The sequence below is a fragment of the Lates calcarifer genome, unplaced genomic scaffold (genome assembly GCF_001640805.2).
Source record: "Lates calcarifer isolate ASB-BC8 unplaced genomic scaffold, TLL_Latcal_v3 scaffold_55_116, whole genome shotgun sequence".
Lineage (NCBI taxonomy): Eukaryota > Metazoa > Chordata > Actinopteri > Centropomidae > Lates > Lates calcarifer.
Window position 1 is genome coordinate 18,894 of NW_026118166.1, and position 127,771 is coordinate 146,664.

Below are 127,771 nucleotides of genomic sequence, written 5' to 3' on the forward strand. Positions count from 1 at the left end.
TTGTATAAATAAAAACAAATTGTATAAACATAAATGGGATGATAATAAAGTGCATTTTTAACTGTAACATAAACAAAGCAAAACTAAGAATAAAAATTAAATAAAGAAAAATGATTTAAAAAATCTTAATAACATTAATAAACATCACATAGAGAAAAATAATAAGATCTTGTCAGTGGGTGGAGGTCTGTGATGAACAGTTCAGCCTGAAGGTGGCGGTGTTGTCATGTGAACAGGTGAAACAGGAAGTGAAACAGACACTGACAGGAAGTCCAGACTGATGTGAACCAGCGACCTCACTGAGGTCCTGTTCTGACTGGTCCTGGTCCTGGTTCTGAGGTGGAACCAACAGTGAACCAGAGACGATGATGGAGAACGATCAGGAACTGTTCCTTTAATACAAACATGGAGACGTCTGGATGGGCTCTGCCGCGTGAAGACATGCGGAGGCTCCGTGGAAAAGTTGTCAAATTATGAATATCACCATATTTCTATTGTTTTGGAGGCTGAACGAATAAGGTTTTGTTTCTGAAGTGAACGAGAACATTTTTAGTGCAGTTTAAGAAAATAACCTCTCGATCGACTCGGACAGGTGGAGAGAAGCAGGTGGTTAGTAACCTGATCACCTCAGCTAACAAGGCTAATGCTAATCCAACACCTGCTAACAACATACCTCAGTGGGTTAAAGATATGATGGCTGAGATTAGAAAAGGCAACGGTGAGATTATGAAATACAGAGAGGAGACAAAGACCGAGATCACGAGGTGTAAAGAAGAAATAGAGACGAAGGCCAAACTGGAAAAACACCATACATGTTGTGGGTATAAAAGAAGGAGCAGGCAGGTAAAAACCTGTCTGACTTTATGGCCAGTTTACTGAAGGAACAGCTGGTTCTAACAGTAACACCGACACTGGACCGAACCGGGCACACCGGACAATCAGCGCGAGACGAGACGGGAACGGAGAAGAGGAAGAAGAGATACTGAAGAAGAGAGAAATGGAGAGAACACCGGAAGGTTCAATGTTCTCCTAAACTTTGAAATGAGATGTTTTTGTCCTGAAGTCAGAGACGCTCAGACTCAGATGATGAATGAACCCGAGTCAGGTCACATTTAACCTGGATTAAATCCTGAGATCATCCAGACTGAAAACAAGTCTGACCTAAACCTGGATCCAGGATCATCTCAGGTTTAAACACTTACTGTCAGCAGAGACACAGGAGAGGATGAGGAGCAGCCCCGACACCTTCATCATCATCATCATCATCATCATCATCATCATCATCATCACCTTCACCCTCAGCAGCTGCAGGACTCTCACTCTGAGACTCTGAGACTCTGAGACCCTGTCAGGACTGACACAGCAGCCAATCACAGCACAGAGATCACATGATGTCATCAGTAACCAGGTGGATTAAAGCAGCAGGAGAAACAGTCACAGCTGATCAATAATCAATAATACAGGTCATTAAACAAGTTCATTGTTAAATGATCAAATGACGTCACATCATTAAATTGTTGTAGATCAATGTGAATCTGAGTCTGAAGATAAAACTTTGACTAAATAATTAAATAAATGAAGATGAACAGAGAAGAGACGGAACCGACCTTCATCACTCAGCGCTGCCCGGAACATTCACACAGTGACACAGAGTTAGCTGACCGCAGGTGAGCGGAGCACGAGGAGAGGTAAATGAAGTGTTTGTGGATCAGTCCTGAACACGAGACAGAGTCCACGAGGAGCCGGTGAGAGACGCTGAGCTGTTTATAGACCGTTACAGACTGTTTATTGACTGTTTACTGACTGTTTACCTGGTTTTTACCTGGTGACCGTCACCGCTGCACCTGTCGGTTCCTGAGCTCAGAGCTCAGTGGAGACACCTGCTGGTCAGCTTCAAATCAACCTTTAACAAGAAAAACCTGTTTAAATCTTTACTTTCTGTCACTGACTCATTAAATAAATAAACAGTAGAATAAACAGAGTCAGGACTCACAGCTCAACAGCTTAATCATTCATTTGATCTCTGTGTAAGAGGAATCCATGTATCTTGTATTGACAGTATTGTATTGGCGTTTGTAGCCACTGTGCTTTACCATGGATGTTTGAGGCAGACAGTGACTTCATGACAAAGATTTTTAATAGTAGAAAAATATACCTTTGCTTAACAGAGCAGTTGTAGTGGAAACAGTAATAAACTAGTCATATCAATAAAATGTACCAACATTTACAAATCACAATATATTGTGAAACAAGATGTAAATATATAATAATGGTGCTGTCTTTACAAATAAAGTAATAACTATCTATCTGTATAGATCGCAAAAAAAAATTGGCAAGAACAAAAAAATGATATGAAAGTGAAAGGACAGAATAAAGTAAATGAAAGAAATGGAAACTTAACATGAAACTAAAATTAAACTTATTTTTTAAAAATCAGTGTTTTACCTGACTTCCAAAATAAAAGAGAGGGTATACAGATTGTTAATGTTAATTGATTCAGACTTTCAAAATAAGAGTCAAAGTACAGATTGTTAATGGTAATTCATTCAGCTGGATGGTTTACACCAAAACCAATTTGATGTAAAGCAAACAAATCACAGTATTTATCCCTTTGTCTCCAAATGTACATATTTCCTATGTGAATTAGCTGGACATTATAAAAGACATTTATTGATTTTATTTTGACAGAGTTGACTGTTTTGGCACAAACCATCCAGCTCCTGTGTCTGCCCCCTTTTAACTAAGACACATAAATAAAAATAATAATGATAAAATAATAAAATAAAATCAAAGTATATGCTTTGTCTATGTGTTTCAAGACAAAGCCGAGTCTCAATATAGTTACAATCAGTCCTAGGCATGTGTGCTCTATGTGCAAAGGATCCGTTGTAAGGAAACTGTAAACTCTTTTTTTTTAAAAAACACATTCTCATGAGTCTTTTAAGGTTTAAAATGTAAAAAGTTAAAACACTGTCTTGGGCTGTCAGTGAGTCTTCTTATCAAACACAACATGTAATAGAATAAATAGTAACTAAAGGCAGACCACAGGCATTAGTCTATAATAAAATGATCTTTTTAAGCTGCTCTGTAACACCTCTCTAAGGCAGGGCTGATCAACGTATGTTACCATCAGTCATCATCTGTGTAGGCATCTCTCTGTCACTCATTATATTAAGGTTTTATAGTAGGCAAAGTGCCCAAATCATACTGTGTGGGTTAAAAACTGCAGTGAGGATTCATGGGTAAATATCAAATGAATGCAGTGTGTCAGGATAGGGCAACAACAAATGTAACATATTTTATGCTCATAAACAGATGAAGGGTGACACATTTGTGAACCCAGAGCTTTTGACATTAGAACATGGAGTACATGGTGTCTTTTGTTGGACAGCATTGATCTCAGTGGTTTCTACACAGAATTGTTCAGCCTTACCACCAAAGGCTTCTCACACAGTGGTTAGACTTGATCTAATGTGCTCAGTAGTTCATGACTCAGCAACTCCAGCAGAGCTCCACTGTCATATCATATCAACATGATCAGTTCAGGTGTATGTTATCCAACATTTGAATGTGTTTTTCAAAATGTAATTCACCTGTGTGACTTCAGGTGAGAGGAGTAACATGGGAACAATCACATCATTAGACAAGGCCCATGTAAAAAACCCTGAGCTTCAGTTTCACACACATTTTACCACTGGAGTTCTAAACAGTGTAGGACTCATGTCTGTACCCAGAGCTTTAGATTAGATCAAGGCTAAGAGCACAAATGTGAGAAACCTTTCACATACATAGCAGCTGACACCCCACACTAATGATTAAGATGACTACAACCTGTCCTCTTTGGTCTGTTCTTTTTATCTGTTGATGAGGAGACAGGTAAAGGGAGTGGAAGGAAAGGATGGAAACAAAAAGAAGGAAAGGATGAACTAAAAAGGAAAGGAATAAATTCTTATGAGATGCAGAATAAACATATCTCAGTTGGGTAGAGATCAACAGTCCAAAGATCCTTTAAACTGCAGAGCTGTTTTCAGAGACACAGTCATTCTGTCCAGGGTTCATAGTTTGTTATATTATCTTTTAGTGAAGGGATCTACTCTGTTGCCCCCGCTGAGAGAATATTCCAACTTGATCATCAGGAGGTTTGTTATGGCAGGAGTAGGAGAATAAAACTGCTACCTTTAACACATGTTGGAGGAGGAGCTTGATGTTGCAGAGAGGAAGCACACAGTGCCATCTCACATAGTTCACTAGCTTGTGGAGCTGTGCAGTGGTCTCTACTGTGAAGTGGAGAATCACAGTGAAGGAAGACCTGAAGGAAGAAGTTCATGTACATAACTTTATTAAACTCCTAACTGTGACATAAAAGTCAAGAGCAACAGTATTACTGTAATATGAACAGATGAATGAACAAACATCAAAAAGTCCTGTTATATGACAAAAACCAACCATACCTTCTGCTCTGTTGTGAGGAAGCCTGAGCACTGAGGAGGAACAGGGTCTCTGTGTGGTCCAGCACTGATGACTCTGCTGTTGATCAACAGTCAGCATGGTGCTGTGATGACTGGTCTGTGGCAGGATGATGTCTTGGCTGTAGTCAGCTGATCCAGTGTCTGAGAGTCACAGAGAAGGTGAGGCGAGGGTTGGCAGGAGTTATCTCATCGTCTGCTTTGAAGAAAGACTGGGACTGGCAGGAAGTAGAACATGTCTCTGTGTGGTCCAGTACTGATGGGTCCACCTCAGACTGACAGTTAAGATGGTGTTGTGGTGTGTGGTCAGTGGCAGCAGGATGACAGAGGGCACTGGGACACTGGGTGGATGGAAATGTGGGGTATCAGCTGGTAGGTATCAGAAAGTGTGTGTTACATTGAGAACACACACTTTCTGATGTATTCCCAGTGTTGGCAGCTGTGTACAAAGCTGTACTGCTACAGTGCAGTACAGCTTTGTACACAGAAACATGTACATGTATATATACACTGTAATGCTGTATATATATATGTACATGTTTCAGTAGCTGTATAGAACTGCTGTGTTTTTAAGCAGTTGTATGGTTGTACAGCTGCTCAGCTTTACAGCAGTTCTATACAGCTACTGAAAGTTTTGGCCTGTGTATTTACCAACCCAGACCCAAAACCCACCCTGATAAATACACAGGCCAAAACACAAGGGAAGCATAACTCATTGACATATACAACATATACATATACAACTCACTGACTAACCGGAAAGACTATATGACCTATAACATTATCCAATACTCTTAACAGTCCTGATTACCAAACTAAATTTCAGTTTACCTATGACATGAAATCTACCAATATATTGTTAACCAGTAAAATTAGGTTTCCTTTACATGGACAGTTACATTAGTTCAACAACAATGTTACCTAAAAACTACAACATGACTCTCACTGAATTTACCTTACCTTACTCACTGGAGGAACCTGAACAGAATACATCACTGTGACTATATTTTACCAGGTGACATACAAAGACAGTGTTATGGTTGAGGGATAAAAATGATAAGCACTTTGTCAAACATTGTGTTATTCCTCAAGCAACAAAGAAGCCTTGCAGTTTGTTATTTTATAGGGGTCCTCTGGTCCTCCCTCCCTCCCTCACAGCCTCAGTGAGGCTGGAACAGCCTGTGGTCCAGCTCTATAGAGGACCCCCGAACTGAGATCATATTAAACTGATATGACTGTCTTCTCAAACCAAACTATTATTAGAACATTTAACTCTCTTTTATCATTATCATTTAGTCTATACTCCACTGTAGTATGCTTTTTAAAACTCACTGTTTTGCTTACCATTACCTTTCATTACCTTTCTTTACCTTTCAGACTCAGCTGACAGTACACAGTACACAGGGTCGTGATAGCTGTAATAGGTTTTCATCACACCAGAATGGAGACATCTCTGTGGTTGTGAGATGAAGATCAGGTCCAGCAGTGTGTTCTTCTCTGTGGTTGCAGCAGTGATGAGTTGTGTGTATCCTCTAGACTCAAACAGCTCCAGTATTGGTTTGCTTGCTCTGGATAAAAGATTCTCGTTAAAGTCACCACAGACAATGATGGGATGACAATCCAGGATCTCCAGTGAGTCCAACAGGCTGCTCAGGTTAGACAGGAATGATCTCATACAGTAGTCTGGAGGTCTGTACACAGCTGCAATCAGTGCACTCATGGGAGCTTCAACCTTCAAAGCCACAAACTCAAGGTCAGTTACATTATGAACATACTGTTTCTCACGAACCTGAATGTTGTCTTTGACATAAACAGCAGCTCCACCACCACTTCTGCTGGCCATCTGTGGGAACTTTGTGTAGGACGAGTGTGTGTTGCGTTTGAACATGTTGTAACCTTGTAGGAGCCCTGTAGGTGAGTTTCTGTGAGACACAACACATCTGCTAGACACAGTTCATGATGGCTCTTTATGTCGTTAACATGAGACGACAACCCTTCTGTATTGTGGTGAACAATGGTCAGAGTGTCAGGCCTGCTCAGTGTTTGTGTGATATGAAGAAGAGGCATCATGTCGTCCAAACTGACTTGTCTCATGTTCTCCAGTGCTGCAGTGATTTCTGTGTTGGTGTAGATTTTACTCTCATCCAGGTCCAGTAGGTGCAGTTCATCTACTTGTCTATTAGTAGCAAAAATGTGCAGGACATCAGTTGGACAAAGTTGTGGTTCAGTGACAGCTTGTGACAGCAAAGCTCTGTCTGCGTCAGACAGCTCATCAGACTTTTCCTTCACACGGATCCTGTTCCACTCTGCAAAGGCAACATCATCTTTCTGTTGCATAATCTCAGTCAGAGTGATCATCTGAAAGTGTTCCTGCCACAGGTCAGTCTGTGATGGGTCGTACACACAGAGGTTTAGACTGTCGCACTGGTGGGAGCTGATAAAAGTCTCCAACTGCAATTACTGACATTCCTCCAAAGGGTTTCTGACTGCCTTTGATCAGTTTGAGTCTCACATCCACGTAGGCAAAGAGGAGCTTTGACACCATAGACACTTCATCAATGATGATGATTTCAGCATTTAGAAGCTCTGCTCTGACCTCATCCAGCTGATCACCCAGTCCTACAAATGGAGGTTTCAAACTTCTCGGCAGCTTGAGGAGAGAGTGCAGTGTAGTGCCAGATATATTAAAGGCTGCAGTTCCAGTGAAAGAAGTCAACAGGACAGTGGGCCTTGATATGTCAGCCTCTTCAGCATGTCTGGGCAGTTTGCTCAGTATCTTCGATGCCTCTGAGTAGATGCATTTGATGAGATGTGACTTCCCTGTGCCAGCACCACCGTTGATGTAAAAGAACAGCTGCTCTGGATTCAGACCACAAACACGTTTTATGCACCAGTCTCTCACTGCATAGAATACACAGGCCTGCTTCTGGTTCAGATTCTGGTACATGTGACGTAAAACCACAGGATCAGTGACAGGGGGTTCTCTGATAGCTCTGGCCTCTGTTACAGCATTAGCCTGTCGACTGTAGTCTGGGACATTTTCTTGAACATTGTCATGATCTGGCTCTGCTGCCTCCAGTCCATAGATACACTCCAACCTGTCTGCTTCAGATTCAGGTGCCAGGTTACACCATTCATCAATCAGTCCTCTGTTCTCCTCATACTCTTCAACAGCTTCCTCAATCTCTTTACTGTTCATTTCATAATTGTCTTTGTTTGGTTTGACAACGTCTCTGACGGGCTCAGGAAGGTCAGAACCAGGCAACTGCACGTAGCCGCTGTTATAGAAGGACTCGTACGTGGGTAAGGCTAACCCTAACCCTAAGGCCTTTTCAGTTCCTGATCTGAGCGGTAAGGAATGTATAGTTTTAGAAGTGTTCCATAAAATTGCTCAGGATGTTTTTTCTGTGAGCAGCAGTGAAATCTGATGACGGCAGGCTTATCATTTTCAAATCCCATGTCATTTAGCAGGGGCACAACATTTTTACCTTTTCTCTGCTGACAAACCTGCATGTGGACGCAAAGTCAGCCACACATCTGTTCAAACTCTGCTGTTTCAGGTCTGGATTTGTATTTGTTGGTCAAAGATGTCATCCACACATTTGAACACTCTGCTGTTGTGTTCTCCAGGTACGAGAGGGGGCGACTCATTTTCAGTGGGTTGTCATCTGTTGTGTGAACACGACAGCACGTGAACACTGTTTCATGTGAAGGCCACAGGCACGGCTCACACACTCCTGAGCACTGATCTCTCTCTTTTTGGAATAAGCCTGCATGACCACTCTCATCTCATCACATTCATTGACATGGTCCCTGTTTGAGTTCTCAATGACTGTTTGAGGTACTCAGACAGTTTAGACTCTTGCTTTGTTATGTAGCTGGTGAGGTACATGATGCATGAATATGCATTGAGAATGTAACTGACATCAATATTAGCATCCCAGGCCTCAAGTAGATGTGGATTATATCCATTTACCCAGCAGTCCTTTGGGTCACGTTTCAGTATCACAGCACAGGATTTGTTTATCTTCCGCAGACACTGGTGATACTCCTCGACTGTTAACTGACATCGAGCCAGGAGCTGCTCCAAACTCAGGGAGGCACTTTCAGGTTCATTCAGCAGCTGGTTGAGTGGTCTGAGCTTAGTCTTTGCTGTTAGCAGGTCCAGTGCATCATCATCATCACCATCATCATCATCATCATCATCATCATCATCATCATCATCATCATCATCAGGTCTGATGATCATTGTCTTTCTGCATGGTGGTTTGGGAAATCCAAATCTACAACCAGAGCCCAGACTTCTGAAACATGTCTTTGAGTGGTTTTTACTGTGCATTTGAACCTCTTTGACTTTCTGATGCAGTGCAGGTTGTCTGTGTGGGTCAGGCAGCTCAGCTGTGATGTATCTGGACACAAAGTCACACACAGTCTGGTCATCATCCTCCTCAAACACAGGTGCACCTTCTACCCATATGAGACAGTGAATGTGTGGACTCCCTCTGTGCTGAAACTCATCTCTGGGGCTGAGCAGGAGACAAGAGCAGATCTCTGAATAACGCCTCAACACACTTATCAAACATGCGCATGGCTGCCACAGGGTTACTTCTCAGTATGTCACACTTTGCTGACCAGTCAAGCCCTTCAAAATCAACATCCTCTCCTTGCTGTCTCTTTATCGCCTCGATCACTTCAGGCCAACGCATTTCAGCTGCTGAGAATGTGCAGAAGAATGTGGGAGTTCCCAGCTGTCTGATCATGGCAAAAAGATCTCTTGTTGTTTTCTCCCAATAGGCTGGAGTTCCTCTCAGTGGCTGCATGAATCTGACGGCATCTTTATTACGCACCAGTCTCTCCACCTCACGTTTATCTTGTAACATTCCTGAGGTTATTTTACGTCCATCTCTGGTCAGAGGCTTTCCTTTCCTTAGCTGTACTGTCATGCTGGAAGTAGCCAAGTGTATTTCAGTCACAAACTGTGCAAAGAACAGGTAGTTTGTGTCTCTGGCAAAACGATCATCAACACAGAAAAGTCTGGCTTTGAAATAACTGCTTGGTGAAACTTTAATCAATCTCTTTTCATCCAGTGTGTTTTCACCTGTAGGGAGCTGAAAGCCATGGCCTCCAGTTTAGGTGTTTTGAAAAAGCCAACTGGACAGTTTCTCTCAGCGGGGGCAACAGAGTAGATCCCTTCACTAAAAGATAATATCTCCTCTGCAACATCAGTGGGCTGAAGGCATGAGTCCAGTGCAAATCCACCATTGGACAGGTCTCCTTCTTGTTCTGAGTCATCTCTATCATCACTCTGCTCTTTTGGCTGTTCACCATCACAGGACAACATGTCAGCATCCTGCTCATTATCAGGCTCATGTTCTGCCTCATGAAGTGCATCATTGTCCAACCTGTCAATCATCATCATCATCATCATCATCATCATCATCATCAGGGAGTGTGGGGTCACACAGCTCAGCCTCATCTCTGATACTTATGTCCTCATACTGTGGGTGAATGTGTTTCAGTTTATTCAGGGCCTGTAGCAGTTTAGACCAGGTGACAGTCTGGAACAGCTGATGACCTCTGTAACACAGTCGTCTCTTCAGTTTGACTCTCAGGACTTGAGACTCACTTCTCAGTCTGGGTAACGCTTCAACTGTTTCCTGCACCTCAGATGGGACACACACCACATTACCACGTATTGCTCTCTGTCTGCCTTTGGGAAGTGGGATGATCTTAGCAAATGGAAAACACTTGGCGATCAGATGTCTCTCCAAATGTTCAGGTCACACAGCTCAGGTGGAATATCAACCAGCTCCATGTTGTTGGCTACAACCAGAGAGGGCATGGCTCCTTTTTAAGATGATCATGACAGGAGTGACAGATCCATTCATCCTTTCTCTCATCAGGAACTTTACACTGTTCATTTCTGCAGCCGTCATCACAAACATGAACATATTTCCCTGTCAGACATTCAGCAGCCACTTCTGCATTTTTGACATAATCTGACCTTTGACCTTTGAGTTTCACCTGGTTCTCAAATGAAGCTTTATGACAGACAGTGCAGACGTAAGTGGGGCCGGCATTTATATGTGATCTGAAAACAGATATGGCCTCTTTGATCAAACTGTGGTCACTTTCTGGGGTTTGTCTGTTTATCCGTCTGTATTTCCTCTTTATTTTCATGGCACATCTCATGTTGTGCAGAATTTTAAATGTAAGATTGTTGTTATATCTGTCTCTCATTATTAGTTTCATCAGTTGTCTGTGTCTTATCCTGAAAGATTGATCATGTGCGTGACGCTGAGTGACATAAGATCGCTGCCTCTGCCTGAATTCTTCATTTTCCCTGTATCTTTTGGTTATATACTGTTTTTGTTTCTGTCTGAAATTGACATTATCTCTGTATTGTTTAGTAAAATACTGATTTTTTTTCTGTCTGAAGTTGAAATTTTCTCTGTATATTTTGGTGAAGTACTGTTTTTGTTTCAGCCTGAAGTTTAAGTTTTCAGAGTACCGTCTGTTGATGTTTTTGTTTCTGTCTGAAGTTGGAATTGCTGTGAAAGCGGTTGGTGATGTACTGCTGTTTCTCTTGTCTGAATCCTTCATTACAGTATTTGTTGCTTGAATCAGATTTCTTTTTGGCTCTATATGATTCATTAGAAGAATACTTTTCCTTCTCTTTTCTTTTCTTTTTGGTGCTTTCCCTGAGATCATTAGTCTCCTCTGAAATGTTCTCCTTTCATTTTTACCAAGTTTGACCAGTTTAGAGGAGAGGTCATGTGACACTTTATCAGACAGATCACTGGCAGCAGGTTTTATCAGTGGAACAGTTGAGTTTGATTGACTGTGAGAAGCATCACATGCTGTGAAGGAAGTCAAAGTGAATTCACTCGATGGTCCAGGCTCAGTTTGGGTATCAGGACACATGACATGAACCTCTTGTTGACTCAAAGACAATGCAGTGATGTTAGTGGACAGGCTTTGAAATGTACTGTCAGAGAGACCAGTGACAACAGTGTTTATCTCTGGAGCATCACCCAAAACAGATGCTGATACAACAGGACTGGGAGTTGTAGTCTGAGTGTCTGGGATGGCTTCACTCTGATTGGCTGTGTTCTCACTGTCAAACTCCACAGGCTTCAGCTCATAGTTACAGGTGGACTGTGTACCAAAGCTCTTGTGACACATTCTGATCCTGTCAATCATGTCACTGAGACGTGTGAATGTCACCATGACAGCTTTACCAGCAAACAGTGACGGCAAACCATCCTCTCCTCTGGGGTGTGGCTCAAAGAAACCGTACCTGCCTGATCTGGTTCTGAACACTGCCATACACAACCCTGTCATCAACAGCAAGGCATACTGCACATCTGACAGCAGACAGTCAGTCCAGCCTCCAGGTCCAGAAAACTGTCCACAGCTCCAGGTAAAGGATCTCCTAATGTGCCGTACCGGGAAAGTAGTGTTTTGTCAGCATGAACCACGTGTCTGCGTGTTGGGACTAAATCTGGGAGCTCGTCAGTGGTGAGGTGAGCGTGCTGAGGAAACATCTGTCTTACCTGTTTATACAACACGTTACCTTTATCCATAATAGAAGCCTGGCTGCAGGACGCTCTGACACGTTGTTCACCAGGATGATCTCCCACGTTCACACTGTCTGTATGAGGAGGTCCTGCTACACATGAAGCATCTCTCTGACGCTGTGTCTGTACCTGAAACATGGTGTTCACCTCTGTGCTTCACCTGCTGCCTCTGAACAGACTCTGCTACACACAGAGTTTCACTGTGACGTCCTCTCTTCACAACGTTAGCGTACGATACCTGTGGTACACACACTGCATCACGTTGACCTGCCTGGTTCACAGCTTCAGCAGGAGACACCACAGACTCTCACCAAGTCTCTGCTCTGAGGACCAGGACCTTCTGCTTGTTCACATGGTGCTGCACACTGAGACTCCCTCTGCTGCTGCCACTGTAGCTTTGTAGCCTGAGACCTTTTACTCTTCCTTGGCATCGTTGTTGTTCTCCAAAACCACTTATCACTCTCTTATATATATTTACACAAACCAGACACTAACACAGTGCTATCAGGGACTTTGTTTCAAGGTTTAGACCAATGAAGACAAAAGATAAATCAATTCCCACTGTATTTATGTGAATATTTCACTTCACACCAGAGAACAATAAAATAACTTTTGATCAAATTGGTTTCAAAATGACTGTTGAGATTAAATTATAAATCACTCACAGTATGGACTGTAAGACAGATAAACCTCTGTATAAAAGTTAATGCTCTGGACTGTTGACTTTGTAGATTTCAGTTACAGTAGGTCTCTAATTATATAGACAATGCACAGATATAGATTATAGAAATGACTGTAACAAAGTTATTTTTAAAACAAGCTCTTTCAAATCTGTGGATGATGTGTTCAATTTAAACACCTGAGTTTTAAGTTGACACACTAAAGATTAATTATATATGATTCAAATACTAAGATCCCAATGAAACAAAATTTCAATAAAGCTTTTCAAAATGTAGTTAATGGAGTAATCCACTGCTTAATTAATTTTACTATTCAAAATCAGAAACACAGTGTGGTAGTGTGGTGTGAGACGAGTGGATTCAGCCACGTGTTGATTCAGTCAGGAACGTTGAGTCTGCAGACCAGGACCAGCAGCCAGTCCAAATGAATCCAGGTGTTCCTTACAGATGTCTTTCAGTTTATTGACGTATCAACAGGTTAAACAACAACAAAACACTTGTACACACTGAATATTAGAAAAAATGTAGTTGTGGACAAATATTTTCAGTCATCACAAACCTGAGTACAAACCTCTGAGCAGCAGTCCACAATGAATCAACAGGAACAGACTGAGATCTAGATACAGTGCTCTTATACTTGAAAAGTTTTTCAATCTAATTAGTTTTGATTTATATGAATGTATATTTATCTCAAGAATGAAATAACTTAAAATAAGCACTCTATTCTTATATTAATGTATTTGCAGATGAAGAATGTTTTTAGTTGATCTCTGTACAATGAACTGATTCTTAGGTACAGATGTGGTTTTGACTTCAGTTAATAATTATTGTTTCTATATATTTCCCACAGAGAAATGTGATGTTTTATTCTGTACAATAATGTATTCAGGAATATAGTATATAGTAAAGTATTATTTGTGTCAATCCATTATGACAAAAATGAAACTGCTTTAATTGAATGACCAGAGAGATTTTTTTAAAAGAGCAGTTTACTCAATTATTTAGATTAATTATTTTTCCACAACAAATGTTTTAACTATATATGTGGAAAATCAGGTTGTTGCCAATTTGTAGAAAATATCAAACTAAGGACAGAGGAGAGGAGAGATTGTGTGAGCAGAGACTCACAGACCCAAACATCACAATGACAAAGCTCAGCAGAAACCTTCAGTTCATAAAATATAGTTTGTAGAAACAATCATCGACCCAGATCAAAGATGCTCCAAAAATATCTCCATTTACCCAAAATGAGATAGAGAGGACAGAAGGGGTACAGAAGATAGAAAACCTTAATTTACATAGAAATGAGGAGATGGGACAAGAGAGATAGATTGGCTCAAAATTAGTGTTGAGTTGAGATGGGACAGGAAAGTGGTGTGTGACCCCGATAGCCCCGTCAGGTCAAGAGTAGAGGGTAGAGGTTGGCACACAGCTGGACACCTATAAGACAGGAAGAAAACATCCATTAGACAGCTGTTTCATTTAAATACATTAAATTCATTTGTATTTGAAATGTATACGTATGACTGTATCATACTATGAGCAGCATGAGTACCATCGTAAAGTGCATTCACAAAGTATTCAGACCCTTTCAATTTTTCCAATTCTATTAAATTGCAGCCTCATGTTTATGTGGAAAAAAAACAGGATCTTAGACAGTTTAGCAGGATGCCTCCTCTAAAGGTTTCAAACTTCCTGTAAGTAAGAACTGCAAAGACCACTGTGGTCTTGGGAACTTTCAGTGCAGCAGAATGTTTTTGTAGCCATGTCACAAGACTTCTCTCTACACAATCTGTCTCTGAGCTCTGCAGACAGTTCCTCTGACATCATGGCAGCAGTCAGACCTTACACCGACAGGTGTGTATCTCTCCAAATCAGGTCCAGTCAGCTGAATTTACCACAGGTGGCCTCAATCAGCACAGTCAAGGTGTAGAAACATCTCAAAGATGATCCAGAGAAATGGGAGGAACCTGAGCTTCAGTGTCACAGCAAAGGGTCTGAATACTTCTGTCAATGTGATATTTCACATTTCTGTTTCAGCAGATTTGCAACTAATTTCTAAAAGTCTCTTTTCATGTTGTCATTATGTGGTACTGAGTGTAGACTGATGAGGGAATTATTTTACTTTAGCATAAAGCTGTAACATTACAAAATGTGAAAACAGTGAAGGGATCTGAATATTGTACGAATGAAGTGTGTACACTTACGTTTAAGTCTCCAAGGAGCCACCAACACAGATCTCAATCTGCAGTTAGAGACAGGGAATGGAGACGCAAGAGGAAGTGGGAAGAGAGAAAGACAAGATTTCCAGACATGTTATTTGGATGCAGCAGATGTAAACTGTAAATCTATAAGTTAATTAGTCTATTTATTGTCTAAAGTATGTTTCCTACTTTAGTTAAGAAAAATGATAATTCAGGTGTTAACTTACAGTCAGAGTCAGTCCAGAGAAATCACCAGTGATGGTCCACAGTTGAAGACAGGACGGAGGAGGAGAAAGAGAGAAGAGGAGGGACACATTTTATTGTCATGTTTATAATGTATTGATTGTTAATATCCCTCTGTTGTCAAAGAGAAAAAATAGCACGGTACACAAAATAAATAATCACCTAGTGTGGATCATGTGCAAATGTCAGCTTTATAAAGATAGGATCTAAGAATATTATAGACAGACAAGTTATCTGGATTATTGTCAAATATTATTACAATATTTCTACACTTACCAACCAAAGCGCAATTCCAAATCAGCCTTCTCTTTAGTCTAGGAGAGGAAACAATATGTTAGTGTCTTCAGCGTGTGTGGTTAGTGAGGTAAACTAGCAGACCTACAGTCAACACACACACACGCTTCAGCTCTAAGTCAGTTCTATGTAATATTATCAGCATCATGTGCTAGAGGTTTATATCCTCAGTGTCAAATTCATCATGATTGGTAGAGCAGATGCACTGAGTCACTGATGAACTACTGAGTATACAGCTGACTGACAAATCTGTCCTGAATAAAGCAATATAGCGAGAGACAGATCTGGCGGGACTTTTGACCACATCAAAGTGTAATGGCGGTGCGTCTGAGTGCAGGCTAACGGCTAACGGCTGTATATAACGGCTGATAAGAAGTTAGCCAGAGACTAGCATCGACTGTGTTCAGAATTCATAAAATATATATTTAAAAAAATCACAAGTTACTGTGAAGGTGGACAGTTGAGTTAAAAAATGGGATATAGGAAAGGTTTGTCATTTACCCTTAATAAACCGTGACCCTGTTGCTTTTTGATTGCTAACAGGCAAACTGGGTTAAACGGCTGTACCACCATTAACACGTTGCTAATATTAACACGCTAACATTTTATTAATGCTTCAGCAGTAAAATGTTTTAAACGTTTCTCGTATAAATACTTGTCGTATCTGAATTCTGTGTGAGTTAGAAACTATTCGTAATATGATTGTTCAATGCCAAACCACTGCTTATGCCGTTTAAAAGTTGTGAGTTTGGAGAGACGCTGCTACTCACCTCAAAGACCGGAGAGCGGAATGGCGGCATCTTCGTTGTGGCGCAGTTACATTTTGGTGATGTGTTTAAAGGCCATCGGAAATTCAAATGAAAAGTCCGAAAGCTGGGTAAAAGTGGTGTTACATCTCTCAGTTCTTACACACAATTTACCCGTCAAAATACAAACTCTTTATACTCAGCATTTTCCATTTTAACTCTAAAACACTGCCAATGTTCTACCTACACACACTTATTTATTTTTTTAAATACATTTTTATTTTTTATTTTTTTATTTTACTTATTTACTTTATTAGAATACAACCACAAAACTCTGGAAAGGTCTATGCGGTATTAAAAAACGGAAGAAAAAAAATCTGAAAAAACAGCCTCTATACTTAAGCAATAGCAGGAAACTTGCCTCTTTTACACCTAAATGGAACATAACCCTAATTAACGTTATTGGTAACACTTGTATATATCAAAATGACTGCTGTGAAAAAGTCCTGTTACACCAGAGTTGTGCCAGAGATGCTTGAGCATTACATACACAAGTTGCATGAGTTGAACTCATTGTAAGCATGCATCTGCGGAATCAGAGAAATCAAGGGAGAATGGCCTTGATGAGAGAGGTGACCAAGATCCCAATTGTCAGTCTGTGGAGGTGGGAGAAACTTCCACAAAGACAACCATCACTGCAATACTCTACCGATCTGGGCTTAATGGCAAAGTGGTCAGATGAAGACTCACCTCAGAGAATTTGAAAACCATTTGAATAACTGATTTGTTAAAGATAAAGCTAAACTATTTTAGCATGTTGTACATGTTGACAGTTGAATACTTTGTTGCATAAAGTATGGAGAAGTAATTACAACCAAAAAGGGGCAGATCAGAATTGGAAAAAAGCTAAATGCAGAATCAAAAGCAGAAAGAGTTGAAGAATGTTAAATTGGCATAAATGTAAAAAGGTTAATAGTTTAAACCTTATGATAGTTAAATGGTTTCTGTAGCAGAAAGTATGCAGTAGTTACAACCCAAACAGGGCTGGAAGCAGAAAGGAAAAACAGCTGAATGCAGAATCAAAAGTTGGAAGTTAAAATGTAAAAGAGGTAGAAACAGTTGAAAGGTAAAATCAGCTGCTGAGGGTTTGACTCAGTTAAAATGGAGAGAAAGAGATGTGAAGTCTTAAACACTGCTTAAAGATAATTCACCTCATCAATTACTGATCTGTGAGTAAGAGGAACCCATGTATCTTGTATTGACAGAAAAGTAAGTCAAGAGTTTGATAAACAGCACAGACATCAGAGATCAGCTGATCACAGTCACCTGTTTGTGTCCAACTGCACTCACAGGTTGCCATGGCAACATCAAGGTCTCAGCCTCTACAGAGTCAGATTTTGCTCTGCGCACCTCTTGAACTCCTCCTAATAATTCAAAAACTGTAAGTCCTATCGATAAAATCTGGTGACTGCCAGCACCAGGAGACTTTACTGAACACAGACATGTGTTATTTGTATGCTATATCTAAAATGGAGATGAATGGGGCAGTTGAGGGCTCCTCTTGGTGATCAGAGGCTGTTGCCTCAAAAACCGTAAATCGTATGGCTTAGGGAGTCACACTGTGTGAAAGAGCACAAATTTATCTACAATTTGAGGTATAAATTGTGTGTGAGAAGTGAAAGGTGTGGACAGGAGAAGAGCTGAAGCACAAAAATTTGAGGAAAAGTTGAAGGGCTGAAGGTCTGAGTGGTGGCAGTGACATCATCCACTCTGGCCAGCGCAATACACACCCATTATAAACTCAGACAATCTCATGAAATGAGCATGAAATATAAACTGCTGTCATTCAAAAACTGGACAAGATATCAAAAAGTTGAATGTAAGTTGAATAGCTGAACTTATTGGGACTTGTTTAAAGTTTAAATGAAGTCTGTAGCACAAAGTATGACGAAGTAGTTAAGTTTCCCAGAGGAGGTGGTTTTAGGGGATTTGAACTCTCCCTCAATTCATTTGAATGGGAAAATATCTTTGAGAAAAAGCTTAATATTTCAAAAACTATACATAATATTAAAAAGTTGAATGTAAGCAGGCATGTCCTCAAGAAGCTGAACGTTTTGATACTTGAACGGTTTCTGTAGCTCAAAGTATGTAGGACTAGTTAGCTGCTGAAGAATTGAGGGATCAGAAAAAAGAGGATTTCAATTCAAAGGCAGCAGCTACAGTGAGCTCTGAGCCCAGACAGCCACACAATACAGAGATTTGCTTCTGCGCATCTCTTGAACTCCTCCTAATAATTCAAAAACCATAACTCCTATCGATAATATCTGGTAACTACCAGCACCAGGAGACTTTTTGAACACAGACATGTGTTATTTGTGTAGATAAAGTGAAAAATGACCACAGTATGGCAGTTTAAAAACTGACCTGCTGTGGCTGTTGTATGAAGACAGCTAAAATGGAGATGAATGGAGGAGCTGAGGGCTCCTGTTGCTGATCAGAGGCTGCTACCTCAAAAACCGTAAAACCTATGGCTTAGGGAGTCACACTGTGTGAAAGAGCACAAAATTATCTACAATTTGAGGTATAAATTGTGTGTGAGAAGTGAAAGGTGTGGACAGGAGAGGAGTTGAAGCAGAAAATTTTGAGAAAATGTTGAAGGGCTGAAAGCCAGAGTGGATGATGTCACGCAGTGACATCAGCGCAATACACACCCATTATAAACTCAGAAATTGCTAAAAATGAGCATGAAATATAAACTGCTGTAATTCAAAAACTTGTTGGGACTTGTTTAAAGTTTAAATGAAGTTTCTAGCACAAAGTATGCTGAAGTAGTTAAAGTTCAAAGAGGCTGAAGTTTTCAAGGATTTGAACATTCCGTCCATTCATTTTAATGGGAAAAAATTTGCAGAAAAAGCTGAATATTTTAAAAAGTAGAAATAGTATAAAAAAGTTGAATGTAAGCAGGAATGTCCTGAATGAGCTGAACATTTTGGTGGTTGAATGGTTTTAATAGCACAAAGTATGTGGGAGTAGTTAGATGCCGAAAAACGTACGGAAGAATAATAATAAGTTTAATAAAGATTAGAAGAACAATAGTGTGAATGCTCTCAGCATTGACAGTGACAGTTGTTTCAGTCAGAGTGTGAAGGTCAAAGGTTAGAATTTAAAGTCATTTAAAGGACAAATGACTTTTGAGTTAAATAAATAAATCTGTTAAAACACAGTCAGATATTTCATCATGTGAAGTTGTTACAGCTGAAGCTAAAGTTAAATTATTTTACTTTCTGTTATTTACTGTTGTTTAATAAAAAATGTATCTGTTTTCTGTTTAAAGGTTTTCACATGAAGAACTGATGAACTAATGAATCTAATGAACTAATGAATCTAATGGATGAAGTCAACCATCAGCTGAGCTGCTGAACTGAGCTGAAGCCAAAATAAAAGGTCAAAGGTCAGTGTGGAGTCCAGGTGAGAATCTTCAGGTAGGAGCTTCACTCTGACCTGATGACTGATTTTTATATTGATCAGGTTTGAACCTGATGTGTCTGTTCCCATGGTAACCAGGCTGAGGTCAAAGGTCAGGTTACTGTTAGCTCGTTAGCTCGTTAGCCTCAGCACAGTCAGTTAATGTCTCAGTGAGTGATTCAGGGACATGATGACGTTCAGCTTCTTCATTTCAACAGTTTCAACAGGTCTGGCTCATCGGAGATCCAGACTCCAGATTCCAGATTCCAGACTTTGTTCAGGTCTAATTTCATTTGTTCATGTTCAGGTGAACTGTGTTCAGTCTGATTCAGTGCAGTTCATCGTTCAGACACTAGAGGCCCCCCTCCCCCTGTGGTTATGTAACTCTCCTCCTGCAGATGAACTTATGTAACACACACATGTCCAGGACCTGTCTGAGCCTCAGAATCCTGGAAAGTCCTGGAATATCTGAACCTGTTTTAATTCAGATTTCTTCTTTTGATTTAATGTGGTCCTCACACCTGTAGTTCTAACATCTGGAAGTGTTCCAGTTTGTAGTTCTAACATCTGGAAATGTTCCAGTTTGTAGTTCTAACATCTGGAAATGTTCCAGTTTGTAGTTCTAACATCTGGAAAGGTTCCAGTTTGTGGTCCTAACATCTGGAAAGGTTCCAGTTTGTAGTTCTAACGGCTCCATGAATCACTCAGAGGATTTTTTCTGTTTAATTTCTTTGTTTTTTAATCATATGTCAAACACAAGGAAACTTTCAGGCAGAAGAAATCAACCAATCACAAACAGGTAACAGCATGACATCATACAGTGGGACCACCTGATTGGCCGGTCACTCTTTAAAGGAAGACGATTGGTGGGGAGCAGTACAGGTGTGGGAAGGGCGTTTCCACGTGAGGTGAGGAGACGGTGTGAGCGTGTCATGTGGCCTGGTTGTCACGGTAACGGTCATCATGCTCAGCCTCCATTATGACGAAAGTAAACAAAAACAAACGTAAACAAATCAACAGAAAAAAACATGCGACTCTAACTCCTTAACTAACTCATTAACTAAACTCACTACCTCGTTAGGTCATCCTCTAATTGATGATGTAATTAACTAACAAGCCAATCAGCTGCACCGACAGAGATAAACTGGTGAAAGAGGGAAAACAACAAAATATGACGTCAAACACAAACAATGTCACCACTAAAGTTAGATTCTGATTGGCTGAAACAAGGTGACCGAGGTTTAGACCAGATTCTGAAGTGGTTTGGGATCTGGTTTCTTCAGTGTTTATGATATGGTTCCTGGTTCTGGTCTCTGAACTGATAAAACCAGAATCCTGTGAACCTGTAAACTCTTTCTGAACAGCCAATCAGAGCCAGCCCAACCTAATGTTACAGCCAATCACAGCGAGTCGTACCTGACGTTTGTTTGATCTAAACTTAACGTAAAAAACAAAGTGACCATAAATAAATAAATAAATAAACAAGTGATAAATAAAGCTGTGGATAAATAAAGTGATCAGTAAACACATCAGCTGTGCGATCAATAGTTTGGTTTCTGATTCATGCAGATTGATTGATGATCGATCGTCTGTCGTTCTTCAGTCCGTCTTCAGTGGCAGTGACATCAGAGTGTGTGTGCGTGCTGATTGGTCGGTTTCAGGGTCGGGGGGAGGAGTTAAAGCTGCACTGACGGATCACGTGACAGAAAATTACAAAATACAAAACATTACTCAGCTACAGGGGAAGATTCAGTGTCAGTGAACGCATCATGAAGCTGGAGTAAGAACACAGGGAGACGGAGTGGACGGATTCATCAAACACCTGGATTAGTGCAGCATTAACCTGTGTGTGTGTAGGTGTGTAGATGTGTGTGTGTGTGTGTGTGTAGATTTGTGTGTGTTTATTTGTCGTTGATCCGGAGCTTGAAGGAAACCCGTCCAGCGAACTTGTCCCGCTCGCTGCCGGCGCTCAGAGTGTTGGAGTTGATTTTACACTCGATGTTGATGTCGGTGTTCAGAGAGGCGTTCAGGAACTTCACGGCCACCAGCGGCTGAGTGTAGTTCACCTGAGACATTAAACACATCACACACGCTCATCAGAGTTGAGACGCTGACGTGGATCCACTGGATCTGATTCAGAGAATAAAACATCTCACTGCTGCAGTTTCATGGTCTGAGCTGCTGCTAAAGCTCAGGTTGTTTTTAGGAGACGATGCCTTCAGGGTTCAGGAGGTTAAATCTACTGAACTGTGTGTGTGTGTGTGTGTGTGTGTGTGTTTGTGTGTGTGTGTGTGTGTGTGTGTTACCTGAGCTTTCTTGCCGTAGTATGGGTAGTACATGAGGTTGAAGGTCCCGTTGGGAGGATAATACTCCAACTGTCCGATCTTATCACTGTCCTCCCTCTGTGCACACGCACACACACACACACACACACACACACACACACACACACACACACTGATCAATACCTTGTTTCTGATCAGTCATCAATAACCTGCAGTGATGATGTAAATTCCTCCCCACAGATGGGACAGTGAAGGCAGCGCTCTGAACTGATTCATGTGATCACAGCCACACCTGCGCTCAGGTGTTTCCGTGGTAACCAGGTGTGCAGCTGTGTTTCTAACGTCTGGCTCTACGTTCTAACACTGAGGTTCTACTGCAGGTTCTACTGCAGGTTCTACTGCAGCTCTGAGGTTCTACTGTTCTTACCCACTCATCCTTCCCCACTCTGTAGCTCTGAGGATGAAGAGAAGACACATGAGATGGAGACAGACAGACAGACAGACAGGTTCAGACAGACAGACAGGTGGTTGCAGACAGACAGGAGGTTACAGACAGACAGGTGGTTTCAGACAGACAGGTTCAGACCTTGGCTCCACAGGTGACATAAGGAGACTGACCGTCCTTCCCCGGCAACATCCCGATCACCTGGAGAGACAGACAGGTAGAGAGACAGGTCAGTGTGTTTCAGGTTTGACTGTAGAGGTCAGAGGTCAGAGGTCAACGTACCCGGTTCAGTTTGATGAGGATGCAGGGCTGACCTCTGTCGTAACCATAGAAACGATCTGAGATCCCAGAACAGTTCGCCAACACGGTCCGATTAAACTGACAGGAACGCTTCGGATTGTTCCTCACCTGTCCACAGACAGACAGACAGGTGGAGAGACAGACAGGTGAGCAGACAGGTGAGCAGACAGACAGGTAGAGTGAGAGACAGACAGGCTGAGGTAGAGACAGACAGGTTTACCTCTCCACTGTCCTCTTGAATGAAGTACTGATCTGGAGGACAGTTATCGTTGGTCTGAACCTGGTAGCTGTCGTTGTACGCTGCAGACAGACAGGTGGACAGACAGACAGACAGGTGGACAGACAGAGAGACAGACAGGTGGACAGACAGACAGTGTCAGACATGTCTGATATTGATCATGACTTCTGATGAATTATTGATTGAAGTGTAAGGAGTCGTACGGGAGAGGAAGGTGTTGAGGTTGTGGACGAAGTCGTCCCAGCTCTCAGTCTCCGACACAGAGTAGGTGATCTCCAGCTGATCGCCCTTCGGACGGATCATCATCCCTGAAACAGGAAATCAGTCTGAGCCTTGTTAACCAATCAGAGTCTGAACCTCGTTAACCAATCAGAGTCTGAACCTCGTTAACCAATCAGAGTCTGAACCTCGTTAACCAATCAGAGTCCACCCGGTCCTGCCAGGCTTAGGTGGGGTTGGGGTGTGTTGGATGTGTTTGATGTGCTCACCTGGAGTGGCCAGCCGGTCCTGCCAGGTGGGTTTGTAGTCGTCGAGCGTCAGCAGCATGATGTACATGGTGAGAGCAAACATCCCCGCCAGACACAGGTAGAAGACCAGGTAGAAGAGCAGGATCAGACCTGGGGGGGGGGGTATTGTATTATACAGCACAGAACATTACATCCTCTCCTCTCCTCCCTCCTCTCCCTCCTCTCCTCTGAATGTCATCTTTATAATCCTCTTGTGTTTTGGCCCACCCCCTGTTGATGACCTACATCCAGTCTGAGTGGAAGGGGGAGGGGGGAGAGACAGGGGGTGGGGGGGTGGGTGCAGGGTCTAATCTCTGTCAACATTCATCACTTTTACTAATGAATCTGTTTCCATGGTAACAGAGTCCTGCTGACCTTCTAACTTCTTCAAGGCCCAGTGCACTCTGACACCAGGACTCCTGGAAACTCCTTGAGGATCTGTGGTGTCTCCTCAAGGACCACAGGAAGTTTGACCTCCTTCACAGTAAACTAATGTAAACCCTGTAGTTCAGTTTTATAAAGACCCTGTTCCAGACTGGTCCTTGAACCACAGCCTTGAGTGCTGAGCAGATTTCCAGGAGTCATTGAGGATAAATCTGACCTGGAGTCAGTCTGAACCTGTTAAAAGGCTTCATCCTGAAGAGTTAATACCATCAGACCTGTCCTCTGCTGCAGATTAACCTAACACCATGTTAGCATCATGTTAGCACCATGTTAGCATCATGTTAGCACCCTTAAACAGGCAACGTGCACCAGGAGATACAAACTCTTTAATAATCTGTAGGAGGCATGATGGAAGTTATCATTTATCAAAAGTCTGGTCTGATATCAGCATCTAGGTCACATGATTTTGTTTAAGATATTGGTCATTGTTTAGTCAGCCTGATCAGAAATCAAAATGGCCACCAATGATTCTGGATGTGCCTCCCAGTGTGTAAGTAATTACATATTAATCAGACTTATTTTCAATAAAACAACTACAGAAGTTCATAAAATGAATTAGGACCTTTGTCTTAATACTGTGATAAAGAAAAAATGTTATAACTGTGTTTGTGGTGTTATTTAGGAACTTTTGAAAAGTGTGTATCCACCAAGATACGTTGCCACATTATGGGGTAGAAATGGGAGAAATTTGGTCAGTGTCATTATGTTGTTTCAAACTGGAAGGCATGTTGATAATTATTGCAAAACCAGATATTATCATGCACAGGTATGTATATTACAACAGTATAAACTATATATTTTTACACATTTTTATATGTATTTTCCCTCATGGTTTAACTGAGGGACACTTGCATGTGCAATCTTGAAGAAACCTATTAAAGGTGTAATCCATAATCATTTTAGATATTTAAGTGATAGCTGCTATTACATGAATAGCAGCTACTACATAAATGCATAATATCTGCTACTTGTTAGAATACTGCTAAACTAGCTAACTGTGGTGCATACTTGCTTATATGACTGCTTTTTACAAACAGCCTAGCACAGTTATGAACATATTACATATATATAATTAAACATAAGGCTCTGATTGGTATTATTATCTATTATCATTTGTACGTGCCTTGTTTTTTTTAATAAGTTGAAAAATGTAATTGCAGTGTTCTTTTTTTAAGTAACTTTTATGCACAAGTTCAATACGTTCAAGGTAAAAGTTGCAGTTGCAACTATTCAGTGAAAAGAATACTGTAAAGTGCAAGTTATACCCAAATGGACAGACAAATGGACAGACAAATGGACAGACAAAAATCACATGAAAAATTCCACAAAAGATTAATTTAAAGAGAGACATTGTACATGTCTTGTTCCTTGTGTTTCCGTGTGTTTTTTATTACTTTTTAATGCAGTTACTATTCACTAAACTGATTTAGGAAAACTGAATAAAATCAACTTAAAAATTAGAATGTATAATGTTAATGACCAGGGAAAACACACAATGTTAACATGGTGTCAGTACCTGATCTGTACCTGGAAACGTGATCCATTCTCCACATGTAAATAAGACCCACTATATCTAATACCAGTGATGTCAGATCTCACCTGTGCAGATGGATCGACCGTCCAGGCACGGATCAGACTTCCACCTGTTTGACAGGACTGACTGTTTCCTGACTCAGGGTGAAGAGTCAGGAACATCAGGAGGCCCAGCTGACTGAGGTCATGTGACCATCATATGACATGAAAGTGATGTTGGTCTGACTCAGTAAAATGTGGTACTGTCCCTTTAAGAAGATGCCAGCAGCAGTCCCCACAGCTCCACTAAGACAACATGTGTGTGTGGACGGATTATCGTCCAATCAACCTCGTCTGTGGTTTAATCCAGATTAACACACACTCCGCTCGGCTCATTGTGTGTGTGCATCAGTGTGTAACAGTGTGTGTCCTTCAGTCTCCATCAAGGCCAAACATCCACCGCCCCAGTGCATGATGGGAGACATGACATCATCACAGCGTAGTTATATAAAACCTGAGCAGACTCCAGATCAGTTACAGTGGTTTTATATCAGAGACATTAGACTGTGAACAGAGACCTGGTCTGACCAGGGACCAGGTCTGAACAGGGACCAGGTCTGTACAGGGACCAGGTCTGAACAGGGACCAGGTCTGAACAGGTACCAGGTCTGAACAGGTAACAGGTCTGTACAGGTACCAGGTCTGAACAGGTAACAGGTCTGTACAGGTGTTTAACTCTACACAACAAATGTGACAACAGCCATAACCATGGCAACTGAACACAGCAGAAGACTAAAATGAGTTTTTATGTTTGATCCAGACCAGGTGTGACAGGTTCTTCAGACCCTGATCCAGACCAAAGGACCAAAACCTGGTCCAGATTAAAGATCAACAGAGTCTGGTTCAGGTTGAGGTGGATGGAGACCTCTGTTCACTCCCTGTTTGAACCTAAACCACCGTCTTTACCTGAACCCGACCTGAACGATTTAACTCCTGACTCTGATCCAGGTCTTCATCAGGTCACACTCACCAATCAGAAGTCAGAACCACTCTGTAAACACCCACAACTAAAAACAAAATGGCCGCCGCCTCAGAGGAGACAGGTCAACAACTCTCTACGTTCAGAGACAGAGAAGCTGCTGCAGACGTCTGTGAGTCTGTGAATCACAGATGGACAGATGGAGACCACAGACGTATTAAAGTCAGAACTCATCATCAGTTTGTTTGTTTTTAATGTTTTGCTAACGACGATAAAGCTCCAGTCCTCTGCTCTGTAGAGACCATTACAGTCAATGAGTGAAAACTGAACTGAAGCTTGATGTTTTCCTAAAGTCGTTCAGTCCTACTGAGACTGTTAACCACAGGTTTATCACTGTTACCATGACAACGACGCTCAGGTACGACCCTCAGCAGCGTACCTGAGCATAGGAACCAGTGACCTGCATCATCATCATCATCTTCATCATCATCATCATCATGATTCAGTGTAGTTCCTCTTTAAAGACCTGACCACACTGACTCGTCCTATTTTCTGTATAATTCATCAGCTTTGAGCGAGAGACATAGGTTATAAATAGAGAGAGAGGAGAGAGAGAGAGAGAGAGAGTGACCTTCAGACAGGACATGGCTGACAGAGGACGAGCGAGCATCACACACAGAGAGAGAGAGACTGTAGTTCAGTTTGTACACAGGTTCATTAATGATGAAGATCAGGGATCAAATAATCTAAATCTAACTAACTATCTTTAATGAAACAATCACTTCCTGTTTGTTCACTGATCTGACCACAGGTGACCTAATGTCAGAGGTCAGAGGTCAGCTGTGTGTTCAAACACACAGACACTGACACTAAGCACTCACTCTTTATTTTTCCACAGAAGAAGAACAGGAAGTGGAGGACAGAGGAGAGGAAGGACGGTCCAGATCGGCCTGGAGCAGAACCAGGACCCTGACGACCCCATTTTAAGGTTAGTATTGATTAATCAGCTGTTAATCACCCTCATTAATCAGCCTGTTGTTTCTGTGACTTTCACTGATTTAAATTCAACAACAGACTGAAACTGTTTGAAACGACCAGATGTGACGTCCGTGTTACGTCATATTCGGTCGTTTCCAACAGTTCAGTTTTAAATCTGTGTTAAACCCTGAAGGTCTGTGTGATTGATTCCGGATCAATGAACTGATCACTGGAGCTCTGAGAGAGAGAGACAGTGGTAGAGAGACGTTCACAGGCGGACACGGGGGGGTAGAAGAACCGGACTCACCCCAGCTCGTGGCGGTTCGGCCCAGCAGCTCGTGAGTTCGCGGGTTCCAGAAGAATTCCCGCCACTCGCTCGAGCCCTTGCGGTCCTCCTCCTTGGTGCCGGACATGATGGTGATGATGGTGAGGATGAGGATGAAGATGGAGGTCGGTCTGTCCGCTGCTCACACGGCGCGCGATGTTCCCGCTGTGACCTGCACGAGCCTCCCGCCGCCGCTCAAATATCCGAGCAGAGCCGATCAGTGACGATCAGTGACGGAGTATTGATCCCGAGGATCGATGATGATCGATCAGGGGAGAGAGAGAGAGAGAGAGAGAGAGAGAGAGAGGAGGAGACGGTGTCACTGCGGTAAACCTCCTCCCACAACACCGTCTGACGTCACAGCACACTGAGCCAATCACAGAGCAGCTCCATCAGGACAGACCCCGCCCCCTGCAGACTGTGTGCGACATGAAGGAGAAAGAGGGAGGAGGAGAGGGGAGAGCGAGAGAGAGAGAGGAGGGGATGAGAGGAGGGAGGAGTGTATGTGTGTGTGTGTGTGTGTGTGGTGGGTGGGGGGTTATCCTGATGTTCCTGACAGCTGATTGGTTCATCCTGTGACGAGCCTGTCAGAATGTTTCTGTGATGATGCGTTCTGACTCTGACCAATAGGAGCACAGATACTGCTCAGCACTCACCTGTAAACATGGAGCTGCCAGGTCAACATGACACCTCAGATCCACGCCAGCCTCAGACGCCATCATTTGATCACTACTACTTCCTGATGACATCACAGAGGTGGTGAAAGACCTGTGTGATGTCATCAGCCACGTTACACAGAACAGGTATGAGTCTGTGATCACCTGTTCTCTGCCAGGTAAAGGAGGAAGTGACGACTTCATCAGAACATTTCAATGTTTTTAAAAGGTGAAATGAGTCAGAACCTGCTGTGGTCATGTGACGCTGTCGTGGTCACAGCAGGTGAACAGGTGAGTTAATGCTGCGTTCAAGTTCCTCTCTGAAGTCTGGATTTCTGAGTTCCTGCTCAAAAGTTTGAACCTGAATGCCTCCTGTAGTCGGGGCAACTCGACATCAGAATTAAAGATGGCTGCTCCTCACATCAACGGTAGTGAACTCTCTGCTAATGTTGCTAATGTTGCTAATGTTTATAGCAGTTTGTTTCATCATTAAATCAGTTTAGTGTTTCAGTAACAGAGCGACAGTGAAACCCTCTGAGAAACAAAGATATCCTCTGCTCCTGTTCTCCTCCTCTGAGCTGTTCTTCAGATCTGATCTGATTCTCTGACAGAGAAACAAAGACTTCCTGTGAGCGGCCATGTTTCTCTGAGGAGACGTCGCCTCAGTTCAAACTATGATGGAGACGCAGCGTCTTCAGCTGCTGTAACATGTTTTACCTGAAGGCTGATCCTTCAAACTAAAATAAATCAGAATAAATATTTAACCTAAATGTTTCTTTGGTGTTCACAGCTATGCACACACCTGTATGAGCTGGTCGACCCTAGGTCTGTGGTCGACCCCTGAGGAGTTAGAATGGATCCAAAATGTGGTGAACCTGAACGGACACGATGATGATGACACACCAGGTGATCAGAGTAGACAGGTAACGTGGAGGGAGAGAACCAGTTTGACTTCAGGTCCGACCCCCTGTAGACTGGTTGATGGGTGATGAGGACCGTTCAGTATCAAACCCAATGAAGGATTCAAAATATTCAGAACTCAGCAGTTTTATAACAAAACAAGTTTATAAATAGTTAGAATAAAAACTCGATGATCGGTTCAGTTTCTGGTTCTATTAGAACAAAGGCAAAGAAGAAACAAAGTTCTTTATGGTTCAGTTCAGTTTATAAAGTAACAAAAATACAGGATTTCAGCTGAACAGGAAGTTCAGTTTACTCATCGACAAAATCAACAAAAGCTTCAGTCAAGAGGAAGAAAAGGACAAATGGAGGTTTCATGGTTACCATGGTGACTGACACCTTTACCTGCCGGGTCCTCGACAGAGTCCCAGGACTGACGGGTCTGATTTCTACCTGATCTTTACTCATGGAAATTCCTGTGACTCGTCATAAAGGGGACCTAACTGGACCTCCTGAGAACAGGTTAATTAGAGTCTTGTCACTGGTGGATCCACAGTACAGACTTGAGACCTGACCCAAGTAGTGGTTCAGGTCTGGGACCAGTGACGACCTCTGCTGTGATGCATGATGGGAGAAATAAAGAACACAGACTGTAGGACTGGTTTTATATTCCTGTAGAGACCACAGGTTATTCTGCCACCTACTGGTCATAAACACAAACCACCAGACCTGAACAGACCAGAGGCTGTAGACCTGGTTCAGTGTCTGCAGCTCCAGACCAGACAGGAAGTAAAAATGAAGAGGCAACAGCAGCAGTCCGTCACTACAACAACACTGAGTGGTGATTTGTTGAAATATTAAATTCTGTGATGTAAAGATATAAAATCATACACTTGTTTCTTTGACCACCCCCAAGGAGACGGACCCCACGTCTGGAATCTCTTCCACCACAAGAACTCACTGACCTGTGACCATCACCTGGACCTGTAAGAACTTGTAAGGTCCAGGCTGTTGTTGGTTTTTGTGTCTCTCCTCGACCACAAACTGTTCATGAGGTACAAGAAGCAACAGTTTGTAACAGCATGGTACAGTCAGAGTGGACCGAGTGCTTCTAGATTCAGATTTAAGGAGCCACATTCATGTGTGTATCGGTTTGGACTCAGTATCAGCAAATACAGAGGATTAAAGAACTCGGATCAGATCCAAAGAACTTGATCGGGACATCTTTATGTACTTGGGTCACTTTTAAACATCAGTATGTTTTAATTACAAGAACACCAAACAGTACAGGTTGTTAGTTCCTGTGATGGAAAAGACCTATTTTATTTTATACTGGAGGGACGAGTGGTCCTCAGAGTCTAATATAGTCATTAGTGTTCAGGGCCCTGGTGGGCCGGTTCATCAGAAGTGGACATGTCCAGAGTGTGGATTTGGTGGTGGTCCTCCAGGGGGCACATCCTGGAGCAGGCTCCTGGCCAGCTGGCGGCTGACAGGGTAGTTTTGGGCCAGAGACTCGTCAGTCCACTCTGTTCTGGACAGAAGTTGGTCGATATGAGGCCCCGGGGCCCTATGTGGAAGTGGATATGGGCTGATAATGGGGTCCCGCTCCACAAGTGAGTGTCCTGGGGCTTGATGAGGCCCATCAGGTCCATAAGGTGTACCAGTCAGTAGAGACGTGTCCCGGTCCAGCGTAGTCTGCAGTCCCTGGGTCTGCTGGTCCATTTGGTACAGCTGCTTCTTATGGACCTGGATATGGTTTGGGTGGTCTAGTCTAGTATGGCACAGTTGCTTTTTGTGAATTTGAAGGTGGTCCTGGTGGTCCCGGTGGTCCAGCTCAGTATGGTACTGCTGTTTCTTCTGATTCTGGATGTTGCCCTGGTCCTGGTGATCCATCTGCACATGGTACTGCTGTTTCTTTGGATTCTGGAAGTTGTCCTGGTCATGGTGATCCATCTGGACATGATACTGCTGTTTCTTCTGGGTGTGGTCCTTGCCCTGTTGTTCCATTTGGGCTGGGTAGTGCTGCTGCAGCTGCTGCTTCTTCTGGTTTTGGATTTGGTCTTGTTGTTCCTGGTTCTCTTGTAGGTCCATCTTGGCGTGGAACTGCTGCTTCTTTTGGCTCTGGATTTGGTTGTGGACCTGGTTCTTAATGTCTTTCCAGTGTCGCCCTCTGAGGACCGGTTCCAGATCCAGGCAGCGCTGACAGACTTCCTTTCCTGGTACTGACTGAACCAGCACGTGGACTCCCAACTGTCTCCAGACCGCCTCCTTCTCTGCAGATGACCATGGGCGACGCTGGACCTTCCTGGGAGCCACGGGAACTGAAAGGCCAAGAGAGAGGTGATAAAACAACTCAGGTCTCTTAGAGACTGACCTCCTGAGGGATCTATGAATCCAGGGAGACCGACCTGTGAAAGGAGTCTGCAGTCTGGACTCTGGTGGAATCATGGAGGTCACAGGTCTGTTACTGCTCTTTGATGGTACTACAGACAAGTAGAGACAGACAGGAAGGTCAGACAGCACCATCTACTGGACCACTGAAAGTATTACACCCTGTTCAGGAATGTGTAAAACCCTGGACTGAGGTGGTTCAAACCAGTGGTTAAAATTACGTGTACAATCTGTGACCATATTTGGGAATCAGTAGTCAAGGGTCAGTGTTGGGCCTCAGGAGTCAGGGTTAGTTAGATCATGTATCCAGTGACTTGAGGAACTGTAGGTCAGCGGGTTAGTGTTGTTGTTCTAGCATCAGTTTTTGGAATCAGGGTTAAAAGGATCAGAGGTGGACTATAGGTTTGGGTCATGATCAGCAGTCAGGGGTTGGTGATCAGAGGTCAGGGTCAGGACTAGGGATAGACTGATTATCGGCCGGGACGATTATCGGCGCCAATATTCGGCATTTTGACACATATCGGCATCTGCCGTTTTTTTAATCCGACGGCCGATAAGAGATTAATTTAAAACTGGGTTATTTTGATGTATGGACTGATGCCTCTCTGTCTGCAGTCACTCCGCTGTCTCCAGCATTGTCCCACCCACAGCTCCATCTGATTGGTTACACACAGATCTAACAGCCAATCAGAGTGAAAGCTGTGCTGCACAGAGCTCACACACACTGAGCAACTATGCTTTTTACACCACAATCTGCTGCTGCTCCATTGGGACTAATTGATTTGAGACTCACATTTCTGTGCAAATTTTATTTAACTTTGTTTTATTTACTTTATAAAACTTCAGGAAACTATTTATTTATTTAAAATTTCAGTTAACTTTATAAGAGATGCTGCTGAGCCTGGGAGCTCCCTGCACTTTTTGTTTTTGTTTGAACTTAAAACAAAGATAAAGATAAAATAACATTTCAGTTATATTGAAATTTTGGAAAACTTTATTTACTGTAGAAAACTTTAGGGAGCTATTTATTTGTTTCAGTTTTAATTTAACTTGATAAGACATGCTGCTGAGTCTGGGAGCTCCCTGCACTTTCTGTTAGAATTTTAAAACAAAGATGTCGATTGTCTAAGATAAAAAAACCTTTAACATGTTGCAAATCTGAAAAGCTGTTTAATAAACATATGCTTAAAGGCATTTAAACAAAGTTAAGTGATGGAGTTTGTATTATTCAAAGTTTTGACACCAATATTTTCACTTTTACTGCAAATTAATATCTGCTCCAAATATCGGTTATCGGCCTCCTTGACTACTAATAATCTGTATCAGCCCTGAAAAATCCATATTGGTCGATCACTAGTCAGGACTCACCCTCTGGTCTTGGTTCAGGCTCCTGACCTGGCTCTTTACCCTTCTTCTCGCTCCTTGATTGGACCGGTCGTTTCCTCAGCTTGGATCCTCCCTCTGGAGCAGCTTAGGAAAAAACAGTTTGTTGGACTGATCACAAACAGCAAGTTCATCTGAACCTAAAATGACTGTGAGGAGCCATTAGAGCTGCACCCCTTCAGAGACCAGAGTCCTGGAAATGATCAGACTCTGGTCCTTCCTCTTGCTCTTGATGAAGTTCAGTTAACTTTTAACCACACAGTCCCAAGGGTTGACCCGGGTCTTACCTGTGTCAGGATCAGGGTTTAATAGCCCTAGGTTGTCCCACTCTCGTCCCAGCATGTGGTAGAAGTCGGTGGTTTTGGCTGCTGCCTCCCAGTCTCCGTCCTGCAGACTCTCTCCGATGGCAATCTCACAAACCGTCTTCAGAGTCGTCTTCACCGCCAGAGGAGGGCGGCTCCACCGGTACCCGGATGCCTTTCTGGCAGCGGCCAGCGCCAGGCTGAGGCGACCTGGAGCGAGGACATCCTGCAGGGTCTGAATGTCAGAGTCCAGAGATTTAGCAGCCAGGAGGAACCGCCCGAGCTCCCTCAGTTTCTGACTGACGTAATCGTACCTCTTCTGGCTGCCATCTTGGTTCCCCATCAACTTGTTTCCATATTTACAGATCAACCAATCAGATTTGACCTTGACAGAGTGAGAAAGAGTGGTATTAGCACAGCGACAGGTAGAGAGACAGACAGGTAGACAGACAGGTGTACAGACCTGATGTGAGATGTAGTCCTGGTTCATGCGGTGCAGGACTTCACTGCAGCTTTCAGATGCTCCACTGGAAATTGGGAGGAGGCGGGAAGCTGCAGCCTGGACCCTGCTGCGCTTCCTTGGCCGGTCCGCTGCAGGGTCAGAGGTTGTGTTCTGATCCCCACTGTGTTCAGAAGTCATGGCCCGTTTGGACCCAGTCTCAGAGTTCCCAGTCTGTTCCGTTGTGACTGCGTCTCCTGAGGGATCAGATGGTGAGTCCTCTGTGGACTTGGAGGTCCTGTCGTCTGCTCGATCACAGACCGACTCACCTGTGGAGTCAGATGCTGAATCCTTTATGGGCTCAGCGGTGGACTCTCCTGTGGAGGCGGGGTCTTTGGAGGGGTCAGAGGCCAGCTTCTTCCGACAGGAGGCCTGATGTTTCCAGAGATCAGAGCGAAGGAAGAAGCCGAGGCAGAGCGGGCACGGCAGGTAGTTCCTCGCATCAACTTCCTCTGAGGGCTGACGACACGGGACGATCTCACCACTGCCCTGCCTGATCACCTGAGGGACAGGCAGACAGGTAGACAGAGAGACAGACAGGTGTTGAGTTTCCTCTGCAGGTAAACAGACAGGTAAACAGACAGAGACAGGTAACCAGGTGAACAAACCTCGATGTTATGCAGGTAGTTGCCTCTACAGCGCAGATGCTCCAGCAGCAGGTGGCGCTGTTTGGAGCCCGTCGGCAGCGTGCTGGCAGCCATCACTTCCTGTTGGTCAGCGTGCTTCCTCAGCAGGTGACGAGCGATCTTCACCTGCGGCCGCCGGCAGAACACGCAGTACTGTCGCTTTCCACCGCTCCACATCCTCTTCACTGTCACCCCCTCCTTCTTCTCCTCCTGACCCCGCCTCTTTTCCTTCTGACCACGCCTCTTCTCGCCCGGGCCCCGCCTCTTGTCCGCAGGGCCCCGCCTCTTCCCTCTCTGGCTCCGCCTTCCTAAGGTGGCGGCGCCTCGGCGGCGGGTCCGGCGGCCAGCGGGTTTCTTCAGCTCCTCCTCAGGGGAAGGAGGTTTGGTCTGTCACCTGGAGCTCCGTCTTGTTCGCCATGGCAACGTCAGCCTAGTCCTCCGTGATAACGGCGGTCTCCACTGTAACGGAGGACCTGGTGACCAAACATACAGCCAGGTAAACATCGTGGTGCAGACAGGTGTGATGATTTCAGGAGAGACAGTTGTAGGAGGTAACATTATATACCTGCAGGAGAGGCGCTCCACCAGACTCCATACAAATACCTGACAATTTACAGTTTCTCCACTTCTCGACACAAAGACCAGCGTCATACTAACACATCAAACACGTTTCATAAATATTTAACTGTAACTGTTCTATTCGGCTTGAACCAAATGTCTGAACAAATCTTACAAGGACAAAACTTAAACTGTAAAAGCTGAGTAGCTTGTTATTTTCGGCTGATTCCTCTCAGTAAACAGCGGGTGGACCTGTTTACTGAGAGCGGGTTGTGTTGTTGTTCTGCCTGGTTCGTAGTTTATCTGTTTGCCGAACTGATTAAAATAAACACAATTCAACAACAAACTCTCCAGCCATGTTCCTGATGTAACTGTGAGCGAACAAACACTAATTCAGCTGTTTTCAGAATGGAGTCTGGTTCAGCCTCCGCTCCGCATCACTCAGCTGTCGGATCAGAACCGGTGGTCCTGGACAGCAGAGCTCGGGGTCGTGTTTTTGCGGGTGTTCAGACAGACTGACAGTAACTGATGGACGTGTGGACACAGTGATAATAACAGACGGTGTCTGTGGAGGTCAGACAGCGGACAGGACGCTGTGGAGCGGGGCGTGTCCGATAATGGAAACCATCATACCCGTCAGACTACATGCTAACAGCTAACGGGAGAAAAGCTAACCACGACATCGCTGCTGTTAGCATTTCAGGAGCTAACATGTACCTTCTCTACACCGTGACCCGGTTAACGGAACCGAACCGGGACCGAGCAGCGGCTCAGAAACACAGAGAGAGAAGAAAAGAGTCCTCACCCTGTAAACAGCGAGCAGCTCCTCTCCTCCTCCTCTTCTTCTGTGGTGTTTGACAGCAGTTAGCATCCTGAGCACAGCACCGCCCCCTGCTGCCTGTCTCCTGTATCTACAGCTCAGAGTTACAGTAACTTCAACCTGATTAACACGATTATTATCACATGTAACACAGATTAAAATGATTTATCTTCATTTAGAGATCACATTCTTTACTAAAGTAAAATTCTGAAAGCAGGTAACAGAGTATTTACATGATGTAACAGAGTATTTACATAATGTAACAGAGGATTAAAAATACTCTGTTACATTATGAAATACTCTTTCAGGTAATCACAGTATAAATACAGGTTTACAGGTGAAGAGTTACAGTTACTGTCAAAGTAACTGAGTAAATTATTGGACCTGAGTGTAAAACATCCACACCTCACCTGTCTGAACTCCCACCTGTCTTCCTGTCTGAACTCATACCTGTCTTCCTGTCTGAACTCGTACCTGTCCTCCTGTGATCTCCAGGTGTTGAGAAACAGGTTTCAGTCTATAAATATCAGTTTCAGTCAGGTGATGAAATTCACATTTCTACAGCTCAGTCACATAATGATCAGAGAGGAGCTGCAGAACCACAGTTTCTGCTGACTGATCAGGTTATTGATCAGTTTATTGATCAGGATCAGTTATTGATCAGTTTATTGATCAGTTTATTGATGAGGTTATTGATCATAACCTGTAGTGATCCTGCAGAGAGAAGCACTGAACCGGACTCCATAGATCAGTCAGTTTAGAGTTCCTATAGAAACCAGCCTCGTACAAACACAACACAGAAACATTCAGTCTTTATGTTTGAATTCAACATGAACTGGACTCATGAACAGTGAACTTCACTGAGACTCTGAAGTTTAAATCCTGATCCCAACATGTCTCAGCCTGTGTGAACTCTGATGATCTGATCAGATAAACCTTGTTTTAAACCTTCACATCTTTACAGTGGACGACTGATAAAAAGCTGTGATCATCTATATTCATGGATTTTAATGGTAAAGTTCCACATTAGACTCTGGAGTTTGAGGATTTCATCATCCATACATGAAGTGTGAAATGAAACGAATGTGCAGCAGGAAGGTTTCTGATGCTGCTGATGATGAAACGTTCTTCATCAGTAAAATGATTCAGGCTCCTGATGTGAAAGTTATATTTATCCTGGAGGTGACTCAGAAACAGCACAGAATCAGTTCTCACTGTGACGACAGTTTCAGATCCTGGTGTCAGGAAACTCAGACCTGCAGCTGCTGATCAGACCTGTTCTGTGGCCTGAACTGGACCTGGACTCTCGACCTGACTGATGGTTTCAGGGACAGGAGGACAGGTACACAATGACATCACAGCAGCAGACAACTGGGACACACCTGAGAGCGCAGGCAGCAGCTCTGTACCTGTCTGTGCTCTCACCTGTCCCCTCTGGGTCCCGGACTGGGCGATCAGGTTCAGTACAAACCACATGGTCCACTTCAGAGGAAATCCCTGATGTCACCTGAACCCACGTCAGAGCCCCTCCCTCAGCTGAGGGGGAGGAGAGGACAGGGTTGTCCCAGTCTCCTCCCACCTCCGGCCCTGCGGAGGAGGAGACCGGGACAACCCTCCCCCCTCCCTCCTGCTCCTCAGAGGAGGAGACCGGGACAACCCTCCCCCCTCCCTCCTGCTCCTCAGAGGAGGAGACCGGACAACCCTCCCCCCTCCCTCCTGCTCCTCAGAGGAGGTGGGCGGCTCCTCCTGATAAAAGCCTGAGTGATTTCCTGGTGTTTGATCGCTGTGAACGAGAGGACACGATGGACCGACTACAGGTGAGTGTCGACAGGTAACAGCTGCTGCTACCAGCTCTGTTTAGTCTGTTTCTGCTGCTCTGGGTCCAGGTCTGGGTCCAGGTCCAGGTCTGGGTGTTTACTGACTGTGTTCTTCGACTGCACAGCTGCAGGTTGAAGAGCTGGTTCTGGTTCTCTGTAGCAGATACTGGTTTGTCAGGTCAGATATCCAGGACAGATCTGGACCAGGATCCTGGACAGATCTGGACCAGGTCTCCTTGAGTTCAATTTTCAGTCTCTTTGTGGTCTGTTGTGTCTCTTTTCCTCTGATTTTATAAATGCATCTTTAGTTTCTGTGAACCTGAAAATAGGTTTTAAATCTGTTTCATTCTGGTTGATAATCTAGTCCAGATTTGTCAGGTCTCAGTTCAGTGGTCTGAGGTGTAGACCAGGTCTGATGTGGTCTGAATGGACAGCTGTCAGTCAGGGCTGCAGGTTAACGGAAACATGAGTTTAACTTTCATCTAAATACAGAAAAACTGTGATAATTACCTTTTTTTTCCTAAATCCATAAACCTGGTTTTAAAAAGTCTTTAGAGTCCTCATGTTGATCTGGACCAGGTCTGACAGGTCTGGGTTCAGTGGGTTTTGGTGTAGACCTGGTTGAATGTGGTCTGTGAACTGTCCCTGAACTCAGCACCTGATCGGTTTATGGGTTTATGAATGGTCAAAGACGCCTGAAGGCACCACGTGTCCTGGTGTGTTTAACTGTGTGGAGGGGGCGGGGCTTCCTCAGGTATGCAGGGTCGCTGCTGTGTTTGTTGCTCGGCAACAGAAACAAACAGACAGCGGTGACGCTGGTCAGAGTTTATTTACAGATACTGAACTATCAGACTGAGACCAGCAGAGACCTGATCACCACCAGAACCAGGACAGGACCCGGACTGAGACCAGCAGAGAACTGATAACCACCAGAACCAGGACAGGACCCGGACTGAGACCAGCAGAGAACTGATAACCACCAGAACCAGGACAGGACCTGGACTGAGACCAGCAGAGAACTGATAACCACCAGAACCAGGACAGGACCTGGACTGAGACCAGCAGATAACTGATCACCACCAGAACCAGGACAGGACCCAGACTGAGACCGTCACTTCAGTAACAGTGATCAATAGTTAACATTATTGTCTCCTGTCCTGGACTCTGACACTCACAGAAAACTGAAAATGAATCAGACTCTTGGTGGTGGTTCTTAGTCTCTGTGGTGGTCTTGTTGTCAGTCCTGTTGTTGGACCTGTTGTTGGTCCTGTTGTTGGTCCTGGTCCTGGTCCTGGTCCAGCAGACAGGAGGAGGTCTGATGGACATGAATCAGCTGCTGGTTTTGAACTGTTTTACCTGATCGAGTCTCGGTCTGGTTCCAGGTGAGCGTTGTGTGTCTGCTGCTGAAGATGACCTTTGAACCCGGCAGTGCAGGACCATGTCCATGTCGAGAAGGTAACATCCTCACTGGAGGTAAAATATAAACCAGTCAGGACCAGATCCTGACTCTCTCCTGATGATCAATAACCAGACCTCTTCTCTCATTGTCCCAGGTTACTTTGTGATCCAGAACTGCACAGTGAACCCTAACGGGGGGACAGGAGTCCGGTGTAGACCCTGCACTGACTGCTCAGGTAAACAAAACACAATCCACACCATCACACTGTTCTCAAACCACTTTGACTCCAGACCTGATCCCAGAGCCCTCTGACAGAGAAGATCCTGAACCACAGCAGAGAGTCTCAGCTGGTCCTGGTCCTGGTCCTGGTCCTGGTCCTGGTCAGAGGTTTGCTCTGGTTTGTTTTTGTTTCTGAGGACGAGCAGATTAACGTCAGTGCTCAGACTTCGTCTCAGGATTTTGTTTTTGGTGGACTGGAGGTTCAGCAGGGTCACGGTCTGAGTCAGACACTGAGTCATGTCCTCGTGTAGAAACTGATCTGGGTCCTGTGTTTGTAAATCCTCCTGTGAGTCGCCTCCTGTGTTTATACGATCAGATCCAGAGTTTGTTACGAACATCTGTGAGTTTTTATAAACAAAGACTGAACAGATCTGGTTTTAAACAACAGCTGCTGTTTGATGTTAACGAGGAAAACGTCAGTGGTTTGATCAGTCGATCAATAGATGTGTAAATCAGCTGATGAAGGTTTAAATTAACACACTGACGTTATTATTATGATAATTATTGATTATTGATTATTGTTGGTGTTTTGTTGTCGTTATGTGTGAGTCTGAAGGTTTTTATATTTTCATCGTCTTATTTGTCTCTGAACCTTTAGTTCCTGCTTTATTTTTTTTCTTTAAATAAGCTGTTGTTGGTTTAACCTCCTCTGTGATTTGATTGATTGATTGATTGATTGATTGATTTATTTATTTATTGACTGGTCGGTCCTGTGTCTTCCAGCTGCTCATCAGGACACTCTGGTGAAGTGCTCCATGTTTGCTGACTCAGTGTGTGGAAACAGAACCATCTCGACCGTCGCTCCGTCCGTCGCTCTGACCGTCGCTCTCACTGAGACACCTGCAGGTAAACTCACCTGAGCTCGTTAACTCACTCGTTATATCCAAGACTTGTTTCCACAGGACGTCTGTTCCTCTGATAACGTCTCTTCTTCTCCTCCACAGTGTCTGCTCCTGAAGAGTGGCTCATCCTCACTGTGATGTAAGAACCAATCACATTTATCAATCACTATTGATCCTGTTGATCAGCTGATTTCTGATTTAGATCTTTAGAACTGCAGGCGCTTAGAATGGTTTTATAATGATTCTGTATCTCAGTTTATGAGATGATTGAACACTGGTTCAGTCACATGAAGACTCATCGTCCTGAAGCTTCATTATCCTGAATCTGATCATTGATCAGTCATGAACCAGTTATTACCAATCGTTCAGACCAGGTGTTAAACCTCTGTCAGTGTCGACATGTGGCAGGTTTACAGTCAGTTAGACTCACAGACACAGGGGGTCAGGTTTCAGGTTGGGGGGTCAGGTTTCAGGTTTGGGGTTGTCAGGTTTCAGGTTGGGGGGTCAGGTTTCAGGTTGGGGTTGTCAGGTTTCAGGTTGAGGGGGGATTAGGTTTCAGGTTGGTGGGGGATCAGGTTTCAGGTTGGGGGATCAGGTTTCAGGTTGGTGGGGGATCAGGTTTCAGGTTGGAGGGTCAGGTTTCGGGTTGGGGGGTCAGGTTTTCGGGTTGGGGGGTCAGGTTTCAGGTTGGGGGGTCAGGTGTCAGGTTGGGGGGTCAGGTGTCAGGTTGGGGGGGGGGGGGGGGGGGGGGGGGTCAGGTTTCAGGTTGGTGGGGGATCAGGTTTCAGGTTGGGGGGGGATCAGGTTTCAGGTTGGGGGGGGTTGCAGGTGTCAGGTTGGGGTTGTCAGGTTTCAGGTTGGGGGGTCAGGTTTCAGGTTGGGGGGGGGTTGCAGGTTGGGGGGTCAGGTTTCAGGTTGGGGGGGTTTGCAGGTTAACACATTACCCTGTTGTGAACCATGTTTTGCTTTCTGTCTCTCTGCAGACTTGTCTCTGTTTTCCTGATCCTCCTGCTCAGTTTGTTCGTCGTCCTGCTCTCCTGCCAAAACCAACCAGGTAACAAACATGAAGGTAAGAAGCTCCTCCCTCCTCAGAACCGCCCCCTCCTGTCAGAAAACCAAGACCTCCCCTCCTCTGACGCACCTCTCTCCTCTGCAGGTCTGGATCTGCTCTGACTGACGTGGATCTGTCTCTGAAACATGAAGTTTCTCTCAGCAATGAAGTCGTGACGACAAACTGTTGCCTGAGACGCTGTCAGACCTGATCCAGATCTGTGGCAGCAGGACTGTCGTCCAGGTGCTGTCCAGGTCCGGTGGAGCCCACGTTCAGTCCAACCCACGCCCCGTTTTAGTTCATGTGTAGGCCAGGTGTAGCACAGGGTCCAGGTGTAGCTGAGGTTCAGTTCAGGTGTAGTCCAGGTGTACGCCAGGGTCCAGGTGTAGCTGAGGTTCAGTCCAGGTGTAGGCCAGGGTCCAGGTGTAGCACTGGGTCCAGGTGTAGTACAGGTTCAGTCCAGGTGTAGCACAGGGTCCAGGTGTAGCTGAGGTTCAGTCCAGGTGTAGCCTAGGTGTAGCCCAGGTTCAGTCCAGATGTAGTCCAGGTGTAGTCCAGGTGTAGCACAGGGTCCAGGTGTAGTCCAGGTTCAGTCCAGGTGTAGCACAGGGTCCAGGTGTAGTCCAGGTGTAGTCCAGGTGTAGTCTAGCATTTGGTAATTTCTTGCCCCTGTCAGCCAATCAGGTTCAGGTACAGCTCCTCATCTGTGAGTAACAGAACAACATGTCATGACATCACTTCCTGCAGCTGTTGTTGGGTCAGAGGGTCAGGAAGTCTCTGCTGGAGGAGTCTGGTACTGCAGGTGGTTTATTATTAAAACCAGCAGACTGACCCAGCAGCCGCACCATGACCCGCCTCAGACCAGAACTGAGAGCCGAAGTCTGTGACATGAAACCAAACCGGTCAGAGGAGCACCACTTTCTCTGATCCAGAATCCTCTGATCCAGAATCTGACAGCAGAGAAACCTAATCCTGCAGCTGTGCTCAGAAGCTGTTACAAAATAAAAGTCTTTTATTTAGAAATATTTAAATGTGAAAGAAAAGAAAATGTGAATGATCCTGTTTCCAGCTGATCATAAACATCCCAAACGTTTGTTTAGAGTTTGACCTCCAGAAGAAAGGAAGTCGAAGAACTGATTAAACACATCATAAAAAATATAATGAACTATTCAACAACAATTCAGATATATAAAACATTTCCCATAATGCACTTGAACTCCATGGAGTCCATCAAAGAGCTGAGGAGGAACTAAAAATCAGTGGAATGAACCTTTAACATGAACTGTTTACTGTTTACAGCCTGGTTTATCTCAGGGTGAGCTGTAACCACGGTAACCAGCTGTAACCATGGTAGCCAGCTGTAACCATGGTAACCAGCTGTTGTTTTCTGACCCTCTGGTGTTTCTGCATGTTGTTCTGTTACTGAGGTTCTATAGAGTTCTACAGGAATGAGTCCTAGAACCAGGAAGTCAGTTAGCATGTTAGCATGTAGCATGTTAGCATGTTAGCTCTTCCTGTTGTCAGTGTGTTTCTGGTTCAATGTCTGAAATAAGGTCTGAGACATTTTCAGGTTTTATTCTCCGACATAAAATGGGTCAGTAAATCCCCCACTCCTGATGTTTGAAGCTTTTCCGTGTCTTAAAAAAGGCGGTTGCTAACGAGTGTCTAAATGAAACTACAGAGGTTGTCGGGGACGTTAACATGAAAACCCATCTACTCACCAGTCCACCTTTACAGCCTCGTTGTGTTTCTACTCACGCTCTTTCAAACTCTCACTAACTTTCTAAGAAGAAAGGCTTTTGTAGAAGAGCTCAGAGCTAAATGAAATGACCAGTTGGAAGCTTAGTGGTGGAGACGTTGACGTCATGTGACCATGGTGTAGTTGGTTTACAGCCTAACATTAGCTTCTTACTTCAAACATCAGAACAGTGGAGTTCATCTGTGAAGATGATCTGATCAACTAAACCTGAAGGATGAGGAGGAACCAGGTTGAAGCTGACGTCAGGACTGGGTCCCTGTAGTGCTCTATTGTGTTTATTGATTTGTATTGTGTTTATTGATTTGTACTGTTTTGTATTGTATTATATTGTTTCTGTTTAATGTGGATCTGGTGGAATAAAAACAGAGAAGAACAGAAAACATCAGATTTAATTGAAACAATATTTTTTACAGTTCTTAGTTTTATATTGATTTGACCTTTGCTCTGAGATGATCGACTTCAAACCACAGATCAATAAAGTTTGAGTTTCAAATGGAAACAAAACATTAGAAACAGACTGAAAAAAACAGGAAACTCAGATCTGAGATCAGACCAGACATGAGCCACAGAAACAATAGAAACAATAGAAACAGAGTCATTAGAGTCAGTCAGACACTGAAAACAGTAGAAACAGTAGAGACAATCATTAGAGACCTCGGCTTGGTCTCTCTGAGCTCTGACCTCCGTCTCTTCAGACTCTGAGTCAAAGTTAAGGCCACGCCCTCCTTATCAGCTGTAACCATGGCAACACACAGGAACAGGAAGCAACAGAAACTCAGTGTTACCATGGAGCTGTTACCATGACAACAGTTTATTTACTGTGGTGAGGTCATTAAAGGAGAAGCTCAGATCAGTCAGCTGATTCCTGATCAGTCAGAATCAGTTTATCAATAATAACACTAAACACATGAGTTAAAACAGTTTTGATCAGTGATCATTATTGATTTATTGATCAGTTCAAATGAACACCTGTTGATTCTGATTAATCACTCATTAAAACCCGATCAGCTCTGACAGACAGTCAGACAGGAAACAATCAGACAGTCAGAAACAGCTTGTTCCAGCCACTGGAGAAGAGGAGGATCATGGGTAATAAGTGGTCCAGTGGGTCAGAGCTGGAGCTGTTACTGAGCAGTGCAGTCTGCAGGGGGCGCTGCTGCCCAGAGAGGACACAGTGTGTTACCTGTCTGACTGTCTGCAGAGACAGTAAACGCATCAGAGGTCAGAGGTGATTAAAAACTGATGTTTGATGAAAAACTGAAAAACTGAACCTGATGAGAAAACAATAAAAACAACAACAAAAATAATAATACTAATAATAATTTTGATAATAATAACAATAATAATAATAATACCATCACTGTTCCTGTTGTTGTTTATTTCTCCCTCTGCTGTGTTTTATCTTTGCAGGTGCGTTCGAGGTCGACCTCTCTTGTCCTGACGGTGAACACAGACGACCTCTGACCTCTGACCTCTGAGGAGACTGGAGTCCTTCTTCTTCCTGTACAGAGACTGAACAGCTGATCTCAGGGTTTACCTGCTCAGGTGTTCTCAGCTTTTCATCATGTGACTGTTTTCCTTCTTACTTCTGGAGATTGGATTCAGGCTTCAAACATCAGAACAGTGATTTTCACCTGTGAAGATGATCTGAAGAACTAAACATGAAAGAAACTCAGCCAATCAGGACACAGCTCAGAGGACTGTCAGGTTCTAATGTCACGTGATTCTGTGACGCGTCATGTTTAACGGTTAAACGTCTGTTAACAACTTTATTTCAACATCCCAGACCGTGAACGCGCCTCACTGCAGGCTCGCTCCCGACATGTTTCGTCACCAGCTTTGATTGGCTGAGAGGAACCCACCCAGAGGGGGAGGGTTCGTACGCATGCGCAGTGGAGCAGGGAGGGGAGCGTGTTTGTAAAGTTTGGAAACGAAGTGAAAATCAGAAGTTTAGAGTCTGTAACATCAGCGGCTCACTGACAGACAGACAGACAGACAGGCAGAGAGACAGACAGGGAGAGAGAGAGACAGGCACTGAGAGAGAGAACCCCGACATCCAGGCGGACACACCGAGAGGTCGCACCGCTCCAAGCCGGGCCAAGGTGCGCGACCGCCGGCATGAAGATCGAGTTCGCCCCGCTGAACATCCCGCTGCGCAGGAGGCTTCAGACCGCCGCCGTCCTGCAGTGGATCTTCTCCTTCCTGGCTCTGGGTAACACTCACCTGTCTGTCTGACCACCTGTCTGTCTGACCTGTATCGATCAGACGTTATTGATTGTTCTGTCAGGAGGCCTCTGATTGGTCAGTTGACCTGTGATTAACTTCCTCTGTGTTTCATGTGATTCAGTTTGATAAAGACTTTTATTGTGAAATAATTCAGTTTAAAGTCCTGAACTCTCAGGTCTGCTTTAACCATCAGATCCACCAGGACCATCAGATCCATCAGATCCATCAGATCCATCAGAACCATCAGAACCATTAGAACCAGTGAAGGTTTTTCATGTCAGTGAGACTGATCAGAGCTCAGTTCTCTGGTTAATCCTCCAACAGCTGCAGTTTATTAATGATCTGATTGTTTGACTGTAACTTTATGATTATTGATTATTCAGCTGATTATTGCCTTGATTGGTCAATCAATCACCAGGAAACTGGAAATGAACAGAAATATAAGACCTGAGTTTGAAATACAAACCTGTCTCTCTCTCTCTGTCTCTCTGTCCATCTGTCTCTCTCTCTCTGTCTGTCTCTCTCTCCATCTGTGTCTGTCTCTCTCTCTCTGTGTCTGTCTGTCTCTCACTCTCTGTTCATCTGTCTGTCTGTCTGTCTGTCTGTCAGCTCAGTGCTGTCTCGCTGCCTTCGTCCTCCTGGCTCTCTCTGATTGGTGGATGGTCGCCCTGCTCTATGCTGGTTGGCTGTGGTTGGACTGGGACACGCCCACCAGTGGGGGTCGGAGGTCACAGTGGGTCAGGAGCTGGACCGTCTGGGACTACTTCAGGGACTACTTCCCTATCAGGGTGAGACCATATCTACTGATGTAATCAATACCTGATCAATACCTGATCAATATCTGGTACTGATCAGTACCTGCACACTGATCAATCACTCTGATTATTGATTATTGATTTGATCTTATTGATCTGCAGCTCATTAAAACAGTCGATCTGGACCCAAAGAAAAACTACATCTTTGGATTTCATCCACATGGTGAGACACACACCTGTCTGTCTCTCACCTGTCTGTCTGCTCACCTGTCTGTCTCTCAGGTGTGTTGACCTGTCTGTCTCTCAGGTATGTTGACCTGTCTGTCTGTCTCTCCACCTGTCTGTCTGCTCACCTGTCTGTCTCTCACCTGTCTGTCTCTCAGGTGTGATGACCTCTCTGTCTGTCTCTCCACCTGTCTGTCAGCACACCTGTCTGTCTCTCAGGTGTGTTAACCTGTCTGTCTGCTCACCTGTCTGTCTGCTCACCTGTCTGTCTCTCACCTGCCTGTCTCTCAGGTGTGTTGACCTGTCTGTCTGCTCACCTGTCTGTCTCTCACCTGCCTGTCTCTCAGGTGTGTTGACCTGTCTGTCTCTCACCTGTCTGTCTCTCAGGCGTTTTGACCTGTCTGTCTCTCAGGTGTGTTGACCTGTCTGTCTCTCACCTGTCTGTCTCTCAGGTGTCTTGGTAGCGGGGGGGTTTGGGAACTTCTGTACGGAGTCGACCGGTTTCTCTCGTCTGTTTCCTGGACTCAGACCTCACCTGCTGATGCTGCCGTTCTGGTTCAGAGTCCCAGTCTTCAGAGACTACATCATGTGTGGAGGTACACACCTGTCTGTCTGTCTACCTGTCTGTCTGTCCACCTGTCTGTCTGACTGCCTGTCGGTCTGTCTGAGATCAGAAGACCAGCAGTCTGGGGGGGGTGGTGTAGGGTCAGATCTGGGGGGTGGTGTAGGGTCAGGGTGATCCAGTTTCTCAATCCAGTCTTTGGACTGAGTCAGCTGTGTCGGGGGGAGGAGGCAGAGAGCTGCTCTCTGATTGGCTGCTGTCCGTCCTCAGGGTCACATGGTTCATTTGTCTCAGCTACAGTGATCGCTCAGTTTGATCATTAATCCTGATCAATAACAGAGACCCTCTGATCTCTGATCCAGATCAGGTTTAATCTGACTCACCTGAGGGGACAGAGACACCTGGTGGTCAAACTGAGGAACTGCAGCAGAGTCAGGTCCAGCCTGGTCCTCCATGCTTCTGAGACCCTGTAGAGACCCTTAGAGACCCTGTAGAAACCCTTTAGAGACCCTGTGGATCCTCCAGAGTCAGAGCAGGTTCTTACACAGTCTGATCCTCTGTGACACTGATCACACCTGAACCAGTGTCACAGAGGATCAGACTCTGAGCTGTTAAAAGGTCCTGGTGCAGTGATGAACCCTGAACGTTACAGAATCAGACCTGAGGAAATGTGTCTGTTCTCTGACCCAGTGACCCACTGAACCACTGAGCCACTGAGCCACTGAACCACTGAGTCACTGAACCACTGAGTCACTGACTGTGGTGAAACATGAGAAACAAAGTGATGAAACAAAATGATTTTACTGCTCAGAGAGACAGACGGACAGAGAGACAGACTGTCAGACAGACAGAGAGGGACAGACACATGTTCATAAAGGACAGAAACTTCCTGCTGAGGAGGAGCAGACTGAACCTGAGTGACCTCACACAGTGAAACACACCTGTCCAGGTGGAACAGCTGATCGTCATCCACTCAGAGAACTGGATTCCATTCTCTGATCTGCTGAGACCAGGACCAGTTTGGACCTGAAGAGTCCAACATGTGGCTTCACAGAGAGAAGAGCCTGGTCCTCTGATGGTGGTACAGTGTCTTTATGAGGACATCGGTCCACGCTGCGTCCTCAGAACAGGAAGTCTAAAAACAGAATCGAGTTAAAAAGTAAAAACACTGATGTTAAACCGATGAAAGGAACAAAGACTCAGACTGAGCTTCACTCAACATGTTCACAGCTGATTTTAACATTAACTCAACATAAAGAAATCCTAAAGTTCTCTGCAGGTGGAACAAGAGTTTTCAGTGAAGATGATCAGAGGAGAAGAAGAGTTCTTCATCTGCAGCTCCACATGATCTGTTTAAATCTGATGAAGGGTCAGGATCTGTACCAGGGCCTGTACCAGTCCAGGGCCTGTGTCTCCTCCTCAGGAACCAGCTGACCTGCAGTCTGTCTGGATCCTTAGAAACCTGATGATGTTTTCATTCATCCTGTACAAACTCCACTGACAGAGACAGGAGGCCTCCAACTGTCTGTCTCCTCACCTGTCTGTCTGTATAAACCTGTCTCCCTGTCAGGTCTGGTGTCGAGCTGTAAATCCAGTCTGTCGTACCTGGTCAGTCGTCCTGAAGGAGGGAACGTTGCTGTCATTGCGGTGGGCGGAGCTCCGGAGGCTCTGGACGCTCGGCCCGGGGCTTTAACTCTGCAGGTACAGCTTCCTGTCCTGGTCCTGGTCCCAGGTCCCTGGTTCTGGTCCCAGGTCCCTGGTTGTGGTCCTGGTCTTGGTCTGATCCTCACAGAGCGTCAGGTTTCAATTTGACTGTGTTGTTAAATTCAGGAGTTTCATCAGAAGTTTGTTCATTTCCTCAGTGAAACGTCAGGAAACAGACTGAACCTGTGACGAGAGCTTTAATCTGTCTGCAGCTTTAATCTGTCTGCAGATTTAATCTGTCTACAGTTTAATCTGTCTACAGGTTTAATCCGTCTACAGTTTAATCTGTCTACAGTTTAATCTGACTACAGTTTAATCTGTCTACAACTTTAATCTACATCTTTAATCTGACTACAGTTTAATCTGTCTACAGGTTTAATCTGTCTATAACTTTAATCTACATCTTTAATCTGACTACAGTTTAATCTGTCTGCAGCTTTAATCTGACTACAGTTTAATCTGTCTACAACTTTAATCTACATCTTTAATCTGCCTACAGTTTAATCTGTCTACAGGTTTAATCTGTCTACAGTTTAATCTGTCTACAGCTTTAATCTGACTACAGGTTTAATCTGTCTACAGGTTTAATCTGTCTACAACTTTAATCTACATCTTTAATCTGCCTACAGTTTAATCTGTCTACAGTTTAATCTGTCTACAGGTTTAATCTGTCTACAACTTTAATCTACATCTTTAATCTGACTACAGTTTAATCTGTCTGCAGCTTTAATCTGACTACAGTTTAATCTGTCTACAGGAGCAGGAAAATAAAAATAAGATGACAGAGATGAATTCAGCTCCTGTCAACAGGACAGTGTTGAAATCATTAGTTTAAAACTGAATTTCATTTGTTCTTCACGTGATCAGACTGATGGCTTGTTTTTATTGATCAGTGACTGAAACTTTGTGTTCTGTTTTTCAGCTGCGAAACAGGAAGGGATTCATCAAACTGGCTCTCAAACACGGGTGGGTGGAGCTTAACGAGGAGGCGGGGCTCAGAGGGCGGGGCTATAGACCATACACTCACTTTGTAACTGTGTTTGTGTGTGTTTGTGTGCAGAGCTCAGCTGGTTCCAGTCTTTTCTTTCGGAGAGAACGAGCTGTTTGATCAGATGGAGAATCCCACCGGCTCTCCTCTGAGGACGCTGCAGGTCAGAGGTCACGCTAACAGACTCTGAGCTAAAGCTAACTTTAATGAGCGTGTTTATAAAGTCAGACAGTCAGAATATCCACCTACAGTCAACCTATAACCAGATTACAGCTGAAGAAACAGCAGAGAAAACTTAATTTACTACAGAACACTGTGTATTATCTTAGCAACAGATTAGCTAACTGTACTTAGAGCTTTAGCTGCTACCTGACAACACCTGAAAACCACTTAGCGACCGTGAAGTTGCCTGACAACCACCATCAACATCTTAGAATCATCTGAACAGCCATATTACAGTAGCCTAGCAACAAGACGGGTTTTCCTCACCACCCAAAATTATACATGAACACAAACTATTATTAGCTATAAGCTAATAGGTATTAGCTATTAGCTATTAGCTAACTTTAGTCACAAACACTTGTTAATTTTACTACAGATCTTTTCATTTCTTTTTAGTTTAACTTCTGCTGCTCTGACTGCCACACAGTGTTAGCCTGTTAGCTTGTTAGCTAGGCTAATGAAATTAAGGAGGACAGCTGATAGGATGCTAAGATGTACTAGTATTATGGGATGTCAGTGTGTTGTCCTGTGTCCACAGAACCGGCTGCAGAGCATCATGGGAGTGGCCATGCCTCTGTTTCACGCCAGAGGAGTTTTCCAGTACAGCTTCGGCCTGATGCCGTACAGGAAGTCCATACACACCGTTGGTACGACCGCAATGCTAACGTTAACGTTTATCTAATGTTTGTTAATGTTAATGTCACGTTAATCCAGCGTTAATCAGGTTTCTGCAGTATTTACATTAACACCTGACGCTAACTAATGCTAACTTTAGTTAGCATCAGTTAGCTTCAGTTAGCCTCAGTAAGCCTCTGAGCTATTTGTTTCCTGGTTCCTCCATGTCTCTCTCTCTCTCTCTCTCTCTCTGTTTTCAGTGGGGAAGCCGGTCTCGGTCGCCCAGACTCCCAGTCCCAGCAGCGAGGACATCGAGAGTCTTCATAAACTTTACCTGCAGAGTTTGACCGACCTGTTCGAGCAGCACAAACACACCTACGGCCTCAGCAACGACCAGCACCTCACCTTCATATGACCTCATTTATCACCTGGTTATACAACCAGTTTATAAACACCTGAATGTCACATGACCATCACACGACCGTCACGTGACTGTCAGCTGTTCAGGCTGTGGATGTTAAACTGTTTTTAACTGACTGCTCCTCTGTTGGACAGCACCATGCTAACACTGCTAGCAGAGCCCATTGATTTTAATGGGGATGCTAACACTGCTAGCAGAGCCCATTGATTTTAATGGGGATGCTAACACTGCTAAGAGAGTTTTCGTGCTGCGTTTAAAAGCGGTGTCTCTGTAAAGACGAGTGTTTGATGTGTTTATGTAATAAAGTGACGTCACATGATGATGATGTAACAGATGATTGACAGGTGAGTCATTCAGACGTGATGTGACATTAAAGGAGAAGAAGCAATCTGATTGGTTGATCTGACACAAATATAAAACCTCAGTGGTCACATGATGACTCTGTAGCTCCGCCCAGTCCTGATCCAGACATGAAGGAGACGGAGTCTGCAGCATGCGACCAATCATAGACGTGGACGGTGCTCTGGTCTCTGGCCTGATCTTTGGTCTCTGTTCTCAGGTCTCTGGCATCTGGTCTCTGTTCTCAGGTCTCTGGCCTCTGGTCTCTGTTCTCAGGTCTCTGGCATCAGGTCTCAGGTTCAGGTCTCTGGCATCTTGTCTCAGGTCTCTGGCCTCTGGTCTCTGTTCTCAGGTCTCAGGTTCAGGTCTCAGGTCTCAGGTCTCTGGCATCTTGTCTCACCTCCACCCTTCACTGTCCTCCTCCTCCAGTCAGAGCTCTGCTGTGACCTGTAGTGACACAAACTGACCACAGGAGGCGCCACAGAGAAACAGCCTCTGAAACAACTTTAGATTAAATCAAACTTTATTGACATGATGATACATCAACATCTGATCAATAAATACATGGAATCAATATGAACAGTGAGACCCCCCCCCCTCTCGGACAGTCTCACATGCACGCGCACCTCGTCCCGTATCTCTGTGTTCTCAATATTCTTCTACCAAACAGAGATGATGATCCGGATCAGACCCGGAGACCCGGACCTGATGATGATGATGAAGGAGTGAGCTGGTCGCTCATTGGCTGCCGTGTAGAGACACGTGCTGTTGACAGAGGAAGGAGGAAGGAGAGGAGGAGGAGGAGTGAGAGTTTGTTTTTCTCTGTAGAAGAAGAAGAAGAAAGTTCCCGCCGCGGCTCACGCTCCTGACGGACTGACAGCCGAACCGGACCAGGACCAGCGGGAGAACGAGTCCGAGAACTTCCGCTCAAACTTTTTACTGAAACTGTGCGCGCTCCCGCGGCTCGGGGCTGCTCCGGGACTGACGCGCATGCGCGGCTGTTGTGTTTTTCTGTGTGTGGATAATGGACCGATTGTGACACCGGGCTCGGTGGTGACGTCACTGGAGGGAGAAGAGCGGGGAGGAGGAGGGGGGTCGCTGATCCAGATCAGGAGCGGGAGCGCGCGCCTCAGCTGAGAACAGGAACGTGAGTGTTTACAACGATCACGTCACAGGGTGTCATTGAGCGAATGTTTGTGGTTGTGACGTCAGACTCCAGGCTCCTGATCAATGATTAATGATCAGTTATTGATCAGGGAGGAGCATGTGTCTGCAGCACAGGGTCCTCAGAGGTCAAAGGTCAGAGGTGAAGCTCAAAGTCAAAGTCAAAGTCAAAGTCAAAGTCAAATTTTATTTATATAGCGCCAATTCACAACAGAAGTTATCTCGAGACGCTGTACATATAGAGCAGGTCTAGACCGTACTCTTTATCTTATAAGATTTACAGAGAAAAACCCAACAGATCCCACCATGAGCAGCACTAGGCGACTGTGGCAAGGAAAAACTTCCTTTTAAGAGGCAGAAACCTCGACTCAGGGTGGGCGGCCATCTGCCTCGACCGGTTGGGTTTAGACAGAAAGAGAGGGGGGTGGGGGAATGGGGTAGGAGAAAGACAACATTGCAGATACACAGACTAAGTCAAAGTGTAAATAGTAGTAGTAATAATAGTAATAATAATAATAATAGTAATAATTATTATTACAGCTAAAGGAATAATAATGACAAACGATGGTACATTAATAGCACTAACACTATCAATAACACTAGTAAATGTTTTAATTATTGTTGCATCATGGGTTGAGCTGGATCATGGGAGCAGCAGGAGACTCTCCAGCTCTGGAGGCAGAACCCTGCAGTGAGAGACAGTAGCAGAGAGAGAGAGAGAAGCACAGCCTGGGCAGTAATGTGCTTGAGGGAAGAACACACAGTTAAAGTGATGCAGTGATATTAAGACAGTTAATAATAATCTCGTCGGCAGGACATCATGGACAACATTTACTAACTATTAATCTTAACTGATGCATTGAGACTGACCCAACCCGCCAAGGGAAAAATGGTATCCTGAAATAGGAACCAGAATAATGTGCTAGTTAAAAGTTAAGGCATAAAGATGAGTTTTTAGTTTGGATTTAAAGGCCTCAACTGAGTCAGCCTGTCTAATATCACTAGGGAGGTTGTTCCAGAGGAAGGGGGCCCGATAGGAGAAGGCCCTGCAGCCTGCTGACTTCTTTTTGACTCTGGGGACAGACAGCAGCCCTGCACTCTGAGAACACAGAGCACGGGAGGGAATATAAGGGTTAAGAAGATCAGACAGGTATGAGGGGGCTAGCCCATTTAGAATTTTATAAGTCATTAAGAGAACTTTAAAGTCTGATCTAACATGAATAGGGAGCCAGTGAAGGGAGGCTAGAACTGGGGTAATATGGTCAAACCTTCTCGATTTGGTTAGCATTCTAGCTGCAGCATTCTGAACCATTTGCAGACTTTTAGTGCTAGTACGCGGTAGTCCTGAAAGCAAAACATTACAATAATCCAGTCTAGAGGAAACAAAGGCATGGACTAGAATTTCAGCGTCTGCCATGGAGAGAAAAGACCAAATCCTAGCTATATTGCGTAGGTGAAAAAAGGCGGTCTTTGTAATGTCTTTAATATGCTGATCAAAGGAAAGAGTACGATCAAGTGTGACACCCAGATTTTTGGCTGTTGTACTTTGAGCTCAAAGAGATAAGCTCAGTGATGGAGGCGACAGTTTACTGATAGAACCACAACAGAACCTGACCCAGAATCTGACTCAGAACCAGATTCTGGTCTAATGAACCGTCTCTGAATCTAAATCTGTTCAGTGTTTAAAGGAGCTTTATGTAGGTTATATGTTATTGCTGTTGCTACATAGCTAACTCTAGTGTTAGCAGCTGTTAGCATTAGCAGTTGTTAGCGTTAGTAGCAGTTAGCATTAGCAGTTGTTAGCATAAGCAGCTCAGTATCAAACTTTATTAATTTACTCATGAACAGTCGAGTCCAGAGAAGGAAATTGATTTGGCTTCTACTTCTGTCACTTCTTTACTTCAGCTGAAGTTAGCATGCTAACCAGCTAGCTCTGACCTGTCTCATGACTTTCCGATAGTAACTGACTGCAGTGTCCAGACTGTCTCTGACTCAGAGGACGGTTTCTAACATGGATGAAGCTCTAAGTAAAACTGGTCCAATCAGAAACAGAGACGCAGCAAACAGTTCATTAAACACTTAATTAATCAATTAACAGGAAACTAACGAGAAATTACAAACTCTGATTCCAGAGAAGTTGTGAGGCTGTAAAATATGAATAAAAACACAATACAGTGATTTTAAAATCCTGTTAAACCTACCAACAGAGAAAAAGGTAAAATCAGCTGAAGGAAAAGTAAGTCGGTGTCTTCAGTTCCCAGACTCTGAGTGTGAGAAGAAAACAGAATGTTTTTATTTACAAAAACAGTTTTATCAGTTTGAACATTAAATATCTTTGTTCTGTATTCAGTTGAAAACAGAGTCACTTTGATCTGTTTCTGTTTCACATTTTAAACAGTTTGTAGTTTGATAACTGAACAAAGATTTTAGTTTTTTCTCAGTAAAAATATTTATTTTTATTTATTTTCAGAATCTGAGACAGAGACGGGTTAAAGTTAGGACCATAAACACTGAACTGAAACATCAGACTGTAGAGAAGGAAAATACCAGTGAAGAACTGACGGTTAAAATCCTGCAGAACCTGAACTGCACACACACACACACACACACACACACACACACACAGAGTTGTGTAAATCCAGGTTGTGAAACAGGCAGCGACAGATCAGACTGAGTCAGAGGAAACAGGAAACAAAGACGAACTGCAGGGCGAGAGACACTGACCAGAACAGCAGGACACAGAGAGAGAGACAGGATGTGTGGTGAGACTGTCTGCTCTGTGTTTGTTACACAACATTATGGGGACATGAACCTAATCCCACACTGTGAGGACTCATGTTCTGTTTGAGGACAAGCAGCAGCTAAATGTCAGAGATCCAGCTGAAGACCAGGAAGTAGACCAGGAAGTAGACCAGGGTCCTTAATGAGTTTTTTTGTCCTGTTTGTGTTTCAGTGAGTCAGTAGTGTGTGTGTGTGTGTGTGTGTGTGTGTGTGTGTGTGTGAGGATGAGTGGAGGTAAAAAGAGGAGTGGCTTCCAGATCACCAGCGTGACCTCAGACTTACACCAAACTCCGTCTGGCCAATCAGCTCCCAGTGTGGTCACAACCATCGTCCAATCAGAGGCCTCCTCCTCCTGCAGCTCTCAGGGAAGCTCCTCCCAGCCGACCACGCCCTCTCTGAAGAGGAAATACGTCTCCCATGATGCCGCGGGGCAGGGAGTGGGGTCTTCCTCCAGGTTCAGGGTGGTAAGGCTGGCGGTGGGCGGGGCCAGTGGCGGTGGGCGGGGCGAGCCGTACCGCCGTGGGCGGTGGACGTGCACAGACTTTATGGAGCGACAGGAAGGGGCGGGGTTCAGGCGGGTGATGGACAGCATGAGACACGCCCACTCTCTGGAGTCCCTGGAGATGATTGGCCGAGACAGAGACAGAGGCGGGGTCCACTCCCAGGACCTGCTCGCTCAGGGGGCAGGGCTCATGCTCCGCAGTGGGCCGCCCTCCCCAACGCACCGAGAGCCAATTAACATCCGGCTGCTGGACCGAAAACAGCCAATGGGAGCGCAGGGTTTGGACTCCACCCCTCCACCACCTTCACTTTGCCCACGAAACGTCCCTCCTCCTCTACGATTGGACGTCGATGCTACAGGACGGGTACGCACACACACACCTGTACCACCTGTACCATGTCACCTGTCTCAGACAGAGTGCATGCTGGGAGTGTGTGTGGTTGTTGACACAGGTGTCAGAGGCAGTCGCAGCCGATAAACTCTCTCTGTCTCTCTCAGTGTGAACACAATGCATGATGGGATATTTCTCGATTAGTGACGGTTGTTCTACTTATCATGATGCATTGTGGGAAACTATGAGTCCAGTGTTTAGTAATTACCAACTACAACATGAAGAACTGTTGTGATTTCAAACCCTGAAGCTTCATGTTGTTTTCTTCAGCCTTCAGGGTGTAATGCTCCTTTAAACTGTCTGTCTGTCTGTCTGTCTCTCTGTCAGTCTGTCCTCAGACTGTCTCACTCTCAGCCCAGCTCCCCCCCTGCTGGATCGTACCATCCCTCCCTGACCCCCGTTCAGACTCCAGCAGCCTTCAGTCTGGACCAGACCATCTTCAACCTGCCGGGGGACGACAGGTGACTTCCTGTTTGATTTCTTCTTTATTTACCTGTGAGACAGGTGGACCGCACTGTGGTGATCATCCAGACCGGTCCATCAGGTCCTGGTCTGTGAGTGTGGTTCAGTGTTGATGCTGATGAACTGTAGTGACCCTCAGCTGAAACTTCAGCTGTGGTATGTGTGTGTGTGTGTGTTTGGTATTCTTCATGTTGTGGGGACCATGAATCAGGTGGTGAGGACGTGTTTTAGTGTCAGTGTCCCCTGAAGGTATGGAAACACAGCTGTGGTGTGTGTGTGTGTGTGTGTGTGTTAAACAGTAGAACAGAGGACCTGTTCATTCACAGTGTGTAACCAGGACGTCTACTACACGTCTCCTGACTCTGTTCCATCCTGGACTCTGATTGGCTCCAGACGGAGTGACATCACTGCAGCTGGTTTTTATTTTGACACAGTATAAACACTTCAACCAATCACAGCCTGTCAGAGTCTGATCTGGGTCACAGGATCCTGGTCCTGGTCCAGGTCTCTGCCTCTTCATCAGGACCTCAGACTGTCCAACATCCTGAAATCTGTCCTGGTCCTGGTGGAGCTTCAGCCACTGTGAACTGTCTGCTGGGTTTCAGTCTGGTCTGGTCCAGACTCAGGGACAGTCAGAGACCTGAAGACTTTCCAGGGTCGTCTCAGCTTCAGGTCTTTGTGGAGCTGCTCAGACGGCCATCCTTCAACAGACCTCTGCAGAGGACTGAGGTTCTGGTAGAGGGACTGTTTGGTTCCTGGTCTCCTCCTTGACCGAGGTCTGTCTCAGCTCAGTTTGGTTGGACGACGGACTCCAGGAACAGTTTTTATTCATGATGATTAAACTGATTTTAATATACAGTTCTTTATTTAATTGTATGATTGACACCTTCAGAGTCCAGTACCTCAGATCTCAGACCTCAGTCCAGTGAGTCCTGGTCTCAGGTCTCAGTCTGAACCATAACAAACCAGTTTAAAGTGAGAGGAGGTTTCAGAGTATGAGGATGAATGAAGCTCTGTGTGTGAGTGGGCAGCAGAATTCCACTGCTGCCTTCCTATTGGCTGTGACAGTGAGTGGGCGGGAGCTGGAATGAGACAGCAGCCAATCAGAGAGCAGGGAGTGAGTGTGTGTGTGGGAGAGAGAGAGGTCAGGTCTCCATGAAAACCTGAGGTCTCTTGCTTGTTTACAGAAAACACTGAGCTTCAGTTTGGAGTCGACATCTGGACGTCCCGAGACTGCTGCTTCTGATTGGACGAGGCCTCTGGACCTGTGAGGTCACAGAGAGCTGAGCCAATCAGAGATCATCTGGAGGAAAGGTTTTACTCTGAGTCCACGTCCTGTTAATGGAGGACAAGAGTTTAATGAGACAGAAGACGAGGGACAACAGGAAGTCTGGACCGGAACCAGGACACGTTAACGTTTAATTTCTTCCTATTTGGATGTTCTGACTCTGTGATTGGTCGGTTTGTTCTGTCAGTCTGCAGCTGAGCTCTGATTGGTCAGTCATGTGTGAGGGACGGCTGTGATTGGTGGGAAATGTTCGGTGGTGTAAAGAAAATGATGTCAGGGCGTCACCAGTCGCCCTCTGCCGTCCCTGACTCCGCCCCCCAGCCTCGACCTCAGCGCCGTCCTCTGTCGACCCCGCTCCTCCCTCTCAGGACTCTGCAGCTTGTTGCTAAGCAACCAGAGGCACCTGTTGTGTTACGGGATCGTAGAAAGGTCAGAGGTCAGGGGTCAGGGGTCAGGGAGTCTTGGCCGGGCACCAGGCCGATGACCTCCGAACCCAAACTCAGGACGAGTCACAGGTCGGTGACTCCGCCCTCCAGGGCTCAGCCAGTCACAGAAGTCCAGACCAGGAGCAGAAACCAATCACACGCGACCCTGTCAGCCCCGCCCCCGGCCCAGAATCCCCTGCTGCCTGCCACTCCTCACCCTCATTGGTCAGTCCCTGTCAGAGCTCCGCCCACTGGGCGGGGCTCAGAGGCCACGATGATGTCACTGCTGCTGTTCTGCCACAGGTAACCATGGCAACCACAAGGAGGGGGCAGGACTGCTCCAGGTGTGTTCACGTTCACCTGGAGAGACAGATGTCAGCACGACAGAGCCTCTTATACAACTTATTGATCAGAAGTGAAACGATTGATCAAGTATTGATGAGGACAAAACTGAAGGTTCAGAAAATAGATTTAAAATGTTTGAGATGACAGGAGCAGCTGTCAGGTGATCTCAGGTGATCTCAGGTGAACTCAGTTAAAACTGAAAGGTCTGAAGTTCTGTCAGGTTAGCTCACCTGTCTCTCTCTCACCTGTCTGTCTCTCACCTGTCTGTCTCTCACCTGTCTCTCTCTCTGCAGTGCCTCCAGTAACAGTCTGATCGCCATCGACAACAAAATCGAGCAGGCCATGGTGAGTTTCTACTGTGGGTCTACTGTAATTTAACTGTAGTTCTACTGTGGTTCTATCTCGTGTTATTAACAGTAAATCACTTCACAGTCACAGTTTAGCTTTTTCTGTTATAATTTATTTTTTAAAACTTTATTTTCTGAATCTTTTTCATCAGGATCAAATGTTTTGATTCTGTTTGTTTCAGTGAATTTTATTTTTATTGTTTGACTTTAATCAATATTCTGATCATGTGACGTTTATCAGGGCCTCGATCATCTTTACTGATCACTGTGAGACACAACTACACTCACCTGTGTGTGTGTGTGTGTGTGTGTGTGTGTGTGTGTGTGTGTAGGACCTGGTGAAGAGTCACCTGATGCTGGCGGTCAGAGAGGAGGTGGAGCTGCTCAGAGAACAGATCAGAGATCTGCAGGAAAAGAACCAACAACTGGAGAGAGAGAACGTCATCCTGAGAACACACACACACACTGACACACACTGATACACACACACTGATACAACAGACACACACACACACGCACTGATACACACTGATACACACTGATACACACACACACACACTGATACACAGACTGACACACAGACACACTGATACACACACACACACACACACACACACACTGACACACACAGACACACACTGATACACACACACACACACTGATACACACACACACACACAGACACACTGATACACAGACACACACAGACACACTGATACACGCACACACAGACACTGACACACACACACACACACACACTGATACACACACTGATACACAACACACACACACAGTGATACACACTCACACACACACACACACACACACTGACACACACTGATACAACAGACACACACACACACTGATACACACTGATACACACACACACACACACACACACACACACTGATACACAGACTGACACACAGACACACTGATACACACAGACACACAACACACACACACGGATACACACTCACACACACACAAACACACACACACACTGATACACACACACACACACTGACACACTAAGACTTGCCTGGCTGACGACACGCTGCTCACCTGAGAGCGTTGTCGTGGTAACAGGTTTGACCAGCTGATAATCAGACTAACGAAGAGCGTGGTAACCATGACAACAGGACTGTGTCCAGATGTTCTGTGATGAAGACGATGATGAAGAACTGAGTCTAATAAATGAATAATGTTTAACTGAGATCTGAGTCTGATGATGATGATGTCGCTCACAGAGGTAACCATGGCAACAGAGAGTCCTGCAGGACTGATCCTAGAACCAGGAAGTCAGTTAGCATGTTAGCATGTTAGCCTGACCTGTTCCTGTTTCCTGTCAGTGATCGTCCTGCAGAGTCTGATAACAGTGAAGTAAAGTACATGGACCAGTATCAGGTCTGATACACAGCTGAAAGACGTCCTAGACCTTAATGTGAGAGTTAAAGGATCCTGATCAAAAATAACTTACTGAGTATTGATAATGTTTCCTAAAGGAATCAATAGAAGGTGAACAGAACTGATCAGAGACCAGAACCCTGAGGAGGATTCACCGTGAAGTGGATCTGATGAACAGGACTTAAACCAGTTCTCTGTGGTTCCTTTAATGACAGTGGACTGTTCCAGTCTCTGTAACAGGAAGTGATGTCAGCAGGAAGGAAACATGAAGAATTAATCCAGAGAAGAAGAAGAGTTGTTTTGTTTCAGTTACTGTTACTTTAATCTCAGTTTGTTTTTCTCATGTTGTTGTTGTTGTTTTGTGTTGTTGTTGATGTGACTGACAGTGAGCTGGGAGGTGCAGCAGTGCATGCTGGGTAACGCCCCTCAGATGATCAGGATGAAGATGGAGAGAAAACAAAAACAAAAACAGACGAGAGGGAAAACTGTAATCCTTAATCCAACAAGCCCCGCCCCCTCCACACACACACACACACACACACACACACACACACACACACACTCTCTCTGGTGTAAACAAAGAGAATCTGAAAACAACAGGATTAAGATGAAGCTGCTCTCTGATTGGCTGACAGAGCTCAGTGGAGGTAACCATGGCAACAGGACGACCTGCTGACTCTATTCATGAAACGTCATTAAAACTGATCAGACTGAGCTGATACAAACAGAGCATTAGCATTATTAGCATCATTAGCAACATTAGCAGAGGGTTCACTACTGTTGATCTGTTGATGTGAGGAGCGGCCATCTTGGATTCATGGTGTCGGTTCTCTGTGACAGAGTGAGACCTCCTGTCTCCGCCTCTCTCTGTCTGAGGCTGCTGGCCCTTTAAGAGAGGAAGAGGAGCCCCCCGCCCCCCAGCATATTGTTCTCTCCCGGTGAACGGCGGCTTCTCTCCCGCTGCTCAGACCCGCTACAGGAACCGACCGGACAGACAGAGAGAGAGACAGGGGGACAGAGAGACGGGAGGACAGGCAGACAGGCGGTCAGAGAGAGAGAGACAGTCAGAGAGACAGGCAGAGAGAAAGGTCTCTGGTTTTCAGCGGCGGTTTGATTCGGGTCTTTGTGTCCCGGAGGGGCGGTGACTGATGGATCCACCGGCTCATACATGACCGGAGATAAAGACAGAGACAGAGACAAAGACAGACAGGCAGGAGACAGACAGACAGACAGACGCTATGACCGGAGGCACGCGCCGCTGGACCGACAGGCTCGAGCTCAGGTGAGTGACAGCGGCGGAACAAAGAGTCTGTGATGCTCCCACTGCCGCTGCCATGGCAACCATCCCATATTTTTATAAAATCAAACCGATTCAGTTTGTTGTGTCACACCTGTTTACACCTGTTTACACCTGTATTCACCACAACGGTAATGTAAAAATACTATGGATTTATTCTCTGTTTATTCTGGAATTATCAGAGTTTATCAGAAATTTATATAATTATATATATAATATAATATTTGAAATGATTCACAGATTTTCTGACCTGAAGATTTTTAACATTTAATTAATAAATAACTTTATTTATTTTGTTTGTTTCAGTTTGACAGGATTTCAATCTTTTTATTTTCAGTTTGTTGAAACTGTTCCTTTAACTCAGCAGGTCAACAGGAAGTGTCTGAAGGAAACACACACACACACACACACACACAGTGTTTCCTGTGTGTGTGTGTGTGTGTGTGTGTGTGTGTGTGTATGTATGTGTGTTTCCTTGGCGTCGAACCAAAGAAAGTGGAACACACAAACACACACACACACACAGTGTTTCCTGTGTGTGTGTGTGTGTGTGTGTGTGTGTGTGTGTGTGTGTTTGTGTGTTCCACTTTCTTTGTTTGACAGATTCATTGAAGAAAAACAAAAACGACGAAACGAGAAAAGATTTAAACAAAGAAAAATTGAAAAACATTTTTTACAGAAAAACAAAATAAACTGGTTCCAAAACCAGACTCAGACTGTTCTGGGTCCAACAGGACTGTTCTGGATCCACCAGGACCACAGAACTAAACTGGTTCCTTCACTGTGAACATAGTAAAGTCAGAGTGTGTTTCACCTGTCTGTCCACCTGTCTGTCCACCTGTCCAGGTAGCCCAGTGCTGAGGAGACAGCTTGTCATTGGTGGTTGCCATGGCGCCCAGACCGTCGTCAGGGGAACTGTGGGGGCTCCATCTGATGCCCCCCCGCATCCTGGTGGACTGCTGCCTCCCCAACGGTACGAGTCAGTTCTGTTCTGTTTTTGTCTGGTCCAGTCCAGTCTGATCCGGTCCTACCTGGTCCAGTCTGGTCTCTGACAGTGTCCTGGTGTGTTGCAGGGATGATGGTGAGCCTCGAGTGTCTCAGGGAAACTCCTCTCATCAGCATCAAGCAGCAGCTCTTCACTGAGGCCAGGAAGTACCCGCTGCAACACCTGCTGCAGGTACGTCTGACCTTTGACCCCGCCCCTCCAGGTTAAACAGTGGTATAATCTCTGCTCTCTGATTGGCCAGGAGGAGTCGTGCTACATCTTTGTGGGCGTGACCCAGGAGGCAGAGAGGGAGGAGTTTTACGACGAGACGAGGCGACTGTGCGACCTCCGACTCTTTCACCCGATCCTGAAGGTCATTGAGCCGCTCGGCAACCGGGAGGAGAAGATCCTGAACCGAGAGATAGGTAAGACTCACCTGACTGGACCTGTCATCACCTGTCATCAGAGTCTGTCATTGGTCCGTCACCTCATCATCATCATGAGACAACCTGTCATCAAACGCCTCGTCAGACGCCGTTCAAACACTGACGTCACTGAACTCACCTGAACAAACTGGAACAAAGACGGATAAACTGGTTCCTGTCTGGGCCAGAGACTAATCTGGCTCCAATACAGGACAAAAACATTAAACTGGTTCCAAAGGAGGGTCATCAGGACCTGGTCCAAGCCAAAGTGGACTGATGTGGTTCTAACAGAGAACTGGTCCAGAGCCAAACAGGTCAGAGTACTTTAATTCAAACAGGGCTGACATGGCTACACAGGATCTAGTTCAGGATCAGACCAGGTTTCCATCCCCAACAGGACTCACCTGGTTAGACCTGATCATCAGTCCTTATTTTATATCAACAGGTCCTGTCTTCAGGAGGCTCAAAGAGGACTAACTGACCCCTGACTGCTTTGGTCCCAGTATGGGTCCAGACTGGTTCTAAGACTGGGTCAGGGTCTTGGTGGGTTTGTCTGGTCCCAACTGGTCCAAAGAGGAAAACCAGCTCCAGGTCTGAACCTGAGAGTTCGTCATCATCGTCTCTCCATCCACTGTCCCATGACCTCACGACTGATGACCTCATGACTGATGACCTCATCACTGACGACCTCATCACTCATCAAACTCCATCTCCCAGCATCCCCTCTTCCCCCCTCCCTCCCCCCCTCTCAGACTAACCCCTCCCTGTGCAGGATTTGCCATCGGGATGCCGGTCTGTGAGTTCGAGATGATGAAGGACCCGGAGATCCAGGACTTCCGGCGCTCCATACTGAGCGTGTGCAGAGAGGCCATGGAGGAGAGGGAGGGGGGAGGGGCCCACAGCCAGGCGCTCTACGTTTACCCCCCCAACGTGGAGTCCAGCCCCCAGCTCCCCCAGCACATCTACTGCAAGTTGGACAAAGGTACTGACCCAGGTTTATCTGCGGAGGCCTCATAGTCCGAGGACGGGACGGTCCAGACTGGACCTGTTAACATCCTGTGGTGGTTTAATGAGTCTCTGAGGGACTGACACAACCTGGACACAGGTTAGACCAGAACCAGAACCAAAACAATGGACTCAGGGCCCAGTGACCCTGAACACCACATGGACCCAGAGGAGTTCACTGACAGTTCTTTGGTTTTAAACCCACGAGTAAAACCAGAACCTGTGGAGGTCAACCTGGACTACCGGTCTGTCTGTCTGTCTGTACCTGTCTGTCTCTATACCTGTCTCTCTCTCTGACCTGTCTGTCTTTCACTCTCTCTGACCTGTCTCTCTCTCTGACCTGTCTGTCTCTCTCTCTGACCTCTCTCTCTCTGTCTCTGACCTGTCTGTCTTTCACTCTCTCTGACCTGTCTCTCTCTCTGACCTGTCTGTCTCTCTCTCTGACCTCTCTCTCTCTGTCTCTGACCTGTCTGTCTTTCACTCTCTCTGACCTGTCTCTCTCTCTGACCTCTCTCTCTCTCTGTCTCTGACCTGTCTGTCTTTCACTCTCTCTGACCTGTCTCTCTCTCTGACCTGTCTGTCTCTCTCTCTGACCTCTCTCTCTCTCTCTCTGACCTGTCTCTCTCTCTCTCTCTCTCTCTGTACCTGTCTCTCTCTCTGACCTGTCTGTCTCTCTCTCTCTGACCTGTCTGTCTCTCTCTCTCTGACCTGTCTGTCTGCAGGCAGGCTGATTGTGACCATCTGGGTGATCGTGTCTCCGTCTAACTCCAAACAGAAATACACTCTGAAGGTAAAACAAACTGTTTCCACATCATGAACCTGACGACAGGAAGAACAAACAGGACGCTGATCTGTGTGTGTGTGTGTGTGTGTGTGTGTGTGTGAACAGGTGAGTCACGACAGTTTACCTGAGCAGCTGATCGCAGAGTCGATCAGGAAGAAGAGCCGGTCGATGCACCTGTCACCTCAACAGCTCCGCCTGTGTGTCCAGGAGTACCAGGGCCAGTACATCCTCAAGGTACACCTGTCTGTTTACCTGTCTGTCTGTCTGTTTACCTGTCTGTCTGACTCACCTGTCTGTCTGTTTGACTACCTGTCTGTCCACCTGTCTGTCTGTCTGTCTGACACAACTGTCTATCTGCCCACCTGTCTGTCTATCTGTTCACCTGTCTGTCTGCCTCTCACCTGTCTGTCTCCTCAGGTGTGTGGCTGTGATGAGTACCTGTTGGAAAAGTATCCTCTCAGTCAGTACAAGGTAACAGCTTCACTCTGAAACACTAAACACAGCTGCTCTGTACACCTGTCTCTCTCTCTTCACCTGTCTGTCTCTGCACCTGTCTCACTCTCTGCACCTGTCTGTCTCTGCACCTGTATCTCTCTCACCACCTGTCTCACTCTCTGCACCTGTCTGTCTCTGCACCTGTCTCACTCTCTCCACCTGTCTGTCTGCAGTATATCCGCTCCTGTATCACTGTGGGTCGCCTCCCTCACCTGATGCTCGTCTCTAAAGACAGTCTCTACTCTCAGCTTCCTGCCTCAGGCTTCGTCACTCCATCATACAGGTACGACCAATCACAGCCTCTGACTCACCTCTCAGCCAATCACAGCCTCTGACTCACCTCTCAGCCAATCAGGAGCTGGTCCAGGTGTTGTGTCTGCAGGTCCAGGTGTGTTCTGTGTGTGTTTCAGTCGGCGGACTCCTCAGCCGTCTCCCTGTCCAGGAGGAGGTGATGGTTCTCCTCCTCGCTCCCTCTGGGCCTTCAACACTCTGCTCAGGGTCCGACTGCTCTGCGCCACCTACGTCAACGTCAACATCAGGGACATTGACAAGGTCTGGTTCTGGTTCTGGTCCTGTTCCTGGTCCTGGTTCTGGTCCTGGTTCTGGTCCTAGTTCTGGTCTTCATCAGTCTGTATTAGTTCACATGTCTGAGTCTCAGAATTACGGTGTGTTAACCTGGTACACCTGTGTGTGTGTGTGTGTTTAATGTGTGTGTGTGTGTGTGTGTTTAATGTGTGTGTGTGTATGTGTTTAATGTGTGTGTGTGTTTAATGTGTGTGTGTGTGTGTGTTTAATGTGTGTGTGTGTGTGTGTGTGTGTAGATCTATGTGAGGACAGGGATCTATCACGGTGGAGAGCCGCTCTGTGACAACGTCAACACTCAGAGAGTCCCCTGCTCCAACCCCAGGTACCTGTCTGTCTCTCTGAGACACCTGTCTGTCTCTCTGACAGCCACCTGTCTGTCTCTCTGAGAGCCACCTGTCTCACCTGCCCTACCTGTCTGTCTGTCTGCAGGTGGAACGAGTGGCTGACCTACGACATCTACCTGTCTGACCTCCCTCGCTCAGCCAGACTCTGCCTGTCTATCTGCTCTGTGAAGGGAAGGAAAGGAGCCAAGGAGGTAGGAAAGGAAGGAGACAAGGAGACATGAAGTACTAAAGAATGTCTGTCTCCCTCTCACCTGTCTCCCCCTCACCTGTTTCCCTCTCACCTGTCTCCCTCTCACCTGTCTCTCATTCTCTCTGTCTCCCTCTCACCTGTCTCCCCCTCACCTGTCTCCCTCTCACCTGTCTCCCTGTCAGGAGCACTGTCCTCTGGCCTGGGGGAACGTGAACCTCTTTGATTATCAGGACATCCTGGTTTCTGGTAAAGTGGCTCTCAGTCTCTGGCCCGTCCCTCACGGACTCGAGGACCTGCTCAATCCCATCGGAGTCGCTGGTTCAAATCCCAACAAGGTACACAACACCTGTAACCACCTGTCTGTCTCTCTGTCTATCATGATGAAGACATGTGATTGATCCTGATCAATACCTGATCGATGGTCTCTCCCTCTGCAGGAGACTCCCTGTGTGGAGCTGGAGTTCTCCTGGTTTAATCAGACCGTCGTGTTTCCTGACGAGCAGCAGATCGAAGAACACGCCAACTGGACCATCAGCAGAGAGCTGGGCTACAACTACTGCCATGGACTGGTAATATATATACAACTACTGCCATGGACTGGTACTATATATACAACTACTGCCATGGACTGCTAATATATATACAACTACTGCCATGGACTGGTAATATATATATACAATTACTGCCATAGACTGGTAATATATATACAACTACTGTCATAGACAGGTAATATATATTCAACTACTGCCATAGACTGGTAATATATATACAACTACTGCCATAGACAGGTAATATCTATACAACTACTGTCATAGACAGGTAATATATATTCAACTACTGCCATAGACAGGTAATATATATACAACTACTGTCATAGACAGGTAATATATATACAACTACTGCCATGGACTGGTACTATATATACAACTACTGCCATGGACTGGTAATATATATATATACAACTACTGCCATGGACTGGTACTATATATACAACTACTGCCATGGACTGCTAATATATATACAACTACTGCCATGGACTGGTAATATATATATACAATTACTGCCATAGACTGGTAATATATATACAACTACTGCCATAGACAGGTAATATCTATACAACTACTGTCATAGACAGGTAATATATATTCAACTACTGCCATAGACTGGTAATATATATACAACTACTGACATGGACTGGAAATATATATATACTGCCATAAACTAGTAATATAGATACAACTACTGCCATAGACTGGTAATATCTATACAACTACTGTCATAGACAGGTAATATATATTCAACTACTGCCATAGACTGGTAATATATATATACAACTACTGACATGGACTGGAAATATATATATACTGCCATAAACTGGTAATATAGATACAACTACTGCCATAGACTGGTAATATATATACAACTACTGACATGGACTGGTACTACACACACACACACACACACACACACACACACATATATATATATATATATATATATATATATATATGTGAACTGGTAATATATGCATATGAATATAAACAGACTTGTCTCTCTCTGTGCACCTGTCTCCCTCCCTCCATCTGTCGCTCTCTCCAACTGTCTCTCTTTCTCCACCTGTCTCCCTGTTCTCACCTTTTTCTTTCCCTCCACCTGTGTCCCTCCCTCCTCCTGTCTCTCTCTCCACCTGTTTCTCTCTCCTCCTGCCCCCCCCCCCACCTATCTCTCTCCACCTGTGTCCCTCCCTCCACCTGTCTCTCTCTCAGAGCAGTCGTCTGGCCTGTGACAGCAGTGTTTCAGCAGGAGATGCTGAGCAGCTTCGTTCTCTCTGCTCCAGAGATCCTCTGTACGAGCTGTCGGAGCAGGAAAAGGACTTCCTCTGGAGACACAGGTGAGGGGCGGGGCTTAAACTGGAGACACAGGTGAGGGGCGGGCTTAAAGTAGAGACAGAGGTGAGGGGCGGGGCTTAGAGCAGTGACACAGGTGAGGGGCGGGTTTAAAGTAGAGACACAGGTGAGGGGTGGGGCTTAAACTGGAGACACAGGTGAGGGGCGGGCTTAAAGTAGAGACACAGGTGAGGGGTGGGGCTTAAAGTGTACAGTTTACACAAACAAAACAAGTTTACCTGTCTGTGGCTTCTTGTCTTCTTTTTTCTCAAACGCCTCCATCCACCCTAACTACCTGTCTACACCTGTATCTCTTCTTTTCTCTACCTGTCTGTCTCTTTCTGTCTACCTGTCTGTCCACCTGTCTCTCTCCCTCTCTACCTGTCTCTCTCTCTCTGCAGACATTACTGTGTGAACATCCCAGAGTCTCTTCCTAAGCTGCTTCTGTCCGTTAAGTGGAACTCCAGAGATGAAGTGTCTCAGGTATCAAACACATTCTCACCTTCAGGATTCTTTAAAGACCTCACGTTAACTCAACAGTCACCTGTCGTCGTCCCCCCCCACCCCCCCCACAGATGTACTGTCTGTTGAAGGACTGGCCTCTGATGGAGCCGGAGTCGGCTCTGGAGTTGTTGGACTGTAACTTTCCTGACCCGATGGTCAGAGAGTTCGCTCTGCGCTGCCTGGTCCAGGGTCTGACGGACGACAAGCTGTCGCAGTACCTGCTGCAGCTCGTACAGGTAACACTCACCTGTGTGTGCTCTGTTTACACCTTCACCTCTTTACTGCAGTTAGGACAGACGTATACACTCACTGGTACGATTCATGGATTCAATGTAATGAACAGTAACCTTCCATCAGTGGTCTATGAGAAAACACCTGTGAGATTCTGAGGAAATAAACCAAAACATGATTTAAACTTTGGAAACACCTGAAGCTGGAATTGTACATCTCCAGGCTGCATGAAGATACACCTGATCTCACCTGTGATTCTGTTCTGTATAATGTGTGTAAAGTTTATGATCTGACTGTATGTGGACGCTCAGACTGAGTAAATAAAACATTTTCTCTTGATGATTCAGTTTGATTCTGACCACCTGTCTTTATTTTATTTCCTTTAACGTGCAGGTGTTGAAGTATGAGATGTACCTGGACAATCCTCTGGCTCGTTTCCTCATTAAGAAAGCTCTGACCAATCAGAGGATCGGACACTTCTTCTTCTGGCATCTAAAGTGAGTAATGTGACCTCAGGATTTTATCTAACTCTGTTTTTACCTGAGCAGTGTCTGATTCACCTGTGTCATGTAAAGAAAACACAAACTGTTTCCACAGGTCAGAGATGCACAACAAGACGGTGTCTCGACGCTTCGGTCTGCTGCTGGAGGCTTTCTGCAGAGCCTGTGGCATGTACCTGAAACACCTGAACAGACAGGTGAGCCCTGAAACACCTGAACACACAGGTGAGCACTGAAACACCTGAACACACAGGTGAACACTGAGACACCTGAACACACAGGTGAGCACTGAAATATCTGAACACACAGGTGAGCCACGAGACACCTGAACAGAGAGGTGAGCACTGGGTCAGTGTGAATCTGAGCTCTGATTGGTCAAATCACTTTGAGCTTCCCAGACTGAATCAATGTGAAGCTGCTGCCAGTAACACAACTCTGTGTTTGTTTGTGTCTGTGTGTGTGTGTGTGTGTGTGTGTGTGTGTGTGTGTGTGTGTGTGTGTGTGTGTGTGTGTGTGTGTGTGTGTGCAGGTGGAGGCCATGGATAAACTGGTGAATCTGACCGACACTCTGAAACAAGAGAAGAAAGACGAGACACAGAAAGTAAGAAAACACGAACTGTCTTTGTTTAAATCACGTGTGTCTGTGAACTGTGCTGTGATTGGTTGATGGTAAAATGTTGCTGTTCTGTGATTGGCTGATGGTGAAATGTTGCTGTGCTGTGATTGGTTGTCAGACTCAGATGAAGTTCCTGGTTGAACACATGTCTCGTCCAGATTACATGGAGGCTCTGCAGGGATTCGTCTCTCCACTGAACCCTGTTCACCAGCTGGGAAACCTCAGGTAACCAAATAACTAACTAACCAACTAGTAGGACGTGCTGACGTACTGTGGTAAGCGTATTCCGTCACTTCCGGTTACCGGTGTTTGGTGATCATCGTTTGGTGTGTACCTGTCTCAGACTAGATACTTTCTTTTTACCGACATTACTTCTGTGACTCTATCACCAGTTTAATCTGCACATTCACAGTAACAGTAAAATAAATCACCAACTTTCTCCACTTCCTGTCTGGTACTTTATCATTCAATCTTCTACTGCTTTAGCTAAACTCTCAGCCATGGCCTCTCGCTCTCCTTCTCCTGCTCTGTGTGTCAGATGTTCAGTTACTCCTCTGCCTCGTTTAGTGATAATGTGTAATAAATGTAGTCTGTTTTCTGTACTCGAGGCGAGGCTTAGTGAATCAGAGTCCCGGCTCCGCACCATGGAATCTAATTCAGCAGCTAATGCTAAACAGCCCCTGTAGCCGGTGCGGAGCAGCCTAGCATAGCTCCTGTTAGCATTCCCCCGGCAGTTCCCGAGCAGCAGAAAGCAGGCTGGCTGGGTGACTGTTCGTAAGGACAGGCGGAGTCGTAAGCAGCAGCCCACTGCCGACCACCACCCAGTTCACGTTTCTAACAGATACTCCCCGCTCAGCGACACACCCGCTGAGGAGCCAACTCTGGTGATTGGAGACTCCATTTTGTTGAACGTGAAGAAGCGACTCCAGCGACCATAGTTAAATGTGTTCCCGGGGCCAGAGCGGGCGACATTGAATCTTATTTAAAGCTCCTGGCTAAGGATAAGCGTAGATACAATAAAACTGTTATTCACGTCGGCGCTAATGACACCCGACTACGCCAGTCGGAGGTCACTAAAGTTAATATTGACTCGGTGTGTACATTTGCAAAGACCATGTCAGACACCGTAGTTTTCTCTGGTCCCCTGCCCAATCTGACCAGTGAGGACATGTATAGCCGCATGTCTTCACTCAACCGCTGGCTGTCGAGGTGGTGTCCAGAAAACGATGTGGGCTTTGTAGATCATTGGAAGAGTTTCTGGGGGAGACCTGGTCTGGTTAGGAGAGACGGCATTCATCCCACTTTTGATGGAGCATCTCTCATATCTAGAAATCTGACAGAGTTTATTAGGAAGCCAAAGCCCTGACAATCCAGAGTTCAGGCCAGGAGACAGAGCTGCAGTCTGACACGCTTCTCTGTGCCTCCTTTAGAGCAGTCATCCCTCCATTACCCCATAGAGACTGTGTCTGCCCCCAGACCATTTAAATTAACTAAATCGAAGATCAACAAAAGAGGAGTTAGTCACAATAATCTAATAAAAATCAGCACAGCCACCTCAAATGTTCAGCAAAATAAAATAATTAAATGTGGATTACTCAATATCAGATCTCTCTCATCCAAAGCTGTACTAGTTAATGATCTGATATCAGATCACCATCTGGATCTATTCTGTCTGACTGAAACCTGGCTGTGTCAGGATGAGAATGTTAGCCTGAATGAATCAACCCCCCCCAGTCATATTAATACTCACATTCCCAGAGACACCGGCCGTGGAGGTGGAGTCACAGCCATTTTCAACTCCACTTTATTAATTAACCCTAAACCTAAACTCAATTATAACTCATTTGAAAGCCTGGTTCTTAGTCTGTCCCACCCAAGCTGGAAAACATTAAAGCCAATTCTATTTGTTGTAGTGTACCGTCCTCCTGGTCCATACTCTGATTTCTTATCTGAATTTTCAGAGTTCCTGTCGAGTTTGGTTCTTAAAACAGATAAAGTTATTATTGTAGGCGACTTCAATATTCATGTTGATGTCAACAATGACAGCCTTAGCTCTGCTTTTTCCTCTTTACTAGACTGTATTGGCTTCTCTCAGTGTGTAAATAAACCCACTCACTGTTTCAGTCACACTCTCGACCTTGTTTTAGCTTATGGTATTGATATTGAACATGTAACAGTCTTCCCACAGAATCCCGTTCTATCAGACCACTTCTTAATCACTTTCGACTTCATATTGCTGGATTATGTTTTATCAGCAAAAAACATCCTGACTAGAAATATTTCCGATAATGCAGTAGTTAAATTCAAGGAAATGATTCCCACTAACTTAGGTCCAGTGCCTCATCTTAATTTAAGCTACTCCCTCCCAGCTCGATCATCTCGTAGACAGTGATGCAGACTCACTGAGTACTTCCAGGCTGGACTACTGTAATTCATTATTATCAGGCCCAACAAGTCTCTAAAGACTCTGCAGCTGATTCAAAATGCTGCAGCACGATTACTGACAGGAACTAGGAAAAGAGATCACATTTCTCCTGTGTTAGCCTCTCTACATTGGCTCCCAGTCAAATCCAGAGTAGAATTCAAAATCCTCCTCCTCACATACAAAGCCCTTAATGGTCAGGCTCCATCTTACCTTAAAGATCTCATAGTCCCCTACAATCCCACCAGGACTCTGTTCTCCCAGAATGCTGGTTTACTGGTGGTTCCCAGAGTTTCTAAGAGTAGAATGGGAGGCAGAGCCTTCAGTTATCAGGCTCCTCTACTGTGGAACCTTCTCCCAGTTTCAGGAGGCAGAAACACCCTCTGTACCTTTAAGAGTCGGCTTCAAACTTTCCTCTTTGATAAAGCTTATAGTTAGGGTTGGCTCAGGCTTGAACCATCCCTTAGTTATGCTGCTATAGGCCTAGACTGCCGGGAGATCTCCCATGATGCACTGACCCCCCCCTCTCCACAGTATGGATTCATATCCCATGTTACATGTTACTAATTCAATATCTTCCCTTTCCTGTAGTATTGTGCTCTTCCATCTCTCTCTCCTCTTCTGTCTTTTTCTGGAGGTATTTATTATTAAATTATTATTTAATGTTATTAAATAGTTTAATTATCACTACTATCATTACTACTGCTGTATTACTGGCCTCATCTTACATCTGATATGGAACCTGTGTTATGCTATGTTCTTCTTTCGCTATTCTCTACCCCCCCCCTTCCTCCGGTTCTGCTCGAGGTTTCTGCCTCTTAAAAGGACGTTTTTCCTTGCCACTGTCTCCTAGTGCTGCTCATGGTGGGATTTGTTGGGTCTCTCTCTGTAAATACCTATTTTAAAGAGTACGGTCTAGACCTGCTCTAAATGAAAAGTGCCTTGAGATGACTGTTGTTGTGATATGGCGCTATATAAATAAAACTAAATTGAAATTAAATTGAATTGTTCACCAGCTGGGAAACCTCAGGTAACCAACTAACTAACTAACTAACTAACTAACCAGAGTGCCAGATCATGTAATAGAGTAAAGTAAAGTAGAGTACAGTAAAATAACCTGTGTGTCCTCAGGTTGGAGGAGTACCGGATCATGTGATAAAGTAAAGTATAGTAAAGTACAGTACAGTAGAGTACAGTACAGTAAAGTAGAGTCTGTGTCCTCAGGTTGGAGGAGTGCCGGATCATGTCCTCGGCGAAGCGCCCCCTGTGGTTGAACTGGGAGAATCCTGACATCATGTCCGAACTTCTCTTCACCAACAACGAAATCATCTTCAAGAACGGAGACGGTAGCTAGCTCGGTGCTAACGACTACTCTGGTTTCAGTGGAGAATGCTAACGGTGCTAACAGCAGAGCGGTGCTGGGGGATTGTGGGTAATGTAGTGTTCTGTGTGCTGCAGACCTGCGTCAGGACATGCTGACTCTGCAGATCATTAAGATCATGGAGAACATCTGGCAGAACCAGGGCCTGGACCTGCGGTGAGAACCTGTGACATCATCAGTGTCTGTGACATCATCACTCACCTGGCTAACCTGACGTGTGTGTGTGTGTGTTAGCATGCTGCCGTACGGCTGCCTGTCCATCGGAGACTGTGTGGGTCTGATCGAGGTGGTGAAGAACAGTTTCACCATCATGCAGATCCAGTGTAAAGGAGGCCTGAAGGGGGCGCTGCAGTTCAACTCCAACACCCTGCACCACTGGATCAAAGACAAGAACCGCGGCGAGGCGTCAGTACCTGTCTGTCTATACACCTGTCTGTTCACCTGTCTGTCTCTATACCTGTCTGTCTGTTCACCTGTCTGTTCACCTGTCTGTCTCTACACCTGTTTGTTCACCTGTCTGTCTCTACACCTGTTTGTTTACCTGTCTGTCTCTACACCTGTCTGTCTCAGCACCTGTCTGTCTCTACACCTGTCTCTCTCAGCACCTGTCTGTCTGTTCACTTGTATGTTTACCTGTCTGTCTCCCCACCTGTCTGTCTCTACACCTGTCTGTCTCCCCACCTGTCTCTTTACCTGTCTGTCTCTTTACCTGTCTGTCTCCCCACCTGTCTGTCTCTCAGGTACGACCGGGCCATCGACCTGTTCACCAGGTCGTGTGCAGGTTACTGCGTGGCCACGTTCATCCTGGGAATCGGAGATCGACACAACTCCAACATCATGGTGAAGGAGAACGGACAGGTGAGTGTGATACCTGTCCTCCAGGTGAGTCAGATCCGGAACCTGTCCAGACCCTGACTCCTCCTCCTCTTCCAGCTGTTCCACATCGACTTTGGTCACTTCCTGGATCACAAGAAGAAGAAGTTTGGATACAAGAGGGAGCGAGTTCCCTTCGTCCTGACGCAGGACTTCCTCATCGTCATCAGTAAAGGAGTCCAGGAGTCCACCAAGACCAAGGAGTTCATGAGGTCTCACCTGCACCTCACCTGTCTGATGGTGCTGTCTCACTCCCTGCCCGTCTCTCTCTCAGTTTACCTGTCTGTCTGTGCGTCAGGTTCCAGGAGATGTGTTACAAAGCCTACCTGGCCATCCGTCAGCACGCCAGCCTCTTCATCAACCTCTTCTCCCTCCTGCTGGGCTGCGGCATGCCCGAGCTGCAGAGCTTCGACGACATCGCCTACCTGAGGAAGACGCTGGCCCTGGGTAAGACAGACAGGTAGACAGAGAGAGAGAGACAGGAAGACAATCATTACATCAAGTTTAATTAATTAATACTTTCTGACATTTGTTTCAAGACAAAAATAAAACTAAGATGAAATAATAATAAAATCGGGACAGAACAGATTTACTGATGTTTTCATGTCTGAATGAGAGAAAGAATAAAGAAACAGTGACTGAAAATATCACAGAAATATTTCTTCACATTTTCCCAAACAACAGTCTGAGGACACCTGGTGGACAGGTGGAGTATGACAGGAGGACAACAAACAGGCTGAGACAGAAATGATGACTCGTAAATAAAAAGTGACGTCATTTTACTTTTTATGTTTGACTTCTTTCTTATTTTCTGTCTGTGTCTGTCTACCTGTCTGTCTGTATCTGTACCTGTACCTATCTGTCTACCTGTGTGTCTCAGAAAAGAGCCAGCAGGAGGCGCTGGAGTATTTCACCAAACAGATGAACGATGCTCATCACGGAGGCTGGAGCACCAAGATGGACTGGATCTTCCACACCATCAGACACATGCCCAACGAGCACTGATCTATACTCACTGTTAGTGTATATAACACACTGTTATATACAACACACACACACACATATATATATATATATATATGTATGTATGTATGTGTGTGTGTGTGTGTGTGTGTGTGTGTGTGTATACATATATATATATGTATATACAGCTGTATATACAAAACAGTTACATACAACACACACAGCATCAGACAGATGCCCAACGAGCACTGATTTACACACAATTATACACAACACATACAGTAATATATAACTCTATCACACTATAATTTATATATACAAACACTAACACACACACACTCATCACATGTGTGTGTTTACTCCAATGATGATGATGATGAGGGTGACTAATTGTTGTAGTTTTTAGCATGGTTGTCATAGCAACATGAATCTCAGGGTCACCGGTCAGAGGGAGAGGATGCCAAAGGCATGCTGGGAAAAGATGATGATGATGATGATGATGGAGGTGGTGATGATGTCATAAATGTCTTCCAGTCGGTGCTACAGTTAGCCTGTTAGCTCTGCTAGCTGCTCTCAATACAGTCAGAGCTTCTTAAAAGAAAATCTTTATCGTAGTGTATATTTGAATCAAACTTTATTGAGAATCAGCTGTGACAGTTTATAAACTGATGTTTGTTGGGAGAATTCAAGTGAAACCAACTTTATTGAAACCAGCAAAGTGAACACTGTGGTCACCGTGAGAGCAATAAAACCTCCAATAACTGATCAATACTTTGATCATGGCAATCAGGATTTCTGACCAATAGGAAGGCAGAGCTGACCAGCTGTGGGCGGAGACTGAACTAACTGGTCATTTTAAAAAAAGTAGAACACGATCAAACAAACAGTTGATGAACTGGAGTTTAGACTTTTAAACTGATGATTTTAATTTTAGAAATCATCTTCAGTTTAATTCAATGTAACAATTTATGACTTTTTTTCAGGATGTGTCTTAATATATTAATACGTAAGAAACTAAATTCTCTTCATCTTTCAACTTTTGATATTGAGCAATTTTACCTTAATTTATTCTGACTTTTTCTCCTAAAACTTTACTCTTTGAAATATTGATAATGAAGTAATGAGAAAAGAACTGATAATATAGTATCAGTTTTCTCGTAATTCATTGTTGTATTTAAAAAACTTTGCAGTGTTTTCTCTTTAGATTATGTTTCTATTTTCTACTTTTCCCTAAAATCAGACGTTTCATTTCTTAGTAGTAAAGAATCCATTAAGTTTAAAAATGATTATTTTTCCTCCAGATTTAATCCTGTTGATATTTACATCTGTTTATAACAATTTCTGCTCAGGTCAGAGGTCAATCTAAGCCCACACCTGTCAGTAACCATGACAACTTGTGAAGCCCCCTGCTGCATGCTGATCCATTTATTGATTGATGATGTCATCAAGTGTTCTAGTTACCATGGTGACTGAAGTGAGCAGACGTGATGTTTGTTTCCATTGATGATTGATTGATGTATTTAACAGGCATGAAAACTGATGTCAAGTATTGATTTACGATAATTATTGATCCTGATTGATTTTCCTCGAGGAGACTTTTTATAAATGTTTCTCAGACAACATTTTTCAGGAAACTTTTTAAGTTTCATGATTTTTACCTGACACTGTGACGAACAATGAAACACCACAGAGCTGACACCCACAGACAGGTTCAGCCAATCAGAGGGCCTGTAGAGCCTCTATACCCATATATGGTGATGAAGCTTCACTCTGACTTTTTAAACTGAACTTTAACAGGTCACCTGAGGGGCGGAGCCTGATGGGTGACATCACTGCAGGATCCAGGTGTGAATTGATCTGTCAGTGCTCACTAACTGTGACAAAACTCTCAGTAAAAGGGAGACAGACAAATAAAAAAACTTAAACTATGAGCCAATGTGATTAATTTCTGTAACTTATGTCTTGAGAGGGTCTTAATAGTCTTTTCTTTTCAAAACGCTAAAAAAAATCTGACAGTGAAGAAAAAATATTCCAATCTGCTTTCAGTGTAAAACAGTTTGTATTTTATAAAACAGTTTTTCATGATTCTCCAGCAGCAGCTGCCTCGTTCTCTTATTTAATGTATTTATCTGTAAAATATGAAATATATTAATCTCTATTTACAACTGACTCTTCATCAAATCCACAGTTGAGTTTTCTGTTTATTGTTGTTAAAATATTCATCTTCAGCAGAAACAAATAAACAAATCAATCTCAGTGAAAAAGCCTGAACATTTAAACCCAGTGATTACATGATGTTAAAGCAGAGAAAATGATTCAGTTAGTTTCTGTAAAATATTCAACTAAAGAAACATGAGGTGAAGGTGAAGCAGAGCTCAGATCCAGAGTCCAGATTAAACCTGATCCAGGACTGTCACAGGAAACACCACAGTCCTGATGATGGTTTCTGACTGAACCTGAATGTCTCACACATTTGGTGTGTCCTGGATCAGGGTTAGACCAGCTGAGGATCAGAGTCCTGGATCAGGGTTAGACCAGCTGAGGATCAGGTGTTCAGCCGGTCCAGCAGGTGGCAGCACTGAGAGTCTGTTGAACAGGAAGCAGGAGAAGCAGCAGCTGATTTTTCTTCCACCTGACAAATTGGTCCAAGATCAGGTCCAGCTCCAGGATCAGATCCTGCCTCAGTTGGTGGGAACCAGGATCCGTCCTGGAGTAAAGAGAAGAGAACAGGGACAGAATTATTTTAGCTAGTTCAAATCTGAACTGGTCTAAGACTCCAGGGTTCAGTATCCAGTTTCAGTCACAGTAAAGATCATCAACAACAAATACAAACACCATCATTATAACTGGTTTAAACTGGTTTCAGACTGGATGTAAACTGGTTTCAGACTGGGTGTAAACTGGTTTCAGACTAGTTTCAGACTGGGGGTCCTGCTCTGACCTCGGGCCTTCCTCCTGTAGTAGATGAATCCAGCCAGAGATAAGATCAGACCCAGGATCAGTCCTGAGGCTCCGATGGCGATCTTGTTCCTCTCTGACTCAGGCATGGACGGATCTGAGGACAGACAGGTAGACAGACAGACAGGTGAGCAGACAGACAGGTGTAGAGACAGACAGACAGATGTAGAGACAGACAGGTGTAGAGACAGACAGACAGGTGTACAGACAGACAGGTATTTACCCCAGTCAGTAACCAGAGGTTCTTTCAGGCTGGCGTGCTCCACCACACAGGAGATCTTCTCTCCAGACCTTCAACACAAAACCACACACAACTGTTACACTGCTGATCTGACTGGACCCACCTGGACCAAACTGGACCTAACTGGACCCACCTGGACTCAACTGGACCCACCTGGACTCAACTGGACCTAACTGGACCCACCTGGACTCAACTGGACCCACCTGGACCTAACTGAACCCACCTGGATCCACCTGGACTCAACTGGACCCACCTGGACCCACCTGGACCTAACTGGACCCACCTGGACTCAACTGGATCCACCTGGACTCAACTGGACCCACCTGGATCCACCTGGACTCAACTGGGCCCACCTGACCTAACTGGGCCCACCTGGACTGACCTGGACCTAACTGAACCTGTACCTGGACCTGGATCCACCTGGACCTAACTGGACCTGGATCTAACCAGACCTGTACCAGGACCTGGACCTACCTGGACCAACCTGGACCTAACTGGACCTAACTGAACCAGGACCTGGACCTACCTGGGAGTGTACTCCAGGTGAGAGTGGACCTGGTAGTACCAGTCAGCATCTGCCAGCTCCTCAGTGGAAGTGACATCAGAGGTGACTTCCTGTCCGTCTCTGGTCCAGCTCACTCTGATCTGTTTGGGGTAGAAGTCGTAGACGCTGCAGACCAACATGGCAGGATGTTTACCAGCAGGGGGCGTCGTGGAGCTCATTACCACAGAGGGTTTGACTGGAACACAGAGACATTATTATTATTAGGGCCGAAGCACTTTGTGCAAAGGCCCTATTGTAATCGTAGGAATTATTCTTGTGATGCTAAAATTGCATTTTTGAGGGCCTAAACATGCACAGAAACTCATGAAACTTTGCACACACATCAGACCTGGTCTTATTGTGAAAATTTAGATGTTGATGATGATCGCCATAAACTAGGAAGTGGATGTAACCCCCACTTGCACTGTCCAATCTGTCCCAAACTTAACATGTTTGCTAAGTGTTGTGGCCTTGTTAATATTCAGGTATAGTCATAGCGCCACCTGATGGGGGCAGTAAGGGACTTCTGACTCATTCATGACCTGCGGGGACCCCAAGGCCTCAGGTCCCCCAACAGGCGGGGGGTGCGAGGGCCCATTCAACGCTGCTTAATTTTTATTGTTATTATTATTAAGACAGGGGTCGTCTCATAGATTAACAATAGATAAAACCCTGATAGACCCTCCACCTGTATGGAAGTTCATGATGCTTAAATCTGCTCATTTTACTTAAGGGTAAATGTTATTTTCCCTTTGTATGCAATGACAAAAAATAATTTAGTTTTATTAGTATCATCAGGAATTATTATTTGTCAGTGAAGTTTCTAATTTCAGTTTTCAGTTTGGGGGTACATACGAACATAATATGAATCAAATGACATATATGAAGTTTTCATTCAGTAGAAAACATCACAGAACTTTTATATAGAACTGTAGAGTTTACAGTACATTAAAGTCTGTGTAAAACAAATTCAGAGATTTGTCCCTAAACACATAATTCCTGTCAGAAAATAGTACCTGAAAACATGTGTAAACTCTGTATCACTGCATTGTGGCATTAGACTGTTTCACAGTTTGAAACAGTGTTTCGATGACACAACAAAGTCACCACTCAGCATAACCCCACCCCTAACACTGTGACTATTATAATTGGCAGCGTTGCATTAACTTTAGCGCTACTCCTGTTCAACTGTAAACAGATTAGCTACCTGGCTGGATGCCAGAGTTTACAGCTCTGTCAACACCTTATTAAAAATTTTAAAAGGCATCTAGAGGAGGTGGATTAAGTGACTGTTTCACTCCAGTTAGTTTTACAAACTTTCATTGGAGACAAAGGGAATCCATCATTTTTCAATGAGCGAACCGACTGTCTCCCTCCCCGGCCTTCACCCTCCTGTCCCACTGACATTACTGTCTGTCTCTCTCTCTCTCTCTCTCTCTGTGTCCTCTTGGAGATGAGGGATAACCATAGACTGTATGGGGATAACACTGGTTAGAGTGAGGCAGTAACACACAACGGGATGCTAACAAAGGATGCTAACCATCATAGTGCTGCACTGAGTGTGTGTGGTTTCAGTGCTTGCATTGTTCACCAAATTGGCATGCAGTAGACTTAAATATCATTTGGCATTAATTAACATCAATATCAACAATACATCCATCCATCATCTGTTCAGGGCTGTGGGAGGTCAGTCACTGGGTGAGAGGCAGGGTTCAGTCCATCACAGGGTCAACACACACACCCACACCTACAGGTGGTTCAGAGTCAGTTAACCTGCATGTGTTTGGACTGTGGGAGGAAGCTGGAGAGAACCCACACAGGAACAGGGAGAACATGTGAACGCCAAATAGAAAAACCCCAGGTGAAATATTGTAGTAAATATTTGAAATGATTTAGAAACTGTAGTGATAGAAAATCTAAACTACAAGTAACAAATAACACTGTTAGATTATTCTCAGTGCAATGCAGTGGGTCATATTCCTGGTATACCAGAGCCTGGGTGGAGGTAAAACGGTCACTTTGGCAGCTGCAGCTTGTTTTTCAGTCACAGAGCTTCTCATGAGCTGCTCATTCATCAAACTTCTCCATCAACCCTGCTGCTCCTCTGGTCTTTACTTAAACACATGAAGTCGATCAGATGAGAAATCCATTTATAATCCTGGGGTTTTATTATGCCCAGGACTGAGTTGTAATAAACTGAACAGAACTGAAGAAACCTCTGTCATTCTCATTTTCACTGTTCACTTTGTGTTGTTATCATTTTACATTAATACCTCTGTGTGTATTGCTTCATTAAGTTCTGCTTATTCATATTTTATATCCCAGTTTTCTATTTATCATTTTATTCTTATCTTTTTGTTTGTGCTGTCAATTTAAGAACTAAATGTGTTTAGCATTGTTTCTTCAAACTATGAAAATAAAGATATATTCTATTCTACATTTAAAAAAGGAAGTGCAGTGTCAGTGTTTGACCAGCAGGTGGTGACACAGACCTCAGTCTGAGGCGTCAACATCAGTTTCCTTCTCAAATAAAACCACAATAACTGTCATTTTTCTATTTGATCTAATATTGATTATTTGATCAAACTTGATTAACAATCACATTAAACTGATTCTTATTCAGTTTGTTTCAATAACAAGGATGTCTGATCTCCACTGATTCTATCAGAGTAAAACTCACTTCAGTTTAAACTAAAACTAAAGAACTAACATGATTATAAACAGAGAGAGGTCAGTTCATTCAGAGAGGAAGAGTCTTTACCATCAGTCTGATCATCACACAAACTCTCACCTGACTTAGACAGAACAACCTGGTAGTCAATTCCAACGTTGTTAAGGCAGTATGTCTCCTTCTGAGCTCTCATCTGAGCCAGGTATGAAGGGTCACTGTTCCAGTCCTCAGCATACTTCAGACCAGGCTCAGTGTATCCAACAAACTTCCCCACACTGCTGCTGAACCTGACGTCCTCTATTTTGTTGTAATAAGTAGAGTAGATGTACTCGATGCCGCTCAGATCAGTGGAGTTAAACACACAACGGTCCACTGAATATTCCCTAAATCCATCTGAGGAACAGAAACAGAGAGTGATCAGAGTATAGATCAGTGATCAGAGTATTGATCAGAGTATAGATCAGTGATCAGAGTATTGGTCAGAGTATTGATCAGAGTATTGATCAGTGATCAGAGTATAGATCAGAGTATTGATGAGTGATCAGAGTATAGATCAGTGATCAGAGTATTGGTCAGAGTACAGATCAGAGTATTGATCAGAGAATAGATCAGAGTATTGATCAGAGAATAGATCAGAGTATTGATGAGTGATCAGAGTATTGATCAGAGTATAGATCAGTGATCAGAGTATTGGTCAGAGTATAGATCAGTGGTCAGAGTATTGATCAGAGTATTGATCAGTGATCAGAGTATAGGTCAGTGATCAGAGTATAGATCAGAGTATTGATCAGAATATTGATCAGTGATCAGAGTATTGATCAGAGTATTGATCAGTGATCAGAGTATAGATCAGTGATCAGAGTATTGATCCTACCTGCTGAGCAGACAGCGATGAAGAGGAGGGAGAAGCTGAGAAAGGATGAAGCCATGTTCCTCTGTTCACTTCACCAACACTGACACAGTCTGACTGAGAGCTGCTCTAAAAACCAGAGGACATGATCACATGACCTGCAGCGTCACCTGTTACCAGGCAGACAGCTGAGGCTCAGACTGCTGCTGGGACACTGAGGGAATACAGTGTCCTGGGTCTGAGGAAGTTAATGTAGAGTATACAATGATACAGAGTCTGATCTGATACTTTTGTCTACAGTCAACAACAACACTGAGGACAGTCTGATCAGTATCACTGAGATGTTCTGTAATTACACATCCTGTTCATTTAATACAGATTGGGTTTGTTTTTTGTTTTTGTTTTTGTTTTTGAAATGTCTAATTCATCTATAATGAAAACTTCACATTAAAGAACCAACTGTAGTTAAAGTCAGTTCATATTTTGAATGTGTGCCTGTATTCTTGATGACAGATTTTCCTGTTCATTGATTATTCCAGTCTAAACTACCATTTCTGTCTTTCCTCACAGATGAACCTGTCTCTCCACCTCCACCTTTAAAATACACCAGAGGTTTTTCTGTTGGATCACAGGCAGATGACAAACTGAGGCAGGTTGTATTTTTACCTCTCTGTTCTGTAAAAACTCCTGCGTGATTGTCGCTGTGTGTCTGGATCATTGTCATTCAAACCTGTAATAATAGTTCCATCTATGAATGTCACCTCTCCTACACCTCCTGCTCTCATGCAGCCTCATGTCAGCTCACTCTCTCCTCCATGTTTAATAGTCAGCAGCCACTGTCTCCTGACCAGGTCCATGCCAGACCTGCTGGACTCCATCTGAACAATGCATGTACTGCCAGCATTTATCTGTCTCCTGTTCATGGTCTTTGGCAAATTTAATCAGCTGTTTGGTGAGTGATTGTTTTCTACATGGACTCTGTTTGTAGAGGCCAACACAGGCCTGTGTACTGTCTCTCAGTCAGCTTTATTTTAAAGCTAGAGTGAACATACAGGAATGACATGAAACTACACATCCTGAAGAATCCATAAGTAGAAATCATGCCAGGCTAGAGTGACAGCAAAGAGACCAACCAGTGCTCAGATTTAAGCTGAATCTTGGCAAAGGGAAAAACTGACAAAGCCATTTATGAATGGGTCTTTTGACCTCTCACCTCAGCATGAGAATGAAAATGGGTTCTATGGATGTCTCCCCTTTGCAGACACACTTCATGATAATAACACACATCCTGTTTTTTTAGAGGCAGTGAAATTATGTTATTTTGACACAGAGATCTCAGTATTGTTGTTGAACAGACTTTAACGTGCTGCCTTTGCTTGTTTATACTGAACCACACAGAGCTGGTGTAAAGTGGCCCTGATGTGCGACTTTATCCAGCATAGCAGTATTGAGTGTGAGGAAAGTGTCAGGTTCTTGGTCACCTGTGTTACCACATTAAAATGTGACTCGATGAGATTAAATCCTTTTCATTTCAAGTTACAGAAAAACTTCACACTGTTGATTTCACAGAGTTTTGCCCCAACAAGCTGATCAATAATACAGATATAAATTAACATTACACACAACATCAAGTACTTTACTTTATTACCTTAATTACTTACACATTTATTCATTTGTCTATATTTATGACAACTGCACGACTATTTGATAGAAAACAGTCAAACCAAACTTATTCATATATTTATTATGTGCTGGTTCATTATGATCATTAGTTACAGAGACGAGCAGAGAAACTCAGAGTTCAAGAATCATTCATCTACATGAAGCAGAAAGAAACAGGCTGAAGCTCCAGGTGAGAAACAAACATCAGGAGCAAACATATGAAACATCTGTACAAAAACAATGATGACATCATCAGCTCCAGCCAATCAGCTGCACTCATTTCCTTTGATGAGGAAGAAGGTTCCTGCAGCGACACCGAGCAGACCGACAGTCAGACCCACTCCACAGAAGACTGCAGGTCCAATACTGGGCTGCTGCACCTCCACATCTGGAGAGAGAGACAGAGGTTAACTCCACATCTGGAGACAGAGAGGTTAACTCCACATCTGGAGAGAGACACAGAGGTTAACTCCACATCTGGAGAGAGACACAGAGGTTAACTCCACATCTGGAGACACAAAGGTTAACTCCACATCTGGAGACAGAGACAGGTTAACTCCACATCTGGAGAGAGAGACACAGAGGCTAACTCCACATCTGGAGACAGAGACAGGTTAACTCCACATCTGGAGAGAGAGACACAGAGGCTAACTCCACATCTGGAGACAGAGACAGGTTAACTTCACATCTGGAGAGAGAGACACAGAGGTTAACTCCACATCTGGAGACACAGAGGTTAACTCCACATCTGGAGACAGACACAGAGGTTAACTCCACATCTGGAGACACAAAGGTTAACTCCACATCTGGAGACAGAGACACAGAGGTTAACTCCACATCTGGAGACAGACAGATGTTGTGTCTCACCCCAGATTCTGGTCAGTGGTTGGTTCAGAGCTGGGTGTCTCACTGTGCAGGTGTAGACATCTCCCAGCTGTGGGATGAAATCCAGTCTGGAGATCTGGGTGAAGGAACCATCTTTGAGTGGAAAGGGGACGTTGATGCTGGTTCCTTCAGTCACCTTCTGCTCGTTCTTGGTCCAGGAGACGTTGACAGGAGCAGGATAGAAACCAGACACATGACAGATCAGAGTGTTCTTCACTCCCAGCTCCACTTTGTCTCTGGTGTAGATCATTGGACTGGAAGGAGGATCTGAACAGAAACATAAGTCTGATCATTACTGCTGAATTGAGTGAAAAAGCATGTTTCTTGGTAACCATTTCACTGTCATTGTTTCTGTATAATTCACTGGATACTGGTTTGTTTTTTTCTGACATGGAAAAGCATCTGTCAAATACAGATTGTGTCACAGTTCAATCAGACATTCATTCTCCTCTACTGATAGTGACCTGGGAAGAAAAAGGGATGATGTATTTCTGTGTGACAGACACACTTCCTTTATGTGATAATTTGAGCCTTCATGCCACGTAGCAGAGAGAAAAGTGTAGAGTGACAATGAGGCTGATAAAGAACCAATCTAAACTATAAAGATGATGCTGATAAGGTGGTGATTACACTGTGTAAGCAATATTTACTCCATAATAAGTGAAAACAAAAAAGTTGACTATTGTCACTTTAACAAACCCATTAATACTTAAAATGTATTTATATGTTTATAAATGCATTGTAGTGTGTTATGTCTTAAATAATAGATGTACAATTCAGAACATAAATAATAGCAGTTTCTAAAAATAAAACCTGATACATCACTTCCAGCATGTAAGTGAATGAGCTACCACTACTGCTAACCAGCTAATCCGTTAACCTGTTAACTTTGTTTGTTGATGTTTCCTGACTTCTGTGTCATAAACTGGCTGCAGGTCAGACTTTGAAAATCTTGTAGGCTCATTTTAGAGGTTATTATTATTGTCACAGTATCGCTGATAGTGGCTGTCTAGGAATGCAGATTTCAGGTTGTTTTTTCTACTACAGTTTGATTTCACCAGCCGCATGCTGATGAACACTAAATTGAATGAATGCTAAATCATGTTTGGACAGATAAGTGTGATTTACAAGTTTTTTTATAATTTCCTTTTTATTCATTCATTTTTTTTCTAATAATTGTTTTCAGTTTCAATAGTTGAAAAAATGAAATTTAAGTAGAATCAGACTTGTTATTTCTCTTACCGAACTGCAGTGGAGTGTTCTTATACATCTGTTGATCTACTTTCAAGTTCTGTCTGCAGATCTGTTGATCAGCCTCAGCTTGTTCATAAGTTCCTTCCTGGTAGCTGATATGATCAATAAAACTGGGCAGAGGCTCGACTCCTCTCTTGTTGATGAAGTCTGCGTACCACTTCTCTTCACCATCCAGAGAGTACATCTCCTCTCCATCAGTGTCTGAACAGCCGCCGATAGCAAGGTCCTCATGGAAAACTGAGGAGAGAAGAACTAGTTAACCTGTTGACTCTGTAGTTAGTTAGTTAACCTGTTGACTCTGTAGTTAGTTAACCTGTTGACTCTGTAGTTAGTTAGTTAACCTGTTGACTCTGTGGTTAGTTAGTTAACCTGTTGACTCTGTAGTTAGTTAGTTAGTTATTTAACCTGTTGACCGTCAGTAAACTCGTCGTCCATCAGTGAAGTAAATCAGAGGTAAAGTGAGACAGAGACTCACCGTCAGCAGAGACACAGAGGACACAGGAGAGGACGAGGACCAGCTCTGACACCTTCATCATCATCATCATCATCAGATCACTGAAACTGTCTGAGTCTCTGAGAATCTGAGGAGACCGACACAAACTGACACAAACTGACTCAGAGTCCAGCAGCAGCTCAGCTCTTACTCACACAGCAGCCAATCACAGAGCAGAGATCAGGTGATGTCATCAGTGTCCAGGTAGACTCAGCAGCTGCTCACAGCTGAAGAGAAACATTATCACACAGAGATGGACTCCATCATTAGTTAATATTTATACAGTCTGATACAACACAAACACACTGTGAACAGAAACCTGCTCAGTGTTTTTCAACCTGTGTGTCCATCAGTTAAACACAACCTGTCTCCTCACTGGAAGTAACTAAAAAAAAGACACAAAAATCAGACAATTACACAAAAGTGATCAACAATTAATAAACAGTAAAGACGCCACAGCAGATGTGAAAACTATATAAACTCATTTTTGTGTTCACACACACTCCACCTCTAATGTGACTGTTCCACATCCAGATTCAGTCTTTAAGTTTTTAATTTACAGTCGTTTCAGTATCTTCATTTCTGTGGAGCTTTATTCTTGTTCTTGTTGCAGAATCTCATTTAAACATCTGTAGATGAGTCTAAGTCTGTTACTCATTTTAACTCATATCACATCATAACTTTGTTCCTGATCAGGATCAGTTCGTTTGTTTGATACTTTACATTAATAAAGAATTATTCTGTGATTAGTCGTGTGGAAGTGTATTGTGGAGAGTTGTGTTTCACTGTGTAGTAAATGTTTGTTCATGACTGAAGCTGTGACTGATCTGTGGTGAGTTCAGGGTAAAGTTAGACTGTAGTAAACTGTTTACACAGTACTGTATTTACTCATCATCCAGTCAAACTTATATTATTATTATTATACAGACAAAAGTCAAAGGTAACAAATCAATGACCAATCAAATGATACTAATGTCTATTCTACAAAAATATTCTGTTGTTTAATGACAATTTTATAAAGTTACTATTTGTTAAAATAAAATCAAACTTGTATAAATATTATAATTTAATAATATATTAATTACCTCATGTATAATTTGTCAACTAATCAATAAATATAATAACAAAACAGTTAGGTTCAGGTTCAGAGACAATAAACAACCTGTTTATCAACCTGTTCATGAAAACACTCAGAGCTGTGACCTTTGACCTGTGACTGCTCAGCTTCTCTCAGCAGGTTTATAAATGTTTGAAACTGGTGTTTCCTGTCTCAGGTCATGTGATCAGACTGGAACCACACGCTGCCTTCAGGTGTCTCTGTAAAACCAGGAACACTCAGTTCTGAGGAACAGATCAGAGACTCTGACTCCACATCAGAGAAACACAGTGCAGAGTTTTCCTGCAGCACCTGAACGCAGCGTCTCTGGAAAGTCCTAACGCTTTACTTTCGCTTCAACATCAGCAGCCAATCAGAGACAGAGCTGCTGATGAGTCATCAATCGTCAGGTAGATGAGTTGTTGAAGAGCAGCTCAGAGGTGAAGAAGTTTACCTGTGTGTCAGAGAGGTCAGCTGATTCAATTCAATTAACTTTATTACTCATGATGACAGAAGAGGATCAGGAGTCAGACACAGACTCAGGTCTGACTCTGACTCTGACCTGGTTTATTTCTGACTTGGTTTTATTTTCTGTTTTAATTTTTTTCTTCATTCTTTTTTATATCAGTTTTTAGTTGCAGCCTGATCAGCTTCAGAGAATAAAACTCGTCCATGTCTCTGACTGAAACCCTGCAGATAAACTGCTCTGAGCTCTGAGATCAGTCAAAGCGCCTCCTGGAGGAAACCACAGGGAGGTCAGTGTGTGATGGAGGAGCAGAGGAAACATGTTGCTGCTCCTGATGAACGTCTCTGTCACATGACGACAGTGAAGGTTTCACACAGGAAACAGCTGATCCAATAAAAACATCAGATCAGTCTGATTTATAGACTGAATCAATTTATGATCAATGATCTGATTCAGACTGTGATTGATATGAAACAGCAGTGATATGACTTCATATTAAAACATAAAATATAGAAATCTGACTCAGAACAAACAGAGAAGTTCAACAGCAGAAATCTGCTGATCAGAGTCTGAGGAAAGTCCAGACTCTTTACTTTCACTTCAACTTCAGCAGCCAATCAGAGACAGAGCTGCTGATGACTCATCAGTTACCAGGAGAAGGTCAACAGAGACTTTATTAAACTATGAACTGATTATCTCTGTCAGCAGGTTGGTTTCATGTCTGTACCTCAGACCAGAACCAGAACCTGGACCTGGACCAGGACCAGAACCAGACTCTGTCTGCCTTCATCTCTGTCTGTTGTTCAGTCTCTCAGGGATCTGTCCTTCTGTATGTCCATGTGTCTGTGTCTGCTCTTTGTTTGTTCTCTCTGTTTTATCTTTGCTGATAAACTGAGTCTCTGTCGTTTGCTCTCAGGTGGAACCTTTGTTCACTCCTTGTTTCTGGGGGAATGATCTGTTGGTTTCTCTCTCTGCAGTCAGAGGCTGAAACTTTTCTTTAACCTCGTCTCCTCGACCCTGAACCGATGAGGACACAGAGAATCTGATTCAAACCAACTTTATTTATAACAGCTGAAGACAGAGACGGTTCCTATTCAACACTTTAACCTTCAGGTGCAGACAGGAATTAACTAAACAACAACAACAACAAATAAATAACAACATGAGAGGAAAACACAGGTAGAGAAAACTGATCCTTTAAAATAATAAGAAAGTTCAGAGTTTCCTGCTGTGACCTTTGACCTTTATAAACCAGTCAGGAAAGAGCTCTGTTCTTCAGGCTGCTGCTGCAAAGAATCATGGGACGTCATGTTTAGTGTTATAGAAAGTCAGATTCATCAGCTGAGTTTACCTGTAAAACCAGGTGAGACCAGTGACAGTCTGTGTCTGATGGTGCATTCAGGGTTAACTCTGTAACTTCCTGTTTCATCTGAAATCAGATCCTAAAGAACAGAAACCTGGGCCTGGTTTTTCAAAAGTAATCCGCTTGGATTTTGGATAACAGATTGGATCAAATGTTGAAAATGGGTTTTTCAAAAGAAAAAACAGATTACGTAATCGGATTAGATCACGTAATCCAATCTTGGTTTTGATCCGGATCAAACCTTTAGTTTGGGTTTTTTAGAACTTTTTAGTAGGATTGGGATCACTTTGATCCAAAGACTCTGGATTATACTGATCCCATCAGAAGGGTGGATTCAGCGTGGATTTCAGGCCCAAAATATAATGAAACTTTAAAACTGTATCAAATAATACTGTATTTGGATCACGCAGTATAGCCTACAAGATATCCTATTTATTCATAAGGTTTTAATTTGATTTGTTCATCCATCAGGCTACAGTGATTAGATAGGCTATAACGTATTCAGCCTTTCAGTATAGGCCTACAGCAAAGTAGAAAGAGTCTGGCCTCATAAAATAATCCTCCAAACAGCTGTCAATAAATAATATATTTCATTCTGTCATTAATTAATGTGTATTCATCACAATCAAAGATATTTTTGTTTTGTTTTTAGATTATTTTTTAGTGATGCATGCAATGATAAAACAGAATAACAAAGCAATGGCATCACTGGTTTTTGAAATCCAAAACAAATCCAAATCAGAAACAGTGTCTAACTATTGTGTCCCTTGTTGCACGTCCTGTTTGCTCATTCTGGCAGAATGCAGGAGGTTGGTCAGGGTCTCCAAAGGGCTCAGGTGCATCACTGTCAGCACAGAGAGGGATGTTGTGCTTGGTAGCGATGTTGTGCAGGACAATACAGGCAAGGGTTAGGTTGCAGGCTTTCTGTGGTTCCTACGCTGTGACTTCCTGTCCTATTTGAGCGCTGGTTATCCAGATTTGGTGGTCCTGAAAAGTTTCTATCTGGATTAGATTGATCCAATCCGATGTTGCTTTGAAAAACCGACTCAAAAGTCAGATGGATTACGTGATCATGGATAGCAGAAAAAAGGATTACCAAATCCAGATCAATTTTATCCAGATTAAACCTTTTGAAAAACCAGGCCCTGCTGATCAGAGTCTGAGGAAAGTCCAGACAGCAGCATCCAATCAGAGACAGAGCTGCTGATGACTCATCAGTCACCAGGTGAAGCAGCATCACAGTGACAGTGTGGATCAGCAGGTTCACCTGTACAGAGTGAAACACCTGAGGAGTCAGGACGACTCCCAGTCTGAGGTTCTGAGTCACGTCCAGGTGTTTCTGAGTCCTCGGGTAAACAACAAACAAACAAACAAACAAACAAACAAACAAACAAACAAACAGACAGACAAACAAACAAAGACAAACAAACAGCTGGGACCTCCTCACAGACAGGTGTACTGACTGTTACATCTGAACAGGTGTGTTTTCATCTCACCTGTTCAGAGTCTCAGATTCAGAGATTATCTGCAGTAAAAACCTGAGTCCTGCAGACCAGGTCCTGGTCCTGGATCAGCAGAGACTGATCAGACACACAGCAGCTCCACCTGCTGGTCTCACCTGTTCATTACAGTCACATCAGTTACTTGCTGATCTGAGGTCAGTGAACAAACAGACCTTTCAAAATAAAAGTCTCAGAGACACTGAGGATCAGAGGATTAAACAGATCTGATCCAGGGTCAGTTTATCTTCCTGTTAACGGTTTGTACTGACACCCTGTCAATAACAGTAAGTATTGATTATTGATTATGATCATTAATGTTTCCTGTCTGTGTATCTCTCTGTGATCTGATGTGTTCACTTCCTGTTGTTCGCTTTATAAACTGTGCGTGAATATTATTTTTTATTTCACTGATCTGAGACATTTCATCTCCTGGGCCCGGTTTTTCAAAAGGTTTAATCTGGATAAAATTGATCTGGATTTGGTAATCCTTTTTTCTGCTATCCATGATCACGTAATCCATCTGACTTTTGAGCCGGTTTTTCAAAGCAACATCGGATTGGATCAATCTAATCCAGATAGAAACTTTTCAGGACCACCAAATCTGGATAACCAGCGCTCAAATAGGACAGGAAGTCACAGCGTAGGAACCACAGAAAGCCTGCAACCTAACCCTTGCCTGTATTGTCCTGCACAACATCGCTACCAAGCACAACATCCCTCTCTGTGCTGACAGTGATGCACCTGAGCCCTTTGGAGACCCTGACCAACCTCCTGCATTCTGCCAGAATGAGCAAACAGGACGTGCAACAAGGGACACAATAGTTAGACACTGTTTCTGATTTGGATTTGTTTTGGATTTCAAAAACCAGTGATGCCATTGCTTTGTTATTCTGTTTTATCATTGCATGCATCACTAAAAAATAATCTAAAAACAAAACAAAAATATCTTTGATTGTGATGAATACACATTAATTAATGACAGAATGAAATATATTATTTATTGACAGCTGTTTGGAGGATTATTTTATGAGGCCAAACTCTTTCTACTTTGCTGTAGGCCTATACTGAAAGGCTGAATACGTTATAGCTAATCACTGTAGCCTGATGGATGAACAAATCAAATTAAAACCTTATGAATAAATAGGATATCTTGTAGGTTATACTGCGTGATCCAAATACAGTATTATTTGATACAGTTTTAAAGTTTCATTATATTTTGGGCCTGAAATCCACACTGAATCCACCCTTCTGATGGGATCAGTATAATCCAGAGTCTTTGGATCAAAGTGATCCCAATCCTACTAAAAAGTTCTAAAAACCCAAACTAAAGGTTTGATCCGGATCAAAACCAAGATTGGATTACGTGATCTAATCCGATTACGTAATCTGTTTTTTCTTTTGAAACACCCATTTTCAACATTTGATCCAATCCGTTATCCAAAATCCAAGCGGATTACTTTTGAAAAACCAGGCCCTGAAGATCAGTGAAGTTTAATCTGATCACAGGTCAGTTACAATTAATACAGACTATGTTCATAAAAAGACAACAGCTCCACCTGCTGCACACACCTGTAACTACACCTGTACCTACACCTGTTTCTGATACAACCTGATTTAATACAGACTGTTTGATGGTCTCCTCCGTTGTTATGTTGTTGTGTTGTGTATATTTTTTATAGTTTTATCTTGTTTTTATCTTGCCTTTACTCGTATTTATGTCTTTCTATCTTTTCAATCACTTATGCTGCTGCAACAATGTAAATTTCCCCATTGTGGGACTAATAAAGGATCATCTTATCTTATCTTATCTTATCTTATCTTATCTTATCTTATCTTATCTTATCTTATACCAGGTATTAATAACAGATGAAAACAGGTTCGTAATTATAAAAACACAAAATAAGTATTTATAGAGCTGTAGACCATCTCCTCTAAACATTTAATATGAATTAAATTTAAATTACTTTTTATTGTTCTTAATCCTTCAGATTTCATAAAGCGAAAATCTAATCAAATTTGTCCTTTCTCTCTTCCCGTCCACTGCTGTTGCACATGCGCAGTGACTGCTGAGCTCGTCAGAGCCTCATGAGATGAAACAGGAGGAAAATAAAGTGAAGAAGTGAAATAACAGAGAGAATAAAGGAGAGAATAAAGAGGAGAGAGAGAGAGACGGAGGAGACATGAACCAGCTGCAGCGGTAAGACTCAGATTTAACCCGGAAATAACCGGTAAACTACCGGAACACTGGCTCAGCTAACGGCTAACAGTTAGCATCCGTTTCATTTAAACTTCGTTTATAAAGTTACCGGTAAAATCAGAGTCTGTGAAAACTGCAGTACTTTAAAGTAATATAAGTACTTTTACTGCGACCTGATGAATTACTACAGATTAGTTTTAATGACAGATTTTAATTTATTTTTTTGGTTTTATTAAAAAGAGCGTGACTTCAACTTTCAATTAAAATGTTATCTGATAAAAATAAATAAAATCTGAGTTTATCGAGATGTTATCGATTGTTAACTATTGATCGACTCATTGATTAATCAGCTGTTTCGCAGGTTATTGATTAGATGTGTGATTATGATCAGCTCTGAGATAAACTGAGTCTGTTTAAAACTCTTTGATTATATCTGAGTCAGTGTTTGATTATTATCGATCACCTGTAATGATCAGAATCAATACATGTATTGATCAGAGTGAAAACAGCTGATTAACACGTCAGAGCAGCAGTGAAAGGTCAGACTGAGATAATCAGTGATCAGCTGAGAGTGTGACGTTCACTGACTCACTTCCTGTTTGTTTCAGTCTGAGAGAGGAGGAGGAGTCAGAGGGTTACCATGACGACACTGATGAAACAAACAACAACAACAACAGACACAAGGTTTGAATTTTATCTGCTCACAAACATCAGAGAGTCAGGTGGTCTGACAGAGTCCAGGTCTCAGGTGGTCTGACAGAGTCCAGGTCTCAGGTGGTCTGACAGAGTCCAGAAGCCTGTACCAAAAGGTGGACAGGTTTTACCTGAGGTCTGTTGCCATGGTGATTTACACTGCGTCTTTATTGTTCGTAGTTAACTCGGTTGTCTAAAGCCCCCCCAAAGAAAAAAACCAGTATATAGTGGATGGTAGAGGTTTGTGGAAATTGTGTTTTTATGCTCCACATTTTCCATTTTCACTCAGTTATTTTAATTTGTTATTTTTTTTCCTCTCAGTTGAGCAGCAGAATTTAGCATCATTAGTGTTGAATATTATCGATGTGAATAATCATTTGGGGGGGCTGTTGTAATTGTAGACTACAGACCAACACATGCAGCATTAATGATGGAAATATGAATGTGAACCACTTTATAGAAGGTTTCTATTTGATCCAGGTTCAGTTTCCCCTGAGGCTGAAATACTGTTAACATGAAGTTCATACTGAACATAACAGCATTACATTCATACATATACAGCCTGAGTGTTCCAGGCAGAACATCAACAGGAACAGCTCATTCTCAGACATGTGACCCACATGTTGACTGTAATCCAAGTATCTGAGAAATGATCACATATGTTCTGTGTCCTTCCATCTCATATTACAGATGAAGAATCCAGAGAACATGTGACCAGTCTCTCTGTCTTTGTTGGTTTGACATTGTGTCGTTAGAGTCTCTTTAAATTCCTCTAAACCCACAGAATTAACGTGCGCTCTTCATCTGAGAGATACGGTGCACGCCCCTTTAATCAACACGCACTAACTCTGATTAAGTTAACACCGACTCAACTGACCCACATCTGAACCACCGTCGTACCGTTTAACACAGACTGAGGCAGTCAGGGTTTGTCAACCCCGACTTTACCTGAGAACCTGAGTTCAACCAGAGGAGGTTCAGCTCTCTTTGTAGGACAGAGCCCAGGTCTCAGGTGGTCTGAAGGACCTCTCTCTCTCTGTGTCCAGGTGCAGGAGAACATTAACCTGTCTCCCTCTCTCTCTACCTGTCTCTCTCTCTCAGGTGAGTCCAGGTGCAGGTGAACACCCCCTCCAGTACAACTACACCTTCTGGTTCAGCAGGAGAACTCCGAGTCGTCCGTCCAGCTCCCAGAGCTACGAACAGAACATCCGACAGATCGGCACCGTGGCCTCGGTCAGAGACACACGACGATACAATAATACACAATGATACACAACAATACACAACAATAACAACAACACAATAATACATACCAACACAACGATACAATGATACACACAACAAGATAACACTAGAAAATGCATTTCCGGTGGAAAATGCGAGTGAATGCTGAGAGCTGAATGGATCGCTGAAGCAATGCTGAAAATGGCTGAAATTACTGTTGAACTACAGAAGAAAAAGTTAAAAATTGAAAGGCAAAAGTCATTGATGAAGTTTAAAATGCCTGAAATTATCAGAGACAAAGGGTAGATGCAGAAGATTAAAGTTAAAACCAACAGCTGAAGCATTTGTTTGAATAGCAAGTGCAGACAAAGTTGAAATTTTAAAAAGCATAAAGAGTTGAAGAAAGTTGAATAAGCATAAATGTCAAAGGGTTTAAACCTTTTGATAGTTGAATGGTTTCTGTAGCAGAAAGTATGCAGGAGTAGTTACAACCCAAACAGGGCTGGAAGCAGAAAGGAAAAAACAGCTAAATGCAGAATAAAAAGTGGGAAGTCAAAATGTAAAACTGGAGATGGAAGCTTAAGTGCATTAGATAGAAAAGCAGAGAGCACAAACATGTTGAGGAATCAGCTTAAAGGCAAATAACACACAGCCAAAGCTGGACGATGAAATATGAACGTGGAATGTCTGAACTTCCTAACAGGTAAAATGGAAAGAATTAGGTATCATTAGGTTATAAATTGTGTGTGAGAAGTGAAAGGTGTGGACAGGAGAAGAGCTGAAGCACAAAAATTTGAGGAAAAGTTGAAGGGCTGAAGGTCTGAGTGGTGGCAGTGACATCACCCACTCTGGCCAGCGCAATACACACCCATTATAAACTCAGAAAATCTCATGAAATGAGCATGAAATATAAACTGCTGTCATTTAAAAACTGTACAAGATATCAAAAAGTTGAATGTAAGTTTAATAACTGAACTTATTGGGACTTGTTTAAAGTTTAAATGAAGTCTGTAGCATTAAGTATGACAAAGTAGTTAAGTTTCCCAGAGGAGGTGGTTTTAGGGGATTTGAACTCTCCCTCAATTCATTTGAATGGGAAAATATCTTAGAGAAAAAGCTTAATATTTCAAAAACTATAGATAATATTAAAAAGTTGAATGTAAGCAGGCATGTCCTCAAGAAGCTGAACGTTTTGATACTTGAACGGTTTCTGTAGCTCAAAGTATGTAGGACTAGTTAGCTGCCGAAGAATTGAGGGATCAGAAAAAGAGGATTTCAATTCAAAGGCAGCAGCTACAGTGAGCTCTGAGCCCAGACAGCCACACAATACAGAGATTTGCTTCTGCGCATCTCTTGAACTCCTCCTAATAATTCAAAAACCATAACTCCTATTGATAAAATCAGGTAACTACCAGCACCAGGAGACTTTACTGAACACAGACATGTGTTATTTGTGTAGATAAAGTGAAAAATGACCACAGTATGGCAGTTTAAAAACTGGCCTGCTGTGACTGTTGTATGAAGACAGCTAAAATGGAGATGAATGGAGGAGTTGAGGGCTCCTGTTGCTGATCAGAGGCTGTTAGGGTTAGGGTTAGAAGTGAAAGGTGTGAGCAGGAGAGGAGCTGAAGCAGAAAAATTTGAGAAAAAGTTGAAGGGCTGAAAGCCAGAGTGGATGATGTCACTACGGGACATCACCCACTCTAGCCAGCGCAATACACACCCATTATAAACTCAGAAATTGCTAAAAATGAGCATGAAATATAAACTGCTGTAATTCAAAAACTGTACAAGATATCAAAAAGTTGAATGTAAGTTGAATAGCTGAACTTGTTGGGACTTGTTTAAAGTTTAAATGAAGTTTCTAGCACAAAGTATGCTGAAGTAGTTAAAGTTCAAAGAGGCTGAAGTTTTGAAGGAGTTGAACATTCTGTCCATTCATTTGAATGGGAAAAAATTTTCATAAAACTCAGCATTCACACTAATTACACAACAATACACACAACACAATGATACAAAACAACACAACAACACAAAGATACACTACAATACACTGTAACTCAACAACACACAGACACACAGTGATTTACTCTGTGAGTAGAAACAGTAGAAATATTCTCTATTGATCAGTCTGAGGTTTATTTGTGTTCTTCTATCTGACGTTGAACAAACTGATCATGTGACTCAGACTGATCGGATCAATCAGTTCTATTGATCAGAAACATTGATGGGAGAGAGAGAGAGAGAGAGAGAGAGAGAGAGAGAGAGAGAGAGAGAGAGAAGCTCAGTGCATCATGGGAGATCTCCCGGCAGCCTAGGCCTATAGCAGCATAACTAAGGGATGGTTCAAGCCTGAGCCAACCCTAACTATAAGCTTTATCAAAGAGGAAAGTTTGAAGCCGACTCTTAAAGGTACAGAGGGTGTTTCTGCCTCCTGAAACTGGGAGAAGGTTCCACAGTAGAGGAGCCTGATAACTGAAGGCTCTGCCTCCCATTCTACTGTTAGAAACTCTGGGAACCACCAGTAAACCAGCATTCTGGGAGAACAGAGTCCTGGTGGGATTGTAGGGGACTATGAGATCTTTAAGGTAAGATGGAGCCTGACCATTAAGGGCTTTGTATGTGAGGAGGAGGATTTTGAATTCTACTCTGGATTTGACTGGGAGCCAATGTAGAGAGGCTAACACAGGAGAAATATGGTCTCTTTTCCTAGTTCCTGTCAGTAATCGTGCTGCAGCATTTTGAATCAGCTGCAGAGTCTTTAGAGACTTGTTGGGGCAGCCTGATAATAATGAATTACAGTAGTCCAGCCTGGAAGTACTCAGTGAGTCTGCATCACTGTCTACGAGATGATCGAGCTGGGAGGGAGTAGCTTAAATTAAGATGAGGCACTGGACCTAAGTTCGTGGGAATCATTTCCTTGAATTTAACTACTGCATTATCGGAAATATTTCTAGTCAGGATGTTTTTTGCTGATAAAACATAATCCAGCAATATGAAGTCGAAAGTGATTAAGAAGTGGTCTGATAGAACGGGATTCTGTGGGAAGACTGTTACATGTTCAATGTCAATACCATAAGCTAAAACAAGATGGAGAGTGTGACTGAGACAGTGAGTGGGTTTATTTACACACTGAGAGAAGCCAATACAGTCTAGTAAAGAGAAAAAAGCAGAGCTAAGGCTGTCATTGTTGACATCAACATGAATATTGAAGTCGCCTACAATAATAACTTTATCTGTTTTAAGAACCAAACTCGACAGGAACTCTGAAAATTCAGATAAGAAATCAGAGTATGGACCAGGAGGACGGTACACTACAACAAATAGAATTGGGGGCAGATACAGTGTCTGTGGGGTAATGGAAGGGTGACTGCTCTAAAGGAGGCACAGAGAAGCGTGTCAGACTGCAGCTCTGTCTCCTGGCCTGAACTCTGGATTGTCAGGGCTTTGGCTTCCTAATAAACTCTGTCAGATTTCTAGATATGAGAGATGCTCCATCAAAAGTGGGATGAATGCCGTCTCTCCTAACCAGACCAGGTCTCCCCCAGAAACTCTTCCAATGATCTACAAAGCCCACATCGTTTTCTGGACACCACCTCGACAGCCAGTGGTTGAGTGAAGACATGCGGCTATACATGTCCTCACTGGTCAGATTGGGCAGGGGACCAGAGAAAACTACGGTGTCCGACATGGTCTTTGCAAATGTACACACCGAGTCAATATTAACTTTAGTGACCTCCGACTGGCGTAGTCGGGTGTCATTAGCGCCGACGTGAATAACAGTTTTATTGTATCTACGCTTATCCTTAGCCAGCAGCTTTAGATAAGATTCAATGTCGCCCGCTCTGGCCCCGGGAACACATTTAACGATGGTCGCTGGAATCGCTTCTTCACGTTCAACAAAATGGAGTCTCCAATCACCAGAGTTGGCTCCTCAGCGGGTGTGTCGCTGAGCGGGGAGTATCTGTTAGAAACGTGAACTGGGTGGTGGTCGGCAGTGGGCTGCTGCTTACGACTCCGCCTGTCCTTACGAACAGTCACCCAGCCAGCCTGCTTTCTGCTGCTCGGGAACTGCCGGGGGAATGCTAACAGGAGCTATGCTAGGCTGCTCCGCACCGGCTACAGGGTTTAGCTGTTTAGCACTAGCTGCTGAATTAGTTTCCATGGTGCGGAGCCGGGACTCTGATTCACTCTGATTCAGCCTCGCCTCGAGTACAGCAAACAGACTACATTTATTAAACATTATCACTAAACGAGGCAGAGGAGTAACTGAACATCTGACACGCAGAGCAAGAGAAGGCAGGAGAGGGAGAAGGAGAGCGAGAGGCCATGGCTGAGAGTTTAGCTAAATCAGCAGCAGAAGATAGAATCGATAAAGTACCAGACAGGAAGTGGAGAAAGTTGGTGATTTATTCTACTGTTACTGTGAATGTGCAGATTAAACTGGTGATAGAGTCACAGATGTAATGTCGGTAAAGAGAAAGTATCTAGTCTGAGACAGGTAGACAAGAAACACCGGTAACCAGAAGTGACGGAACACGCTAACCACAGCACGTCACCACGGTAACAGTCATCATAGATCAATAAATCAGAGTTTACCTTCTGCTGGAGACAGGAAGTATCGTTATTTCAGACTGACAGAATCTCAGGTCGTAACTGATAATCAATACTCTGTGTGTGTGTGTGTGTGTGTGCGCGTGTGCGTGTGCGCCTCAGGTGGAGCAGTTCTGGAGGTTCTACAGTCACCTGATCAGACCAGGTGACCTCAGTGGACACAGCGACTTCCACCTGTTCAAGGAGGGAATCAAACCCATGTGGGAGGTAACACACCTGTCTGTCTCCTCACCTGTCTGACTCCTCACCTGTCTGCTCACCTGTCTGTCTGTCTGCTCACCTGTCTGACTCCTCACCTGTCTGTCTGTCTGCTCACCTGTCTGTCTGTCTGTCTGTGTCCTCACCTGTCTGTCTGTCTGTTCACCTGTCTGTCTGTCTGCTCATCTGTCTGACTGTTCACCTGTCTGTCTATCTGCCCCCCCCCTCAGGATGAGTGTAACCGTGGGGGGGGGAAGTGGATCATCCGTCTGCGTAAAGGTCTGGCGAGTCGTTTCTGGGAGAACATGATCCTGGCCATGGTGGGGGAGCAGTTCATGGTGGGGGAGGAGATCTGTGGAGCCGTGGTCTCTGTCCGCTTCCAGGTAACAATACTACTACTACTGTAGTACTACTGCAGTACTACTGATACCACAGAGAATCCTTCCTGGTCTGATGAAGACCTGATCCAGTTCAGATCAGTCAGACCTGATCCAGTCCAGGGCTCAGTGATGTCAGTGACAGAGCTGTGATCAGTTCATTGACTCTGATCTGGGAATCAGACCCTGATTCAGTCCCTGATCCAGTCTGTTATTGTTCTGTTTGATCACTGAAGAACTGGTTAAACAGAGACCTGATCGTCTGTGATCAATGAGCTGAACTGGATCAATAAACTCTGATCAATAACTGATAGACTGTCGATCAGATCAATGAAACATCACAGAGGAACCTGGAGATTAACACACCTGTATACCTGTCTGTCTCTCTCTGACCTGTCTCTCTCTCTCCACCTGTCTGTCTCTCCACCTGTCTCCCTGTAGGAGGACATCCTGTCGATCTGGAACAGGACGTCCAACGATCAGACGACGACGTCCAGGATCAGAGACACTCTGAGACGAGTCCTGAACCTCCCGTCCAACACCATCATGGAGTACAAGACCCACAACGACAGCCTCAGGTACTACTACTACTACTACTACTACTACTGCAGTACTACTGCAGTACTACTGCAGTACTACTGTACTCACCATCATGGACTCAGACTCAGGCCCAGGACCAGGTTTAGACTCAGACTCAGACTCAGACTCAGGACCAGGACCAGGACTCTGACTCCGCCTCCGCCTCAGACTCAGACTCAGACTCAGACTCAGGACCAGGACCAGGACTCTGACTCCGCCTCAGACTCAGACTCAGACTCAGACTCAGGACCAGGACCAGGACCAGAACAAGGACAAGGACCAGGACCAGGACTCAGACTCAGGACCAGGACCAGGACCAGGCCTCAGACTCAGACTCAGGACCAGGACCAGGACTCAGACTCTGACTCCGACTCCGACTCAGGACCAGAACAAGGACAAGGACCAGGACCAGGACCAGGACCAGGACCAGGACTCAGACTCAGGACCAGGACCAGGACCAGGCCTCAGACTCAGACTCAGACTCAGACTCAGACTCAGGACCAGGACTCAGACTCAGACTCAGACTCAGACTCAGGACCAGGACTCAGACTCAGACTCAGACTCAGGACCAGGACCAGACTCAGACTCTGAACAAGGACAAGGACCAGAACCAGGACCAGGTTTAGACTCAGACTCAGACTCAGGACCAGGACTCAGACTCAGACTCAGACTCAGACTCAGACTCAGACTCAGGACCAGGACCACGACCAGGACCCTGACCTTGTCTCTCTGTGTTTCAGGGACAACTCGAGCTTCAGAAACACAAAGATTTCTCTGTGACGTCCTCTGACCAATCAGGACACAGATCACCGTCACTCTGCTCTCTCATTGGCCGGTCGAGGAGTGTGTGTGTGTGTGTGTGTGTGTGTGTGTGTGTGTGTGTGTGTTTTCAGTGTGGACCAATAAACTGACTGAACTGAACTGAAACTGTCTCACTGTTTTTAATCTGGAGTCTCTCTGACTGTCTGTCTGGCTGACTGTCTGTGGTGGCTGCTCATAGATTTAACATGATGTCACATGACCTGTGATGATGTCACATGACCTCATTCTCCTGTGCAGGATGTTCTGAGTGTGGTGTCAGGTCAGTGCTGCAGAGCCAGGCACTGCTCCTCATACTGATCTATCACAGAACCAGACCCTGTTCCAGGCCCTGTTCCAGGTCCTGTTCCAGGCTGTTCCAGGTCAGTGCTGCTGAGCCAGGCACTGCTCCTCATACTGATCTATCACAGACCCAGGCCCTGTTCCAGGTCCCGTTCCAGACCCTGTTCCACACTGTTCCAGACCCTGTTCCAGGGCCTGTTCCAGGCAACTCCAGGCCCTGCTCTAGACCTTTCCAGGTCCTGTTCCAGGCTGTTCCAGGTCAGTGCAGTGCAGGTCTAATCCTCCTCTATTCCTGGCTTCAGACCAGCTGGGACCTGTGATCTCTGAGGATGGACCTAATCCAGATCAGGATTAACAGGTCAGCCTGATCCAGCACAGGATGTAGACCTGTAACAATGTAGACCTGTAACAACGTAGACCTGTAACAACACAGACCTGTACCACTGTAGAACCTCACAGTGTAGATCCGTCCTCAAAGACTAAACTGTGAATCTGACGCTGTTCAGACCTGAACCACAGCTGGACCAGAACCAGACCAGACCAGGACAGACCAGGTTATTCTGACCTGACTGATCCAATAGAGACTTCACTTATTGATCCACAGCAGTGTGTGTGTGTGTGTGTGTGTGTGTGTGTGTGTGTGTGTGTGTGAGGTTTACATCAGTAGAAACAGTAGAAACAGAAACTTCTCCTGCAGTGAATCTGAGTAAATTATTTTCTGTGTTTTTGAATGAAGTTTGGTCTGAAAGTGATTAAATCAAACTCCAGACATGTTATTGATCAGTTATTGATTATTGGTTTGTGTTATTTCACTCCTCTCTTCACCTCCTCCTCCTCTCTCAGAGGTCGATGATGTCATCAATCAGGAAGTAACGTTTAGTTTAATGAACTCGGATTTAGCAGGTAACACACACAGGAAGTCATCCTCTCATTACAGACTCTGAAGCCAAAGTTTTTCCTGAACCTCAAACAAGATTAAACTAACCCCCCCCCCCCCCCCCCCCCACACACACACACACACACACACACTGAGTGTGTATGTCTCACTCTCTCTCCCTCGTTCGACCTGACATCAGCACTTTCTCTCCGTTCGTCAGGTTCAGGATTTTCTTCTTGTTTCGACTGAAGCTGAAGTTTTTTCTTCGACAGATGAATCTTTGAGTCAAAGGTAAACACTGTGTGTGTGTGTGTGTGTGTGTGTGTGTGTGTGTGTTACAGTTTATTTCCTGATCAATGTCAGACTGTTTCTGTGTGTGAAGATGCATCAGAGTAAAGTAGAACTCAGTAGAAACCACAGTGGTTCAGGTCTGAGGGTGAATCAGTTTTAATGATCTCAGATCAGGTCCAGGATCAAACAGGAACCTCAGACTGAGCTGCTGCAGTCACACTAATCAATCAGTTTGATCAGTTTGTGGTTTTAAACAGATCAATCCTGATGATCAGATCAAACCTTTGAACACTCATCACCTCTAATCAGCTGATCGACTTTTTAATCAAACTGTGACACTGCTGTGATGTCATCGACACATCATAAAGGGTTAAAAACGAACCAATCAGACATCTCATCAACAACAGGCTGACAGCCTCAGTTAATGTTCAGGTTTTCATGTGAGTCAGGATTTTGTTCACAGCTTAACTGTTAGCTATTAGCTCTGTTAGCTGTGTTAGCTCTGTTAGCTGTTAGCTCTGTTACTGTTAACTCTGTTAGCTCTGTTTAGCGTTAACTCTATTAGCTGTTAGCTCTGTTAGCTATTAGCTCTGTTAGCTCTGTTACTGTTAACTCTGTTAGTGCTGTTAGCTGTTAGCTCTGTAAACTCTATTAGCTCTGTTTAGCGTTAACTCTGTTGGCTGTTAACTCTGGAGCTGTTAACTCTGTTAGCTCTTAGCTCTGTTAGCTGTTAGCTCTGTTAGTTCTCAGGTGTGTTCAACAGTGATGTCAGCATCAGGTGTGAATACTTACCTGTGTTACGGGGACATGTTTCACACAGCACTGAGGTGTTCAACTACAATACAAGTTATTTTGTGTAGTTATAATTAACCAACGTTCCCTAAACGTCTCACCTGCTGGTTGTCAGGTTAACGAGGCAGCTGCACCGAAAAACACAGGTGTTCACTCATTTACTGCAGCAGCTCAGGTGTTAGAGAGAGGAAACAAGGTGCTCTAATGTAAAGTTTGGTGATTTTATTGACCTGCAGCTCAGGTAGAAGCCAGGTAAAGCCCAGGTGGAGCAGATATGTTTCAGTAGTTTGCTGCTGATGGATCCACTGGTCACATGATGCAGTCATGTCCATAACCCACACAGGTGTACGTCATCATTTACACGTCCACCCTCAGGTCAGGTGTGTTGAGGTGTTAGCGGGCCTGGGCCCTGCCTCCACCTGCTAACTGACACCCGACCCTGATACCTGTCCCTGCAGGTAGCGGCTCCATGTAACCTGTTCAAGCTGAACCTGGCTGGGCCCCATGGGTGAAAATCCAGCTACCAGACACTCAGGGGCGAGCTCCCCTCCCAGGTCTGGCTCCAGGATGGTGGTTCAGGTTCAGGGAAAGATCCTGGTCTGATTTAATACAAAGGTTCAGACACAACCTGTTTATTTACACTCAACCAGAACTAAAGAGGGTTAGTCTGAACCACAGACTGAGTCCAGACATGAACCTGGTCTCTGGAGGTGAACCTGGTCTCTGGTTGTCCTGGGCTGTATCATTGCACAACGAATAAACTTCTGCTTTCATCAGATCCTGGTTTTATGAACCTGTGTAAATCAGGAAACCTGGAAACACCTGTTGAGGTAACTCACCTGTGTTCAGGTGAACACACAGTTTAAAGTGAGTTTAATGTGGAACATCGTCACCCTGTCAGCTGGATTAATCCCAGAATGCATTTCACAGCAGCAGTGATGATCAGCTGATTCTGAGTCACAGACTGTTTTTTATAACGTTTTTTATTCCCCGCTGACGTTTCAGAGGAGTGAGAGCTTTTAGTCAGTGTCCATGGTCTTCCTCCTGTGTGATGACTGTGGATCTAATATTTAAACATCATAAACTCTTTACACTGAGAGTGTCGACAAACCAGCTGGATGACATCATCAGACAGATGTGTGATGTCACCAGGTGAGGGTGGTGTCCAGGTAGATGTTGGCTCTCAGAGTGCTGATGATGTTCTCTCTCTCTCAGCTTGTGTTAAGAGCGTTAGCATTGTTGCTATACTTAGCGTTCTTAGCGCTCTTTAGCATTAGCTAATGGTGTCAGTCAGCATTAACATGAAGCCTTAGAGGTCAAAGGTCACAGCAGTCAGCTCGGTTCAATCTGTGAGAAGGAGTCAGAGTCAGAGACTGAATTTCCCTTAGGGGATGAATAAAGTCATCTATCTATCTTATTAGTCCCACAATGGGGGAATTTACATTGTTGCAGCAGCATAAGTGATTGAAAAGATGAAAAAGACATAAATACGAGTAAAGACAAGATAGTGCTATAAAAAAAATATACACATAAGAACAGTATAAACATGACAATGTAATAAAAAATATTAACAGAAGAGTAATATACACAGGAGTTTATACACAGAGACAGAAAATTAACTAAATACAGATATTGCACATTTTGAAATGGTATTATACACAGTGAGTGACTGATAGCAGCTGTTTGGATTAATTAAAGTGCAGAACCTAGTGAAAATGTCCATGTGAGTCTGTGGTGAACTAGGAGCAGAGCTGGTTGTAGAGTCTGACAGCAGCAGGAAGGAAGGACCTGCGATACCTCTCCTTCACACACTTTAGGTGAAGCAGCCTATCACTGAAGGAGCTGCTCAGTGCTGTCACACTGTCCTGCATGGGGTGGAGCTCATTGTCCATCAGGGTCCTCCTCTCACCCCCCACCTCCACTGGGTCAAGAGGGCCCCCCAGGACAGAGCTGGCTTTCTTGATCAGCTTGTCCAGTCTCTTCCTGTCTGCTGTCGAGATGCTGCTGGTTGGAAGTCTGCAGTGTAGAGGGCGCAGGAGCCAGGACCGTTCCCTGTGGGGCCCCCGTGCTGCAGACCACCATGTCAGATGTGCAGCCTCGTGTCCTCACATACTGCGGTCGGTTGGTGAGGTAATCCAGTATCCAGAGTGTGAGATGCTGGTCCACCCCCATGTGTTCCAGCTTGTCCCTCAGGAACATGGGCTGTATGGTGTTGAAAGGACTCTCCCCAACTTCAACCTTTTGTTGAAGAGGTGCTTCATGATCTCACTCAGCTGGTCTGCGCAGGACTTCAGGAGCCTGGAGCTGATGCCGTCTGGACCCGTGGCCAAACAGATTCAGATCATTCACCCACTCCTAAGTCTCCACAGTCTGGCGGTCTGGTTTCCTGTGTCTGAGATGGTTTTCAGGCCTCTCCAGACTCCACTGATATCATTCTGCTGCAGCTGGTCCTCCATCTTCCTCCTGTAGCCTTTTCTCCTTGAGGAGAGCCTTTCTGTCAGGATTAATCCAGGGTTTGTTGTTTGAGAAACACCGTACAGTCCTGGTGGGTACAGTGTTCTCCACACAGAAGTTAATGTAGTCTGTTATGCAGTCTGTTAGACTGTCGATGTCCTCCCCATGAGAGTCACTGAGCTCAGTCCACACTGTCTCAGAACAGTCCTTCAGAGCCTCTTCAATCTCAGTGGACCATCTTTTTTGTGTGTATAACATACAGGGAAACTACTGTAACATACAGGTAATATAATATAATATACAGGTCAACTAATATTCAGTCAATCTGTAATCTAATCTACACATAAATCTGTGACGTCAGATCTACAGATGTTTAAATTAAGATCCAAATATTTTCTGTGATTAAAACTTTCAGTCACAGAAAAACCTAAAATATAAAACTGATTATTGATAATTGATTTCTACTGTCTCTGTTGTGTTTTGTTCCTCAGGTCGTCAGGATGCAGATCCTCCAGTTGCTGCTGTTGCTCTGTCTGTGGTTCTTATGTGTGACAGATGTTTGGTCTGCGACCTTCAAACTGGCTCTGATTGGTCCGTGGTCATGTGACCCCATGTTCTCCCGGGCGATGCCAACGGCAGCAGCCAACCTGGCGTTGTCACGGTTACGGAGCGACGGCAGTCTGAGCAGAGGATATTGGTACGATGTGAAACTCCTGGACGAGGACTGCTCCGTCTCCAAAGGTTTGTTAGGTCCTTAACTAACGATCGGAGTCCTAACCCTGACCGAACTAATCCACATAAAAACTGAAGACTTTAAATCAAACCTCCATGACAACAGATCCTCACCTTAACCCTGGACGAGGACTAACTAATGATCAGAGTCATCCCTGACCCTGACCGACCTGATCCACATAAAGACTGAAGACTTTAAGTGTCAGTGATTTTACAGTTAAAATACTTTGACTTTATTAAACCTCCATGACAGAGTTCATTCATTAAAGACTTGTTTAAAGAGACAAGTTGAAGTTATTTTATTTAATCAGCTGAATTCATTTTACATTTACTTTCACAGAATTTTTATTTTTTACATTTCTGACTGATTCTCCATTTAATTCACACTCTGACTTCTTCTCTGGCTTTATTCAGACTCTGACTTCTTCTCTGGTTTTATTCAGACTGACTTCTTCTCTGGTTTAATGCGGACTCTGACTTCTTCTCTGGTTTTATCTCAGCTCTGACAGAACTTGGGGAGATGGAGGGTTATGGCCACGCCTACATCGGACCCTTTAACCCCGCCCTCTGTCACGCCGCCTCCTTACTGACTCAGCACTGGGAGGCGGGACTCGCCTCTCCGGGCTGTCTGGACTCTGATTGGGCGAACCTGCCGCCCATCACTCCTCCCAGCAGAGTCCTGTTCACCGTGCTCAGGTTCTTCCGCTGGGCGCATGTCGGCATCATCTCAGGTGAGGAAGTGATGTCATTACAGGGGCAAGAGGCTGTTTCAGGCCTTAAGTGTTTATTTCTCTGTTTCTCTGTTTAGTTTTTATTAAAGATCCACTTGAAGCTCGTTACCTCTGGGTTTATTTCTTTGATCTAAATGTTGTAAAGATTCAACAAACCTCAGGTTTTTCAGAGGTTTGTTTAAAAAAAGGTTTGTTAAAAAAATACTTAATGATAAAAACAGAAAACAAAGGCCAGAGACTCAGACTACATTCAGTATTCACTGTAGTACTCACAGTAGTACTCATTGTAGTATTCACATGTAGTATTCACTGTGGTACTCACAGTAGTACTCACTGTACTCACTGTAGTATTCACTGTAGTATTCACATGTAGTATTCACTGTTGTATTCACATGTAGTATTCACTGTAGTATTCATTGTACCCAGTTAAAATCTGATCGATTACACTTTTGGACTCTGTCCTCTCATAATAATCTCTGTCCTTCCTCTTCTTCTTCCTCCTCCTCTTCCTCTCCATCACCAGCTCCGTCCAACCTATGGGAGAGCACTGGACAGGAAGTGGCCTCGGTGCTGCGGTCTTTGGGCCTGCCGATTGGTCCGGTGGTTACCATGGAAACAAAAAACAATGGTGGAGCTCGGGAGGCACTGAGAACGATCAAAGACGGCGATAAGGTCAAAGGTCAGAGCTGAGAGAAATGAAGTTTAACTATGACAAAGACCCCGAGGTCACCAGACTTAATCCACATCAGTTCTACATCATCTGATTAACTGATAATTAATCAGGTTTTCCAGCCTCCATCTTGTTCTGGTTTTAACTCCTGAACTGTTTTAGTTTATTAGTGTGAATGCTCAGCATTCACACTATTGCTCTTCTAATCTTTATTATTAGTTCTATTGTTTATTAGTTGTATTGTTCTTCAAATCTTTCAAATTTGTTCTTCAAATCAGCTTTTCTTTTCAAATCTTTATTAGTGTGAATGCTGATATAATAAAGATTAGAAGAACAATAGTGTGAATGCTCAGCATAATAAAGATTAGAAGAACAATAGAAGAACAATAGTGTGAATGCTCAGCATTCACACTATTGTTCTTCTAATTAGTGTGATGCTGAACATCATCCACTCTGGCTTTTAGCCCTTCAACTTTTTCTCAAATTTTTGTGCTTCAACTCTTCTCCTGTCCACACCTTTCACTTCTCACACACAATTTATACCTCAAATTGTAGATCATTTTGTGCTCTGTCACACAGTGTGACTCCCTAAGCCATAGGATTTACGGTTTTTGAGGTAGCTCCTCTTGATCACCAAGAGGAGCCCTCAACTGCCCCATTCATCTCCATTTTAGCTGTCCTCAGACAAAACCCAAACCAGGCCAGTTTTTAAACTGCCATACTGTAGTCATTTTTCACTTTATCTACACAAATGACACATGTCTGTGTTCAGTAAAGTCTCCCACTGCTGGTAGTCACCAGATTTTATCGATAGGACTTACAGTTTTTGAATTATTAGGAGGACTTCAAGAGGTGCGCAGAGCAAAATCTGACTCTGTAGAGGCTGAGACCTTGATGTTGCTATGGCAACCTGTGAGTACAGTTGGACACAAACAGGTGACTGTGATCAGCTGATCTCTGATGTCTGTGCTGTTTATCAAACTCTTGACTTACTTTTCTGTCAATACAAGATACATGGGTTCCTCTTACTCACAGATCAGTAATTGATGAGGTGAATTATCTTTAAACAGTGTTTAAGACTTCACATCTCTTTCTCTCCATTTTAACTGAGTCAAACCCTCAGCAGCTGATTTTACCTTTCAACTGTTTCTACCTCTTTTCCATTTTAACTTCCAACTTTTGATTCTGCATTTAGCTGTTTTTCCTTTCTGCTTCCAGCCCTGTTTGGGTTGTAACTACTCCTGCATACTTTCTGCTACAGAAACCATTCAACTATCAAAAGATTTAAACTTTTTTACATTTGTGCTGATTCAACTTTCTTCAACTCTTTATGCTTTTTAAAATGTTCAACTTTGTCTGCACTTTTGCTATTCAAATGAATGCTTCAGCTGTTGGTTTTAACTTTCAGCTTCTTGCATTGACCCTTTCTCTCTGCTAATTTCAGCCATTTTAAACTTCAGAAATTACTTTTGCCTTTAAAATTTTACATTTTTCTTCTGCAGTTCAACAATTTCAGCCTTTCAACTCTTTCTTCTTCATTTCAACAATAATTTCAGCCATTTTCAGCATTGCTTCAGCGATCCATTCAGCTCTCAGCATTCACACGCATTTTCCACAGGAAATGCATTTTCTAGTTAGTGTGAATGCTGAGCATTCACACTATTGTTCTTCTAATCTTTATTAAACTTATTATTATTCTTCCGTACGTTTTTCGGCATCTAACTACTCCCACATACTTTTTGCTATTAAAACCATTCAACCACCAAAATGTTCATCTCATTCAGGACATTATTGCTTACATTCAACTTTTTTATACTATTTATAATTTTTAAAATATTCAACGTTTTATGAAATTTTTTTCCCATTAAAATTAATGGACGGAATGTTCAACTCCTTCAAAACTTCAGCCTCTTTGAACTTTAACTACTTCAGCATACTTTGTGCTAGAAACTTCATTTAAACTTTAAACAAGTCCCAACAAGTTCAGCTATTCAACTTACATTCAACTTTTTGATATCTTGTACAGTTTTTGAATTACAGCAGTTTATATTTCATGCTCATTTCATGAGATTTTCTGAGTTTATAATGGGTGTGTATTGCGCTGGCTAGAGTGGGTGATGTCCCGTAGTGACATCATCCACTCTGGCTTTCAGCCCTTCAACTTTTTCTCAAAATTTTCTGCTTCAACTCCTCTCCTGCTCACACCTTTCACTTCTCACACACAATTTATACCTCAAATTGTAGATAATTTTGTGCTCTTTCACACAGTGTGACTCCATAAGCCATAGGATTTACGGTTTTTGAGGTAGCAGCCTCTGATCAGCAACAGGAGCCCTCAGCTCCTCCATTCATCTCCATTTTAGCTGTCTTCATACAACAGCCACAGCAGGCCAGTTTTTAAACTGCCATACTGTGGTCATTTTTCACTTTATCTACACAAATAACACATGTCTGTGTTCAGTAAAGTCTCCTGACACTGGCAATCACCAGATTTCATCCATAGGACTTACAGTTTTTGAATTAATAGGGAGAGTTTGAGAGGTACGCAGAAGCAAATCTCTGTATTGTGTGGCTGTCTGGGCTCAGAGCTCACTGTAGCTGCTGCCTTTGATCTCTGTGCTGTTTACAAACACAGTCAGACACACACACACACACACACACATACACACACACACACACACTAATGATACCTAATTCTTTCCATTTTACCTGTTAGGAAGTTCAGACATTCCACGTTCATATTTCATCGTCCAGCTTTGGCTGTGTGTTATTTGCCTTTAAGCTGATTCCTCAACATGTTTGTGCTCTCTGCTTTTCTATCTAATGCACTTAAGCTTCCATCTCCAGTTTTACATTTTGACTTCCCACTTTTTATTCTGCATTTAGCTGTTTTTTCCTTTCTGCTTCCAGCCCTGTTTGGGTTGTAACTACTCCTGCATACTTTCTGCTACAGAAACCATTCAACTATCAAAAGGTTTAAACCTTTTGACATTTATGCTGATTCAACTTTCTTCAACTCTTTATGCTTTTTAAAATTTCAACTTTGTCTGCACTTGCTATTCAAACAAATGCTTCAGCTGTTGGTTTTAACTTTAATCTTCTGCATCTACCCTTTGTCTCTGATAATTTCAGGCATTTTAAACTTCAGCAATTACTTTTGACTTTCAAATTTTAACTTTTTCTTCTTCATTTCAACAGTTTCAGCCTTTCAACTTTTTCTTCTGCATTTCAACCATAATTTCAGCCATTTTCAGCATTGCTTCAGCGATTCATTCAGCTCTCAGCATTCACACATATTTTCCACAGGAAATGCATTTTCTAGTTTGTATGTTGTGTTTTGTTCAAATGCTTCAGTATTTATATAGTATAGATTCTATGTATCAGTGATAAACAGACAAACCTTGGTAAAGTTGTGTTGTTCCATCAGAAGAGAAGTGCAAGGCTGCAGCCAGTCAATCAGCCAATCAATCATCAATACATCGATAGTTATTTCCTCTAATGATCTATTGATTGGTTTTGTAAACAAAGTAATGTAAAACATGTCTTTATTATTCCCTGAAGCAAAGATGAACATGTTCTGATGACTCGCTCTGTCTCTGTTGAGTTTTTTTTTTAATTAATAATTGATTATCAGATTTATCACCAATTAATTTCCTGTCAATCAGTAATATGGCATTTAACACAGTGTTGTTAATGATCTGATTTTGACTCGTCTGAAGCTTCAGTTCATCGACAGATTCACAGTAAAACCTGTTTCTATTTTTTCTGTTTTAGTCGTCATCATGTGTATGAGCTCCGTTCTGATTGGTGGAGAGGATCAGAGAGAGCTCCTATTGGCTGCTCTGGAGATGGGGATGGTTTCTGATGGTTACATCTTTATACCGTACGATGCCCTGCTGTACGCCATGCCGTATCAGGTAACTGATCGATCAATAACTCATCAGGCTAACATCAAACTGATCGATCAATGACTGATCAGTTTAACATCACACTGATTGATCATGAACTGATCAGTTTAAGAACAAACTGATCGACCAATGACTGATCAGTTTAACATCACACTGATTGATCATAAACTGATCAGTTTAACATCAAACTGATCGATCAATGACTCCTGACATTTGATCTGCTGAATGAGTTTTTCTTTAGCTGCAGTTCCAGCTGTGACCTGAGGAGGCGCTGCAGCTTTATCCTGTTTTTCATAAAGGTTTCAAACTGAGCTCTGATTGGCTTCCTGGTTCTCTCTTCTGTCAAATCAGGACGCAGTGTTTCCTCAGCTGACCAACAGCACGCAGCTTCGTCACGCCTACAGCTCCGTCCTGACCGTTACCATGGCGTCCGACCAGAGTTTCTACGAAGCTTTTCGTCAGGCTCAGATGAGCCGAGAGATCCGGTCTGCGGTCTCCGCCATGGAGGTAGATACACAACACAAACACAAGTAATACACAAGTAAGAAGGTTGGTGGTTCGATTCCCGGCTCCTCCAGTCCACGTGCCGAAGTATCCTTGGGCAAGATACTGACCCCAAATTGCCTCCGATGTGTGACATTGATGTGTTAATGTGTGTGTCTGTACTAGAAAGCTATAGAACAAGTGCTGTATGAATGTTTGTGTGAATGGGGTGAATGTGATCTGTAGTGTGAAGCAGTTTGAGTGGTTGAAAAGACTAGGAAAGCGCTATATAAGTACGGTCCATTTACAAATACACAACTAATACACAACAAATACTACAGTGGCCCTGAAGGTCAACGCACAACAACTCACAATTCACAACATTTCAGAAAAAGGAAAGAGGGACAACAGCTCTTCTTTGTGACTGGACAGAATCCGTGTCAGTTCAGAGTTTATCCAGTGATGTGTTCATGGTCGGTGGGAGATAGAATTAATCATAAGGATCGACAGAGTGATCATAGAGAGAAAAAATAGGCCACTGTTTCTACTGTGCTCCTACGTTTTGATTAAGTTCTGCTCATGCTTCTGGTGTAATGGTTTTCTGTATAAACTTATATTAACTCCAGGTGATGGTGCGTTCAGGTGACTCTGTACTGATGGTGCGTTCAGGTGACTCTGTACTGATGGTGCGTTCAGGTGACTCTGTAGTGATGGTGCATTCAGGTGACTCTGTAGTGATGGTGCGTTCAGGTGAATCTGTAGTGATGGTGCGTTCAGGTGAATCTGTAGTGATGGGGCGTTCAGGTGAACTCTGATGGTGTGTTCAGGTGACTCTGTAGTGATGGTGTGTTCAGGTGACTCTGTAAAGATGGTGCGTTTAGGTGACTCTGTAAAGATGGTGCGTTCAGGTGACCTCTGATGTGTCGAGGAGACAGTATAAAACCACCAGGTGATGTTTTTCCCTGACCTTTATCTGCAGGTGTCTCCAGTCTTTGGCACCATTTTTAACATGGTGTACTTCGTTGCTAAGGCAGTGGAGGAGCGTCGTCAGGCAGGGGGCGGGCACTGGGTGACGGGGAACCGGCTCGTCCAATCAGATGGAGGCTTTGATTTCCAGGGATTCAATCAGGTCAGAAACATTTTAATATTTCAGTAAAAAGAAATGTAGATAAACTCTGAACTCGGTTACATCATCAGTCACATGATGAACCACCTGGCACCTGACGTTTCTTTCACCTGTTTTTTTTTTTCCTCAGGTGTTGTACGGAGGTAGAGAGGGGCGTGGCCTTCAGGCCAGGTACGTGGTGTTGAACAGTGATGGTGACCGACTCGTCCCGACTCACTCGCTCGCTCCGACGCACACGGACGGGACGGTCGGAGGTCTGAGGCCGCTGAGCCGCTCCTTCATCTTCCCCGGAGGAAAACCCCCCACAGACAGCTTCTGTTGGTTCAGTCCAGAGGAGACCTGCAGCGGGGGTGAGTTTACTGACCTGCAGCACCGTGGGAATTCTCTGTTTCTGTCCAACATGTGATGAAGGTGTGAGGTCTGTAGGGCGCCCCCTGGTGTCCATCACGTTCATAACGTCATAGTTTTTTATCTGCAGGTGTCGACACAGTCACCGTGTTCTTCATCTTCCTCCTGCTCTGCTCTCTGATTGGAGCATTTTCCTACTGGATCAGGTCAACACACACACACACACACACATACACACACTAACACACACACTGACACTCTAACACACACACACACACACACACAAACTAATACTGACACAGTAACACACACGCACACACACACACTCACTGACACACTAACACACACACACTCACTGGCACTCTAACACACACACACACACACACTAACACTGACACACACACTCTTTCTGCTGATCATTTTCTGGTCAAACTAGTCATAATAATAATAATAATAATAATAATAATAATAACAATAAAACTAATAATGTGTGAACAGGAAGTACAAAAGAGCAGCAAACGTCACCAAACTGATCCTGACTCTGGACGACATCGTCTTCATTGACACTCAAGTCAGCAGGAAGGTGAGAAACTGTGACATCACACAGGTAACACTGAGTTACCATTTTCTGGTGATGATGATGATGTTTCTATAGAAACTGAACGACGAGTCGATCATGAGGAGTCTCCTGGAAATTAAAACTCCGTTTCGCTCGATCGCTCGAAGTTACATCCTGACGACACCTGAAAGCTCCAACATAGGAATACTGGAGGTACACCTGTACTACCTGTACTACGTGTACTACCTTTACTACCTGTACCTGACTGTCTGTGTGACACACTGTCGCTCTGATTGGTTGTGTTGTTACCAGGGCGACTGGGTTTGGCTGAAGAAGATTCCTGTTGGAAAGACGATGACGGCCGTGAATCCAAACACCCAGAGTCTGTTCAGCCAGGTACCAAGAACAGTAGATACTCAGTAGATACACAGTAGATACACAGAAGATACATTAGATACGCAGTAGATACAGTAGATACAGTAGTAAACAGATAATTGAACAGTTACCTCCTGATAGTTTCCAGGTGAACACATCATCTTCTGTCGTCCAGTTGATTCATCGTGGTTGAATTTTATATTTTATATTATTTTATATTTTATATTTAATCATGGATTCAGATGTTGACAGGTTTCAGATTCAGAGTTTCAGATCTGTACTTTCTCTGGTCCAGCTGCGGGAGATGAGACATGAAAACCTGAACCTGTACCTGGGTCTGTTCCTGGACTCTGGGATCTTTGCTCTGGTGGTTGAACACTGTCCTCGAGGAAGTCTGTCCGACCTTCTGTCCGACAGCAACATGAGGCTGGACTGGATGTTCAAGTCCTCCTTACTCATGGACCTCATCAAGGTACCGATACTACTAGTACTGCTACTAGTGCTAATACTACTACTACTACAACTACCATTACTATTACTAATCCTACTAATCTACGTCTACCACTAGTTAACTGGTAAAGTCAAAAGAGGTTTCAAAGTTACTGAGAGTTTTGATCAGTGAACTAGTGCAGGAAATTATGGGTCACTAATTAACTAGTGAGGTGAACAAGCTGTCACTAGTTTACACGTCAGAGATTTTGTGGTTTACTGAATAACCAGTAAGACTTTGGGTCGTATCAGTTCGGTCCAGTCGTCCACTGCTGCATCAAACAGCTGAGTAGTTTGGGTTTTGGTGCGTCAGTGGTCAGACTCTGTTCAAAGAAGGTGAATGACTGAGTCCAAACGTCCAACTAGTTTCAACAAAAAACAAACTACTGAAGCAAAGTGACGTCTGACATCAGAGACATCATAAAATGGCTTTTTTACAACTGACTAACAACTAACCATAACTATTACTATTACTACTACTATTACTCAGGGGAGGGGGGACTTTCTGAGTGTTGTGGTCTCTGGACTCTGGTCTCTCTGATCCTTTAATCTCTGAACCAACTTCCTGTCCCACTTTCAAAGTAAAAGTCTGAAGATGACTGAGCGTCAGTCATTAAACACATCACAGCTTTAGTTAATGAGACGTTTATTTAATCACACACTGAACCTTCAGGCTGCTGAGACTCAGCTCTTTCTGTTCTCTGAGCTTTTTAAACTGTTAGATGATAATAAACACTGTGTCTGTGTGTGTGTGTGTGTGTGTGTGTGTGTGTGTGTTTCAGGGGATGAAGTATCTTCATCTACGAGGTTTGAGTCACGGTCGACTGAAGTCGACAAACTGTTTAGTCGACGGACGTTTTGTTTTGAAAATCACTGACTATGGCCTTCCCATGATCCTTCACTCTCAGAGCCTCAGTCTTCCTGACGACCCACAAGGTGAAAACAGGAAACATACATTAAATATACATGTAAAGATTTTACTAAGATATAAACATTACATGTAAATATTAAATATAGATTAAATTTAAATGTGAATTCAATCTAAATATTTAAAGAGTTCAGAGTGTTTCTGTCTCCACCTGTCTCTCTCTCTCCACCCGTCTCTCTCTCTCTCCACCTCTCTCTCTGTCTCCACTTGACTCTCTCTCCACCTGTCTCTCTCTCAGAGCTGCTGTGGACGGCTCCAGAGCTCTTGAGGAATCCGGTTCGTGGAGGTTCGTTTGCTGGAGACGTTTTCAGTTTCTCCATCATCATACAGGAAGTGATCTCACGGACGCTGCCGTACGCCATGATGGACATGCCGGCACACGGTGAGACAGGACGTCTGTCTGTCTGATCCTCTGACTGTCTGTCTGTCTGACACCTGTCTGTCTGTCAGAGATCGTGGAGCGTCTGAAGCAGCCCCCTCCTCTCTACCTGTCTGTCTGTCCACCTGTCTCTCTCTCCACTTGCTGTCTGTCTGTCTGACCACCTGTCTCTCTCTCCACCTGTCTGTCTGTCTGTCAGAGATTGTGGAGCGTCTGAAGCAGCCCCCTCCTCTCTACCTGTCTGTCTGACCACCCGTCTCTCTCTCTGTCAGAGATCGTGGAGCGTCTGAAGCAGCCCCCTCCTCTCTGCAGACCGGTTGTGTCGGTGGACGAGGCTCCGGCCGAGTGTCTCAGTCTGATGAACGAGTGTTGGAACGAGGACCCGAGTAAAAGGCCGAGTTTTGACGACGTGTTCAAACAGGTGAGAGGCTCCACCTGCTGGTTCACCTGAGAACTGCAGGAGAGAAACTGTCCCACTTACAATGACTTTCTGTTGTGTGTGTGTTTGTGTGTGTGTGTGTGTGTGTGTGTGCAGTTTCGGGGCATCAACAGAGGGAAGAGGGCGAACATCATCGACTCGATGCTGCGGATGTTGGAGCAGTACAGTTCAAACCTGGAGGATCTGATCCGAGAACGAACGGACGAACTGGAGGTCGAGAGAAACAAGACGGAGAAACTGGTCGGACAGCTGCTTCCAAAGTAAGACACGTTCAACACCAATGAAGAAGAGCAGTGACACCTGGAGGCTGTGAGCTGAACTACAGTCTGAGTCCAGACTGTGTCAGACTTGAACCTGAGTCAGACCTGAACCTGAGTCAGACCTGTACCTGAGTCCAGTCTGAGTCCAGACTGAGTCAGACCTGAACCTGTCAGACCTGAACCTGAGTCCAGACCTGGACCATGAAACCAGACTGAGTCCAGACTGAGTCAGACCTGAACCTGAGTCAGACCCGAACCTGAATCCAGAGTCAGAGCTGAACTCAGAGATCTGAACCACATGTTGATCTGATCCAGTGACCTCACTTCCTGTCGATATCACTGTGTGTGACGTCCTTTCAGAATAAAGCTCAGAGGAAACAGACGCTGCAGAACTTTACTCAGAATCCTCCTGTTTCCTTCAGTGTCACAGTAAAACTGAAATATCTGAACATTGGTGCGTTCACTGACACCAGGAGCTGATCAGCTGCTGTTCAGAATATGAACTAATGACTGAAAGTGAAAACAGGAGAATAAACATCAAATCAGCACAGACTCAGAAACAGGACGATGTGTTTATATTTATTTTCATGTGATTAATAAGTGTGACTGTGTGTTTCAGGTCTGTGGCTCAGGCTCTGAAGAAAGGGAAACCGGTTCAACCTGAACATTATTCAGACTCCACTCTTTACTTCAGTGACATCGTTGGATTTACGACCATCTCAGCGCTCAGTGAACCCATCGAGGTACAAACTGATTTAATGTCTGTTGATCCTCTTCTTCTGTTACTTAAAACTGACAGTGTGTGTGTGTGTGTGTGCAGGTGGTCGACCTGCTGAACGACCTCTACACCATGTTTGATGCCATCATTGCTTCTCATGACGTCTACAAGGTAACGACTCTCCTGACCTTTGACCTTTGAATGTCAGATTCATTTTCTAACCAGAGATTCACGTCACATTCACTGAACGTCAGGAAAAACCAGTGTCCATCAGGCTGTGCTGACCTTTGTGGTGTTTTGTGTTGTATTGTGTCGTGTTGTTGTGTTGTGTTGTATTGTGTTGTGTTTACAGGTAGAGACCATCGGAGACGCCTACATGGTGGCTTCAGGCGTCCCCAACAGGAATGGGACTCGACACGCAGCTGAAGTTGCCAACATGTCTCTGGACATCCTGCACTCGATCGGAGCCTTTAAGATCAAACACATGCCTGAGATCAAAGTCAAGATCCGCATCGGACTGCACTCAGGTACAGTCCAGACCACTTCCTGTCAGACCGGTTCTTCTCAGACCACTTCCTGTTAGACCAGTTTCTCTGAGACCAGTTCCTCTTAGACCAGTTCTTCTCAGACCTCCTCCTCCTCTCAGATCTCCTTCTCCTCTTGGACCTCATCCTCTCAGACCTTGTTCTCCTCTCAGACCTTGTTCTCCTCTCAGACCTCCTCCTCCTCTCAGACCTCATCCTCTCTGGTCCTCAGGTCCGGTTGTAGCAGGTGTGGTCGGCCTCACGATGCCCAGGTATTGTCTGTTTGGAGACACGGTGACGACGGCGTCGCACATGGAAGCTACAGGACTGCGTACGTAAAGACAGGAAATTACATCATCATCAGACCTGAGCTCAGGATTTCTCTTCAGTTAGGGATCTGATCAGATCTGATCAATGACCTGATCACTATTGATAATGTGTTTGTGGTCTGCAGCCTACAGAATCCACATCAGTCTGAGCACAGTGAAGGTCCTGACCAGTCTCAAACTGGGATACCACTTTGACACCAGGAAGGCACAGGTACGCTCACCTGCTCCTCCTGCCTCACCTGTCCCACCTGTCTCACCTGCTGCAGCCTCAGACTTTCATTATATCACAGATTTAAATGTGTCAGTTACAGAAAAGAACAGTTTAACAGAAGAGAGAGAGCGTTAAACTGCAGATCTACAGAAACCGGGTGAGGGTTGGACTGTGGGTCAGACTGTAACAGTGAAGATAAACAGGTGTTTTCTGTTTCACAGGTGAAGGGTTCAGAGGACACGTACTGGCTGATCAGTCGAGATGGATTCAGCAAACCTCTTCCTGTTCCTCCAGACCTCACTGGAGGGTAATGACTCACACACAGCGACACACCTAACCCTAACCCTACACAACCATCAGCTAACATTACACATTTGTCAGATATCAGTTTACATCAGTGTATCAATCAACCCTGTCTGTGTCACTTGTGTCTCTCACCTGTCTGTCTCTCACTTGTCTGTCTCTCACCTGTCTGTCTCTCAGGGCCAGTAACCATGGGATCAGTCTGGATGAGATTCCAGTTGAGAGACGACAAAAATTTCTGGATCGACAGAAGAAAACAAAGAAATGATGCCAACACACACACACACACACACACACACACACACTCACACACTCTCCCTACCTCGAGGACTGTGCTTTAAGGACATTTTATCAGCTGCTGAAACATTTTCAGTCAAATCCAAAGAAATTGAATGTGGAGAAGAAGCTTCTTAAATGCTGTGAAATCTGAATGGAGTTCTGAATGGAGAACTGTAACATCTGAGGACACTCATCTCTGATTGGTCACTGATGCTGTCATCAGACACACACAGACACACACTGAGCTGCTGATCAATAATTAGTTGATCAGTTTTCCTCTCTGTGGTTATAAAATGTCCAAACTTCAGTCTCATGTTTTTCTTTGTGAAGACAGAGCTCAGAGTGATGACGTTTAAATCAATGATCTGAGTTTAGTTCTACAGTTATTATTGATCCAATAAATAAAGTTTAAGATAATGTGAGATGTTAGGATCCTGGAGAAACTAATATTTCTGTCTCTGTTAAATTAAAACCAGATTTATTGATTTATTATTAATGTTGTTGAAGCTTCGTGTTTCTGTCACATTACAAATAAAATGAATGAAATGTTTTTCAGTCGTCTGAGTTTCTGGAACAAAAATCTACAAGTTCACAGCTGAAAACTTTGTGGAGAAAGAAGAGACTCTGAGATGAAGAAGAGGAGGAGGAGAAGATGAAGAAGGAGGTGGAGGAGCCTCCTGTGTCTCTGTGCTCAGACTCTTCTGCCATCTAGTGGTCTTCTGTCCGTACTGCATCTGCTCCGTCCTGCTGCTGTCGATCTGCTGCAGCAGGAAGACAGGAAACAAACCAGCCGTCTCCATGGAGACAACCCATCACCTTGAAGAGTATGAGGACATCACTGAGTATGACCTCTGACCTCTGTTCAGTTTTAATAAAGAACAGAAACTGTTTTAACCTCCATGTTTACAGGTGAGACGTCACCTGACCTTGGACCTCTTCAACAGGAAATGCGGGGTCAGTAACTTCCTGTTTCTCTTCCTGTAGTTTGCTGTTTTCTAAATTATATTTTCAGGTTGGTTCAGTGGTTCAGCTTTGTCTCCTCACAGTGAGAAGGTTCATGATGTTTTATTATTAAAGTCTTCACACAAAAACAAGCTCTCAACCATCAGCTGCTGAGGTTTCTGATGCTAATGTTACCTGTGGCTGCTGTGAGAAACTCGACTTTTTCAATAAATATATTGTAATAATATTAATTTTTACTGTTAGAGCAGTTTTTATTTCAAATAGAAAAATTAAAATCAGACAAACTTAGTATCAGAACACAAACACAGAAGACAAATATTGAAATGAATGAGATTGAATAAATCAGATTAAAACAGCACAAATTATTAATATGTGCAGAGATGAACCAGTCAGGTCCTGAACCTACCTGTTCACTGTATCTGCAGCTTCAGCTGCGCCCCCACCCTCCACCTCCACCCTCCAGCACCTTCACATAGTGACAGGAAATGACTGAACAGGTTCAAACGCAACGAAACAGCTCCATGAGTCGATCACTGATCAATAAAGCTCCTGTAGTATACAGGATGTTTATGTATGTTTTTGTCTTTCTGGAATGTCTGAGGGTTTCTAGATGTTTACACTTTTTACGAGTTTCCTATGTTTGAGTTAACCTTTGGGGTTCATGTTTAGGACAAGAGTCAAGAATGTGACACCTAGATTAGTAGGGGTTAAAGGTGAGGGTTTCCTCTCACCTTATCTTCTTCCTCTTGACAGTGAAGGTATTGATTAAGGTCCAGATGTTTCCTATGAACCATGTAAACAACCAATGTATATATACTGGTGTTTAGAGCTGTTAGGTAGAGAGATCCATATTGGCTCGGATCCTCTCACAGGCTACTGCAGTGCTTGTCCGATGCTGAACTACTTTGTAATAAACTTCTATATACAAGTAAGTCAGTGTCAGCGGAGATCGTCTCTTCATCATCTTCACGTCAACATCACCATCTAATATACCACACTCCAAACATTACAACAGGAGGAAGAGTATGGTTTTTATAACTCTTCGTGAACGCATCACAACGCCACAGGTGCGTGATGTCAGGTGCCAAACGCGTTAATTGGTCGCGTGGCGGCGGCTTCGAGTTTCTTCCAGTCCAGAGTAGGAGGGGAAGAATGAAGACACCGGGTCCAGCTCCGCTCAGAAAACTCTCAGGTGAGTCCGCCACGTTAACGTCAGGTTAGGTGTGTGAGCGCGTGTCTGCGTCATGTTGAACTGTGTGCGTGTGTTTTTAAACTGTGTAACAGCAGAGGCTCAGACTGAGCCATTAGCTTCATTAGCTCTGACTCTGATTCACGTGGAGAAAGTGATGATGGTAAAAACAGGCTTAGTGTTTCACCTGTGCATGCGCAGCAGCAGCAGCAGCTTCAGGTGAACGTGGTTCAGCGGCTCCATGTTTCTGCTCTGACTCTGTCTGTGATAACGGACATCAGTTATTGACTGACTGATTTGGGTTTATGTTGCTGCTCTGACGTCAGTGTGATCATCTCCTGATGGTTTCCCGCGCTGTGGCTCGCGGCCTGTGAGCGGCCCTCACCTGTTAACAAGGCCGCCACGCGGACGCCAGTCAGACAGTGTGTGTGTGACCTAAAGCAGGCGGTGTGATGTGTTGATGGAGCTTTAACAGAGTGAACAGACTCCATGTCAGAGCAGTGAGGAATGAATTCTCTGCTGCTGTTGATCAGCAACTGACTCAGTTTGACTTTTCAAAGAAAAGAAATGAGCAAAGTGTCACTGCAGGACCAGGAAACATCAGAGGTTTGAGACCAGACTCACATTCATGTTGTTTTTCTTTTTAATGAACAGAACTGGAAAAGAAAAGAGACTCTGAGACAAACTTGTCCAACTTCAGGAGGAACTTTGAACCTCACACAGGAAGGTAAGACACACCTGGAAGCTAGCTGTTAGCCACCAGTTAGCATAGCATTAGCATGAAAGTCATTTGAAGTGGTCAGTGTGAGCACAGAGCTGTAATATCCAGTTCATTAGTCTGTATATAATCTCTCTAACAGCACACAGAGCAGAGAGAATTTAAAGGTGATGAAATGATCAAACTGTCAGAGACTTCAGACTTTACTAACTTTTTTCTTCTTTTTCTTCCAGGTAGATCTACGAACCAGTAAGTCTCATGTTTCTTTTTATTCTGTCTTTGTTGAAGGTGTCATGACTGTCTGTTTAATCAGCTTCAGGTGTTTGTTGTGTTGTTGTGTCTTTGTTCGGCTGCCGTGTTGTTACTGTCTGTTTTCTGACATGTCTTCCCTCTGTCCAACATGGCCACCTGTTCATTTGTCTGTCTTCTTTCTCTTTGTCTTCTCTGTGTGAGGGACAGCTGAGCTGTTCACTGTGTTGGACAGATGTCCTCAACACAATCAGAGCATGTAGTGGTCTTGTGTTGTTTGGACAGTGAATTTATTCACAGGACTGCAGAATGTTTGGAAGCTGTGGGAAAGATTCAGTTTGTCTTTGTGTGCAGTAAAGAAAAGACTGACTGTCTCTGTTCAGTTTGATCTGTTAGTGATGGTGAGACCAGGAAGAATCAGGTGTTGGATCAGAGCTGGACTGATGTGGTTCAGAGTCTGAACAGACTGAGACAGGAGGGTTTTTATCTTCACTGATCTGATGATGATGATGATGAAGGCAGGAATGTAAAGTGTTTGTGTTGTTGTGTTAAAGTCAGTCTCTGTGTTGACTGTGTTTATTGAAGCTGTGTTGTTGCTGCTGAGCCGTTACTGTTTTCTGTCTGATCAGCTTGGATCAAGATCTCTGCACTAACTTCTCCTTTTCAGGTAAATCTATAGTCGGTGGGTCTCATTTAACCTTTAATTCTATGATGATGATGATGATGATGAAAGAGGGTTTTAGCCAGAAGTGCCAGGGGGTGCACTTGGTGGAGGTGGTTAGGGTTAGGGGTAGTTAGAATTAGGGGTGGGAGTTGTTAGGGTTACGGGTGGTTAGGGTTAGGGTTAGGGGTTAGGGTTAGGGTTAGGGGTTAGGGTTAGGGGTTAGGGTTAGGGGTTAGGGTTAGGGTTAGGGTAGGGTTAGGGTTAGGGGTTAGGGTTAGGGGGGTTAGGGTTAGGGATAGAGGGTTTTAGCCAGAAGTGCCAGGGGGTGCACTTGGTTTTTGGCGAATAGCTTTGTCTGTGGTGGTCGCAGAGTCACGAGACCCACATGCTCCCCCACTAATTCTACGATGGGCTTTCCAACGGTGCCAGCCCCATGTCTCTACGAGCTAGCGTCAGCGAGCTACAGTGATATGGAGGGGGGGTGCAGTTGTATTTGGCCCAATAACTTTGTCTGTGGTGGTCGCAGAGTCATGAGACCCACATGCTCCCCCACTAATTCCACGATGGGCTTTCCAACGGCACCAGCCACGAGTCTCTCTGAGCTTGCGTTAGGGTTATGGTTAGGGTTAGGGTTAGGGTTAGAGATAGAGGGTGCAGTTGTATTTGGCCCAATAACTTTGTCTGTGGTGGTCGCAGAGTCACGAGACCCACATGCTCCCTTACTAATTCTACGATGGGCTTTCCAACGGCACCAGCCACGAGTCTCTCTGAGCTTGCGTTGCTGAGATATACTCTGTATGCTCTCTGGGCCTCATATATGGGTACGGCCTTAGCGAGAATTCACTCTGGCTGAGGAATAGAGGGTTTTAGCCAGAAGTGCCAGGGGGTGCACTTGGTTTTTGGCGAATAGCTTTGTCTGTGGTGGTCGCAGAGTCACGAGACCCACATGCTCCCCCACTAATTCTACGATGGGCTTTCCAACGGTGCCAGCCCCATGTCTCTACGAGCTAGCGTCAGCGAGCTACAGTGATATGGAGGGGGGGTGCAGTTGTATTTGGCCCAATAACTTTGTCTGTGGTGGTCGCAGAGTCATGAGACCCACATGCTCCCCCACTAATTCCACGATGGGCTTTCCAACGGCACCAGCGACGAGTCTCTCTGAGCTTGCGTTGCTGAGATATACTCTGTATGCTCTCTGGGCCTCATATATGGGTGCGGCCTTAGCGAGAATTCACTCTGGCTGAGGATGATAGAGGGTTTTAGCCAGAAGTGCCAGGGGGTGCACTTGGTTTTTGGCGAATAGCTTTGTCTGTGGTGGTCGCAGAGTCATGAGACCCACATGCTCCCCCACTAATTCCACGATGGGCTTTCCAATGGCACCAGCCACGAGTCTCTCTGAGCTTGCGTTAGGGGGTTAGGGTTAGGGGGTTAGGGTTAGAGGGTTAGGGTTAGGGGGTTAGGGTTAGGGGTTAGGGTTAGGGGTTAGGGTTAGGGTTAGGGGTTAGGGTTAGGGTTAGGGGTTAGGGTTAGGGTTAGGGATAGAGGGTTTTAGCCAGAAGTGCCAGGGGGTGCACTTGGTTTTTGGCGAATAGCTTTGTCTGTGGTGGTCGCAGAGTCACGAGACCCACATGCTCCCCCACTAATTCTACGATGGGCTTTCCAACGGTGCCAGCCCCATGTCTCTACGAGCTAGCGTCAGCGAGCTACAGTGATATGGAGGGGGGGTGCAGTTGTATTTGGCCCAATAACTTTGTCTGTGGTGGTCGCAGAGTCACGAGACCCACATGCTCCCCCAGTAATTCCACGATGGGCTTTCCAACGGCACCAGCCACGAGTCTCTCTGAGCTTGCGTTGCTGAGATATACTCTGTATGCTCTCTGGGCCTCATATATGGGTGCGGCCTTAGCAAGAATTCACTCTGGCTGAGGATGATGATGATAGAGGGTTTTAGCCAGAAGTGCCAGGGGGTGCACTTGGTTTTTGGCGAATAGCTTTGTCTGTGGTGGTCGCAGAGTCACGAGACCCACATGCTCCCCCACTAATTCTACGATGGGCTTTCCAACGGTGCCAGCCCCATGTCTCTACGAGCTAGCGTCAGCGAGCTACAGTGATATGGAGGGGGGGTGCAGTTGTATTTGGCCCAATAACTTTGTCTGTGGTGGTCGCAGAGTCATGAGACCCACATGCTCCCCCACTAATTCCACGATGGGCTTTCCAACGGCAACAGCCACGAGTCTCTCTGAGCTTGCGTTAGGGTTAGGGTTAGGGGGTTAGGGTTAGGGGGTTAGGGTTAGAGGCTTAGGGTTAGGGGGTTAGGGTTAGGGTTAGGGTTAGGGGTTAGGGTTAGGGGTTAGGGTTAGGGTTAGTAGAATATCTCTTTGATCCTCCCCGTTTGGTCCGCCGACTCAACGGTTTGGTGTAGAGGGTCAAAGGAAATGCACGGGCCGACGCATATCGCTACTAGGCTCCCCGTACAATGTGCCCCATCTACAACAGTAGTTCTATTTTTAGTCCCGTAGGTTAGGGTTAGGTTTTGGAGTATATTTTGTTCCTCTTTCTAGGGTGTAGGGTTCTGGATCCGGATTAATACAGAGTATGATTAACCTTCTGATGTTTTTAGATTGTATTTTAAAGGTTAAGATTGAGGTCTCATTAGGTTAAATTAAGGGGTTTGTCAAATGGTATGAGGTCCCAGTTAGGGTTAGGGGTAGGATAGATAAGGTTAAGGTTGAGGTCTGATAAGGGTAAATTAAGGGGTTTGTAAATGGTATGAGGTCCCAATTAGGGTTAGGGGTAGGATATAAAAGGACTAAGGTTAGGGTTAGGGGTTAGGGTTAGGGTTAGGGTAAGAGATGGGAGAGGTTAGGATTAGGGTTAGGGAAGAGAAAGGGTTAGGGTTAGGGCCTGAGGAGGGGGAGGTTAGGGTTAGGATAAGGAAATGGGAGAGGTTAGGGTCAGGGTTGAACAAGAAGGAATGAAAGATTAAGGTTAGGCAAGGGAAGAGAGTTAGGGTTGGAGTCAGAGAGGGTTAGGGTTAGGGAAAAGAAGAGGGTTAGGGTTAGGGTTAGGGCAAGCTGTGAGAGAGGTTAGGGTTAGGATAAGGAGATGGGAGAGGAGGGTTAGGGTTAGGCAGGAAAGTTAGGGTTAGAGTCAGAGAAGTAGGGTTAGGTAGGGTTAGGGCATAGGAT

At 44.3% G+C, this 127,771-nt stretch overlaps 9 protein-coding genes and 3 long non-coding RNA genes across 16 annotated transcripts; 7 read left to right on the forward strand and 5 right to left on the reverse strand.

The window, feature by feature from the left end:
- Positions 1 to 13,173: 13,173 nt before the first annotated feature.
- LOC108882201 (uncharacterized) lies at positions 13,174 to 16,294 on the reverse strand. Its single transcript, XR_001960751.2, has 4 exons — positions 16,238 to 16,294; positions 15,450 to 15,487; positions 14,934 to 14,965; positions 13,174 to 14,166 (listed from the first exon to the last, which is right to left on the reverse strand). It is a non-coding gene; the product is annotated as an uncharacterized LOC108882201 (long non-coding RNA).
- Positions 16,295 to 20,375: 4,081 nt separating this feature from the next.
- Positions 20,376 to 27,959, reverse strand: atp1b2a (ATPase Na+/K+ transporting subunit beta 2a). Of its 2 annotated transcripts, XM_051069599.1 has the most exons (9): positions 27,673 to 27,959; positions 23,435 to 23,563; positions 23,150 to 23,254; positions 22,929 to 23,008; positions 22,691 to 22,816; positions 22,550 to 22,609; positions 22,391 to 22,417; positions 21,985 to 22,080; positions 20,376 to 21,744 (listed from the first exon to the last, which is right to left on the reverse strand). In XM_051069599.1, exons 1-9 carry the CDS (start codon positions 27,776 to 27,778, stop codon positions 21,580 to 21,582), a joined length of 894 nt encoding a protein of 297 aa, XP_050925556.1. In that variant the 5' UTR covers positions 27,779 to 27,959; the 3' UTR covers positions 20,376 to 21,579. The 2 variants fall into 2 exon arrangements, with proteins under 2 accessions (XP_050925556.1, XP_018530081.1); XM_018674565.2 differs by lacking the exon at positions 22,391 to 22,417.
- A 1,530-nt stretch (positions 27,960 to 29,489) lies between these two features.
- On the reverse strand, positions 29,490 to 35,946 carry LOC108882200 (uncharacterized). Its single transcript, XM_051069598.1, has 7 exons — positions 35,811 to 35,946; positions 34,430 to 34,920; positions 33,786 to 34,322; positions 33,308 to 33,707; positions 33,006 to 33,107; positions 31,655 to 31,729; positions 29,490 to 31,567 (listed from the first exon to the last, which is right to left on the reverse strand). Exons 2-7 carry the CDS (start codon positions 34,622 to 34,624, stop codon positions 30,648 to 30,650), a joined length of 2,229 nt encoding a protein of 742 aa, XP_050925555.1. The 5' UTR covers positions 34,625 to 34,920; positions 35,811 to 35,946; the 3' UTR covers positions 29,490 to 30,647.
- Positions 35,947 to 44,852: 8,906 nt separating this feature from the next.
- On the forward strand, positions 44,853 to 51,020 carry LOC108882206 (2-acylglycerol O-acyltransferase 2-A). Its single transcript, XM_018674566.2, has 9 exons — positions 44,853 to 45,184; positions 45,808 to 45,986; positions 46,116 to 46,176; positions 46,631 to 46,774; positions 48,311 to 48,441; positions 49,367 to 49,410; positions 49,505 to 49,595; positions 50,193 to 50,301; positions 50,530 to 51,020. Exons 1-9 carry the CDS (start codon positions 45,091 to 45,093, stop codon positions 50,682 to 50,684), a joined length of 1,008 nt encoding a protein of 335 aa, XP_018530082.1. The 5' UTR covers positions 44,853 to 45,090; the 3' UTR covers positions 50,685 to 51,020.
- Positions 48,482 to 49,355, forward strand: LOC127142263 (uncharacterized). Its single transcript, XR_007812751.1, has 3 exons — positions 48,482 to 48,706; positions 48,740 to 48,959; positions 48,993 to 49,355. It is a non-coding gene; the product is annotated as an uncharacterized LOC127142263 (long non-coding RNA).
- Positions 51,021 to 51,611: 591 nt separating the features above from the next.
- On the forward strand, positions 51,612 to 59,950 carry LOC108882208 (TSC22 domain family protein 4). The gene is made up of 5 exons (XM_018674571.2): positions 51,612 to 52,176; positions 55,147 to 55,840; positions 56,195 to 56,328; positions 58,681 to 58,732; positions 59,067 to 59,950. Exons 2-5 carry the CDS (start codon positions 55,199 to 55,201, stop codon positions 59,211 to 59,213), a joined length of 975 nt encoding a protein of 324 aa, XP_018530087.2. The 5' UTR covers positions 51,612 to 52,176; positions 55,147 to 55,198; the 3' UTR covers positions 59,214 to 59,950.
- A 1,166-nt stretch (positions 59,951 to 61,116) lies between these two features.
- LOC108882207 (phosphatidylinositol 4,5-bisphosphate 3-kinase catalytic subunit alpha isoform) lies at positions 61,117 to 77,558 on the forward strand. 4 transcript variants are annotated; one of them, XM_051069600.1, is made up of 28 exons: positions 61,117 to 61,423; positions 62,285 to 62,411; positions 62,512 to 62,615; positions 62,686 to 62,848; positions 63,621 to 63,830; positions 64,576 to 64,643; positions 64,743 to 64,871; positions 65,055 to 65,108; positions 65,306 to 65,415; positions 65,543 to 65,684; positions 65,954 to 66,039; positions 66,147 to 66,252; positions 66,434 to 66,586; positions 66,689 to 66,820; positions 68,018 to 68,142; positions 68,539 to 68,620; positions 68,713 to 68,877; positions 69,266 to 69,369; positions 69,470 to 69,569; positions 69,902 to 69,973; positions 70,107 to 70,213; positions 73,635 to 73,756; positions 73,869 to 73,947; positions 74,026 to 74,196; positions 74,532 to 74,649; positions 74,725 to 74,876; positions 74,963 to 75,111; positions 75,550 to 77,558. In XM_051069600.1, the coding sequence occupies exons 2-28, from the start codon at positions 62,327 to 62,329 to the stop codon at positions 75,684 to 75,686; spliced, it is 3,225 nt and encodes a 1,074-aa protein (XP_050925557.1). In that variant the 5' UTR covers positions 61,117 to 61,423; positions 62,285 to 62,326; the 3' UTR covers positions 75,687 to 77,558. The 4 variants fall into 4 exon arrangements, with proteins under 4 accessions (XP_050925557.1, XP_018530083.1, XP_050925558.1 ...); XM_018674567.2 differs by having other exon boundaries at positions 61,118 to 61,423; positions 75,545 to 77,558; XM_051069601.1 differs by lacking the exon at positions 75,550 to 77,558 and adding an exon at positions 75,349 to 75,456 and having other exon boundaries at positions 61,118 to 61,423.
- A 252-nt stretch (positions 77,559 to 77,810) lies between these two features.
- On the reverse strand, positions 77,811 to 83,080 carry LOC108882209 (H-2 class II histocompatibility antigen, E-S beta chain). Its single transcript, XM_018674572.2, has 6 exons — positions 82,916 to 83,080; positions 82,162 to 82,434; positions 79,353 to 79,566; positions 78,809 to 78,876; positions 78,569 to 78,682; positions 77,811 to 78,334 (listed from the first exon to the last, which is right to left on the reverse strand). Exons 1-6 carry the CDS (start codon positions 82,968 to 82,970, stop codon positions 78,309 to 78,311), a joined length of 750 nt encoding a protein of 249 aa, XP_018530088.1. The 5' UTR covers positions 82,971 to 83,080; the 3' UTR covers positions 77,811 to 78,308.
- Positions 83,081 to 84,518: 1,438 nt separating this feature from the next.
- Positions 84,519 to 87,335, reverse strand: LOC108882210 (HLA class II histocompatibility antigen, DP alpha 1 chain). The gene is made up of 4 exons (XM_018674573.2): positions 87,168 to 87,335; positions 86,681 to 86,929; positions 85,421 to 85,705; positions 84,519 to 84,941 (listed from the first exon to the last, which is right to left on the reverse strand). Exons 1-4 carry the CDS (start codon positions 87,238 to 87,240, stop codon positions 84,820 to 84,822), a joined length of 729 nt encoding a protein of 242 aa, XP_018530089.1. The 5' UTR covers positions 87,241 to 87,335; the 3' UTR covers positions 84,519 to 84,819.
- LOC127142264 (uncharacterized) lies at positions 84,847 to 85,431 on the forward strand. The gene is made up of 3 exons (XR_007812752.1): positions 84,847 to 84,959; positions 85,018 to 85,104; positions 85,287 to 85,431. It is a non-coding gene; the product is annotated as an uncharacterized LOC127142264 (long non-coding RNA).
- Positions 87,336 to 93,647: 6,312 nt separating the features above from the next.
- On the forward strand, positions 93,648 to 102,415 carry LOC108882211 (eukaryotic translation initiation factor 4E type 2). The gene is made up of 7 exons (XM_018674574.2): positions 93,648 to 93,809; positions 94,418 to 94,493; positions 95,604 to 95,735; positions 100,443 to 100,547; positions 100,769 to 100,921; positions 101,357 to 101,493; positions 102,235 to 102,415. Exons 1-7 carry the CDS (start codon positions 93,793 to 93,795, stop codon positions 102,272 to 102,274), a joined length of 660 nt encoding a protein of 219 aa, XP_018530090.1. The 5' UTR covers positions 93,648 to 93,792; the 3' UTR covers positions 102,275 to 102,415.
- A 5,089-nt stretch (positions 102,416 to 107,504) lies between these two features.
- On the forward strand, positions 107,505 to 121,271 carry LOC108882212 (retinal guanylyl cyclase 1). The gene is made up of 23 exons (XM_018674577.2): positions 107,505 to 107,750; positions 108,242 to 108,472; positions 108,996 to 109,151; positions 112,917 to 113,059; positions 113,402 to 113,557; positions 114,513 to 114,662; positions 114,790 to 115,009; positions 115,138 to 115,213; positions 115,506 to 115,590; positions 115,663 to 115,779; positions 115,879 to 115,962; positions 116,237 to 116,413; positions 117,213 to 117,366; positions 117,597 to 117,740; positions 118,010 to 118,158; positions 118,273 to 118,436; positions 119,056 to 119,179; positions 119,257 to 119,325; positions 119,507 to 119,681; positions 119,911 to 120,009; positions 120,133 to 120,218; positions 120,440 to 120,525; positions 120,702 to 121,271. Exons 1-23 carry the CDS (start codon positions 107,510 to 107,512, stop codon positions 120,787 to 120,789), a joined length of 3,174 nt encoding a protein of 1,057 aa, XP_018530093.1. The 5' UTR covers positions 107,505 to 107,509; the 3' UTR covers positions 120,790 to 121,271.
- Positions 121,272 to 127,771: the final 6,500 nt, after the last annotated feature.

Bases quoted from the DNA above. Each gene is read 5' to 3' on its own strand.
- atp1b2a (XM_051069599.1), bottom strand. From the start codon at position 27,778: ATGTCCGGCACCAAGGAGGAGGACCGCAAGGGCTCGAGCGAGTGGCGG. The intron at 23,255-23,434 runs GTGAGCACATCA...TTCCTGTTTCAG, and splicing joins GGACCGGCTGGCCACTCCAG to GGATGATGATCCGTCCGAAG. The intron at 22,081-22,390 runs GTAAGAACAGTA...GCGTGTGCACAG, and splicing joins GAGTGGGGAAGGATGAGTGG to AGGGAGGACAGTGATAAGAT.
- LOC108882200 (XM_051069598.1), bottom strand. From the start codon at position 34,624: ATGTGGAGCGGTGGAAAGCGACAGTACTGCGTGTTCTGCCGGCGGCCG. The intron at 33,108-33,307 runs GTAAGACCCGGG...TTTTTTCCTAAG, and splicing joins AAACCCTGATCCTGACACAG to CTGCTCCAGAGGGAGGATCC. The intron at 31,730-33,005 runs GTGAGTCCTGAC...ACTTGTCTGTAG, and splicing joins GCCTGAACCAAGACCAGAGG to TACCATCAAAGAGCAGTAAC.
- LOC108882206 (XM_018674566.2), top strand. From the start codon at position 45,091: ATGAAGATCGAGTTCGCCCCGCTGAACATCCCGCTGCGCAGGAGGCTT. The intron at 46,177-46,630 runs GTGAGACACACA...TCTGTCTCTCAG, and splicing joins CTTTGGATTTCATCCACATG to GTGTCTTGGTAGCGGGGGGG. The intron at 50,302-50,529 runs GTACGACCGCAA...CTCTGTTTTCAG, and splicing joins GAAGTCCATACACACCGTTG to TGGGGAAGCCGGTCTCGGTC.
- LOC108882208 (XM_018674571.2), top strand. From the start codon at position 55,199: ATGAGTGGAGGTAAAAAGAGGAGTGGCTTCCAGATCACCAGCGTGACC. The intron at 55,841-56,194 runs GTACGCACACAC...TCTCTCTGTCAG, and splicing joins ACGTCGATGCTACAGGACGG to TCTGTCCTCAGACTGTCTCA. The intron at 58,733-59,066 runs GTGAGTTTCTAC...GTGTGTGTGTAG, and splicing joins ACAAAATCGAGCAGGCCATG to GACCTGGTGAAGAGTCACCT.
- LOC108882207 (XM_051069600.1), top strand. From the start codon at position 62,327: ATGGCGCCCAGACCGTCGTCAGGGGAACTGTGGGGGCTCCATCTGATG. The intron at 73,757-73,868 runs GTAGCTAGCTCG...TGTGTGCTGCAG, and splicing joins CATCTTCAAGAACGGAGACG to ACCTGCGTCAGGACATGCTG. The intron at 74,877-74,962 runs GTCTCACCTGCA...TCTGTGCGTCAG, and splicing joins AAGACCAAGGAGTTCATGAG to GTTCCAGGAGATGTGTTACA.
- LOC108882209 (XM_018674572.2), bottom strand. From the start codon at position 82,970: ATGGCTTCATCCTTTCTCAGCTTCTCCCTCCTCTTCATCGCTGTCTGC. The intron at 82,435-82,915 runs GTAGGATCAATA...TCTGTTCCTCAG, and splicing joins CATCGCTGTCTGCTCAGCAG to ATGGATTTAGGGAATATTCA. The intron at 78,335-78,568 runs GTCAGAGCAGGA...TCTTTACTCCAG, and splicing joins CTACAGGAGGAAGGCCCGAG to GACGGATCCTGGTTCCCACC.
- LOC108882210 (XM_018674573.2), bottom strand. From the start codon at position 87,240: ATGATGATGATGATGATGAAGGTGTCAGAGCTGGTCCTCGTCCTCTCC. The intron at 86,930-87,167 runs GTGAGTCTCTGT...TTCTCTCCTCAG, and splicing joins CCTCTGTGTCTCTGCTGACG to TTTTCCATGAGGACCTTGCT. The intron at 85,706-86,680 runs GTAAGAGAAATA...GTTTCTGTTCAG, and splicing joins GAACACTCCACTGCAGTTCG to ATCCTCCTTCCAGTCCAATG.
- LOC108882211 (XM_018674574.2), top strand. The intron at 95,736-100,442 runs GTCAGAGACACA...TGTGCGCCTCAG, and splicing joins AGATCGGCACCGTGGCCTCG to GTGGAGCAGTTCTGGAGGTT. The intron at 101,494-102,234 runs GTACTACTACTA...TCTGTGTTTCAG, and splicing joins ACCCACAACGACAGCCTCAG to GGACAACTCGAGCTTCAGAA.
- LOC108882212 (XM_018674577.2), top strand. From the start codon at position 107,510: ATGCAGATCCTCCAGTTGCTGCTGTTGCTCTGTCTGTGGTTCTTATGT. The intron at 117,367-117,596 runs GTGAAAACAGGA...TCTCTCTCTCAG, and splicing joins TCTTCCTGACGACCCACAAG to AGCTGCTGTGGACGGCTCCA. The intron at 119,180-119,256 runs GTACAAACTGAT...GTGTGTGTGCAG, and splicing joins CGCTCAGTGAACCCATCGAG to GTGGTCGACCTGCTGAACGA.